The sequence below is a fragment of the Heloderma suspectum genome, chromosome 3 (genome assembly GCF_057233095.1).
Source record: "Heloderma suspectum isolate Gila_16-S chromosome 3, 16-S_ref, whole genome shotgun sequence".
Taxonomy (NCBI): domain Eukaryota; kingdom Metazoa; phylum Chordata; class Lepidosauria; order Squamata; family Helodermatidae; genus Heloderma; species Heloderma suspectum.
In genome coordinates this window covers 160,120,952-160,265,130 of record NC_139460.1, presented here as the reverse complement: position 1 = coordinate 160,265,130, position 144,179 = coordinate 160,120,952, and the positions used below count along the sequence as shown (strand labels likewise).

At 43.4% G+C, this 144,179-nt stretch overlaps 1 protein-coding gene across 3 annotated transcripts; it reads right to left on the bottom strand.

The window, feature by feature from the left end:
- Positions 1 to 51,809: 51,809 nt before the first annotated feature.
- Positions 51,810 to 117,169, bottom strand: LOC146350380 (kelch-like protein 1). 3 transcript variants are annotated; one of them, XM_084841835.1, is made up of 4 exons: positions 112,094 to 112,150; positions 85,372 to 85,534; positions 61,265 to 61,477; positions 58,317 to 58,930 (listed from the first exon to the last, which is right to left on the bottom strand). In XM_084841835.1, exons 1-4 carry the CDS (start codon positions 112,116 to 112,118, stop codon positions 58,642 to 58,644), a joined length of 690 nt encoding a protein of 229 aa, XP_084697961.1. In that variant the 5' UTR covers positions 112,119 to 112,150; the 3' UTR covers positions 58,317 to 58,641. The 3 variants fall into 3 exon arrangements, with proteins under 3 accessions (XP_084697962.1, XP_084697961.1, XP_084697964.1); XM_084841838.1 differs by lacking the exons at positions 58,317 to 58,930; positions 61,265 to 61,477 and adding exons at positions 84,887 to 85,261; positions 117,013 to 117,169 and having other exon boundaries at positions 112,094 to 112,318; XM_084841836.1 differs by lacking the exons at positions 85,372 to 85,534; positions 112,094 to 112,150 and adding an exon at positions 51,810 to 52,001 and having other exon boundaries at positions 58,759 to 58,930; positions 61,265 to 61,471.
- Positions 117,170 to 144,179: the final 27,010 nt, after the last annotated feature.

The window sequence follows — 144,179 nt, the reverse complement described above, 5'->3', positions numbered from 1 at the left end:
AGTGTTGATGACGGGGACAGTAGGGATGTCAGAGAATTCTGCCATGGACTCCAGTGAGGCCGGATTCTCAAACTCCCCCCCAACTGTGCTGAATTGGACCCTGAAATCTAAAGAATCTGGCCTCCCGGAGTCCATGGCGGAATGGAACAATCCCCCCCCGCCACCCCATGAAACCTCCCTGGGACAGAATCTACCTTTTGTCAGCCGTCCGTGGGTACAAATGGCAGCCCCCGTCTGCAGCCGCCATTTCCCTCGCTCCGTTAGCCGTGATAGGCTACCTAAGTATTTACATAGCCTATCACTGCAAAGAGCAGGGATGCAAAGGCGTTCACTACGCCATTTGCATCCCTGCTGTTTTTGTGATAGGCTACTAGGGGTGCACGAAAGTCACTTACCTGGTCTCGCAGCTTGCTTCGCAGTGGGGGGGAGGCGCTTCGCTGCTCCCCCCGAAGTTCAGGCCGGCGGGGGAGGCTTCCCTCCTTGCCCGGCCGAAATTCAGGCCGGAGGGGAGGCTTCCCACCTCGCCCGGCCGAAATTCAGGCCGGGGAGGAGGCGCCTCGCGTCGCCCGGCCGCGAAATAAAAAGTTATAAAAAAAAACGCCCCCGTGATAGGCTACGTGACGATTAAACGCTATTTGCATTGCCCTTATTTTCACCGTAGTCTACGTACATCTTTACGTAGACTACAGGGACCAAATAAGGAACGTGATTGGCGGCTCCCTATGGGGGCCACCATTAGCCGTACGCACTTGGTTTTTTTTTTTTTTTAAGTCACCCGTGATAGGCTACGTGACGATTAACGTAGCCTATCATGGCTGACTTTGCAAATCTAGCCGTGATAGGCTACGTTAATCATTACGTAGCCTATCACGGGGGCGTTTTTTTTTTTTTTTTACTTTGCTTGTAATGGCGGCGGCGGCAGCCGGTCGAAAGACCGGCTGCTGCCCCCGCCCCTGACGAAGACCTGCCGAACCGCCGCCGGGACCCGCTGCCGGGAGGGACATTCGTGAAAGGTAAGTCCCATCCCAGGGGGGGTGGGGGCGGGGGGGGCAGAGAAGTTCTCCCCAAACAACTTTCGGAGGACCGAATGCGTTGGCGCTCGGCCCCCCGAAGTTTCGGGGAGAAATTCTCCCCCATCCCTATAGGCTATGTAAATATAAATGTAGCCTATCATGGCAAATGCAGGGACACAAATGGCAGCCGCTACGCCATTTGCATCCCTGCTCTTTGCTGTGAAAGGCTATGTAAATCTATACGTAACCTATCACAGCTACGCAGGGACGCAAATAGCGGCAGCTATGGCAGCTGCCATTTGTTGCTGCGGCCCACCAGTGGATGGAGGCCCGGCTGCGGGCAGCCCCGGCTGGCGGCTCCAGAGACTTGCCGTGGAGCAGAGCCAGCCAGGGAGGATTCCAGGGGAGGGACGGATCGCCTCCACTCCACTGCGGATCCCCAGAACGGAGCCAGGTAAGTGATCCGCCCACCCCTAGGGGACAGTGGTCCGATTGTCACACCAAAAGTGAACCACTGGATTGGCAAGTTGGTCGGTCCATATGTGCACCACTACATAAATTGGGAAAAACTCCAACAATGTTAAATCCTTGGCCACTTGGTCTGCTAACCAACCCTCAGGCTATAGTTCCGCACACCAACGATCACCCCAGATCACCCCAAAACCCAGGGACCTGGCAGCATTAGAATGAACCTCCAGAAAGAGATGCCATTGAACTCCTGCAAAAATTGAAGCCAAACTTCGAGGTCAAGTCACATAGCCGAGGTGACCCTGGTTCGGTGGTGTGGATGCTGCAGTCCATGCATGGCCCAGCAGAGCCGTCTTAGGAAGGCTCGACCTGGGGCAACTACCCAATATGCAAAATTTAAATGACCAACCACCTCTTGCAAAGTGTGTAAGGTGACTTTGCGAGAGTGCTTTGTTGTGTGTTTCCCCCAGGGCTAAGGGTTTGTCATTTGGGAGCCTGCAACATTAGTTGATCGTATCTAACTCAATCCCCGAAAACATTAAAATTGAAGATGGACCCTCTTTTTTTTTGTGAACCAGAGGAACATCTAGCTCATCCGCCACGGAGGTGAATCCCCGCATTAAGTCGGCACACTGTGTAGAATCGTGAGGGTCAGCTAGGGATGGCGAAAAATTCCGCCACGGACTCCGGGGGGGGGCAGATTCTTAGAATCCACCCCTCCGGAGTCCGTGGCGGAATGGATCACCCCACCCTGCCACCCCGTGAAATCCGACCTGGACGGGTCCTACCTGGCACCGCCGGGTCTGGGTCCGGCCGGGTCCATCCGCGGCGATCTTTGGACGCAAATGGCATCCAGCGTAGCGGACGCCATTTGCGTCCCTTTGCCTTACCGTGATAGCCTACATAAATCTTTACGTGGCCTATCACAGTAAAAAGCAGGGATGCAAATGGCATCTGCTACACCATTTGCATCCCTTCCCCTTACCGTGATAGGCTATGTAAATCTTCCTTTTCAATTTTAGCTTTTACCTGCTGGACCATACTGAGAATGGAGTTCTGATTTTTAGAAAATTGTGCTTTATGCTCACCCTGAAAAGGGATTCTAAAACCGTGCATAAAACCTTGGTCTAGGTAAATCACATCTTCCCTCTGCAGATATCTCCCCAGGAGCCGATGGAGGGGCTTGATCTTGACAGGGCTAGGTCCCTTTGGAAGGAGGTTGTTGCCCTCCCCCGGATTTCTTGCCGCCTTGTCCATCCCGCGTGTGACCCCACCAACCCTTGAATCTGGGACATGTGGTGCATGGATGCTGTTCGCCACAAACGGAACATTCATGGTGGAGGTGCCATCATGGGTTTCGGGAACAGGAGCCTCTGGAACTGTACTCCCAGCAAAGCAAGTGGTGATGAACCACCTGCCCCGCATTCAGCCGGACGTAGGGATGTCGGAGAATTTCTTCACGAATCTCTGGGATGCCGAATGCCAACGCATTCAGCCCCCCGAAATTGGTGGAGAAACAGTCCGCCACACCCCCCCGGGATGGGACTTACCTTCGGCAAATGTCCCTGGCGCTGGCGGCTCCCGGCGGCAGTTCAGTGGCAGCAGCGGCCGGTCTTCCGACCGGCCGCCACTGCCGCCATTTCCCAGTAAAAAACAACAACAACAACAACAAATGTGATAGGCTACGTAAAGATTTACGTAGCCTATCATGGCTAGATTTTCAAAAAACACCATGATAGGCTACATAAAGATTTACGTAGCCTACCACGGCTGACTGCAGGCCAGGGACGCAAATGGCGGTGGCTATGGCCACCACCATTTGCGTCCTGGCAGGAGAAGAACTTTCGCGGCCGGAGAGGCGGGGCGCTCCCCCCGCCCAGAATTTTGGGGGCAGGGATGGAGCGCCTCCCTGCCACCGCAAAGCAAGCTGCTGGACCAGGTAAGTGACTTTCGTCCATCCCTAGCCGGACGGTCAAAGTGGGTTGCTGTTTTGCCAGAATATGACCGCTATCCGATCTATCGCCAAATCCTGGCCTAGCCAGGGTCATGAACTGAAGCCACAGGTCCTGTTCCTTGATGTCCCGTGAAGGGAGGGGTCTACTGTGGCCCTCAATACGAAAGGCCTCATCATAGGGCAGCCACGCCATGCCCTCATATTCGGAGTATGCTCTATAGATCATATCCAGATATTTAGTAAGTACCCACCCCCGCCCGGGGAATTTTTGTTGTAATACCCCCATATAAATCAGAAAACCTGGCAGCCAATTGGCTCAGGTGTGGGCAACTTTCTTTCACCTGCCTTTATCTTGGTCCTTACCACCCAAGTTCTCCTCATCTTTTGGGTCCAGGTCAAGAAATAACAAGGAGAAAACATCAATGAATTCTCCACGCAAAATCGTATCTTTAGTGGTAAGCAAAAGGTGAAAACTAGGGATGGCGGAGAATTTCTCCCTGAAACTTTGGGGGGCCGAGCGGAGAAATCTTCCGAACCCCCCCGCCCCCCGCACACACCCCCGGGACAGGACTTACCTTAGCCAAATGTCCCTCCCGGCGGCGGGTCCGGCCGGCGGTTCGGCAGGTGTTCGAGCAGGGCGGGAGCGGCAGCCGGTCTTTCAACCGGCTGCCGCCGCCGCCATTGCAATAAAAGAAAAAAAAATGCCCCCTGATAGGCTACGTGACGATTAACGTTGCCTATCACGGCTAGATTTGCAAAGTCAGCCGTGATAGGCTACGTGAATCGTCACGTAGCCTATCACGGATGACTTTAAAAAAAAAAAAGCGCGTACGGATAATGGCGGCCCCCATAGGGAGCCGCCATTCGCGTTCCTTATTTGGTCGCTGTAGTCTATGTAAAGATTTACGTAGACTACGGCGAAAATAAGGGCAACGCTATTTGCGTTGCCCTTATTTTCGCCGTAGTCTACGTAAAGATTTACGTAGACTACAGCGACCAAATAAGGAACGCGAATGGTGGCTCGCTATGGGGCCACCATTTGCGTACGCGTTTTTTTTTTTTAAAAAAGTCACCCGTGATACGCTACGTGACGATTGACGTAGCCTATCACGGCTGACTTTGCAGATCTAGCCGTGATAGGCTACGTTAATCGTCACGTAGCCTATCAGGGGGCGTTTTTTTGTTTTTTTTTAAACTTCCGCGTTCGCGGCCAGGTGAGGCGGGAAGCCTCCTCCCCGGCCTGACTTTCAGCCGGGGCGAGGCGGGAAGCCTCCCCCCCGGCCTGAATTTCGGCCGAGGCGAGGCGGGAAGCCTCCCCCCCGGCCTGAACTTCGCGGGGGGAGCAGCGAAGCGCCTCCCCCCCACCGCGAACATCCTTCGAGGACAGGTAAGGGACTTTCGTCCACCCCTAGTGAAAACCCAGCAGTGTAGATGTACTACTGATGGGTATGGCATCCTTGCCCACATTGGCAAATGGGTCTGTATGTATCAAGGAGGACTGAGACTGGGCTCCATTGGCAGACCCCCCGGGCCCTGCCAGACCGATGCACGTACCATCATAGCTGGGGAAGAATGACCTGTGCCAGCGTCAGGCAGGGCAACAGGGTGCCCTGCGGAAAGCCCCAAAAGGGGTGTGGCGTCCCCTCTGGAACATGTCTGGGGGTAGAAGGTCCAGTACGCTTGCGGCCACAAGAGTGTTGTAGCTGGAATGTGCTGTAGCTGACCCGAATGTGCTGGCATAACTGGGACAGGTGGGGGCTGCAGGACTGCTTGGGGAAAACTCCCACCCACCACTGCATTTGGGTCAGCATGTTCTCCGACAAACAGAGAAACGGGCCATCTGGGAGTTGACGTCCATGGAAGCCATCCCCATGGCCCCATCAGGCCACACCCCGACCCGCAACTGGAACAGACGAAGACGTGGATAGTGTGGCAGCCACTGACTCAGATGGCTGTGTCACAGCCAACGTTGGTCCTTTGGCTGCAGGGGTGGAATTCATCATGGAGGCAGAGCTGGAAGATGCCTCAATAGCATCTAAGCAATCCGAAAGAGAAAACAGCAATGTGCACTGGGACTGCCATCTAGTCATTTTAGGCAGAGACCCACCCGATGCAGTTGGCCTAGGTATAGATGGCATAATCCCTTTGTCTTTTTCCATGGCCTCCACACACGCCAGAATCAGCGCCAGCTCGGGATCAGCCTCCCCCTCTGATGAAGACTGATGTTGCCACTGAGGCCATTTTGCTGGAGGGCGAGGGGCTTTATTTATTTATTTATTCATTCATTCATTCATTCATTTCATTTCTATACCGCCCAATAGCCGAAGCTCTCTGGGCAGTTCACAAAAATTAAAACCAAACAACACACAATAAAACCATTTAAAATATATAGAACATTAAAACCACAATATAACAATACAACCACAATAAAACCTAGCAGCAGTACAGGAGTTTAAAATACAGATTTAAAACAGCAAAGATAAAAATTTAAAAAGCTAAAATGCTAAAATACCTGGGAAAATAAAAAGGTCTTCACCTGACGCCGAAAGGAATACAATGTAGGCGCCAGGCGAACCTCACTAGGAAGCTATTCCAGAGCCGGGGTGCCACAGCAGAAAAAGCCCTCCTCCTAGTAGCCACCTGCCTCACTTCCTTTGGCAGGGGCTCACGGAGAAGGGCCGCTGATAATGACCTTAAGGTCCAGGCAGGCACATATGGGAGGAGGCGATCCTTCAGGTAACCTGGCCCCAAGCCGTTAAGGGCTTTGAATGTTAACACCAGCACCTTGAATCGGGCCCAGAAATGGACTGGCAGCCAGTGCAGCTGGAAAAGTACTGGCGTAATATGAGCTCACAGGCCAGTCCCTGTTAACAATCTTGCTGCCCTATTTTGGACCAGCTGAAGTTTCCGGACCGTTTTCAAAGTCGGCCCCACATATAATGCATTGCAGTAATCCAGACGAGAAGTTATCAGAGCATGGATAACTGTAGCTAGGCTATCTCTGTCCAGATAAGGGCGTAGTTGGTATACCAGCCTAAGCTGATAAAAAGTGCTCCGTGCCACTGAGTTCACCTGTGCCTCAAGTGACAGTTCTGGATCCAAGAGCACCCCCAACTACGAACCTGATCCTTTAGGGGGAGTGCACCCCCCTCCAGAACAGGTTGAATATCACCTAGCCGGGCAGACGAACCACCCACTAACAGTACCTCCGTCTTGTCTGGATTGAGGTTCAGTTTATTAGCCCTCATCCAGTCCATTACTGTGCCCAGGCACTGATTCAGAACAGCCACTGCCTCACCTGGTTTTGATGAGGAAGAGAGGTAGAGCTGGGTGTCATCCGCATATTGATGGCACCTCAGGCCACACCTCCGGATAACCTCCCCCAGCGGTTTCATGTAGATGTTAAACAGCATGGGGGATAAAATAGAGCCCTGTGGAACCCCATGGCACAATTGCCATGGCACAGAGCAATAATCCCCCAGCACCACCTTCTGGAATCGGCCATCCAAGTAGGAGTGGAACCACTGCAGTGCAGTGCCTCCAACTCCTAACCCAGACAACCTATCCAGAAGGATACCATGGCTTTGCCCTTTCCTGTCTTACCCCCCTGACCTTTTTTAGGAGGCATTTTGTCCAGGCGTTCAGGCCACCAGAGTTGGTGCTTGGGAAGCAAAGGAGAGCCCTCTGGCAGGAATTAAGTGTTACGGGAATAAAAACCCCAAAAGAGAAAGGATTTTTTTTAAAAAAAATTACTAAGAACTATTTAGTCACCCCACTCAGAGGCCCCAGGACTCCGGGCTGCTCAGTGAGAAAGGCAATGGCCCACTGTACCTGGAGCCCCTGCAGGGGACCCTCCCCCGGGAAAGATGAAACTCCCTTAATTCAAAGTCCCCCCCCCCCCACAAAGGGAACATTCAAACCTTGGGCCAGCCAGCCCCTGAAGCTCGGGCCTAAACGCCCAGGGCCGCCCCCATGCAACAGATCCCGATGCCCCACGAGGCCTCTAAGAGAAAGCCTGGGCCAGACGCTAGGGCCGGCCATGCCATGAGGCCTGGGAACACCTCAGAGGGTGTGATCTGGGCTGTCCAGTGCCCGAGGAGGAGAAAATTGGCTGCCCTCAGCTGCCGTGACCGATGCTGTGGCAAGAAACCAGGCTGGGCAACCTCCGAGCAAATCGGGACAGAGAGAGGCCACCGCCGCCACTGCTGTACGCCAAACGCCACCGCTGCTGAGCACAGAGGAAGCGTCGATCACCTCTCCCGAAGCCGCTGCAACAGCCACAGCCGCCAAGTCCCTTCAGCTGCAAAGCGCGAGGCACATGCTTTGCAGCTGCCCTTCACAGAGGCGTTGGGGAGTGGCGCAGAGAGCTTGAGACGGCTCTCCACCCCTCCCACCTCTGGTGGCACCACCTCAGGCCGCCACTCCTGGCCAAGGATGTCACCTCACCCCATCCACCCACAACGGCCCACCACGAGGCCAAGCAAGCTGGACTCGTGGTGTGGCATTTCAGCATTGCTCCTTTGCAAATAGTTCTAGTCCCAAAGTGATGTGACAATCACAGCAAATGGCAAACTTATAATTTACAGCTTGAAGGATTGCCCTTCAATTATACCACAATTAAAACAAATAATAACAGATATACCCCCCCAACCCCTCATGATTCCCCATCTCCTTACTAACTAAATACACATATACATCCACTCAATTTACCAGGTGATAAGAACCCAGAAACATTATTCAAAGAAATTTCAACTCCCTCCTTCCAGCTTTCCACTGTAACAATATAAAAGAAGTACTGGATTTGGCCTGCGTGGGTTGTGCTTCCTGGGAGGAACCAGGAAGTGGTTGAGGGACCATTGCTTCTGGCCTGAGGAGAGAGAGGCCACTGCCTGAGAGCGCTCATTCAGAAGGCTTTGTTTAAATAAAACTCTGTTTGGAAGACAGAGTTTGTGTGAGTCTGTGGGGTGCAGCAGTACACCAAGTTTGAAACATGATGGCATCATGGCAGCCGTGACTGAATCCAGACAGAAAAAGAACAAACTGTGTGTGTGGGGGGGGGGGGAGAGAGAGAGAGAGGGAGAAGGAAGGAAGGAAGGAAGGAAGGAAGGAAGGAAGGAAGGAAGGAAGGAAGGGTGAAAATGGAGGGCCTGAAGCCACCAAGCACATTAAACCTGCAAGCTCAGGACTTAGAGCAGTCATGGAAAACCTACAAAGAGGAGTTTACTATGAGGGCATTGCAATGACAGATAAAGAGGCATCTGTGAAAATTAAAATGTTTCTATATTTGATTGGAGAAAGGGGGAAAGAAATAAGTGAGACAGTGTGTGCAAACATTCTGCAGGCACAGTGTACTTTGGCTACAATAATAGGTTCTTTTGATGTCCACCGCAACCCCAGAAAGAACGAAACAGTGAAAGATACAGCTTTTTCAAGTGGAACGAAGCAACGGGAGAAGACACTGAGGAATATTGCACTAGTTTAAAGATGCTACCAGCCAGTTGCAATTTTGGAGATATTGAAGACTCCTTGATAAGGGATCAGATCATAGGGGGAATACAGGACACACGAGTACGAGAGAGATTGCTGAAGGAAGCAGGCTTGACCTTAGAGAAAACTTTGGGGATTTGCAGGGTGGCTGAGTTGTCCAAAGGTAGGATTACAGCCCTGGAAGGACAGACAGTGGAACCTGTCCACATAGTGTAGAAGAAAGAGGAAGAAACCCGATGGAAGGACAACAGTGAACACCATACAGCGATGCAAATACTGCGGTGGGAAACACGCAAATCAATGAGAGAGTTGCCCAGCATATGGGAAGAAATTCTTTGTGTGTTTCACAGATTGTAGGCATCTTTGGTTCCGTCATCCATTCACACATGGATTCAATTTTTTTTTCCATCGTGTGGAAAAATACGTAACTAATTCTGTAAGAGGGTTTGCAACAATTTATATCATTTACCTTGGTACATAACATTTAGCATATTGTCCCACATTCCATTCAACTCTTCCCTGTGTATATTTACCAGTCTCCGCAGAAATTTGCATATTTTTCTTTGAATACATATGTGTAAATTTCAGGAAAGTTAAAAAAAAAAAAAATCCGAAAGTCCATGGACTCCCCTCAGCCTGAGGAAGTCAGTCTGCAGCAGATTCCGCCGGTCAGATTCTGAGGTCATTTTAGTCCGTCTCAGATTTCTCCAGCATCCCTATCTGTGTGTAAGAGATCAAGTAGTAAATGTGCTGCAGGAAAAGCCAACAGGCCAGCATAAACAATTATATGCAACCAGAAGTACTGGATTCGGCCTCAGTAGGTTGTGCTTCTTAGGAGGAACCGGGAAGTGGTTGAGGGCAACATCCAGTGCTCCAGGCTTGAGGAGAAAGAGGTCACTGCCTGAGAGAGCTCAGTGGAAAGGCTTTGTTAAATAAAACTTAAGTTTGTTTGGAAGGCGGAGTCTGTGGGGTGCACTACACCAGCTTTGAAACATCTACTAAGTGACTCTGCCCCTACTGGGCTAAACCACCCCATTCATAGGGGTTACATATGCACAGGGAGGGAATCCCCAGGGGAACTTTCCTGCTCTCCCTATCACCAGATGGCTCTTAGCTGGTCCATGTAGAGCTGGGCACATGGCAAAGCACCTACACACTACCTTCAGTGGAAGGCCTTCTACTCCCACCATATTAAGAACCAGCCACCTTACTCCCCAGACATTTGTGCTGTACATAGATGACTCATGCTGTGTCTAGTAACCTATGACAGAAGTGGTCAACCCAGGGTGGCTTTTGCGGCCCACACTGGGTCCTCTGCCTCTGTGGTGTGGCTCCCACCACAGCGGAGCTGCTGTTTTTTTTTTTTTTTTTAAACAAAAACAAAAACAAAACAGACTTTGTTAAGAATGCATGACTGGGACGCTTCATTCAATCCTCATTTGATACCTAGAAATCACTATGGATACCTGGCATCTTATTTTTGTATTGACACAACGCTATTCTTATTTTTACAGCCCTCGGGGGTGGGGGGAGTTTTATTTTTTAAATAAACACTGTCTGCCTCCTTGGAGGTTCCTCAGTTCCCGTTGTTTAAAGAAACTTTGAAGTTTACTCAGGCAAGGTAGATGACTAGAGAGCTCCCAAGAACCAGCCTTGAGGCGTGGGTGCGGGTGTGGGCGTTAATCCTTCAGAAGGCAAGCTTGCTTTGTGAGAAGCTGTATTTCAAGGCTTTGATGTGCTGTCTGCTGAGAAATCCTCCGATTAGTAATTCTGCAGGCTGCAAAAAAAACTACCCTGTGTTTTTTTGCTTCAGGTTTGAATAGTCCTCATAATTAAGCAAAAGGTGCCTTTTCTGATTAAATAGATGGTTCCTAATCCTAACGCTCTCTTATTCCTAAATGTTTACAGCACCCTTGCAAAGAAAATTAGTAAGACTTCACCACATGAGGTAGAGGAAAATACAAGCATAGAAAGAGGGGATCAGGAGAAAAGATTTCCTTTTTTAAAAAAATGTTTTATTTGTAACTGTCCTGCATATAAGAAACATCTTAATAAAGCAATACAGTAAGGCTCAGTTGCTTCATAAGGCAATATAGGGCCAGGACAATGAGGAGCATCTTTGCTGGTCCCAGGCACTCCATCCTTCCAATCTGGATTTGGGTTGGAAAGACCCAGGAAAACTGTGGGTGCATGGAGGCTAAGTTGTAAGCAAGCACAATTTGTGACATTGTACAACATCGTGACTGAGCACAGGGCACGTCGAAATGATAAGGCATTAGCCTTAGCTTCCAATTTCCTGGCTTTGTGAAGTTTGGATCAACGTGTGATAGCCTTTTCTGGTCTTTTAAACTGGCAGGTTCTTTTGATGACTGAAAATGCACAGACCCACACACACATGGAGGAAAGTGACAGCCTCCCATTTTCCCAAACCCCAAACACAACAGGAATCAAGGGCTGCAGATTTGCTCTGCCTTTAGCTTTCCAGGGAACCCAGTCAGACATGGAGACAGAATTATAGAATAAATAAGAATTTAGTTTCAGTTCAGTTTTCATAAGAATTTACCAAAATTTGCAGAGTTCTCCATATTCAGGACAAAAAGAAGTTACGGTTGTTTTTTAAAAAAATTGAAGGTGGGAGAAACCAAAATTGACAGATTTGTCCATCCAGGCTCAGGGCTTGGCATACTTAGCTCCGGGGTAAACAACCCTTTTGGCCCCATGGGCACATTTGGCAATTTGAGAATTTGTCCTGGGCACCAACATAAAATGGTTGCCATGGAAAGCGTGGCTAGTCACAAAGGACAAGTAACCTTATTGTTTTTGTATTGCTTTTTAAGCTGTATTTTAGGCTGTGATTTTTTTTAAAGATAAACAAAACACAACAACAACAGAAACAAACACAACAACAATACACATACACTAAAATATCTCTTGAGATCGTAAGATATCTACCTTTGGCTCCCCTTACACGACAAATGCTTATTATAATTATTCTCTAGTTCTTGTCTTTGTTGTATAACATACATTGAGTTCACAGGCATTATCTCCTTTCTCCTAATTTTACCAACAACAGAAAAAAGAGAATCAACCATCTCAAAGTTCAAAATCCACATACATAGATATCATTTTTCTCTATTTCTTGTATAAATTCTATAAAAGGTTTCCAGTCTAACATAAATTTAGTTGTTGACCCTTCTTTAATTATAATAGCAAGTTTTGCCATCTCTGCCAGTTCCATCATTTTCATTATCCACTTGCTCACAGTTGGTATGGTTTCATTCTTCCACTTTTGTGCATACAATATCCTTGCAGCCGTTGTCATGTGGAGAAAGAGGGTTCCCCCCCTTCTCTTTTACATGTTTATCTATTAGTCCCAATAAAAAAGTTTCTGGCTTTATTTCTATAGTAGTCTTTAATATTCTTTGAGCTAAAGACTGTATTCGTTTCCAAAATGTTTTAGCTTTTTTACAAGTCCACCATAAATGATAAAAAGTTCCCTCTTGGTCTTCACTAGGCTGTGATTTTAATAATGTATTTTAAGCTGTGATTTTAATATTGTTGTATGTAACCTGCTTAGGGATTTTATTGTATTAAGCACTATATAAGTGTTGTTATTATTAATAATAACAGTAATAATAACCTGCCCAAAAGATGGAATATGAGGCAAAGCTAGGATCTGATCCCCAACACACTAAACTACCCCTTTGAAGCCAGTTTTCAGACCAACAGAAACCTATTTCATGGAAGACAAGTTCTTTTCTCCCCCACCCCTAGTCTGCCTGCTAACATATCCCTCCCCCCATCTCTTTTTCCCTTTCGTGCTGGATCGCTACCTATACACATGCTCGCTCTCCCAAACTAAAAAGTGTTTTAAGAAAATGTGGGAGGAGTAGAATTACTTGGTGGGCACCAAGAAAGGTGACTGTGGGTACCACGTTACCTACCCCTGGTTTCGTCCTCAAAGGTCTGGGTTTGACTCCTTGTGTACTTAAATATGTTAGTGCTGAATTAGGGTTGCCACCTCTTTTATCTGACAGGCTTCTCATCTTTAGCGGCTAGTAGGGAGGCTGGAGAAATCTGCTGCAGACTCAAATGAGGCCAGATTCCAAAGAATCCGACCTCTGGAGTCCTCAGCAGACTGGCTTCACTTATCTCCAGTTCTGGATAAGTTCCCATGAGTCGGCTCTCCAGCTTCCTAAAAAATGTGATATGCTAAGAGCGGCTGCCATTAGCTTATTGCAGGAAAGTTACAGCTGTAAATGGCATATTGTACACCATTTGTGGCTGTAAAGCACCTACTTTTACTTAAATCCTTACAGAACTGGGTCTGAAGGATTGGAGCGGGAGTGTTATTGGCTTTGGTGGACGTGAGCCACAAGGTGTGCATCCTTGAAGCAAATTCCACCCCAACAATACTGCGAACTGTGAAGGAGACTGCCCCTTCACAGTTCAAATTATTTCCAAGGGACACCGTTGGCCTCACAGTGATGGGCTTCATCTAAGCCTAGTTCCTCCTGCCTTTTATCGGAAACATTTTTGTACAGTGTCTTGACATTAAGATTACAAACCAAGGTTTGATTAGTGTGTCCTGTATGAAGTCAGAATCCGTGTATACTGTAATGCGCTAAGGGATATGGTGGTGGTGGTGATGCATTACGGGAAGCCCTGAGAATCCTGTGGCAGAAGCCCATGTGTGGTTCCTCCACATGCCAGCATCACCTTTCTAGGAAATGCAACACTGGGCATGGAGAGTCGTTCGCAATACATGTACAAATAATAATTATCAAAAGTTGGTGTGAGGACAGCTGCAGTTTTTGGTTGCTCCCTATGGTCCTGCAGTGTTTTTGATATTAACTTTATGATGCCTGAAAGAGTTACACTGCAGCTGGTTCCTGGGTGGGAAGATTATGGGCTCTAATGGCCTCTTTACCCCAAAGCCAATGCGGTGTAATGGTTAGAGTGCTGGACCGGGACCCAGGAGATCCAGGTTCTAGTTCCCACTTGGCCATGACGCTCACGGGGGGACTTTGGGCCAGTCTCTGACTTTCAGCCTAACCTACCTCACAGGGTTGTTGCGAGAATAAATGGAGAGGAGGACCATATAAGCTGCCTTGGGATCCTTGCAAGAGGGAGAAAGGTGGGATATAAATGTAATAATAAATAAATACAACCATTTTTTTTCCTAAACAAACGACACTTCTGTCTGGGAAAACCATGTGTGCAAAAAGGTGCAGTAAACATGCACATATCTGTTACACTGTGTGTTGCATCACCTTGATTCTGAGACTCCTTGCATGTTCAGGAGCTCCAGTGCACCCTCAGAATTCCAGCATACATGATAGATTCTGCATTTGCTATTGTTGGGGACAACCCTATGCCACTGTTAACAATGAGGGAACCTGGTATCTGTGTGACCTGCCTTGCTGTATTATAGTCAGTGTTGCTAGGTGGATGTTACAAAGTGTTTTCTGTAATGTCCATGTAGTCTGTAGTCATATATCATACATGGTGTGCATTAAACTAGAGAAAAACATGATGAGAAATGTTTAAAGACTGGGAACTATGTCTACTAGACCCTGCAGTTCCTTTGGTTACTATTAGGTGTGTCCTGAGCAATTCCCGATATATTTGCTTGGGGCCTAGTGGTGCTGTGAGGGAGGCTTTCTTCACACGGAGCTTTATCCCGCCATTGAAATTGCTCCTTCATGGAAGATTGTGGGCTCTTTACATGACGCCGTGACCCTCCAAGGCGTCTCCTGCACTAAATGCCCTTTCTTCCATTTTTAAATAGATCATAGATAATGAGCTACCAAATTACCCCATTGTGTTCCACACTTGAGTTTGCTCTGAAAAGAGGAAAAGTGGCAAGAAGAGGCGTGAGAGATCAATGAAAGATAATGGAAGTCTCAGCTACGGGCAGAAGGAGGGGGAAAGGGGAGGAGGGAAGGAAGCAGGTGAAAAAGGGAGTTGTGATCCTGCATTTAAAATGGAAGCAGAAAGCCCTGTTTTAAATGCAGGATTTTAGGCTGGTTTAGAGATGCCCAGAGAGAGAGACAGAGACAGAGACAGAGAGAATAATATTAATAAATCTGCATGCTTAATCAGTCACAAAGGACTTAGTCTGACCTGCTGCATAATACAGAGAAGAAGATGCTCTTCAAAGTCCCTGGACCAAGCTTATATTATTTGCTAGAGGTTTAGAATATTATTATTATTATTATTATTATTATTATTATTATTATTATTATTACATTTCTATCCTGAGTTTTCCTCTTGCAAGGAAGCCAAGGTGGCTCACATAGTCCTCTTCCTCTCCATATTATCTCCACAACAACCCTGTAAGGTAGGTTGGGCTGAGAGTCTGTGACTGGCCCAAAGTCACCCAGTGAGTTTCATGGCCGAGTGGGGACTAGAACCCGGATCTCCTGAGTCCTGGTCCAGCAGTCTAACCACTACACCTCACTGGCCCTCTACATATCTGTCCTAAGATATAAAGTAAAGCCTTCCTATACAACTCCGCTACCTTAGTTGTCCCAGTTGAATAACATAAGTCAAAAGTTACCACCTTAGAAAACAATCCTGGGAGGATTGCTTCTCCTCAGCAACTCCATATGTGAATCAGACCTCGAAGTCTAATCCGCTGTACGAGTCCTTCAAATGGATACAACAATACAATGAAACCTTGCTAACAGTGCAATTCTATACATGTCTACTCAAAAGAGAGTCCCATTGAGTTCTGTAATGACTGTAAGCCTCCTTTTTTTTCTTTTTGAGAAAGAGACTTAGAAATGTAGTAAGAAATAAGTAAATACTCCCAAGAAACTGGGTATAGGGTTGCCCCCTAAGCAAAGTAAATATGATCTAATGGTTATAACACTGGATTTCAGGCATTCTATCTTCTGGGAAACCTTTCCACAATAAAGTGTCTAATGAAGCACCCTTGTGTTTCTGCAACAGTCCCTGGGTGGCATTGAAGATTCCCTGGGCAGCATGTTTCAGGATGCATGGTCAATCAATGCAGATCTCTTTAGAGACCTACTAGAGTGCCCTGAACTGAAAATGAACTACACAATTTACCCTTCACCAGGGGCGGGGAACCTGGGGCTAGAAATGTAAAATATCTAGACATTTTGAAGCCATGGGGAAAAATGGAAAAAAAATAAATACAAAACTTTGGGGGGGAAATGCTTACATGCTTATCAAAACTGAAATATATGCAATACTTACATGCTTATGAAATGTAAACTTGGCTGCTTTAACAACATAAGATGCATCATTTATAATTTAGAGTCAGATCCAGACTTAGTCATTCTTAGAGTATTTATTTATTTATTGCATTTATATCCCACCTTTTTCCTCTTGCAAGGAACCCAAGGCAGCTTACATTATCCTCCTCCTCTCCATTTTATCCTCACAACAACCCTGAGTAGACTCACATAAACCAATGGGACTTCAGTTCAGTTAGTCAAACATTCCATGATTTCAGTGGGTTTTCTCTCAGTGTGACTAAGTCTGATCAAACAGGTAACATATAAAATTGTACAATTAGACGTATTTATGAAATTTACAGAGCAATCCTATGTATGTTTATTCAGACATAAGACCCACCCTCTTTAGTGAACTGTACTCCCAGGTAAACCCACATGGGACTGCAGCCACAAAAGAAATATGCCAAACAGTCCACTCTTATAAGAATTTAAACTTTATAACAATATTGAACATATCTGACTGTTGCATAGAGTAAGAATGGGGAGGCTTGTAGGATCTAATTAGGGTTTTTACGAGAACTAGGGATGATGTGGGTACCGATTCCATCGGGAATCTGGTGAAACCCCTCCCCACCGCTTGTGCCCCCAAGCTGTGCTCACCGAGCCTCTGCCCCCACTTGTCCCCTGCCAAATGCTTGCCAGGCCACCTGCATTCACCCGGGCAGCAGTGTCGAGATCCGCAATCACCATTTTTCAGGAAAAAAATGGCAATCATGAAAAAGCGCATATTTGCATATACCCAAAATGGCGTTGTGAATAGCCCATATAGTCAAAGTTATAGGCATTTGCTTGACTGTAGTCTTACATATATGGGCCATTTAGAACCCCATTTTGGGTATACGCAAATGTACACATTTGCAAAAATGCACATATTTGCATATGTGTGAATATGCGCCTTTGCAAAAATGTGCATATTTGCATATATGCAAAATGGAGCCTATATAAGCAAGAGTACAGGAAAGCAAGTGCCTGTTATATTGCCTATATGGGCTATTCATGGCCCCATTTTTCATATGCGCAGATATGCACATTTTCGCAAATGTGCACATTCATGCATACCCAAAATGGGGCCATGAATGGACCAAGTATGCAAGATTACAGGCAAGCAAATGCCTGTAATATAAATTGCGTATATGGGCGATTCATGGCCTCATTTGGGTATACAAAAATATGCGCACTTTCACAATTGCCATTTTATTTTTCAAAAATGGTGATTGCGGAGTTCAACAAGTTTGCCCAGGTGAGGCTTGACAAGTGGCAGGGAGCTCAAGCATGGGTCCAGGTGCACAGGAGTGGGGGCAGGGGCTGGGTGGGCACTTGGAGAACCCAGAGGGGGGAAACCCCGCCCATCCCTAACTAGAACTCCAAATTCCACCAGTCAAAGCCAGGTGCAAAATAGTAGCTTGAGGGTGGTAGAGCCAGAGACAAAATGGTGGTGCAGTGGGAGGACCTAATTACATCCTGCATCACCCGAGGCACACATCAGGGCAACTTACATACATTTGAGTTACTACAGATCAGGGATTCCAATACAAAACTCTGAAAGTGATCAACACAAAGCAGCATAAAGTCATGGTCAAAAGGCAACCAGTTAATATTCCTATTTTATCATTAAGGAGCACTGAAGAGAAGAGATCTACTACAGATCAATCAGAGATCTGCTAGTAAATCCTAATCTACCTCCTTCCCACCCCTGTTATATGTCTACAGGGGAACTACCATTGTCTAATGCTGTAGATTATCCTGTGTAAAAATCTTCATACTGCATATTTTGAGCGAGTAAAATTCATATTTATTATTACAATCTTATTATCATCTTGTCTTATAAAGCATTTCATTCATTCCAAAAGAGAACATCTTTCATAGGAGATTGTTTTATCCATGTTCCCCCAAATTTTCATCCCTGAAAACGTCCTTGAAAAAAAGTGATACCCCGCCCCACCCATTTTCCATTTTTTCCTGGGCCTTCACATTGTGTCTGTGGCCTTCCAGATGATGTTGAGCTACAAGCCCTGTCATCCTTAACCATAACTGTGCTGGCTGTGACTGATGGAAGTTGGTGTCCAACAAAATCTGGAAGGCCACAGTTTCCCCAGCCCCATCATATACTCTTCTGTGGCTGTGCATTGCAGGGTAGCAACTGTTTACCATCAGTAATGGTAGACAAATGGTCTTTCTGGGATTTCCATGCTGTCTTATTGCTCTTTTCATTGATACATCCTGAATAAACATCTGAGAAATTCCAAAGATCCCCAGAACATAGCTTGAAAACTACTACACAAGGAATTTGATTCAAAGTCATTTGTTTTTATTTCAGTTTTGGGCATGGCTTTATGGCTGGTTCTTTCAAATATGGTGAGTTTTGACATGGTTGCAGAGTTGGTGGGTGGGTACTTTCAACTAAGCCAACATCCTAGTTTACAATTACCTTAGTGGCCAAATGTATGAACTGGCCCTCAGTTTCCACTCTGAGCTCAGCTTCAGACATTTCCTTACCTTAAGACTGTACTATATAGCACATCTAGTGTCCAGCACTCTTTTGTTTGACATCTGTCAGTAATACTTCAGTCATTGTGAGAATATAAATATCTTTTTTATTTGAAATATTTGATGTGTCTCCAATTGCCTCTGTAGCTTTGTCTCACCATTTCCTTGAACGCAGGAAACTATAAAGTAATTTGGAATATTTATTTGCCTCTCAAAATGTTACATCCGATTTCCATATAATTCACTGCAGACGGAAGATGAGAAAAGTATGCTTATAATAAATGGCATACTTATTTTAAAACTGCTCCTCAGAATTATAGGATATCAAAAAGCATTTGGAAGTTCTCTTTGCAAGAGATAATCATTTCTCCAGAGTGACACCAGATGACTTAATTTACATTTCAAAGCTAAAGTCTGAATTACAGCTCTGTCCATAGAACAATCACAAAGGTGGGTTTTTGTTTTGTTGTTTTTTTGTGGTTTTAAAAAACCCTTTCATTTAAAAGCCAGTTGTATTTCAGTTTTGAGCACTAATCAATACTTCAAACACATACAGCAGAGTTAATCAACATGCCCACATTTTTAAAGTAATAATAATGGTAATGCTAACAACGAAGTGGAAGGTGTTCCTCCTCCAGTGAAAATAACTATGAATTTTAGAGTAATAGACCTTTGGATGCAAGAAAGTTAACTAGAACTGTGCAATTTATGATTCTGCCGGCTGAACAGTCTGCCAGGCATGTATGATAGTTTGCCAGGTCTTGACAACTTCATTGTTTTTGCACTCCTGGACAGGCAGGCGGCAGCAGAAGTAGCACTTAATCGACTCCCTGCTAGGCCACCATATATAGCAAGGTTATGTCGGGTGGCCATGTCCCTCTTTTACCGAGGACAGTCCTCTATTTGAAGAGCTGCCAGTGGACTGTCCTCTATTTAATGGCATCCTTGAAGGGCTGTCCTGTCCAAGGGGGTGTCTCCATGAGTGATTTACTCTGAGCCGGCTGTGTGCTGAGGTTGTTAGGGATACATGATGTTGTGGCCACCCAGCAACCACCCTGGAGCTTATCAGGGAAAACCCGGATTTCCTGAGGCTGCTTGAAGTCTGATTCTTTTCCTTAAGTTGGGTTCTCCCCGGTCTAGTTGCTGTGTGCCCCAACCCCTGCACTGACTTTGGGTATGCTAGCCCTGCCCAGGGATGTGCCTTTCACCCTGACCCCGGTCAAGGGGTGTTTCCTGTGTGTTTCTCATCCTTGCACAAACCAATTACTATCTCCTCAGAAGTAACTCCCATTGTGCTCAATGAGGCTTGTCCCCTGAATGACCACATCAACATTTATAGAGATTCCCTCAGTTGACATGGCACAGTTTAAAGCACATTCCCTAAATGCTGTGATGCACGATCTCGAGGCTCCAATTCTCCGTTGTTTGGTTTATTGAAGTTTAAAGCCTGTAAAGTGCTTCACCGAACCTGCGATTCTCCATGGCTTGGTTTATTGCCTTACTTCACACGTTCCTTATAGAGATCCTGAGGTTAGAAAGGGGTCTGTTTTCCCATCCCTGTCCCCTGCCCCATCTTTCCCAGCACAGGCATATGTGTGTCTACTCAGAAGTAACTCCCATTGTGCTCAATGATGCTTGTTCCTGAAATGCAGGTGCATCTGGAGCTTCAGGGGAAAGGAGAAAGGGGGGATAGGGAAGCCTCTCTTATTGGTTGGGCAGCCCTGCCAGTCAGATGACGTTCACTCCAACCCCCACCCCCATCCCCAGGAAGTATGTTCTATGAAGCAATTTTTACTGGTGCAGAGCCCTCCCTTGTGGAGCCCTGCATGGACCAAATCACAGCAAAGCTGATTCCTTTTTAAAAAATCCTGTACTCCCCATTCGCTTCTCCTTCCATTGTCATGGAGACATGGTCCAAGTCCAGTTTAAAGATACAGAACTGTAAGAACTGCTGCCCACCAACAGTGAGCACCTGGACAGAAGGTGGAACAGGCAGGAAGTTGGAACACAGGTCACCTAGTCCACACTGTGGTGAGGTCTCTGTGTTTCTATTTAAATTATCATCATTCTTTCTAAATTTGCATATATAATATGCAAATTTTAGACAAATTGGTATCCTCTTTCTTGGAAATGCATTTCCTCTTTTGGGGTGATTCATAAGTGGACATCCTAATCAAAAGTTGTGGAGGCCTGAGATTGGTGTGGAATAATTGGTGAGGTCAGTTACCCCACCCTTGACAATTTAGCATTACATCACTGGAGGGAGCACTCCTGTGTCCCCTAGACAGCATCTGGGGGACATACGATTTTTCAGTTTCCTGGCTCCGTACTCTAAGACAGGTCTCCAAGCCTGGAGCCAGGAAACAGAGCTCCCCTCCCGCTCCCAGCTGGCATGGAGAGAACCGTGCCGGCTGCCTCACTGTGCTTGGTAAACAGAGGGTGGAGACAGGGGGAAGAGAGGTGTTCCTGGGGGTGAGGAGGGGAGAAGCCAGGGTAGCTGGCTTATGCCTTTTCCTGTCACTGCCCCAGCCTCCTTCCCTCTGCTAGAGAGGCAAAATCCCCAGTCTAGTTAAAATGCAGCGTGGGAGGTGCACAAGGCACCTCCCGCTCTGCATAGGATGCTCATAAGCCTCTGAGTCCCCAGGGCGCAACCCATAGGACTGCTTTCTTAACCACTTGGTGCAAGAGTTTAGGTTGTTGTCGAACTCACCCTCAACAGTTCTGCTGGTCTCACTGAAATATTGCTTGCTTTCCTCAGGATGTTTTGCCTGCACAGGAACTTCTATTTTGCACCAGAATTTACATTAGATGAAACTCAGTATCAGTTCTATTTGCTGTAATGGTTTTGCATGGCAAGCCATAACATTGTAGTGGCATTACAGCTCAGAGCCAGGCCTGCAAAATCTGTTCCCATGAATCCAAACATACAGCTCTCCAGCCTGTATATTGTGGCTCAGGGGCTCTGTATGCATAGCTGGTCACTCACAGTGCTAAGCGGGTTGGGAGAGTTTGGCTTGGCAGTTCAGTTACAGGAATTTGTGCAGTTTACAATTTGTGCAGTTTAGTTATAGGAGATTACATTACTACCCCAGGAGAAGCTGGCATCTCTGTCAAGCAGAAGAGATCAGTCTGTGCTGCTGACTTCAAGAAAAGAGCCCCATAAGCAAAAACATTTCCTGCATTTGATAGATGCATTACAGCAGCAATTTCTGTTGTTTCGTACACATTTCAACAGGGTGTTGGCCTCTTAACATTAGGGACTCAGAATAACAGGGGAGGAATGAATGAATAAACATATCTGTGGAAAGAAATAGATTACTAATCTAGAAGACAAATCTAATTCCAATATTGTTTACATGTGCAGGATCTTGACAGCTCCTCGGAACTCTGGGAAACCCTTTTCCTCCCACCCCACACACACAATAGGTTCACCAGGACTCCTCAGTTTGTAGCCCTGTATATATTTATTGTTTTTGTCTTTTTTGCAATGATAACATTGTCCCCTATTGAACATATTTTTCACCACTGGACAAGTTAGCTCAAGCTGCATTTTCAGGATTGCTTATCCCCCCCTCCCTCTCTCTCCCCCTTCACTCAGTGACATTTGCAGGCATCAACACAGAAGAATCCTGGTCACACTGGGTTGTTGTCTGAAGGGGTCCAATGCATGATAGAACCAAGGTACCACTATCTATTGTCCACTGGACATCATCAGTCAATCCTGATTTGTAACGCAATGGCCCCCAATGCAATAGTGGCTGCAAATGCTTGTATGTTGTTGGTATACCTGATTTTCTGAATTCCCCTACCTTAACCAACATTGTGTGGTCCTGCCTTTGAAAGTAGTACTTTTGGCATACAATATGTAAATTCTCAGGCTTCACCTGTGCTAGAGAAGGTGAAGCCCACCAATGGCATTGATAGTGTTCTTGGGTCAGAACAATATATGTAGAATAGGGTTATGCAGACAAAAAGAGGAGTCAAGGGATTCATAATTCAATAGATTAGGTAGAAAGAACATGATGAAGTCTGACTTGCAAGCTGTACAAAGATGTGAGCAACTCTGCCCACAAAGGATTCTGCTGCATCATGAATCCTTAGCCAAGACATAATAAAGTATGAACCAGTTTAAAGCAGTAACTTCAAGAACCTTTCTGATATGTTCTAGTAATTTAAAATTCCTTATAGTAAAAAACAAAAAACAAAAAATAATTTCTTGATGTGGCATATTTATTTAGCACCGCATGGCATGGAATGTTCACAACTCAGAAACAGTAAAATAATACCTTTTAAAAATTGTGATGTCTTTCATCTGAGTTATTATGTCCTCCAATGGGAACTTTTGAGAAAGGTTTGACAGAAAGCAGCAAACCTCTTCAGAAGATGCAAAGGGATTTCCCCCCACCCCTCCAGCAGTTTCTTACAAAAGGTCAGAATGATACAAGTCATTTTTAAGTGCCACAGAGTCATGGTAGACCCATGTGTAGACACTAAAGCTCTAATTCCAGCCCTCAAGACAGCGGCTGTCAGTCCAAATTTCACTCTCTTCAAAGGAGTACAAATTTCCCTTGAAGGTCAATAGATATTGAATGACTGTGGGTTCATTCGTACACACAGCTGGCAAAGGATCATTCTTTGTGTGGTGGAGAGGCAGGTGTGGGTACTTATACATTTAGAAGTTAATGTGTGACTCAGGAACTCCATGCATAAGTGTATTTGCATAGAGGTCTGATTTGCATTTATTGATTCATTCCTGTACCCAACTCACACCAATGACAAATATCTAACAGGATCATTTAAAAAAAAAAAATACCTGTTTATTTCTCTCAGATGAACTTGGAAGAGCAGCTTGTCCAGTGAGAAGACTAATGCACAATAGGCAATATGCAATTCAGTGACCAACAGGTGACATAACTCTAGTAATGTCCCGCTGTACATCACCCTCAGGATGAAGTCAGATGATTCCTTAGTGTTTGTCATGTGCCATTGCAGTGCTAAAAATGTCTGCAATAAAGTTCAGGCTGAAATATTATCAGAAGCGCAATGGAAATTCTTTGCAGGCGCATTAATTGCCCTCTCCCTGTAGTCATATGCTCTTGTCAAAAGGACAATTATCACGTTTAATCCTCCTTTTGTCTTCTCAGTGAATTACACTACTGGGGACAGAATGTCCAGCAATGTCAAAGTTGTCGGATCATTCCAAGGGAGGGACATTTATCTCTCTCATTCAGATGTTCAGTGAACTGCAAAGGCAATATATCCACATTTTGTATCTAGGATTGTACCCAAGATGAATAAGCACTCACAGGGATTGTGTGCCGATAAATTTTCTTCCCAATTACAGACAAAAATGTGTGGCTCCCTCCACCCACCCCCAATGATGAATTTTGAATGGTATGAAGGACAATATAGAAGCTGTAGGAGAAATACTTGTAGGTTACAGAAATGGAAAATGGCTCTTACTTGGTCTTGGCCAGAGGTTTTTGTGTGTGTGTTTTAAAGGAGATTGGGACCTTCCAGTTAGGAACATAGAAAGCTGCCTTATATACTAAGACAGACCATTGGTCTGTCTAGCCCAGTATTGTCGATAATTGACTGACCACAACCTTTGCTAGTCTTTCAGGCAGGAATCTTTCCAAGCCCTACCTGGAGATGCCGGCAATTGAACCTGGGGCTTTCTGCATGCCATACCACTGAGCCACAACCCCTTCACAGTGGTTGCCACTTCCCTGGTTTGAGAATTTTTGTTAAGTCATGTACAAAATCTTTTTGCTGCTGTTTTCCTCAAGTTTCTTAGGATGTTCTTCTGGACAGAAATCTCAAAATGAGCCTCATTTTTCCCCTTTAGATGAAATTCACCTCTAGACACTTATATTGCCAGCTTTGCCCATGGCAAGGAGAGTTTGTTCACAAGCCCCAGATATCCAAGAGGCCATCCAATGCTGGTGAAGACAACAGTTCCACTAACAAGCTACATTAATGTTTATTTTGTTTTTTGTGAATCTCAAGTTAGGGAACGTATGCCTCCCTCCCAATATTTCACTAATTGTAGTATTTTCTCCATCCCTCAAAATTCCTCAGATGTCTTGCTTGAGCAGCATCTTCCAAAACCTTGTTTTAGGTGAAATTTGAAAGCAACTCTGTTGATTTAGCACATTTCACACAAAGTATAAGAATACAAGAGTAAAATAACACAAGCCATAAAAGCAGTAGACAGAGGGAGCAATCCTACCAGGATAGGTGGCTGCCTCTGAACTCAGAGGCAACTGCCTGCCCAATGCAGGGCAGGAGAAGCACAGAGGGGATCATCCCCCCGAAACACCCTGTTTTTGCCACTCCACATTCCTCTTCCAAGTGCAGAGAGTGGGGCTGTTCTGAGCTGCCTGCAAGGCAGTGCAGGGCAGTGGGGGAGGAGGTTGGTTCTCAGTGAACTGACCTGGGAGTGTGGGCTCCGAGGTCGGTTCCTGGAAACTGATGTATCCTATGGCCGTCTAGCCACTGACTAGCAGCTGTAGGATTGCTCCCCAAAAAGCAGCAGTTAATACAATAAAACCAAGCTAACAGTTAAAACTGAGATTAAAATAAGCACTTAAAAAATTAAGGGCCCAGGCCCATAGGACCAGCGTATGCTAATTTATATACAGTATGCTCACCTAAACATAATTATCAGGATATATTTAGAGTTCGCAGGAGGCAAATAATCTCAAATAAAAGTAATTATTCAATTAATTTGCACCCTGACCCAGATCATCCCAACCCAATGGAATTTCTTTTTCCCCTAGGCTTCATTGCGATGCAGGGGAAGATTGGGGTGGGGCGTGCAGCAGCATGTGGGAAGCATGCGCAGCAGCATGTTCATCCTTCCATTCCCAGTGGCAATCCCCCTTGAAAATTGCCTCCTTCTAAGCTGAGGGGGGGAAACCTTCCATTGGCACCAATGGACTCTCAGGGTTCTGTGGAATAGATCTGGGGCCCTTCAAAATAGATTTGGGCCTAGGGGCCCATGGCCCCAGGCCTAGCAACAGCCTTGTAGCCAGGCAAACATACCGAGGAACCGAGTTCTAAAGACTGGATCTTTTTAGCGGTGATGCCCATTCTCTGATGGTCACCCCCTAACTTGCACAGCTATAGACACCCTTCTCTGGAGGCAATGAGCCAGGATATAGAGCAATCAGTTCTTTTATCTTGCCAACAGAATGATCCCAAAAGTAGAAAGAAGCAGGCCAAGGAGATCTTTGGGAAAGGTCTGCTGCTGGACAAAAAAATCAATTTGGGGACCAACTCATCAGTTGTGGGACATCTGCAGTTCCTACAGGGAAGATAGTAAATGAATGGTGATGTGTGTGTGAATGTGTGAAATTCTGCCTGTTCCTTTCATGTCCACTATCTGCATGTAATCAGCTTAATAGTCTTTCAGAAAGAGAGATACAACGTGTAGCATACTCAGTGGTGCCTGAGTGGGCTAGGATTGAACTTTGAAAACCCCAAGGAAAATGTAAAAACAAAAACCAGGTTAATTGTAAAATCAATGAATATCATCTTGTATAAATACTACTTATTCCTAATTAAAGGAAAATAAAGAAAGAAATACATAAATAAATACAATCACTGAATTGTAGAATCACTACCTGCTTTAGAGGACAATTGGCTCTGCAGAACTTTGAATGGCTAACCTTAGCCATTCAGTCCTCACTTTGCAAAAGGCAGGAGCTTCTGAATCTGCAGCCCTGTGTGCCCAATAAAGATGGCACTTAAGTTTCATTGAGTCCAGATGGCATAGTGTCCTGGAGCTGGGAGACATAATTAGCATGCAATCCATATTCTCCCTTCAAATTCTTATTCTTTGTATGGTCCTGTGGATTGACTGTTACAGAGGAGGAGATGGGCAAGGAAGCATGCAAAAGCCTTTTAAGCAACAGCTAAGTTTGGACATCTGTTGTGATTGCAGGTTGTTTTGGTAGGAATCTCATGCTACATTTTACATAGGACAAAACGAATTGCTTCTATGCAAAGCATCAAGCTGGGCGGTATGTAGGGCCACCTAGTCGACTGAAAACTTCAGTAGTACGAAGGGGTTTTATTATGTTTCTCTGTAATAGTATATGCATTGCTATGAAACAGTGGAAATGCCACATTTAGGCAGAGCCACTAATTACCCAAATTAAAAACTGAAAGTAAGTAACTCCCCCTTTTCTGCTGCCACTCTCTACCGTACATCTCCAATCCTATCCCCAGCCCTGGAAACTGTCACAATTCCCATCTTTTAAAAACCTAAATCCTTTAAAGCAATGTATGTTGCATTAACTTGCCTTACAGGCACCATACATTCACCACGAGGGGCTTCAGGGAACAGTGTAAGTGTTGTTTTGTCAGTGGAGATGGAGGTACACCAGTGGGATGACACACTGCCAGATGCCACCTGGCACACCAGGAAAAACCTCCACTGGTGTAGATGTTCTTCTTCCAGTAATGTTCTGCCAATAGAGGGGGGGAATGGGGCATGTTGGGGCAGGGGTGAATATGCCCAGTGGCCTAGAGGACATAGCACTCACAGAAATGCAGCTCTGGCACTTTTTGATTAGCAGGGCTGCCGATGTTAGAATTCTGACACTCAGAATGTCCTGTTCCCTCCTAGCTGAGTTGCAATCCTTACAGCAGCTGGGGAGAAATGAATTTTTCCCAGTAACAATATACTGCTCTCTGTTGTAATGCAAAGTATTTTGGTGTGTCTTGGTTTTCAGTGGGTTTGGATCTTCAATTAAGACCCATTGGCTTTCCAAAGGGTGTGCTCCTGGTGGAGATGGAAACTTCTGGAACTGGTTTGTTGATATGGATCAACACAGCTACTTGCATTTTTGGACTCTCCTTGGGAATGTGGCTGTGGGGACTGACATGAGGAGTGCCTGCAGTTCAGAATTTACCACCACAACACTAGATATGCCACATTCAAAACCCCTTTGTTTCTCCAATATGCCCACAAAAACGATACACCTCTAGGGCTGGCATAGTTAATTCACTCCATCACTGTTGGGAAGGGGAAGAAGAAGAAATGCTGTCCCCAGCAGCACCCACCCTCTCCACAGCAAAATGGAAGGGCAATGAATGTGGCGATTGGTCCACAGGCAGATCTGATCTGTTAGTGCCAGAACTTTGCAGAGTTATGCCAAGAAGCCAGATGTCCTGAGACTGCTCTTCAATAGTAACCGGGTTCAAACAACATGACAAGCCACACTCACGGTTGAGTGTGGGTTGTTCTTGAACCATGGGTTGTTGTGTTGTATGAACCCAGCTGCGCTAACCAAATATGGTTAACTATGAACAACTAGGGGTGTATGAAACCCCACTTACCTGGCTCCGCTGGGGTTCATGGGTGGGGGGGAGGTGATTCGTTCCTCCCCCCGGAATCCTCGACGGGGGGGAGGTGATCCGCCCCCCCCCCCCGAATCCGGCCCAGCCAGCTCCACTCTGCAGCCAGTCCATGGAGCCACCGGCCAGGCTGATCGACAGCAGGGCCTCCACCCACTGCCGGGCTGCTGCAGATGCAAATAGCGTCCTGCATAGGGGATGCCATTTGCATCCCTACACTAGCCCATGATAGGCCACGTAAATATTTATGTAGCCTATCGCAGCTAAAGCTGGGACGTAAATGGAGTAGGGGACGCCATTTGCGTCCCTGCTTTAGCTGTGATAGGGTACATAAATATATATGTAGCCTATCATGGGCTAGTGTAGGGACGCAAATGGCAGCTGCTACAACGGCCGCCATTTGTGGCTGCAGCAGCCTGGCAGCAGCTGGAGCCACCACCTCATCCACCGCTGCCGCATCCTTCACCGCCGCCACCGCCTCTGCTGCCAGGTAGGTCTGCCCTGGGGGGATTCTGCAGGGGGGCGGGAGGCCAATCCGCCACAGACTCCAGGGAACTGGATTCTAAAGAATCCAGCCTCACTGGAGTCCATGGCGGAATTCTCTGACATCCCATGACCATGAACAACCCACAGTTCACAACTCAACAAACTGTCTTCATGGGTTGTTCATGGTTAACAAACTTTGGTTTGTTAGTGTGGCTGGGTTCACACACAACACAACAACCCATAGTTTAATAACAACCCACAGTTTAACAGCAACTGACACTCAACCTTGTGTGAACCCAGCTAGTGTGTGTATATGTGTGTGTGGAGAGAACAACAGAAGGAGGATAGGATATCCAAGGGTAAAAATATCAAGGCTGAGCATGAGCAAATGCAGTTGTCCAACCCAATTTGTTTCTGGTTGGAGAGATGACTGGAAGCTAAGGAACAGCTTCACAGCAAAGATGGGTTTTAAGGAGATATTTGTAGGAAAGAGGTGAGAGAACACAATTTGTCTTGTATGAGAAATAATGCATCAACATAATGAAGCTTCCTGGTTTCATTCTGGGATGAATTTGATCCCTTTTTATTGTGATCCCAATGAAACCCAGGATGTTTAATATGTCCCTGTTGAGTCACCATACATGACTGGTGAGTTCCAGGCCTGATGGTTGTTTTCCAGGTGTGTTCTGCATATTATATTACATAATACATTTTCTATTCAGTGTATTTGTTTAAAAATAAGACTTTCAAGGTCACTGTCATAGGCACTGAAATAAAAATGCAATAAAGAAACATAAACAATCCCTCCTCACTCACCTAACATATATATTTCAATCAAGAACAGTTCTGTGAAAGTACGCACATGAATTTTCCCTAAAAGAGATGGTCAGCTAGCAAAGGACAGACATTTTATTATACATATTTTTCCCTGATCTATTGAGAAGCTAATGCAAAACAAAGAAACAAATGTTTTATAATTGATGTATGTATCTCCTTTCAAACCAGGATGAGTACATCTTTTCATGATCTGGGGATACTTTTCCTTACTTGGTTCTCCCGCCGCCCCATTATATCAAAAGACTTATGGACAACTATTTTTTTATAATTTCCCTGTAGAACAACAACATTCCAGAGAATGAAGCTGCAACCTGGTTTGAGAATTCAGAAAGGGGGAAATGTATTTGAGCATTGAGAGAAAACACTGGTATCTACTGGCGGGATAGAGCTTATTGTCAGCAGCTAGAAGAATATAGTTCTGTTATTTATCACATCAATACAGGTCTATTTTAACATTAAAGAGTCTACTCAAACTATAATGATGATAATTATCATCATAATTATATGCATAGTGCTTAAAATAAATCAAATGCTTGCTGTTCTTATTGCCACGTCCCTCCATATTTGTAAGACATCTTGAATGGCTGGAGAGATGGGCCATAAATGTAATGGGTTGGATCCAAATCTAGTCATACTTAGAGTAGACCCATTGAAATCAATAGGACTTAAGTTGGTCATGACTGTCCCATTGATTTTGATGGATCTACATTAAGTATAACTATATATGGATCCAACCCACCAGATAGGTCTGTGTTTCCTACACTTTGTTCCAAGAGAACATTAATATTTCCCAAGAAGGGGTGACTTGCGCCATGGCAATTTAACACTCCATGTTGGAGACCACACCACCCTATGTCTTTCAAAGTGGGGAGATCCCCATTCTTTGCTAATAGATGGGCAGGGGCATCCTCCTAGGCATGGGAATAAGGACACTAGCATTCCCTGGTGCAGACAGGATTCCCAGAAGCATCTCCACTGCCCAGAAAGCATCACCCAATCCTTGAACCCTGGGTGACTGTGCAAAGGGGGCTGCAGGATGGCAGAAGGCAATATTAACCAGACTATGTTGCTGTTGCAAGAAAGATGCCTGCCAATTCAATGTAAGCAATATATATTCCCTACAGATAGAATATAAGGATGCATTCAATTTTAAATCAAGGAGAAAAAACCCTACCCAGTTGTGCCCAAGATATGAAAAGGGAAACTTTGAAATAGATAAATTGCAAACAGATGGGAGATCAGGCTGGGAAATTGTCTGTAAAGCTGATCTGATACCTACAAATTGTCATCTACAAGTAATAAATACAGAGATCTAGAACCTTAAAATAGGCAGCTTTATTGTTGCACAGCAACAAAGTCAAGATTCAGAATATGAACAAGTCTTATGTGGCCCATGAGGCTGTCTGAAATTTCACACTGTGCTATAGGTTTTTATTAGCTTTACATATACAAATGCCTGTGATGTTAAGGGCAAATGAGGGAGAATATGCTAAACTGTACTGTAAATATTTAAAAAATTGTTTTTAAACTGATCTGCCATTCTAATTCCATCACTCTCTCCCACACAGGAGGGGCATGTGGGGGTATCTCCTCACACAGCTATAGATGGAGAAGACAGCTACATGGAACATGGCTGTACTTACACATTTAAGTCAGAGACACCCCTTCCCAGAACACTTCTTAAGCAGAGGGGCAGCCAGTACCACCCATCATTACATTAGGGGTGGAGAACCCTTTTCAGCTGGGGGGCTGGATTCTATTTCAGAGAAGCTCTGGGGGACTGCATTCGCATGGTGGGCAGGGCCAAAAGCAAACAGGGTGAAAAATCCAGACACATCCAAATTGCATTGTGATAAGCTGCTAACAATAATGCCTCTCAGGGATGTTTAGTGTCCCTCAGTTCTTCAGGAAAGTAAAGTATTTTTCTAGCTAGGCACTACATAAGAAGTACCTGACTCATCGTGGACAGTAAGGTTTTCTTAAAGATACTTCCCATCTCAATGGCCGTCCCCAACAGAAAACGTATCCATCTGTTGTCTGGCTTCACAGGTGGGGCTCTTCAGTATCTCCTTCCCCTCCTCTCCTGGGTCTTTTCTCTCTTCTTATATCTTGCTCCTTGTTGCTTTGGCTTATTATCTGTGCCTGGCAGCCAGCTCCGAGCTCCCACCTCCTTCCGGAGTGCTGTAATGACATTCAGATGGGGTGAGGAGGCTAGCCAAACATTCACCCCTACATGGCTTCTCACATGCATTTTTAGTACCCATTTATAGGAGGAAGTATGTCTATTCAGAAGTAAGCATGAACAGCATGTCTACTCACATATAATATAAGTAGGACAAATCTCTGCCTGCTCAGAAGTAAGCAGGACTGACTCACTCAGCAGCAGTTTCAAACAGCATCCCAAATAGCATGCCTATGCATGTCAGAAGTAAGCCTGCCCAGCACAAGTACTCAGAATGAAGCAGGACTGAAGCTTCCTGCCCTAGCTTCTCTGCGGAACAGGGAACAGCTTTTATCAGCAGCTAATTGGAGAGGTTTTTCCCTGCTAAGCACTGAGAAAAGAAGCCTTTTCAGGGCTGGGGCGGGGAGCACTTAATTGGCTGTTGATTGGAGATAAAAGCTTGTCCCTCCCCAGCAGAGAGGGTGGGGCTAGAGGAAGACATGGGGGGGGAAACCCCATGGATTGTAGGTTCCCCATCCCTGCAGCACAAGGTAGATTTCTGAAGTTGCCCACACATGGGATTGAGGCAGACAGAAGTATCAAACCTCCATCTCATTCCTATAGTGAGCGGTCTGTATTGCATGGAGAATGGAGAGTTTAAGTAAGGCTGCAATCCTGTACATGCTTACCTGGGAGTAAGTAATTCAGCCATGATCTTAGTTTTTTTAATGTTGAGTTTCAAACCAGCTTTTGCACTCTCCACTTTCACCCTCAACAAGAGGCTCTTTAGATCCTCTTCGCTTTCTGCCATTAGGGTGGTATCATCTGCGTATCGGAGGTTGTTGATAATTCTCTGAGCTGTGATTCATCCAACCCAGCGTTTCTCATGATGTAAATACACACCTAGGCATCCTTAAACCCATTGGTTTCAATGGGCTTAAGCAAACTTAACTCTGTGTTGGATTTAGGCCTATCTATTAACATTAGCTATGTATTACATTAGCTTTTATCACATTAGTGTTTATCAGTTTTGTTGTCTTAACTGCTATTGATCTGTGGCTGCAATAAAGCCTTCTTTCGTTTATTTATTTATTTATTAAATTTATTAATCGCCCATCTGGCTGGTCACCCAGCCACTCTGTGCGATGTACAGATTGTATAATAGAGAAATTATACAATCAATTATACAGAGAGCTTCGGCTATTGGGCGGTATAGAAATGAAATGAATTGAAATGAATGAATGAATGAATAAATAAATAAATAAAGGGGCCGCGGTGGCTTGGTGGTTAAGACGCTGAACTTTTGACCAGAAGGTCGGCAGGACAGCAGTTCGAGACCCAAGTGCCATGTGACGGAGTGAGCTCCCGTCTTCAGTCCCAGCTCCTGCCAACCTAGCAGTTTGAAAGCAAGAAATTGCAAGTAGATAAATAGGTACCGCTTCAGCGGGAAAGGTAACAGTGTTCCGTGCACCTCGGTGTTCAGTCATGCCAGCCACATGACCACGGAAGCGTCTTCGGACAATAAATAATAGAACAGTTTAAAACAATAAAATTCTACAGTAAAAACATATTTCTAAAAATACCCTAACCCACCCCAAATGCCTGCCTGAACAACCACATTTTTAATGCGTGGCGGAAGCTCACTAAAGAGGGGGCATGGCAGAGTTCCCTAGGGAGGGAGTTCCACAGAGTGGGGGCCACCACAGAGAAGGCCCTCTCCCTCGTCCTCCTCACCAGTCTAGCTGTCCTGACTGATGGGACAGAGAGAAGGCCATCCAAGGCTGATCTTGTTAAGCGGCCTGTCTGGTGTTGCTGGAAGTGCTCCTTAAGATAGGCTGGGCTGGAACCATATAGGGTTTTAAAGGTCAAAACCAACACCTTGAATTTGGCCCGGAAAACAACTGGTAAGCAGTGCAACTCCTTCAGCACTGGAGTGATGTGATCTCGCCAGTGGCTGCCTTTAATCAGGCAAGCCGCCGCGTTCTGTACCAACTGCAGCTTCCGAACCTCCTTCATGGGTAACCCTACATAGAGCGCATTACAGTGGTCTAAACAAGAGGAGACCAGGGCATGTACTACTGATGGGAGCAGATGGTCGGGAAGGAAGGGGCGCTGCTGCCATATCACATGGAGTTGGTACAGCGCTGTCCATTTATTCATCCATCCAGCATCCAAATTACCTATCTATCTAAACTAACACCTGTATTATTGAACGAGAGAGAAAAAGGTATGGATATAATCAAGAATGCCTTAAAAGGTTATGAATGATGAAAATTAAGAAACAGTCAGTAGAAAAATAAGCAACATGAAATATGTGCACAAAAAATTATTGAAAGAAGTGGCCCTTATAGCTGGCCTATATATTCAAAATCAGCTCAATGCACTATGTACAAGCCAACCATGCATGTACTCATGTCCATGTTTGCATGGAGAAATCATTTCTGCAACTATGGCAGTGTTTATTTTTCAGCTAACAGGATTGCCAAAATTGCTGCTTAGTGCTTACCTATGCTCAGTAGATGGGGCTGTCCACACATTGCATTCCATGCAAGGACATTACCATAGAGTGATGGTCAGGATGGCTCACTCCCATTCATTTTTGGCTATGTGAACCAACCTTCAGAAGAGAATGAAAGGACTCGGAGGCAATGGTCCAACAGTTCATGAAAATCTGCCTGTGACATAAGGCCAGGAGGAAAGGAAACAATGTCCCACAATGTGGAGCCACTTTCTTGTGGAAATATCTACCGCTCTGTGTGTTGTTTACGGGTGCAATCCTATGGCCGCTAGACATGGTCTAGACAGCCATAGGATGTTTTGTTTTCTGGGAACTGAGCTCAGAGCCAGTGCTCCAAGGTCGGTTCCCAGAAAACTGCCTCCCTGCCTTCTCCCCCACCACCTCGTAGGCAGCGTGGTTCATCCCTGGCTTTGTGCTCAGAAGAGCAATGCAGGGGGGCCAAAAAGAGGGTGTTCCTGGGGGTGGGGAGGGGACAGCAGAAGCGCTGGTACAACACTTTCTATGCACCATCCAGCCTCTCCCCACCCTCTAGCTCCAAGGTGTCCTGGCTAGACATACAAAATCGGCCATCTAGCTGCAAATGCAGGGCAGCTGGAGCATGGAGGAGAAGATCCCCTCCGCGCTCTGCCCACCCTGCATTGGATAGTTGGTTGCCTCTGAGTTCAGCGGTGGCTGACTATCCCCATAGGACTGTGCCCTAAATATGTTAAAAGTCATATAATTATCATATGATAGACTGGGATTATGAAGTGATCAGTTATTCAGGTATAGCTTAGTTTGGGGGCGGGGATAGCTGATTGACAAGGGAGGGTGACCCTGCACTCAGTGAGAGAAATGTCTTTAAGGGCTTTTCTACATGATGCATTTATTGTTCGCTCATCATTTCCTACTCATGGTTATTTATGGGTTCTTTGGGCAATGCTGTGTCCCTACAGTTTCACTTCTGTGTCTAATCAGCACTTTCGGCAATTTTTTTTTAGAGACAGGAAAATGTGGCATTTAATTGTGAAAGTGAAAGAAAGTGTGATTTCCTCTTGTGTATTTGTGCTATTCCACTATACCACAGTGCCACTTAGAGGTTATGTAGTGGAAAAGCAGGAAAGGAAAGACTCCTTGTGTAGTTCTTGGATGTAAGTTCTGTGACAAAACCAAAAGTAGATACAGCCAATTAACAGTCTTGTGTAGAAAAGGTCTTAGAATTTTAGGAGAGAACACAGTTGTTGACAGTAACTTAGGAGAGACAGTTGGGAAGTGGCAGCTGAGAGCTGATGAGGGTTATGAAGGAAAAGTAGAGCCATGTTCAGACATTCTCCCTCACATATTGTTTAATGTAAGTACAATGTTGATATTATTGACACTGGATAAAGAGAACAGGAACTACTGATACGTCTTGTGCTTATTTATATTTTTGATATGTATTATAATTATGGCTATTGTATTTGTTTTGTGAGCTGCTTTGAGCACAATGTATTGTGGAAAATGCTGTATACAAATAAATTGACTGAAGCCTCATGCACCCATTTGCCTGCTCATGTGTAGAGCTAAAGTGGAGAGGGGACCATGGGCATGCATGTAAGCCCTGCCCCTAACATCCCCATGAGCTCAGGTGCTCACTAGACCTTTGCATGTGGAGCACAAAGGTCTGTAAAGGGCTCTGTAAGTCCATTCAGCTGAACATGCTTACAGAGCTCCCAGAAACCCTCATGAGGCAGCTGAATGGTCCTTCCTCATTATCCAATCACCAGTGAGCTATCATTCACTGGCTACATGCCTTTAAGGATGAAGAGGTTCTGGTGTCTTCTTCAGGCATGGCCATCAGAAGGAGTGGTCGGTCATCCCTTGGGTAGATGTGATCACCCCTTGGGTAGGTGTGACAATCTGTGCAGCTACTATCTGTCATGTTCTCTTGGTTTGGGATTGGGAGCTGTGATAACAAATCAGCAATGGTATTCCAAGCACCTGGTAAATACTCCATGTGGAAATCAAAGTCTGTCAGTTTAGCAATCCACTTAGTAATTCCTGCAGGTTGCTCAGCCAGATCTCCAGGTGGAGAACAAAGCAGACAAAACGTTATGATCTGAGTAAAAAATGTATTTCCTGCCTCACAGATATGTTCTGAAATGTTGCACTGTCCAAAAATATGCCAACACTTGATTTTCGGTGACAGAAAACATTTTTTTCAGTTTCAGAAAGTGCTCCAAAGTCCAAAGGCAAAGGTATTTGTAACTTCTTTTCCATTTTTTAAACTGGGTTAAGACTGCACCCAGACTATACTCTAAACATCTGCTGTGAGAATGGCTGTCCTGGCGGACACTCTGATATGATCAATTTGATTTTTTTTAAAAATGTCTCTGCACACTTCATCCCACTGAGAGCTATATAGCTGAATAAGCTGAAACTGAACCAAAGTACTTTTGGTGGGAGACAAGGGGAGGATGGGGAATGTTGACCTGGTGTTGAATGGGGTGCGGTTGCCCCTGAAGGACCAGCCCCACAGCCTGGGGGTCATTTTGGATTCCCAGCTGTCCATGGAAGCTCAGGTGTCAGCTGTGAGCTAGGCAGCGCTGGACCAAGTCCATCTGATATGGCAGCTGTGCCCCTACCTCCCTAACCATCTGCTCCCCTCAGTAGTTCATGCCCTGGTCTCTTCTCGCCTAGACTACTGTAGTGCGTATGCAGGGCTAACTTTGAAAATGGTTCAGAAGTTGCAGCTGGTGCAGAATGAGGCAGCCCACCCGATTGAAGGCAGCCATCAGCGAGAACACATCACTCCAATGCTGAAGGCCTTCTCTCTGTCCCATCAGCCACGACAGCTAGGCTGGTGAGGGCTAGGGAGGGGGCCTTCTCTGTGGTGGCCCCCACTCTGTGGAACTCCCTCCCTAGTGACCTCTGCCATGCCCCCTCTTTGATGAGCTTCTGTCGGGCTTTGAAACCTGGCTGGTCAAGTGGGCATTGGGGGTAGGTTAGGGTGGTTTTTTTTAGCGTAATGTTGTTTTGTTCAGTTGATTTGTTGAATTTTGTGTTGTTATTTGTATTGTACGCTGCTTAGAATGGCCAGATAGCTGGCCAGATGGGTGACTAATAAATATAAATCTAAACAACAACAACAACAACAATAATAATATCATCCTTTTTTAAAAGTTTAAAGATATCCTGCTGCAGTTGAATATTTTGGACCAGAGAAGATGATGTATGTTAACTACCTGCTTTATTCCCAAAGCTAAGATAGATTTTAGTAGTGCTTTATTTTAGATATTATTGGGTAGGTGGTTGCTGTGGATTTTTTTTAGGAATGAATTATTTCTTTTTAAGAAGCCACTTTCACGTATCTTGATAACCACTCATGTCACACCTAACAATAACTTGCTAAAAAGTTGTCAGAAAGTGTGTTCATTAACAAACAACCTACAAGACTTGGTGAAATTAAGACTGTATTTTAGAGATGGGCGGATCACTTACCCCATTCCAGCTGCGGGTGTCTGCAGGTGGGGGGAGGCGATCCACCCCTCCACTCGGAGTCCATCCGGGCTGGCTCCGCTCCGCGTTGATCCTGTGGAGCCGGCCGCCTGCTCCGCATCGCTAGTGATACAGCCGGCAGCCATTGCCATGCTGTATCACTGTGCTAAGTCTCTGGATGCAAATGGCATAGTGGGTGCCATTTGCGGCTGTAAAGCTGGTAGATTAACCTAAATGCAGCCATAAATAGGGATGTATGGATTCCCCACTGTCCGTTGTGGTGGGGAATCCACATGGGGGAGAGGCAATCTGTTCCTCCCCCTGGAATCCTCGCAGAGTGGCTCCGCTCCGCAAGGATCCTGCAGAGCCGAGGGCCGTCCTGTTCCACCATCTGCATGCCCTGGATTCCCCCTTTTGGGGGGGCTCCGCAAACTTTTGTTAATAATTCCGTAAGTACTGCCGAAAAATCCTTTTTGCATGCCCGCTGTCAGTCTCGGTAAGCCTCGGGTCATAGGGAAAATGCCTATTTATTTTCATTAAAAGGGTAAAGCCCTTCGCAGGGATTCCCCATGTAACTTCTGGTCACCTGACCTCAGCTGACCTCAGCTGACCTGTCCTGACCTCACGTCACCTGACCTCACCTCCACAGTCAATAAACAGAAAAGATGGAGGATTTCTGTGGACTTCACGACTCAGCCCCAGTGAAAGAAAGCCTTGGGTCACAGGGAAAATGCCTATTTATTATCGTAAAAAGGGTAAAGCCATTCGCGTTCTTCTTCCATTTCCGAATTAAGGATATCTTTTCATGATTATTTTCATAAAATCCACCATTCGGCAGTCAAAAAAAAAAGGGTCCACATGAGCTCCGGTCCAAGTCGACCGGACCACTCTGTTCTGAGGATTCCATGGACCGGATTTGTCAGAAGTTGATCCCATTTAAAATTCATGCGGAATGCTCTGACATCCCTAGCCATAAATGGCTGCATTTAGGCTAATCTAACAGCTATACAGCCGCAAATGGCTCCCACTATGCCATTTGCATCCGGAGACTTAGCACAGCAATATGGCATGGCAATGGCTGCTGGCTGTATCGCCAGTGATGCAGAGCAGGCGGCCGGCTCTGCAGGATCAACGCACGGAGCGGAGCCGGCCTGGATGGATTCCGGGGTGAGGCAGAGGTGAGTGCTCCATTCTGCCACAGGCCGCAATGGGTCCGGATTCTTGGAATCCGGCTTCGTTGGAGTCCATGGCAGAATTCCCCCCCATCCCTACTGCATTATCAGAGGTGCAGGTACAAGGAATCTCTAAGTGACTGCAGCAAATATGTGAAGAGGTATTTGGCAGATTTGGGATCAGTGAAGTGTAATACCTGGCTGAAGGGCTACTAGCCATTTTGCCACATGCTCTATTCCCTTATTGTTATGCAGACAAGGGAGAACAGGAGCAATGGCCAGGTTCTCAATAGGAAACTACTGACTTTGCTCTGAACCTCTTGCTCTCTACTAATTAATACTGGATGAGCCTTTCCACTCCTTCGGGGGTGTGAAGAGAAAGCAGTGCAGGAATATCAGCTCCCACTGAGGTCAGCAGTGGATAAACATCCAGAGTGAAGTCTCCACGACAGTGGAAGGAGAAGCAAATGATGGCTTACCTAGATTTTTCAAGGAACCGGCTTTGGTCCATGCAGGGCTCCACAAATGAGTGCACCGCACCATTCTAAGTCACTTCACAGGAACATACTTCCAGGTGGGGTGGGGGGATTGGAGTGATCATCATCAGACTGGCAGGGGCTGCTCAGTCAGTAAGAGAGGCCCCTCTCCCCCCACACCCTGTCCAGGCTCTACCCCCCTTTCTCCTTCCCCTGAAGCTCCTGTAATGTGAAGGGTGAAGCTATGCATTAATTACTTCCTTACAGCAACAAAGCAAACAGTAAAGAAATGCAGCATGGATATTTAGGGAACAAGCCTCACTGACCACAATAGGAGTTACTTCTGAGGAGACACCTGCTTCCCCAACCTATACCCAATTCCACCATTTTTAAAAATTTCTTCCCCTTTAAAACTACATTAGAAAGTACTACCCCCATCTCACTATCACGTATTTGCCAGCAATTCCTATACCCCCATACCACTATCACGCAATAGTGCTATTGTGCAATAGGACAATAGGGCCAGCAATTCCTATAGGGGTATAGGAATTGCTGGCAAATGCTGGATAGTGAGATGGTGAGATAGTGGGATAGAGGTGTAGGTACTGCTGACAAAACAAAACCACTATTTCGCTTTAATGCTTTACTTTTTTAAAAAAGTTAGAAGCTGCCTGAAGCACACCTATACTTTGCAGGGATGGCCACCAGAGTATAGTGGTAGACAAGGTGAAGTAAATGCTATGAGGTAGCTCAGAACTCTGATGGCCAGCTGTGAAATGGTGGAAACAACAGGGAAACACAGGCAGAGAAAACACTAAGGAAACACCCCTTGACTGGGTCAATGAGGTCATGGTCTGGTGAAAGACACACCCGTGGGCAGGGAAACCATGCCGGAGTAAATGCAGAGGGTGGTGCACACCACCACAGAAGTGCAGACAAGCCGAATTAAGGAAAACAATGGAACTAAAAGTAGTCTCAGAAGAAGACATGTTTTTTGGCCTGAAACTCCAGGGTGGCTGCAATATGGCCACAATGTCATGTGCCCTGAATGACCTCAGAGTAAATCGCTTGTGGAGACACCCCCCAGGATACCTAACACTGGATTTGTGTTTATGTATTGTATTATGTATTATGTGAGCTGCTTTGACGTAAGCTGCTAAATAAATAAATAGCTACATTGAAAATCAGCGCCTTCCCACTCTCCCCATACTCTTTCTTCTATGCAGTAATATGGACAAAATCTATAGGAAAGGGAAACACCCCAAGTTATGTCTTGAAACAGGCCTTCTTGTCACAGCTAAAGGAAGAGCAGGTTGGTGAGAAGAGTAGTCATGAGAGTCTCAAGATATCCAGAAGGTGCACAGTGCAAAAAGACTGAGGGAGAGAGATAAAATAATAGGCTCCATATCTAAAGACAGAGTCTGAGGCTGCTTAAATCTATTCCAGTGGGATCTAGGGCACAATCCTATTTAACCAGAAAACATCTTACTCCCTAGCTGGGGAGTGCTGGAGTTGTAGGACTTTTTTTGTCTGAACATGCACAGGATTGTACCTTTAATCAGCCTAACTCTACACGGCAGCTCAAACCTTTTGTTACTGTTGTCAGGAAACAGACCAAAGATGATTGAGATGCATCCTTCCAAGGATGTGCCCTGTCAGCACAACCAGGTTATTAACTATTGGGTTTTCAATTGCACTTCTAACTCACCACATTTTGGGTTCCTTATATGTAGAAATTATACCATATATATAGAAATCACACATTTTTGGTGGAAAATTCAGAAAGCCCTGTGTCTTGTCATCTGGCACCAAGAACTAAAGCTGCATCTTTTTGCTTTGAAATGATCCAATAATTCAGGCTGCACCAGATAGAATTAGGAAGTAGAGTCCCTCTTCAACTTCTGCTGAGACACTTACTCTAAAGAGCATGTTTGGTGGAGCAGATCATGCTGACAGTGCTAATGTACACCACATCATTGATTTCAGATGCAACTTCAGAGAAACCTAATTTTAACAAATGATTTCTACTGTTGTGAGAAGAAAGTGCTATGCTTAGCAAAGATATTTTGTACGTCCCTCTGCTCATCCTGCTGCCCCCTATTGCTGAATCAATCACAGGCTCATTCATCTTAAGTGCTGGGGCTCGAGGGCCATGTCTGTGTGCTCCAGGACATTTTGAAAGCCATTCCATAAGAAGGTACATAGGTTTCCCATCCCTTCCTCCCAGACACATCTTATGCCCATCTAAAGTAGGAATGCATGAACATCCTGATGCTTGCTCTGAAATGAGTCACATTGTCAAAAGTACTCAGGTCAGTCACTCAAAGCTTGAGCCCTTTCCCAGTGCCCAGTTCAACTGCTCTCAAAGGCTCATGGGTATTTGAAGTGCCCACCACTGACCCCATTCCCCTGCTCACCCCAGTGCCCACAAACCTTACCCAGGAGAGTAAGAATAATGAGCACTGGCAGGGTTAGCAGCAGCCACTTGGATGGGCCTTTTCCCCTATGGCACTACACATCCCAGCAACTTTAGCAGGTAAACTATGCTATTTGTATACATTTCCAAGTGAAGGTCATGACAGTCACCTCAGTGCTGCTTATGAGGAATAGAACAGGGCTGTTCAGGTTTGCAACTGTCCTACACTGAGGTCATCTAATGTTAAAATAGGGTTTTAGTAGTGTGTAAGACATGACACCCCTTCATGGATCACTGCCTTGTTGTGGCGAAGGGGCTTGCGTAACTCAGTGAAGCCATAAGCTATGCCGTGCAGGGCCACCCAAGATGGACAGGTCATGGCAGAGAGTTCTGACAAAATGTGGTCCACTGGAGAAGGAAATGGCAACCCACTCCAGTATTCTTGCCAAGAAAACCCCATGGAACGTATCACAAGGCTAAAAGATATGATGCCAGAAAATGAGCCCCTCTGGTCGGAAGGTGTCCAATATACTACTGGGGAAGAGCAGAGTGTATTACCAAGTAGCGCCAGAAAGAGTGAAGCGGCTGGGCCAAAGCTGAAAGGACACTCAGCTGTGGATGTGTCTGGTGGTGAAAAGGAAGTCCGATGCTGTAAAGAACAATATTGTTTAGGAACCTGGAATGTCAGATCAATGAATCAAGGTAAGCTGGAGGTGGTCAAACATGAGATGACAAGATTGAACATCGACATCTTAGGCATCAGCGAACTAAAATGGACAAGCATGGGCGAATTTAATTCAGGTGACCATCATCTCTACTACTGTGGGCAAGAATCCCTTAGAAGAAATGGAGTAGCACTCATAGTCAACAAAAGGGTGGGAAAAGCAGTACTGGGGTACAATCTCAAAAACGATAGAATGATCTCAGTACGAATCCAAGGCAAACCATTCAACATCACAGTAATTCAAGTCTGCCCCAACCACTGAGGCCAAAGAAGCTGAAGTTGATCGGTTCTATGAAGACCTACAACACCTTCTAGAACTAACACCAAAAAAAGATGTCCTTCTCATCATAGGGGATTGGAATACTAAAGTAGGAAGTCAAGAAATAACTGGGATAACAGGCAAGCATGGCCTTGGTGTACAAAATGAAGCAGGACAAAGGCTAATAGAGTTTTGCCAAGAGAACATGCTGATCATAGCAAACACTCTTTTCCAACAGCACAAGAGACGACTCTACACATGGACATCACCAGATGGTCAATATCGAAATCAGATTGATTATGTACTTCGCAGCCAAAGATGGAGAAGCTCTGTACAGTCAATAAAAACAAGACCTGGAGCTGACTGTGGCTCAGATCATGAGCTTCTTGTTGCAAAATTTCAGCTTAAATTGAAGAACGTCGGGAAAACCACTAAACCGTTCAGGTATGACCTAAATCATATCCCTGATGAATATACAGTGGAGGTGAGGAATAGATTTAAGGGATTAGACCTGATAGACAGAGTTCCTGAGGAACTATGGACAGAGGTCTGTAACATTGTTGCTGTTCAAGAGGCAGCAATTAAATCCATCCCAAAGAAAAAGGAATGCAAGAAAGCAAAGTGTCTGTCTGATGAGGCTTTACAAGTAGCTGAGGAAAGAAGAGAAGCAAAAAGCAAGGGAGAAAGGGAAGATATATCCAACTGAATGCAGAGTTCCAGAGAATAGCAAGGAGAGACAAGAAGGCCTTCTTAAATGAACAATGCAAAGAAATTGAGGAAGAACAATAGAATGGGAAAGACTAGAGATCTCTTCAAGAAAATCGGAGATCTCAAGGGAACGTTTTGTGCAAAGACAGGCATGATAAAGGACAAAGAAGGCAGGGACCTAACAGAAGCAGACGAGATTAAGAAGAGGTGGAAAGAATACACAGAAGAACTATACAGGAAAGATCTTAATGTCCCTGATAGCCATGATAGTGTGGTCACTGAACTTCAGCCGGACATCCTAGAGGGTGAAGTCAAGTGGGCCTTAAAAAAAGGTAAAGGTGTCCCCAACCAGTCGTATCTGACTCTAGGGTGTGGTGCTCATTTCTATATCTAAGCCGAAGAGCCAGCGCTGTCCGAAGACGCTTCCGTGGTCATGTGGCTGGCATGACTGAACACCGAGGTGCACGGAACATTGTTACCTTTCCCGTCGAAGCGGTACCTATTTATCTACTTGGAATTTCTTGCTTTTGAACTGCTAGGTTGGCAGAAGCTGGGACTGAATACAGGAGCTCACTCCGTCACGCAGCATTCGGGTCTCGAACTGCTGTCCTGCCGACCTTCCAGTCTGCAGTTCAGCGTCTTAACCACTAAGCCACCGCAGCCCCAAGTGGGCCTTAGGAAGTGTTACTAACAACAAAGCTAGCGGAGATGACAGTATTCCAGCTGAGCTATTTAAGATCCTAAAAGATGATGCTGTTAAAGTGCTGCACTCAATATGCCAACAAATCTGGAACACTCAACAGTGGCCACAAGACTGGAAAAGTTCAGTTTACATTCCAATTCCAAAGAAGGGCAATGCCAAAGAGTGTTCAAACTACCGTACAATTGTGCTCATTTCACATGCCAGCAAGGTGATGCTCAAAATCCTACAAGTTAGGCTTCAGCAGTATGTGAACCGAGAACTACCAGAAGTACAAGCTGGGTTCCGAAGAGGCAGAGGAACCAGAGATCAAATCGCCAACATTCACTAGATCATGGAAAAGCAAGAGAATTCCAGAAAAACCTCTATTTCTGCTTCACTGACTACGCTAAAGCCTTTGATTGTGTGGATCACAACAAACTCTGGCAAATTTTTAAAGAGATTGGGGTACCAAACCACCTTACCTGTCTCCTGAGAAACCTGTACGAGGGTCAAGAAGCAACAGTAAGAACCAGACATGGAACAACGATTGGTTCAAAATTGGGAAAGGAGTATGACAAGGCTGCATATTGCCGCCCTGCTTATTTAACTTATATGCAGAGTACATCATGAGAAATACCGAGTTGGATGAATCACAGGTCGGAATTAAGATTGCCGGGAGAATTATCAACAACCTCCGATATGCAGACGATACCACCCTAATGGCAGAAAATGAAGAGGATCTAAAGAGCCTCTTGATGAGGGTGAAAGTGGAGAGTGCAAAAGCTGGTTTGAAACTCAACATTAAAAAAACTAAGATCATGGCATCTGGCCCCATCCCTTCCTGGCATATAGAAGGGGAAGAAATGGAAGCAGTGACAGATTTTATTTCCTTGGGCTCCAAGTTCACCGCAGACGGTGACTGTAGCCATGAAATTAAAAGACGCTTGCTCCTTGGGAGGAAAGCTATGGCCAAGCTAGACAGCATAGTAAGAAGCAGAGAGACATCACCTTGCCGACAAAGGTCCGTCTAATCAAAGCTATGGTTTTCCCAGTAGTAATGTATGGCTGTGAGAGCTGGACTATAAGGAAGGCTGAGCGCTGAAGAATCGATGCCTTCGAACTGTGGTGCTGGAGAAGACTCTTACGAGTCCCCTGGACTGCAAGGAGGTCAAATCAGTCCATCCTAACGGAAGTCAACCCTGAGTGCTCATTGGAAGGACAGATACAGAAGCTGAAGCTCAAATATTTTGGCCACCTAATGCGAAGAGAAAACTCCCTGGAAAAGACCCTGATGCTGGGAAAGATTAAAGGCAAAAGGAGGAGGGGATGGCAGAGGATGAGATGGCTAGATAGCATCACCGATGCAATGAATATGGACTTGAGCACACTCCAGGAGAGAGCAGAGGACAGGAAGGCCTGGCGTGCTATGGTCCGTGGGGTCATGAAGAGTCGGACATGACTTAACGACTGAACAACAACAACAAGACATGAGATGAATGGCTACAGGGCAGCTGCTTGGCATTCAGTGTAGGCTCCATGTGATTTTTTTAAAAAAATATCCAACACCTGGCTCCTTTCTTGAATGAATTGGGCCTAAGGCCAATTAATTGTATAATTTGGGCCTCGGGACCATTTAATTGACCAGCAGACACATGATTCAACCCTTCATCCTGCCCCACTTGTGACATGCAACTGGGGAGATGCTGCAGTACCAAGATGAAAGAGTAGTGTGAGCACCCCCCCCCATATTTTCCTTGGAGAAATACATACAACTCAAATTCTGCAATGTATTACAGTTGCTACAGATGTGGTGGCTATAGTTAAGGCTTGTCAGTAAAAACAGATTTTACTACTTCAAATGGTGATGGGGGGTGGGTGGGGTTCTAACTCTTTATAAAATGAAACAGTATCACCAATCTGCCAGATGCCAGAAAGAAGTGTTGGTTTTACATACCCTGAACATTTTAGGAAGATTGGTGAAAGTCTGAGGGAGAAAGAGCAGTTTAAAGATGAAAAGGAAAAACAAAAAAACACCCTTGCTTAGTCACAACTGACTAAGAAACTAATTGGTGACCTTGAGGGGCATTGTTTCTGAAACAACTGCAGGCTTTTTACTTAAAGCATTGATGAGTTCCTTTTCCTCTTGTATTGTAGTTAGTGGAATGCTATTTCTTTTTTTTCAAAATTAAATTCCATTTTTTTAAAAAACAAACTTTTTTTTTTTTTACATATAATGAGTGTCTATGAGACACTCTCATAATGATGCACAGCCGCAGAAGCTGCCTTACAACTCCCTCATGCTGCCTCACAACTGATTAGAACATGGGGAGGGGGAAGAAACTGCCACATTTAGTAGGCAAAGAGAAGGAAGGGATGTTGGCCAAGCCTGCCAGGCCTGCATCCTGCAAAGTCTCTTCCCTTCCCTGGCCACCCCACCCCCGCAGTCCGGATCAGCACTTCAGTGTTGTTTAAAAGACCAGAGTTAAGGCTATCTCATGTTGGTCTAAACTCCAAAAAGCCAGGCAATTGGAAGCTAAGGCTGATTCCTTAGCTGATGTGACCCATGAATAGTTATGCTTATAACTTACCATCCATGCACCCACTTTTCCTTGGTCTTTCAGGCCCAAATCCAGATGGGGAGGATAGAGTGCCTGAGTTCAGCAGAGATGTCCCCCGTTGTCCTTGTCCTGTGTTGCCTTATGCAGCATCTGAGACTTATAGTACTACTGCTAGAGGAATCCTCATGTGAATTGAATCACACCTTTATTCTGTGAGTTGACCCATGCTTTTATTAGGTGGGTTGACATTAAGAGACGAGGGGCTCCTTTGATGCAGCAGGGCTGAGAGTGGTACTGATGCTAAAGATTTGGGGTGCTTGTAGCTGTATTTCCTATCGCCATTGTGATGGATGATGTTGCCAGCGCATTTGGGGTGGGGGGAAACAAAGCTGTTTCATAAAAGTTTAAGAGGCATCAAGAAAAAGTGCATCTTGGCAGTGTGGGGGTGGGGAACATACTGACTGAATCACTTAAACTGTGGATGATGGCAAGATTGCTTCAATGTAGGTGTTATGTGAATCCACAATCTCAAGATAAAATTCTTTGACAAGCAAAACATGATTTGGCACCAGTAGAATTATCAGATTCATCTGATCCTGTGCCCTATCAGAATGGCACTGGGTTTATTCTACATCCAAATAAAAATGGGGAAAAAAATGCATCAACAGGAAGCAACAATGGGGAAGCAATGCCCTGCTTTCAGCACTAGCAGTACCTCCATGGAATTATAGGAAAATAGCAAGGGAATTGAGATTTGTGTGGGTAAGACATGACTGGGAAGCTTCCCTTATCCTGCTTTGTTTAAGAAAAAGTACAAAAGTTTTCAAACAAAGAGATTTATTGTGAAAGGCTAAGATGAAAGATAAGCAATGATACTTTGAAAAGGTGTCCCGGCCATGGCTTCAATGGCTGCATTCTAGTAGTTAATGTGGTCTGTGTCTCATCATCCATTTCTCTGTCAAGTCTCATCTCTTCTGGTCTGTTTCATCAAACTCTGTTCCATTTAAGCACTGTAATTGGTGCATTGAAAAACATATATCAAGAAATCTTGCTTATTTAATTTCCTGTCCTGCCCACCCCAACTTCACCATCCTCTCTGCACATTCCTTGTTTTATTGGGATGGGCATGGAGATGTGTCACATCACTCAGCTGAAATTGTTAATCGTTATTTAATAAGCTACCGCAGCTGTGAGATTAAATAACTTTCTAATCACATCTTCAATAACTCACTGAAATTGCTTACTTTACACTGCAAGTAACCCTGATGCAAAGCACAGACATGTGGGAAATCGGCATGAATACATGACAGTAGCTAGACTATGTAGCAGTCCACTGTGTTGACCTTTATGAGTTACAGACAGTACAAAGGGGAACCTACATATATAGGAAATGTCACCTTTGCTAAGCTTTTTGATATCTGAGCTCAGATTTCAGCAGCATCTGAAAGATTCTGGAGAGAAATCTAAGAAAAAATAGTGATTAGATTGTTGTGAAGGAAATTTGTTCCCACATAATGCTGCATAAATCTCCACCTTTTGCACAAAGCAAATAAAGTAGGCTATGATGTCTCTTAGTTTTGCTCTTGTTGAACACATTGGTTCAAGTGCTCTATTGGCAGAATTCAATACTGCTGCTGTGCTCCCGCTATTTCTGTCACACTAGCAGGACACACCTAAGTGCAACAGGAACTAACACTTCCAACAGCAACCCTGGAAATGAGTGGAAATGCTCATTTCTGAAACAGGACAGATCAGCAGAGCTCCCTTCTGCAAGCTCTGCTGACCTGCCCTGTTCCGTTAATGAGCATTTCAGCTCATTTCCAATTGCTGCAGAATCTGATAGCTTCCCCGCTGAGCTAGCAGTTGGTTCTGCTAAAGTTGGATACTGCCCTATGTCTATGTGTCCTCTTGAAGTCCACTTCAGAAATACTGACAGAAAGAAGTATCTCTGACAACTACGGGATTAAGAAACTCAGCATATTATCTCCCTCCACTGACCCAGAAATCCTAAAAACTCTCAGGTTCAGATGGTGGTTGTGATTTTTGAGATGTTCAAATTCTAAGTCTCTTGTAGCTTTCGTTAAGATACATACTTTTTTTTTTTTTTCAAATTTCTGTCCATTTGTGTCACTGCATTAAGCTGTGGCTGACATACCAGAAAGCTTATTTGTTTTGAGACCTCAGAAAATTTGGTCTGATTTCATTCATCCAGTTCCAATTGAGTGAATTGTGAGTCAGCTCCGAAAGAATGAATCAAGCTGGGAGGAGGAGCTTGCCCATCCCTAATTTATTGAAAGCACTTATATTTTGTCTTTTCACAATTGTTCTAGGTGGCTTTCATCATATCAATTTAAACATAAATCCCTTTCAATGTCTCAAAACACTTTCAGATGTACAATGAATGCCCAACTGTGTGTGTGCAGAAATGCACAGCGGCTTCCTCTATCTGCAACCTATGCACATTTATTTTGAAGGTCCATGTAGGTCCTATGCCTCAAGAACTGTATGTGTGTAGGGCTTTGCACAATCAGAAACCCTTTTCATGAACAGAGAGCCCATGCACATACAGCTGTATGGGCACAGGGTCTGTGCAGACTTTCAGAATGAATGCGCATTGATTGGTGGTTGGGACTGCTGGCACAATCCTCAACCTCCTCCATGTGCTTTTATTGAACATCTGAAAGGGGCTTTAGATGATTTTATATTGGATGTGAAAGTGCTCTCTCCCCATGGTGAGTTTTTTGTATTCTCTTGCCTATCTGTCTGGAAGTGTTTATCTTTGAAATACTGTCTAAATAGAAATTACAACAAATGAGTTGATCCATGTGCATGGAGCACTCTGATCAGAAAATACAGTTAACAAATAGTTTTGGTCTTCAGGATTATGTGACATTCTAGACCTGCTGGAAGAGATGCTCTCATTTTCACACAAGTAGAACTAGTGCACAAGCCACTCTTTAGCCTTCTATTTTCATGAGACCCAAAATGCACATTTATTTTGTTTGTTCCTTATTACTTTATATTATTCAAACTATGAATAAATTACAGGACTCACATCACGTTATCCCACAGTTTATCTACTAATTGCACTTGACTGAAAAATGAAAAAGCTGGAACAGACAGAGTCATTGGGACATAAATGTTTTATTTAGCTAGCAAATGGGTCGGGATGGGAAAACTTCACACTTCAATTTTACTCATTGCCAAGTTTGCTTAATGACAGAACTCACTAGCAGCACCCATCAATGCTTCACACAAAGCTTTATTCCTGCTACAATTGAGGTCATTCATGAAATTATACTTTCCCACACACAACAGTGAAACCAATCTCATTTTGGCACCTTGATAGAGAATCCAGCCATGCTTATTACATAATACAGCAAACAGCAATGCCTGTGAAAGCTCTGGGGGCATTTAGTGACCACAACAATAGGACTTCTGCAGCTTATTTGTATACAAAGCAGATCTTTGCAAAGGTGAAGTAATTCATACAATTTGACATGTTTTTCATACATGCAAAGCAGGTGCTCTGCTACTGAGACACACTATGCCAAACAACCTGATTTGCATTTCCCCCCCACTTGCACATGTTGTGCCAGTTTGCACAGAATGACAACTGTTGGTTAATCAACCCACAATTTGCCATGGTGCATGCCACCGCCATTTTACATAGGCAACCTCCGACTGACCTGATCAGAAGTTATTGCATGACATCTGAAACCAAACACTATAGGTTAATTGTGGGTTGAACAACCTACAATTAGTTGTTAGGTTAAGTGTGGGTTGTTTAACGCACAATTAAGCCATAGTGTCCGGGTTTGGACATCACACAACAACTTCAGATTGGGCCAATCAGGCAGCATACACCCAGCATGCATCGCAGCAAATTGTGGGTTAATTAACCCACATTTGCCGCCGTTACATGCAAACAGGCCCACTGAGGCATCGTTCTTTACAGCCAACCTAGATACTACACAGCAGACTTATGTAACAACCTCCCAGTGTTTTTTTTTAATTGAAAAGTATCTGTGGCAAGCTTCCAGTTTGACCTGATGAATGGAGAGACTACTTGGACTTTTCTCCACTGGCTATTTTGTCACTCAAAATCTCTTCCCAGATGCTTTTCTGTATCTTTCTTCCATGGAAGAAAAAAGTACCATATCTTTTATCCATGGCTGGAAAAGCAGATTGATGGTGAGGACTTTGAACACAAAATGGCTAGATGAAAAAAGGGTCAAACTGTCCCTTTGCCTCTCCCGTCCTTTCCTCATTCGAACTGGCAGTTCCCGTGGCTTATTTTCATCTTTCTTTTAAAAATGTCAGGAGATTGTTATGCACCTCTACAGTGTAATGACTAGTTTGGAGCTTACTTTCAATAACTTGCAGCAATAAATGGAGTTTCTTTATGATAATTAAAATTAAGCCAAGCTGGATTACAACAATGATGGGATCTGAAAACATATAGGCATTATAACATTTTTGTCTCTCTTACTGCATTTCTGGGCCCCAATGGGATTGCCTTGGGATTGGTGCATGTTTTCTGTTACAAGACATGATGAAGTAGAAGCTGCAGTTTTCCTGTTTTCCACACTCTTCCCACATGCAGGAGAAGAGCAAAAGTAGAGAAAGAGACGAGAATTCACATGCTTGAATAAGAAGTTAAGGTAGATTTGTGAGGGTGTTCCTTTGGCTCTCCTTTCTTGTAACGAAGCCCATATGGTCCTCAAGGGTAATTCTTCCCTCTGTATTGAGCTCTCTCCTAAACACTCAGAATACAACCTCAATGTAGTCAGAGATGATACATCATTGTAGTGGGAGGGACAGTCCGATACTGGAGAAACAAACACTGTGTTGTTAATGCTGAATAATTTCTGATAAGGAAAGAGAGCTAAATCTTCCTTCATTAATTTAGGAGGAAACTGACATTGTCTCCTGTCTATTATTTGTGTAAATGGCAAAGTGTGTAAACCATTTGAAGATAAGGCCTTGAGAGAGAGAGAGCGAAAATAAAGTTACCTACATTTTCTTTTAATAAAACTATGGTTTAAAAAGTGACTTAGTGTGCTATGATGGTTCCAGAGTTAAAATGTCTAGTGCTATGAAAACCATTCATTAGGCTGCTCTATTCCTTATGAAGAGTTGGTTTTGGTCACTGCCAGTTTGCTAAAACTGCATTACACAGCCTGTAGAGCAGTACCTGAACGTCCTCTTTTTGTGTTCATACATAGGTCCTACAGCAGATTGATTTTTTTTTCTTGTTCAACCATTGATGGGAAAAGGCATCAAATCCTCATTTTTTTTCTTCCTATTTTTAAACTTCTTCAAGTTTGTGATCAACAGGGTGTTGAGTGTATCTATCAATCCTTATGCTCAACAAAGTTTTCTTTCTTGTTTGTCTGACAGAAAAATCCACCTAGGAGTCAATAAAATCCTATGCAAACAGAGTCATGGTTGCTTTATGACTACGACACAGGCTCCAGCTCTTCCAATATTTAGAGAAGCCATCTGCAGAGACAAAACAAATATTAAATTTAGGCTCTATTTTCAGGAGTGATAAGCCAGTAGCTTTAAGACATGAACTTCTGAAGAGGCTAAGTGAACAACAGATAATTTATTAGATAATTTATTAGTATAGTATGCAGGGAAATTGATATTGCTATCCACATAGTACATTATGCAGGAAATTCGATAATGTTTGTTATCATAATTGTGGATGGAAGCACGACATTAGAGATGAGATAATGGGCTGGGATTTAGGTCCTTGGTATGGTTTGTCATCACCACAATCACTATGACGGCTACAATAAAACTCAGTTTAAATATGTTGATTGTATATCCTAGGACTAGCCAATTAATTCAATTCAATTATGCATTTATTTGTTAAATTTGTATCCCACCTTTCCATCAAGTGATGCTAAAGGCGGCTAACAGCAATAAAAGTAATATACAGAGTAACCATCCACAATAACGTAGAAATAGGGCAGATAAAACATATCAATAAAAACAGTGGCCAATTGAACAAGTACACCACCTACAGGGGCCATCAACAAATCCCCTTCCAGACCAAAGGCCTGTCTGCATGCAACCATCTTTGCCTGCCAGCATAAGGTCACCAGAGAAGGACCTAGATGCAGTGTGGGGGGAGCCACTGAGGCCTTCTCTCAGGCTCCGGACAAAAAACACTCGGTGGACACTCCCTTCTTCTTTCTGTCTAAACGTGCATAGGACTCCATCCTTAGACTCCTCAATAAAGCAGCCTTTGCACCAAATGCCACGGGACAAGCTGCTTTGGAACTGAGGGGAGTTTCAAAAACAGTTGTTCAAAGGAAAAGAATTCCTCTGAGCATTCACAAGCCCTTGGAGTAGCTCTTTGGATCACGTAATTATTTCCAGATCTTCTGCTACTCCAGGCACAAGGAATATATTATGCATTGAGATACCTTGCGAACACTTCTCTTAATAACCAAGGGTACCTGGGTCTGCTTTACAAGTTACCATTCATTTTGAAATGGAAGTACTCCTGGAAGTCAGTCCTTTATGTGAAAGTAGCATGTGGCAGTACTGGTTGTGCATAACTTGGTTTGAGAAAGATGAGGATTCTACTAGGCTATTCACTTCCTCACTGTTTTTTCAAGTTATGCGCACCATGCTTTTCCTTTAAAAAAATTCAGTTACTTATTTCGCTTATTACTTATCACAATTACTAAAGCTTAATGTTATCTGTTCCCTTCACTATAAGCATCTGAAAACAGCAAAGTTTTCAGTTTGTGTGTCACCTTATTAACAGAGATGCTAATTTCCTTCAGCTTTAATAATTTCCACTCGCTGTGGTAATTTAGATCAGGCTTACACAGCAGGCTTTACCCCACCTGCTTTTCCTCCAGCTTCCACTCCTCTAGTTAGACTTCCTCTTCCCTTGACCTTTCCTTCTCTTGTCTGCTGGCTCAGCTTCCCTTTTCCCTCAGGACCCTGCCACCCTTATTCTTCTTCATTTGCCTTTTGCCTCCTCTTTGTCCAAACCCCTGAAGTCATCCTGCTCCACATCCCTTTCCCTGGTTCCTGCTTTCCTGGAGGGAACACTTCCTTTCCTTAGAATTCTCCAGACCAGAACGCATTCAAGTATATTTACTGATGGAAAAGAACAGCCAGAACAAATAGGCATTTAATTCAGAATAACAAACCATAGTTCTAATATCCTAAGCTAAACTGATTCCCCTCTTTAACAGCTATCCTAACCACCAGCTTTCATCCTCCCTCTCCTCCACTGCTCCCTGCTTCTCATTCACTCTTACTCCTTTCTCTAACTCTCCTCGAAGGGCTGAGCTAAACATTAGGGTAATAACACATAGTGGAGCTATGCACCATCATTTTTCTTACTCTCCCACAAGCACACACATACCTGATTAGGACCATGATGCTCTGGGAGGGGGGGGATTAAACCTTTCCCCCACCAGGTTCTCCCCACCCCACAATTCTGTGAGTTAAAAAAATTGGAAGTCTCATCTGGAATTACTTTTAATGAATTTTTGAAGGTTTTAACCCCCTGCTGGGGGGAGGGGATAGAAGTTTTGGGGAAAACAGGTGGGGAAAAAGTTTAGCACATGTATACCCCCAGTGCACTGTGGTCCCAATCCAAATTAGGGATGCATGCACTTGCAGGAGAGTAAGAAAAACAATCATGCATAGTTCCACTATGTGTGAGTAGTTGAACATTTAGTTTGGCACCAATTCTCGGTCTTTTACTCCCCCTTCAAACTGACTTACTCATCTGTCTCCCCCCACCTGTCACTCAGACTCCAACCACCATTCCATCACCCTCCCCTGCTGTCAATCATTCCTCCACTCATTCTTCTCTTACAGTAGGGCTACCTGCTGTTGTTCCCAAAACACTTAGGTCTATTTAATCACCTGGAGGAGTGATGATTCCCCCACTGCAATTCCCAGAGGAGAAGGTTGAGGACAATCTTTGTGAACCACCCAGAGAGCTTCAGCTATTGGGCAGTATAGAAATAAATAAATAAAAATAAGTGCTTTCTCCCAGGTTAAATGTCACAGGTGCCCCAGAACCAGCTTCTTACCTTTCTCTCTCTTCTAGCTTCACAGTGAAACTTCTCATGCCTGGATAGGTTAATTTATTTTGGAGAGGATGGTGGACAGGTGGATACAGATTTACAAGTGTAAGACATTATATGGAGATACCTTCATTACATTTTTTTATTATATGAAAGAAATCTGATAAAGCGGACTGTCTTTGTCTGCTTTTATATTCAGCCCCTCCTTAAAGCACATCAGTTTGCCATGGCTTATCATTGGTTCTTGTTCCTTTCCCTTCCTCCCTAACAAATCTTGTCTTTATCCCAAGACTATAAGCCTGTAGGTAGAACCTGTCTAAATAATAATAATAAAAACCAGTGTGGCACAGTGGATAATAGACCTCAACAGATGCATTAGGTAACCCACTCTCTCTCAGCCTCTATCTGCAATATAGGGAACATATTCACTGACATTTCAGGGTTGTTGTAAGAAGTACAAGATAATGCATTTGAAGTACTTTGAACACCTTAAAGCATTATATAAGTGCTAAGGATATTTTAATTAAGTATTAGCAATGGAACTGACCACCTTCTTCAAAATGGGAGTGAATGGAACAGAAGTATAGAGCAGGCCATTCATTAAGGGCACAGTTCTATCAGGATGGCCATAAGCCTCCGAACTTGGAGGCTTATGGCCATCCAATGCAGAGCACGAGGAGTGTCGGAGGTGATCTTCGCCTCCATGCTCCTTCTGCTCTGTATTTTTGCTAGATGGGCTTTTCACCCATCTAGCTGGGGTGTGTCAGAGTGGGAGGGGAGGAGGCTGGTGAAGCCCAAGGATACATCATAAGCTCCCCCACCCTGAGTCCCCTCTCCTCCCCTCCCTATGCCCCCTATCTCTCCTCTCCGAGGTTGATTTGCAAGCAGTGATGGGGAGGGGAGCTTGGATTCCTGGGTCTGAGGTTGAAGCGCTGTCTCCAACCTTGGATCCAGGAATCTTAAATATCCTATGGCTACCCAGGCTATGTCTAGGAACCATAGGATTAGTCCTTCCAAGTGCAAGCCTAAGAATGTTTACTCAGATGTAAGTTCCACTGAATTCAGTAGGGCTTACTTCCAGGTAAGTGTGCAGAGGATTGCAGCCTACATGTGTAAGCAACATGTTAAAGTTCTCTAAGATTATGTAGAAGGCACTGACAACACCCACCCCGCCCCCAACAAATTGACAAACAAAATGGAATAAGTGAGTAAAAATAATAATAATCTGTAGCTGTCAAGAGCGCCATATATCTCTCAGTATATTCCAATAGCCAACTCAAGACACAGATGAAAGGAATTCTTTCAAAGCTTTAATCCTTTTACAACTTAATGACTCTTTCAGATGCTAATCACCAGCGACTAAAGCAAGGAACAGCAGAGTGGCCTAAGCTTTAAGTAGGCAGTTGATCCCCATTTGAAAGAGAGTCACTTGAAGACCCAGAACTTATGGGCTAGGGAGAGATCCTCCCTCTTTCCCTTGGGTCCATGGGAGGCGGCCATTGCTTGCGCGCCAAACAGGTGCTATGCCTCCTTTCTGTGCCCTCCACCACTCGTCACTCTTTGTGTCTGCGTCGAGCATCTAAGAAGCCCTCCTCCTGCACTCCCTCACTACCAGGGTCACTATCTATCTCTGGAATGCTGGCAAGAGGAATCTCTGCCAGGTGCTGAGCCTGTGAGGGATGAGCTGGCTCCTCTCCCACGGATTGCTGTTCCTCCTCAGAATCAGAACTGCTCTGGGGCTCTCTGGGCTCAGTTTTCACCCTGACAGTAGTGTGGATTCTGAAACCTACAGCAAGCAATAGTAATTTCAACCATTGGGAGCTCAGGTATTGTCACTATTGTTCACGAGAGCATAGTGAAGGACATTGGTCTGACCCTGCTAAACTGGGACAGCCTAAAGGGCTACCCAAAATGCAGTTTTCATTGAAGAATTTACACAGAAGTAGATCTGCAACATAGTCTTCCCACAACATGTTGTTTTCTGTCACCTGCATAACGACCCCAAAATTTCAGCTACTTACCACTTATTGTTTTCTTTCTAGAAAAAAACTTGGACTCGGAGCATAAAATATCCCAATAATCTATTGGTTTTTGCCACTGAGGTATCTTTAGGTCCTCAAAATCAAGCAACATACCGGGGATATAAAAATGTCTGACTCCCATGTATTTTCCAAAGAAAACTGGTCTAGGGAAGCAGGTATAAGTTCCCTGGGTATCAATAGGTTGGCACAAATGATGGAATTTCACTGGGGAACATATACCTCACCAGACACAGAAATGTAAAATGTTATGGGGTAGAAAAATAACCCCCAATGCCAAGAAGAACTAGTTTTTAGTAATAATAAAGTTTTATCTAAAGTTTTACCTTTATGGTTTGATACTTTCTAATATTTTCAGTTTGTAACATATTTCCTCTGACACCACAGACATATTTCTAGTTGTGAGACATTTTTCTACCCCAGGATACATTGGAAAATGGCTGGGGGTAGTAAAATCCTCCAGAAACGCATTTGTATATATATTTTTATGATCGTTGGATGAGGGGGTTGGACTGCATATCAGGTATGACTTTTCTATTCGTGTGGAATTTGTACATGCTGAAATTATTCCCATGACATTGAGGGTAAACTGAACAATGAAATGTGAAGCCCTCAAAACTGTGGTGAGCAAAAAGCTGAAGCATTCACCAATCAGGCCAGAATTACCTTCCTCATGGGTAAAAGGAATAATTGCAGGAGATAAAAAATAATACCTAACAACTTTTACACTGAACCTTTCTGTTAGGACATTTTTCTACACAGCAAATATGAATTCTAACACTGTCCATAGTAACATTTTCACTCCCTGTGAATTCAAGCAGAATGATAGAAATCATTCACGGATCAAAGTGTATGAATATTATTATGACTTTTTGATAAAGTTTGTATCCTTGCTCATGAGCCTGCTTGTCTGAGGAAGCAATGTCTGCAATAATAACTACATTCCCTTCGTTCCAGTTCCTGTTTTCTGTACTTTGCTTAGAGGCTGCTGGCTTTTGGCTTCAATATGTGTGGCACAGTGATCTTAGGAGACAGTGCCTATTAAACCAAGCATCGATTCTAGGTCCAGCATCAAGGGTAGGCATGGTTGGGCATCTGTTGAGGGCCCACACCCCAGCAGGGCCCCACTGACAAGAACCCCCTGGAGTTGCTCCTCTTCCTCCTCTTCACCACTGCAACCTGCTTGTTCACCTGCCTCTCGCTCTGGCACACCAATGGAGGTAGTGAGAAGGTGGAGCAGTAGATGCCTCTGCCTACTTGCTCACTGGCCCTTTGCCTGTCAAACAAGCAAGTGATAGGAATGATGGGAAAGAGGATGAGGAGCAATGAGTTGGTGAGAATGGTGGTGAGAAGATAGACTCACTGTGGGAGTGGGCTTATGGAGGGTGTCTTGCCCAAGGGACCTCAAAAACCTGGATACAGCACTATCGATTCAGTGGGGTGTCCCACATGGGCTACTGTCTGTGAGACCCAGTTCCCTATCTCTACCATGAAAATACCTCACTGGAATATTCTGATGAGAAGAACTGCAAAACACACTTGGAAGTTGTTCCAATTCAATCAATGGGGCTTCCTTCAAAGTAAACATGGATAGGTTCAGGCTATAAAACTAAAATAATATCAGATCAATATAATAGCAAGAACATTTCAAATTAGTAATAACATGCAATAAATCAAATAATAAAAATATTGATTAAAAGTCATTTCTATCATATTTATATATTTCTGCACAACAAAATGTACAAATATATTGAAAATATAGCTTGATCAAATGTTCGCCCACAAAACTAGACAAAAACTGTCTCACCAGTATAAACACCAAAGGCTCTTTTAACAAATCCTGAAGCATTTTTAAGTTGAGTTATTGTCAAATTCAAAACCAAAGAAAGTATTTCAGTAAGAGATCAGACAAATAAGAGTAGTCTTATATGGATAACAAGTTACTTCCATCATTTTATAGAACATTTTCTTGGTTACCTAGGAAACAATATTGATGGTCTTCGGGTAAACCCTTACGATAGTTGTAGGCTACAGTTATAATTGCATAGTTATAATTGCATAGCTGTGGAGATCTTGACTGCTCACCAGTCCCAACAAGCCCTTTGTGAAAAAGCATAAAACAATGCATTCAAAGCATAAAACCATAGATACCTGTGTCCATTCATTAGTTTGAGGGTCATATGACTCCATAGTGTTCAGGTATGTCTGGCCATCATATCCACCTACTGCATATAATTTATCACCAAGGATACAAACACCAACAGCATCACGAGGCATACTCAATGGAGCCACCATTGTCCAAGTATCCGTTTTGGGGTCATACCTGCACAACATAGGGGGAGACATTTGTCTTCAGACCCTATTTAGTAATCATGCTAATGATCAACATCAAAAGCAGTTTTGTTCCATTCATTAAACAGAGTTGTTGATGTGAACATGCTCCCAAATTCAACTTCTTTAACAACAGGGACAGAAAGTCATGCCACAAATATTTTCAGTGATGCATTTATCTAATCCCTTTAAAAAGCGATCTATACTTGTGGTATAGATGGCTTTTTAAAGGGATTAGATAAATGCATGGAAGATTGGTCCATCAATGGTTAATCATAATAGCTAAAATGGAACCTCTTTGTATAGTGGATTCAATGGGTTCCTCTCAATCATTCAAATGCTTTTAAGACTGATCTATTGCTACCTGTTATGGACTAGATCCTAAAATCATGTTTGCATGCCACATTTTTCCCAGGATGCTCAGATTAGACTCCTCTGAAAGTGCACAAGCATGGCATGAAGAAGACCATCCTCTCTTATTTGTCCCCAACATCTGGTATTAGGAGGTATACTGCCTCTATACAAGGACATCACTAGACCCACTGAAATCAGTGGGACTTAAGTTAACCATGACTAACTTAACAGCCATTTATTTCCAAGGGGCTATTCTAAGTATGACTGAGACTGGATCCAGCCCAATATCTTGTAGTGGTGAATTCTGCAAGTTAATTCTGGCAATGAAGGAATATTTTTCACCATTACATCCCCATTTCAAAATCAGCTTGGCTATGGAATACAGCACATAAAAATGACTGCTTTGCTCCTTAGTAATCTATCATGCATGTTGGTTTTGCAGTATGTCGTGACCAGATTTCCAGTCAATATGAGCAGGCTTTGAGTGACACATCTCAGGTATACAAACATCACACAATATGGATTGCAAACATCTAGTATATATCACTGCAACTAGTTAAAGACGGATGTCTTAAAGATATCCAAGCATTATTGGCCTATATACTGGGAAAGATAGAAGGCAAAAGGAGAAGGGGACAGCAGAGGATGAGATGGCTAGATAGCATCACCGATGCAATGAATATGAACTTGAGCAAACTCCGGGAGAGAGCGGAGGACAGAAGGCCTGGCGTGGTATGGTCCATGGGGTCACAAAGAGTCGGACACGACTTAACGACTGAACAACAATTAAATACTAATGATCAGAATTATCTTCTTTCAATTTCCCACTGGTTAGAATATCCATAAAGATTTAATTTGGATGCTATTATATTATGCAAAACCACTTCAAGCAGTTTTTTTTTTTCTTATTTCATTTTTAAAGCATATTGTATCTGGAAAGCATGCTAGACTTAAAAAAAAAAATTCATTAGCACTGTAATAAAACTGTCATTTTTTCCAATTGCAAATTAATATTAATGAGATGTTATTTTGCTAAATTTTATATAAACTACTTCACTATAGAGGATGGTATAGAGGATTAGGGGGGCTTTTAAGAAATGGAATGCCCAAAAGCCTTTCTCCTTGCCTTCAGCTCAGCAGTTCCAAATTGATTTCTTTTTGTATTCAGGAACTTTACGGTATCTCCTGCTTCACCCTGGGGCACATCAAGTTATTACAAAGATGAAGCATGCAGCCATTTTTTAGCTGAAGAAATAATGCTACAAAATGAAGGCAACATTTCAGCACTCATTTCTTTCTCACTCTGTTTTAGGGAGTTTTAACTATTCCATTAGTTCCTTGTTACTTGTTTATTAAAAAAACAAAATGAAACGAAAAAGCATTCGATTTCTATGGTAGTTGGGCTGTGTTTTTGCTTTTTTTCTATTTTTGCACATATATTCACCTTGACTCTTGCAGCTGAAAAAAGGCAATCCTGCATTCAACACTCTATTAATGTTTATTGCCCTAGGGTGCATGAAAATAAAACACACACTTTTTAATACTGATTGTAAAATGTCCATCACTCCCAGCAGACCTACAATGGTCTTGAAGGCAATGCTCCATTTAGCCTTTAATTTAAGGTCGTGTAAAATTTAACTATTTGTGATATACTTTGAACATCTAAGTGTAGGAACAGTTCTTAAAAAATGTGCTTCCTTTTTTGAAGGGTAAGGTAACAAAAAGTTAAAAATCATCATTTTAGAATTCAAAAAGGCCAATTATTAAAATGACAGATGGCAGGAAAGGAAAGGAGATTAAATCTATGTTCTTTGACCTTATCTTCAAGAAATGAATCTCACAAACAATTATGTATCCCAAAAATATATAACAAGAAAACGAAAGAAATATTTAGGGACTTAAGAATATTTAAGATAGTTTAGTTTTGCTTGCATTCAGAAACGTCACATGTAAACACATACAGGATGGATACCTTTCGACATAATCCAAGAGCCTGGAGCAATGGTTGGAAGCAGGGGCATCATGGCCTCCAACGGCATAGAGGAAACCGTCACAGGTAGCCACTCCGACACCTCCTCTTCTCTTACACATTGGAGCACACATGTTCCATTTGTTTGTGTGGGGATCATAATACTCCATAGAACTCAAACAAGAACTTCCATCTCGTCCTCCAACTGAGTATAACCTAAAATAAACAGGATACCATTATTACGCATAATGGGAAGTAATAAAAAACAAATATTGTAAATGGAGAAACTTTAAGATGAGAATTCTCTCAAGTGCTTCTTTCTTCTCATTTCCCATGTGTATCACTCTCATCCACCATCAGAATCATCAGAATCATTCCCACTAATTTAGGTAATGTCACGCCTAACACTTAGGAACCAAAATGGGCCCACCACCCTAAAATATGGTAGTTTCTGCATACTTCCTGGGTATTCAGAAGTATATTACTTTATACATTACTCTCTCTCTCTCTCTCTCTCTATATATATATATATATATATATAAAAGAAAGACCTTAAATGGCTGGACAAGGGCCTATTCGTAGAAACCTGAACCTACAGAATGTTAAGAGTAACTGAATCACAAAATGTTAAGGGTGTCATCTGATGATGATGGTGGTGGCTTGCTCAAGACCCTAACAGCTTATAATATTCTTGGGGGGGCTGGGGGGGCAGCTATGTACACCATGAGGTTAAAACACTCTCCTCCCCATGTCATCCACGGAGGTTTCAGAGAAAGGAAAGGAAAAAAGGAAAGCTGGAAACCTCTAGGAACATCCCTTTGCCCGGATGATATAAAGCAATAAAGCACTCATGTTTGGGTGTGGCATGCAAGCCACAAACCTGAAACCTTTAATGTTATAGCATACTGGGGGAAATTTCAGGAAGGTGGGAAAGTCATATGTGGCCTTTTTCTTTACCACCTACCTAAAACCTCCCTCCCTCCTCTTGACCCCCCAATAGCTTATAGCAGGGGTTCTCAAACTTTTTACCCTTAAGGGCCCCTTGAGAGAGCTGAACATGACTGAGGTCCACAGTCACAAAATGGTAGTGCAGAGGTGGAGAGTCACAAAATGGTGGCAGAGGGGGCAGAATTTGGCATTATCAGCTGGCAATTGCTGATATAATTTTATCTTAATACTGCAGTCCTCTCTTCTGTCATTTCTTCTCCCCTCACACTTCATTTGTAACCTTTCCCTCCACATTGTCAACTTTTTAAATCCCTCTGCTGTAGGTACTGGGTGGGCTGCAGCATAGAGGCCCACCTTAAAGTGGGCTGAGACCCACTGATGTCCCCAGACCACAGTTTGAGAAATACTGGCTTATAATATCCTACAGGCAGTGAAGTAGGATTAGGGTAGGATGCATGCCATGAGATTCAAAAAAGAAATGGTAAAAAGGTCACATTTTCTTTTTCCAGAAACGTCCTTCCATGTCACAGGATGGATGAATCTGTCAGTTTAGCTCTCTCCCACATTTAAACTTTTAAAATCTCGAGTTCTTCCCATCTCACTTATGAAGGAATTTGCCAATTTGCCATAAGACCATTTATACGTTCTTATAAAAACAACAACCAACGGAATGAAGTTCTCACCCATGCCTTCGCTCCTGCTGCTATATAACAGTAAAGCATTTGGGTTCAGGCCTGACATCCAGCCCTGAACCTGAGCCCTTAGCAATATATGAAGCAGCAAGATTCAGTTACAGGAGGGTGGAAGAGAGAGAGAGAAAAAAAGATGTCCCTTTTCTCTCTCCTGAAACCCTCCCCTCCTGGCTTCAGTCCTCAGCACTTCTAGCTACAAAGGATCTCAGGTATCATGGCTAGGAAGGACCTTTCTCTGAGACCATGACTGATTACAACAGTGACTCAACACAGAGTCATATATTCAGAAAGGCAAATCTGAGTTTGTTGCCAAGTGTACACTTAACAGGGAGCTGTTGGAATACATGCGCTTGTTGCATTCACACATTATATTTTCAGGTATATATTTCAAACATTGTATGGTGTACATCTCAAAGACTGTAAATGCCTGATGGTGTGACCCATCAAAAAATAAATTAAAAAGATGGTAGACTTTGAAAACCAGTTTAGAATGTTCTGAACTCTAGTGTCCAGGAAAACAGAAAAGAAAGAAAAAAAACACCTTACAAACTGCTGCGGAATTTAGAAAAGTGTCATATAATTAGAACATAACTCAAACCATCTGATTTATAACTCCTCTTAAACATCCTGGCTGAGGGGCTGATATAACTTCACTGCATCCCATCACTGCATAACATCACTGGCAAATTTAAGCAAATTTCAGTTTTATTCATGAACATCTAAGGTTGCAACTCCTTCCGGTCAAACTGGAATTCATCTTTTACTTAGTGGGTCTGGTAAGTCACAAGAGTGCCCCTAAACAGGAAGCCTACTTGACTACTTTTCAGTGAACCCAATGGCCACAAACTAGAGGGAAGAGCACAATCTTTGCTAGTACAGGGGATGCTGGAACACCCACTTCATCCTTTCTCAGCAGCAGCGGCATTGGTAATAGAAGCCTCGGCAGACACAATCTAATAATAATTCTTGCTCTGGCATAGGTCAGAGGAACTAAATGTCTGAATACAGGAGAAACACAGCCTGATGAAAGCTACTAATAACCAGGAGTTAGGGGCAGCTTCTGTTCCTTGGTAGCAGCAATGAAGATGACTTCCAGTACTAGTGCAAAATGATTATATTATCATTGCTTTATACCAGCTGATAGAAGCCTATGTAAAAGCAAGGAACAGGCCTTCTCCCCACAACTCACAGTCTTCCTGCCTGACCCAGGCAAGAGGTCTAGGCAGTGGGCTTTGCCACTCAGGACTGGGTGCATGGGTTTGCCTATGCAATTTTTCTTGTGGCTTTCATACATTCTGCTAATATGCTGAAACAAGCCAGTCATCAGAATGGCAGTCATAGAGCTTGAAAGCAAATGTTTGCAACGCTGCTTGTGACTAGCTGTTCACAAATAATTCATAAGCTGAAAATGTTATGTGTCTAAACCACTTCCCAACTAAGCCTGAAAAGAGATTTTAAAAATAAATCCCTCTTGCATGTGGAAGGTGCCATTTGGCTACATAAAAACTGGTACTCAATGCATCCAGAGTTAGTAGAGTGATGTTGGGGGGGGGGGGGCAGGCTGGGACCAAGCAGGAGTAGATTGCCTAAGGCCACCTAGTGAGTCTGTGGCAGATGTAAAATGCAAATCACTTCCTCTTTCATAGCTTAGGCTGCAAGCCTATACCACTTATCTGGGAGTAAGCCCCACTGAACTCACTGGGGCTTGCTTCCGAGTAGACATGTGTACCATTGCACTGTAAACTACTTGCACTGTATCAGCTCTCAGTTTAACTGCTGGCTGCAGGACATTAGTATTCAACTATATTCCTGTGTGACATGCTTCGTTACAGAATACCAGAGGGTTACATGCCATTTAGGATAGTTTTTATACATAGATATGTAGGGGGGGGGGATCCTTTAGAACTCCTTAGTATTGCAGTGGTGACAGTAACTAAGGTTTCAAATCCATTTGGAAAGATGCTTGAGGGCAAATAAAACATAATTGGTTCCACCCCACATAAGTGCACAAGAGAAAATTATTCTGATTGCAATCTAACAATGTTGACACACCAATGCATTTCTTCTAAGAATTCTTTCACAGTTTGTTGCCCATTGTACATTGCAGAGGGATTGAGAATAACACAATTTATAGAAACGTGGACCGTTTTAGAGTCCAAGCATTGAGCAATTTGGGATACAAAACCTCGTATCAGTGAAGGAATTATTCACTTGGAAGCTTTTATTATCCTAAACACTTCATGAATTCTGAGCTAGTTAAATGTACACTTAAGGTTTCATTGTTAATGAAGCTGTGTTCTACTACTCCTACTTATCATCTGACTGTATGGCATTTTGAGTTATTTATATCAGCCTCATACTGTAAGTGCAAAGGGCATCTGAAGATTCCTGTATGGCTTGTCTCATAAAAAAAACAGTATTTTCTTACAAGTGTGCTGGTGGTCAGTAGTTTACCTGTATTCTCATTTTGATTCCAATTGTACAAGGTAACTCTGGTCAAGAAACTGGAAAGTTTTTAACATTCAGTTTATTGATTTATAAGTTAAGAATATATGTTCCGGAACCACCGGTGGGTTAAAATAAGTATTGTAGTGACTGGCATATGGATAGATACTGCTGAATGCAAGAAGAATGAACAGTCACATTGCAAAGATGATAGCCTCAAAATAGACACCCTGTTATATGTATCTATTTTAGAAGGTATAACCTGTGCAATATGGGTGTTCATTCTTCTTTTTCATACATGCCTGGCAGGTTTATGTTAACTATTATATATAATGTAATCTAAACAATAGCCAAAGGTTTCATTCAGCTGGATGGAGCACAAGTTGACAAAGTTTGCATTATATTGTCCTTGTGGCAGGCGCATAAACAGGTTCCTACTTCACCATACATATGGGATTTCTGGACTGGTGAGCACATGAACTGGCCCCAAGACCTCTAGAATAGGAAAACAAGTATGTAACAGACCTTAGTTGTCAGAAGTGTTACAGCTCCGTATAGATAGTATACTGACTTATGAGGGAGAAGACTGGCAGTAATTTGCACTGCTCAAGAGAGAAAGCACTAAAAATGATGCTTGAGAAAGCTCAGTGTACTTGCCTAATTAACAAAGGGATCCTATGCATGTTTATTTGGAAGTAAGTCCTACTATGCTCAATGGGTGTACTCAGAGGTAAGTGCATTTACAGTTAGAGGAAGGATGGGATATAAAGGTAATACATAAAACCAATATGTATGCAAGATATAAAAACAGTTGAATTGGCTCTTTTTCCTTCTGAGTTTTCATTTAGCAGAAATGTATTCATATTTCACAATGGATTGTTCTTATCTCTGCACCGTAAACACAGTAACAAGGCAAACTACTGAATTATATTGCAAAAATTGAGAGGGATTCATTCCATTAATAAGCCAAGAGTTACTTGTCAAGCTACCTCTCACAACAACTTGTTTCCTTACATCGTGGTGGCTAGTGTACTTATTTGTGCTTGGTTTTGTAAGCAAACATTTCTTCTGCCTGTCTTATTTCACAAGAGATCATTAACTAACTCATGAAATTGTTTTGCACTAGGCAGTGGAATGTCAGTGATATTATTCTTTGGCAGATCAATCATTTTAGACATAACATTCACCCACTTTGTTCATTCAGTAGGCATTGATCATATTGTTTTCGATTTGGAACCTCTGAAAACATAGTTCTCTGAATACTGTACAGTCCTATGAAATATAGGGTGACTAGGTGTCCTACTTCACAGGACAGCCCTCTATTGGAAGGGCCGTAAGAGGACTGTCCTCTCTTTGAAGGTGTCCTCTATTTGAAGGGCTGTCTAATACAAGTCCAGTTAAAGACGGAGAACCATAAGAAGGGAGAGTTAACAGGGTCCGTGGACAGTGAGCACCTGGACAGCAGACTGAGCAGGGACACAGGTCATCTCATCACAGTCTTCCCCACATTGGTGAGATGTACTGTATTTCTATTTAAATTACAACAGTCATTTCCAAATTTGTATCTATATACACAGACAAGTATGTGCACATTTTATGCAGATGTCTAATCTCTCTTGTCCTCTTTTTTGGTATGGCATTCCCTCTTTTTTGGAGGGTGGCAATGCTTAAGTGACCACTTCAATTAAATAATTTCACATGATGATCCACTTTTTCCTTCCATCTCTACTGAAATAGCGGCAGATCAATAATGTACTTCAGGATCTATATTTGGATTTCAACCCATTAAAGATATTTTGGTTGATCGATCAATGGATTCATTTATTGATTAAACTAACTAAATAAAATGTCCTTATGACCAAAACTCTCAGTTTCAGGGACTTCTTGATGATGGAAGCACAATCTGATACATGTCTACTAAGAAGTAAGTTCCACTGAGTTCAATGGGGCTTCCTCTCAGGTAAATGGGCATAGGGTTATAGCCTAATATACAGAAGCCCTCATCATTGTTAGGAGGAAGGGCCTCGCTTAATATTTTCTCTTTCATTCCTCCAAACAAATAGCATTAAAAAAATTAAGTCAGTCATTCAGATGTCCAGTGACTCATATGCTTCTTCTGTAGGCAGCTCCACGTACAACAGCTAGCAAGTTTTAATTCTGCTCAGGATCTGCTCATTCAGAAATATGATATGATGTGTAGACTATACTGATCACACATAGAGCTTTTCAGGGGTTGCACACTAGGAATGTGCATTTATGAGAAACGGTGTTAAAAGATCAGGCTCACACACTGAATTATGAATGAGTCCCAATGATTCAGTTACAACTAAATGTCACCAGGAGTTTTATCATGTGAAGTACTGAAGGCAGAAAAGCAAAACACTTTGGGAACCTACAGGCATCCATAAAGAACTCCTGAATAGTGTATATTTTAAAATGCAAACAATAGCCTATTTTCTTAGGCCAAGCATCTTTAAAAGCTTAGAATCATGTCTGTCTATGATGTCTAGCAATAAAGTAAATAGATCTGTACTTCAAGACAGATTTAAGTCCATTGCAAGGGTGGAGGCAATTCACTTAAATGAAGCACCATATGATCATTAACATATTGCTGCCTTCCCAATGTTGGTGCCTTCCAGGGGTTGGATCCAGGATCTGCCTTCCTCCACAGGAAGGGCTCTACTCATAGAAGGTCCCTCCACCTGAATTTTGGGGATCACCCCCGCATCCCCACCACACCTCATCCCGTTCAAAAGGGTCTCCTGACTCCCTATGTAGCATTTTCAGGGGGATGGAGGGACTGCCATAGGAAGGAACAAGGAAGTCCATTAACAGTTGATCCAGCTTAAATCTGGATCCAACCCTACATGTTTTGGACCAGTTCTCATAGGCCCCTCTCAGCATGGCCAATGGTGAAGAATTCTGGAAGCTGGTCCAAAATACCTGGAGAGTACCAGGTTGGGGAAGGTCAACATATCGCATTAATTTGCAGCAAATGAGGCCTTGTCTTCATATGCAAAGAATGAAACAAGACAAAGTGGATTGAACCAGCTCAGAGTGGTAATGGTGGGGTTATATTTTAAATGTTCCACCTGCAGGTAAAAATGATGACGACTCATACTCCAGAGAGAAGGGTGGGTTAAACTCTTCCCCCATGATCCATTGGTTGTTTACTTGCAAGGAAGTTAAAAAAAGCAACTCATGGGAACATTTAAAAACATGGCATCCCCACCTGCAGTGCAGCACCACAGTCCGCTCTACCACCTCGGGATTCTAGCACTTCTTTCTGGTGAAGTTCAGGCCTCAATCATTCCTTCTGGAGTGAATGGCTTTATGTGTGCAGATGTCTGCTTTTTGCGATGCGGGAAAATGGGCTTGTATGACGTGCATGTGATTCATTGTTCTCATGATGATGTGGTATAATCTGGTGTTGGTTTGTTGTGTTTCAGCAGTTCCTGGTTTCATCCCAGCCCTATTCAGGCATACTGAAACTGGGTATAATAAGCATGTGAAGAGGGGAGGAATGCACTAGCCCTGCCCCTCCGTCATGTTTGTTGCCCTCTGTATGTGGAGGGTGACTTTGCAAAGAGGAGAGCCTCCTCTATCTGCGGGCGTGCTCCATGCGGATTTAGCAGTAGGCAAGGAATGGAAAACAGCATGTGGCTATGCAGATTAAGAGCAGGCCTTTTCCAGTGGGTGGTAAGATAACTGATGTGCTGCAGTAGTCATGCCACTGAGGAAAGGGTAGGGTCCTGGAAGGAGGAAAGAGGGCTGCACCCTTGGAGTGAGGGGCTGTGCCCACAATATTTTGTTTTCGTTTGGGGGAATTTTTGTAAAAATAAAGCAGACAAATGCTGAGTATGGAAAAAGACTTTCAAAGTAGCTGTTAAAAGAAGTGTGGCAGTTAGGCAGCAGACAGAGAAGTGCAAGTGAAGGGAAAAGTAAAAGAGGGCATGGGGGAAAAAACAATGAAGTGAAACAAGGAAATAAATATCACTACATATAGAAATAGATATAATAACAGTGCAGCAATTAATCTGCAAAATGGAGGGGGAAGCAAAAAGTTCAGAAAGATGATTTCCTAAAGGTATAATGTTCAGAATGATAACATGGCATGGGCAGTGGGGGAACACAACTTGGTCAGTTCATGGCAAGAACAGCTGCCCATTCCAGTTCCAGATTTAAAAGTAATTTCAGCTCTCTTTCTCCCAAGCAGCAAATACCCTTTCATAGAGCAGCCATGCAACAGAATCGTGTGCTGAACCTTATGAGAGGTTAATGCATCTGCCACAGGTTACAGAATGCAGGAACAAATTCTGTAACTACTAACTTTAAAGGAAAACCTTCCTTTAGTTTAAATGGTGCAGGATTGAGCCATAGTGTTTTACATTATATCATTATAACAATTTGCTCTTCTTTATATTAGGTATGGATATTTACTTTCCAAAAATGTTTAAAACTCGATAGGCACTCTACCAGGACATGTTATTTATAGAGTGCTCTAGTTCTTTTGCACATATTGTCCATGACCTGTATTTCTGTAGTACTCTGATGAGCACATGAAGTTCCATGTGAGCAGGGGCTGCCTTCAACTTTTCATACACCTTTTCACTGTGAGTGTGTGCAGCTTTCCCCAACACTGAAAGAGGAACAGACCAACCTCACCTCACAGGGAGGCCCATGTGCCCGGTGGAGCTCATGGAATCCAGCTGCTGGATCAGGGATGCCATTTATGTTTTGCTTCCAGGTAGCAGTACCAAAGGAGGGATGTGTAGATTCACCCCCCTGACACACACACTTAAAAAAAAAAAATAGTCCTATCACAACTCTTTCTGCTTCCCTTGAAATTTGGAAGTTTTGTTACAGCAAAACCCTTCAAATTTGCCCTCCACATTGTTCTTTAAGCAAAATTCAGTGGCAATTCTAGTTCCAAATATTGTCAGTTTTCCCCACTGTGTGAAGAGTTTCCCAAAGAGAACATCCAGCACATGCACATCCACTGCGTGAGCATCCTAGATCTTGACCCAAAAGGGGTCAAGGCTTTGTGCATTTGGGGAGCATGTTGTTCAAAGCCTTGAGGGTGCATTAGAAGAACTTGCTCTGCATTATCATTTTTTTTTTTTAATGAAATGCCCGTTTGCTTTATTTAGCTGTAATCAGTAGCTTCCCATGACATTTCATATAAACCCTGGCAGCCTGTGGAACTATAAAGAACTTGAAAGCATATCTTCTGGAGGATAAGAATGAATAAAGGGCAGAGGGGGGTTTTCTGTTGGTTCTGAAAGACAGTTATTGTGAAAGTATGAAGGACTCCTGTGGTGTGCCACAGTTGTGACTTTTGACACTTCACTCAGTGGGTGAGTGTGGTGTTTAATCAGTCAATCAGCAACAGGCTGTCTGTGTCCAGAGGCTCTATTAATGATGCTTCATTAAAAGAAGTTAAAGGTGAGCTCCTTACTTCCAAATGCATATATACAGAATTATTTAAAGGTGAAATGGAAAAAAAAAGACTCCATTCTAATGTGAATTTTAGAAACCATCATTCATTTTTAAAGTATCGTAACAGGAAGAGTTAGTAAAGGCATAATGTGCATTTCTTTGATAAAGCAGAGCTTGTAATAATTAAATCTATCAGAATAAAATGTATCCCCTTAATTTCACTTTAGATTTTATGGTCGCTCTCAGAGCAGCATTGCTCTGCTGCAAAAATTAGGTGAGTAAATACACTGTGAAAGTGCAGTGCTTTCAGAACACCCAACTCCTTATTAGTAATGTTTTGTACGGCAGCAAATTATTTAAGAAGCTAGTGCACTCTGGCTGTCTCATATATTTCCAGTTGCTAGGCGTCATGATCACACTTCCACCCAAGACCTGGACCAAGTCACTCCCAACATGAGGGCCTCCCATGGATCCACTTGAAACAGCCAGTGCCCTACCCCCACCCCACCCCCCAAAGCAGGAATAGCACTCTGTGTGAAAGACCACTGGATGCTCCATGATGATAAGGTGTAGGAGGGCCTCTGCTTGAAGTAAATGGCCTGGCCACATCACAATGATGTGGTGGAGTGGCAGAGAGTTACACGGGAATCCTATGAGAAGCCTCCATAATCTACTCATTAGTTGTGGTGGTGGAAATTGCCTTATGTTCAGAGTTGAGTCAACATCAATATTTCTATAACAGAGACAGGCAACTTGTGGCCCTCCAGATGTTGTTGGACTGCAACTTACATCATCCCTCATTTGTTATGCTGGCTGGGGCTGATGGGAGTTGCAGTCCAAAAGCATTAGGAGGGCCACAAATTTCCCACCCCTGTTCTACAACATCAAGTACTATATCCAATGTTAGCCTAACTTAAGTTCCATTCATTTCTAATGCTCTAAGTATGACTAACGCTGGATGCAACTGTAAAAGAGGACACATTCCTAACAACAACGAGGAACATGGAAATGTGAAAATAAGATTGTTACTGCTCTTACTTTTGTTAGCAGCATAAAGCTTTTATGTACTTAATTGAGAGTGAAAGGAGGGGGAGAAATAAAGAGGCGAGATGCAGATATGCAGTGTAAAACCTGGGCCATATTTATTCAAAGAACTACGAAGGGGATGACCTGTGCGGCCTTCTAACCTATGCCAGCAACTAGCCAGGCAGTGTATCGGGCAAGCCGTCGTATCCCTGTTGAAAGGTATCTAGAAAATTGCCACCCCACATTTCAGGTTGGGAAGCCTTCCCTTGTCTTCCCTTCCCTCCCAGATCCGCAAAACTCCGAGTGGGTGAGGTGAGTTAGCCTCGGAGGCAATCTTTATCTCCCCACTGGGTCTCATAGCTCTTAGCAAGAAGCCTCAGGCATTACCTGTCACCATTAAGGTACCTCAGAATGCTCACCAAACTTGCCCCTATTAAAGGTGCCCACACATGCCTGCCATGAATGTGACTGAATCAACCTAACAATCAACTTAAACCACATCAACCTATGAACCCATCCCCACTTACAGTGTAGAGTTGGGAAAAAGACTCATTGCCCAGGCCAATCAAACAATGAGCCAAAAATTCCTGTTGTTGTTCAGTCATTCAGTCGTGTCCGACTCTTCGTGACCCCATGGTAGGGGTGGACGAAAGTCACTTACCTTTTCTCGCAGCTTGTTCGCGGTGGGGGGGGAGCTCTTCGCTGCTCCCCCCACGAAGTTCAGGCTGGGGGGGGGAGGCTTCCCGCCTCGCCCGGCCGAAATTCAGGCCGGGGGGGAGGCTTCCCACCTCGCCCGGCCGAAATTCAGGCCGGGGAGGAGGCTTGCCGCCTCGCCCGGCCGCGAACACGAAAGTAAAAAAAAAAACAAAAAACACGTCCCCTGATAGGCTACGTGACGATTCACGTAGCCTATCATGGCTAGATCTGCAAAGTCAGCCGTGATAGGCTACGTGAATCGTCACGTAGCCTATTACGGGTGACTTTAAAAAAAAAAAGCATGTACGCGAATGGCGGCCCCCATAGGGAGCCGCCATTCACGTTCCTTATTTAGTCGTTTTTTACTTTATAAAAGTAAAAAAAAAAACGCCCCCATGACAGGCTACGTGACGATTAACGTAGCCTATCACGGCTGACTTTGCAAATCTAGCTGTGATAGGCTACGTGAATCGTCACGTAGCCTATCAGGGGACGTGTTTTTTTTTTTTCTTTTATTGCAATGGCGGCGGTGGCAGCCGGTCGAAAGACTGGCTGCCGCTCCCGCCCTGCTCGAACACCCGACGAACCACCAGCCGGACCCGCCGCCGGGAGGGACATTCAGGGAAGGTAAGTCCCGTCCCGGGGGGGGGGTGAGGAGGATTTCTCCCCGAAACCTGTTCGGGGGGCCGAACACGTTGGCGCTCGGCCCCCTGAAGTTTCGGGGAGAAATTCTCTGCCATCCCTACCCCATGGACCATAGCACGCCAGGCCTTCCTGTCCTGTGCTCTCTTCCGGAGTGTGCTCAAGTCCATTTTCATTGCATCAGTGATGCTATCTAGCCATCTCATCCTCTGCCATCCCCTCCTCCTTTTGCCTTTAGTCTTTCCCAGCATCAGGGTCTTTTCCAGAGAGTTTTCTCTTCGCATTAGGTGGCCAAAATATTTGAGCTTCAGCTTCAGTATCTGTCCTTCCAATGAGCACTCAGGGTTGATTTCCTTTAGGATGGACTGACTTGACCTCCTTGCAGTCCAGGGGACTCGTAAGAGTCTTCTCCAGCACCACAGTTCGAAAGCATCAATTCTTCGGCGCTCAGCCTTCCTTATAGTCCAGCTCTCACAGCCATACATTACTACTGGGAAAACCATAGCTTTGATTATGCGGCCCTTTGTTGGCAAGGTGATGTCTCTGCTTCTTACTATGCTGTCTAGGTTGGCCATAGCTTTCCTCCCAAGGAGCAAGCATCTTTTAATTTCATGGCTACAGTCACCGTCTGTGGTGATCTTGGAGCCCAAGAAAGTAAAATCTGTCACTGCTTCCATTTCTTCCCCTTCTATATGCCAGGAAGTGATGGGGCCAGATGCCATGATCTTCGTTTTTTTAATGTTGAGTTTCAAACCCGCTTTTGCACTCTCCTCTTTCACCCACAACAAGAGGCTCTTTAGATCCTCTTTGCTTTCTGCCATTAGGGTGGTATCGTCTGCATATCGGAGGTTGTTGATAATTCTCCCAGCTATCTTAATTCCGACCAGTGATTCATCCAACCTGGCGTTTCTCATGATGTACTCTGCATATAAGTTAAATAAGCAGGGTGACAATATGCAGCCTTGTCGTACTCCTTTCCAATTTTGAACCACTCGGTTGTTCCATGTCCGGTTCTTACTGTTGCTTCTTGACCCTCGTACAGGTTTCTCAGGAGACAGGTAAGGTGGTCTGGTACTCCCATCACTTTAAGAGTTTGCCACAGTTTGTTGTGATCCACACAATCAAAGGCTTTAGCGTAGTCAATGAAGCAGAAACAGACGTTTTTCTGGAATTCTCTTGCTTTCTCCATGATCCAGCGAATGTTGGCGATTTGATCTCTAGTTCCTCTGCCTCTTCAAAACCTAGCTTGTACTTCTGGTAGTTCTCGGTTCGCATACTGCTGAAGCCTAGCTTGTAGGATTTTGAGCATCACCTTGCTGGCATGTGAAATGAGTGCAATTGTGCGGTAGTTTGAACTCTCTTTGGCATTGCCCTTCTTTGGAATTGGAATGTAAACTGACCTTTTCCAGTCTTGCGGACATTTTTGAGTGTTCCAAATTTGTTGGCATATTGAGTGCAGCACTTTAACAGCATCATCTTTTAGGATTTTAAATAGCTCAGCTGGAATACTGTCATCTCTGCTAGCTTTGTTGTTACTAATGCTTCCTAAGGCCCACTTGACTTCACCCTCTAGGATGTCCGGCTCAAGTTCAGTGACCGCACTATCATGGCTATCAGGGACATTCAGATCTTTCCTGTATAGTTCTTCTGTGTATTCTTTCCACCTCGTCTTAATCTCATCTGCTTCTGTTAGGTCCCTGCCTTCTTTGTCCATTATCATGCCCATCTTTGCACAAAACGTTCCCTTGAGATCCCTGATTTTCTTGAAGAGATCTCTAGTCTTTCCCATTCTGTTGTTTTCCTCGATTTCTTTGCATTGTTCATTTAAGAAGGCCTTCTTGTCTCTCCTTGCTATTCTCTGGAACTCTGCATTCAGTTGGATATATCTTCCCCTTTCTCCCTTGCTTTTCGCTTCCCTTCTTTCCTCAGCTACTTGTAAAGCCTCATCAGACAGCCACTTGGCTTTCTTGCATTTCTTTTTCTTTGGGATGGTTTTTGTTGCTGCCTCCTGAACAATGTTACGGACCTCCGTCCATAGTTCCTCAGGCACTCTGTCTATCAGGTCTAATCCCTTAAATCTATTCCTCACCTCCACTGTATATTCATAAGGGATATGATTTAGGTCATACCTGAATGGTTTAGTGGTTTTCCCTACGTTCCTCAATTTAAGCCGAAATTTTGCAATAAGAAGCTCATGATCTGAGCCACAGTCAGCTCCAGGTCTTGTTTTTACTGACTGTATAGAGCTTCTCCATCTTTGGCTGCAAAGGACATAATCAATCTGATTTCGATATTGACCATCTGGTGATGTCCATGTGTAGAGTCATCTCTTGTGCTGTTGGAAAAGAGTGTTTGCTATGATCAGCGTGTTCTCTTGGCAAAACTCTATTAGCTTTTGTCCTGCTTCATTTTGTACACCAAGGCCATGCCTGCCTGTTATCCCATTGATTTCTTGACTTCCTACTTTAGCATTCCAATCCCCTATGATGAAGAGGACATCTTTTTTTGGTGTTAGTTCTAGAAGGTGTTGTAGGTCTTCATAGAACCGATCAACCTCAGCTTCTTCAACATCAGTGGTTGGGGCATAGACTTGAATTACTGTGATGTTGAATGGTTTGCCTTGGATTCGTACTGAGATCATTCTATCATTTTTAAGATTGTACCCCAGTACTGCTTTTCCCACCTTTTTGTTGACTATGAGTGCTACTCCATTTCTTCTCAGGGATTCTTGCCCACAGTAGTAGATATGATGGTCACCTGAATTAAATTCGCCCATGCCTGTCCATTTTAGTTCGCTGATTCCCAAGATGTCGATGTTCAATCTTGCCATCTCATGTTTGACCACCTCTAGCTTACCTTGATTCATTGATCTTACATTCCAGGTTCCTAAACAATATTGTTCTTTACAGCATTGGATTTTCTTTTCACCACCAGACACATCCACAGTTGAGTGTCCTTTCGGCTTTGGCCCAGCTGCTTCCTACTTGGCCCCCAAAAGGTGACTAGCAAAGCCCAAACTACACACAGGGAGGGCTGTGATTCAAAGAGCCTAAGGGGAGGGACTCGCAGGCTAGCATCACCCCGTAAGCCCCTCCCCTCGGCAACACTCTCTGCATGGATATGCAGACCTCATCCAGGCCTTCACCTCTTCCTCCCCCCACACCCGCAATGTCCTCCCTATGCCAAGGCAAGCCAGGCATGGGGGAAGGTACTTCTGCTAAAAGCCATGCAATTTATATTTTATGGAGAAAAAGAATGTTTAAACCATGATTTCATTCAACCATTTAAAAACTTTAATTGGGATACCTAATAAATGAGATGGTTTAAGGCAGCTTTTGATGCCATCAACCATAGTATCCTTCTGGGCTGCCTCTCTGGGATGGGACTTGGAGGCACTGTTTTACAGTGGCTCCATTCCTTCTTGGAGGGGCAAACCCAGAAGGTGGTGCTGGGGGACTTCTGTTCAACTCCCTGGCCATCGGCCTGTGGAGTTCCTCTGGGTTCCGTTTTGTCCCCCTTGCTATTTAACATATACATGAAACTACTGGGAGAGGTTGTCTGGAGTTTTGGGGTACAGTTTCACCAGTAGGCTGATGACACCTAACTCTACTTTTCCTTTCCATTTAATTCCAAGGAAGCTGTTGCGGTACTAAACTGGTGTCTCTCCACAGTAATGGACTGGATGAGGGTAAACAAATTGAGGCTTAATCCAGACAAGACAGAGGTGCTCCTGGTCAGTTGAAAGGTAGATCAGGGAATATGAATCCAGCTTGTGCTGGATGGGGTTACACTCCCCCTGAAAACACAGGTTCACAGCTTGGGTGTACTTCTGGATTCAGCCCTGATCCTGGATGCCCAGGTTTCAGCGGTGGCCAGGAGTGCATTTGCACAGTTAAAGCTAGTGCACCAGCTGCACCCATTCCTTGAGATGTCTGACTTGGCCACAGTGACACATGCCTTAGTTACATCCCTTTTGGATTTCTGTAATGTGCTCTATGTGGGGCTGCCTCTGAAGAGTGTTCGTAGAAATGTACGAATCTCACTTACCTTTTCACGGAATTTTTTGCAGTGGGGGAGGAAGGCACTCCGTCCCTCCGCCCGGAATCCTCAACGGGGGGGGGGGGAGGCGATCCAGTCCTCCCCTCTGGAATCCTGCCCGGCCAGCTCTGCGGAGCAGCTGGCCAGGGCTGTCCGCAGCCGGATTTGCATCTGCCATTTGTGTCCAGACAGGCTGCCATGATAGGCTACGTAACTATTTATGTAGCCTATCATGGCTAACCCCAAAAAGAAAAAAAAGAAAAAACCAGTGTACAAAAAATGGCGGCGGCTACAGCTGCCGCCATTAGCGTTCCCTATTTTTCACCGTTCTAGCCTATGTAAATATTTATGTAGGCTATTACGGCGAAAAAAAGGGGGGAATGCAAATAGCACCCACTACGCTATTTGCGTTCCCCTTTTTTTCGCCATAATAGCCTACGTAAATATTTACATAGGCAAGAACGGCGAAAAATAGGGAACGCAAATGGCAGCTGCTGTAGCCACTGCCATTTGCGTATGCTGGTTTTTTTCTTTTTCTTTTTGGGGTTAGCCGTGATAGGCTACATAAATAGTTACGTAGCCTATCACAGCTGCAAGAACCCCAATGGCGGCAGCAGCAGCCCAGCCGCAGCCGGCCAGGAGACCAGCTGCTGGAGCCGCTGCCACCGGAACCACCACCACCGCATCCGCCGCATCAGCCCCAGGTAAGTTCCGTCCTGGGGGATTCCACAGGGGTGCGGGGGGGGCAGGAGGCCATTCCGCCACAGATTCCAGGGGGGCGGATTCTAAAGAATCCGGCCTCACTGGAATCCATGGTGGAATTCTCTGCCATCCTTAAGTGTTCAGAAACTTCAGCTGGTTCAAAGAGCTGCTGCCAGACTGTTGACTGGAGCTGGCTATAGGGAGCATACAACTCCCCTGCTAAAAAAGCTCCACTTTTCCAGTCTGTTTCCGGGCACAATTCAAAGTGCTGGTCATGACCTATAAAGCACTATACAGCTTGGGTCCAGGTTATCTGAAAGACTGTATTCTCCCTTATGAGCCTGCTCATGCCCTGAGATCTTCAGGGGATGCTCTTGTCGCGGTCCTGCCACCGTCACAAGCTCGCCTGGGGGGAACACGGGAGAGGACCTTCTTGGTGGCTGCCCCAAGACTCTGGAATTCCCTTCCCAAGGAAGGTGAGAGTGGAACCCTCCTTGGTATATTGCTGCAGGCAGGCAAAAACTTTTTTGTTCCAGCAGGCCTTTGAGGATAGATAGTCTGGACCTTTGAGAATATGATGGATTGGTACTATTGTTTATATTGTTGTTGGTTTTTAAAATTCTGATATTTTATACAATTGTAATATTATTGATGATTTAATTATATTTTAACTTTTGTATATTTCTATTTCTATGTTTGAACTGTACAAGTTTTTAATGTTGTAAAGCCGCCTTGAGTCCCAGTATTGGGGAAAAGGCAGGATATTATTATCAATATCAGGCTGCAATCCTGTACAAATATATAATGGGCCTTACCTGAGAGTAACCCCATTGAACACAGTGGGACCTATTTCTGAATAAATATGCATGGAATTGCTCCGTAGACAATTGTCTGCTAAGACCTCTATTTCTGTCACTACTTCATGTAAGAGTGTAGGTTGAGGCTTTTGTACTGCTCACTAGACCAAGCATTGCTTTATTATGTGTTTTCATGATATTTGGTGCTTTATTCTATAAAGACAGAATATAGATAAAATATAGAATAACATAAGACTAAAACTGACAGAAAATAAATAGAATCTAAAATAAACCCTAATTGGTTTTGGGGGTTTTGTGCTGAAGTTATGGGTCTATTTCCACATTTTTACAAACAATACCTATAAATGCTGCACATTTTCAGTTGCTTAGATATGCAAAAAACAGAAAGAAAGAAAAGAAAGAAAAAATAACAAATGGAGACTCTAAGTTTTTAAAGCTGTACTTATAAAATCATTTAGTAAATCTACATTTTAGCTGACTGGCTAAATATGGTCATAAATTTATAAAAATATTCTTTGAGAGTGAGAATGAAGTTATGCAGTCCAAGCAGAACTGTCCATTTGAGCTATTCTTGAACATTTCAACAGCATGGTGACTTGATGCAGTGGAGCAATGTCAATTAGAAAGTTAACTATGGTTTATGGGTGAATGGGCAATATGAGGTCAGTCACAATGTCCTAGGAATGGAAGTGTTACTTTTAGATATACTCAAAAACTAAGGGATAGCATTCAAAATTTATATGCCTAATAATACATTGATTAGGTGTGTGATAAATGTATCATTAATAACTAATGGCTAAGCACTATGATACCTAATTAAATATATAGTCCTAAGTAGGGATGGCGGAGAATTTCTCCCCGAATCTTCGGGGGGCCAAGCACCAACGCATTCGGCCCCCCCAAATCGGCGGTGAAATTCTCCGCCCCCCCCAGGATGGGACTTACCTTTGGCGAATGTCCCTCCCGGAGGTGGGTCCCGGTGGCGGTTCGTCGGCCTTTCATCGGGGGAGGGGGCGGCAGCCGGTCTTCCGACCAGCTGCCGCCGCCGCCATTACAAAATGTAAAAAAAAAACAACAACCCCGTGATAGGCTACGTAACGATTTATGTAGCCTATCACAGCTAGATTTCCAAAGTCAGCCGTGATAGGCTACGTAAATCGTTATGTAGCCTATCACGGGTGACTTTGAAAGCAAAAAAAAAAAAGCGCGTACGCAAATTTCTTTACGTAGACTACCGGGATCAAATAAGGAACGCAAATGGCGGCGCCCATAGGCCGCCGCCATTTGCGTACGTGCTTTTTTTTTTTCAAAGTCACCTGTGATAGGCTACGTAACGATTTACGTAGCCTATCACGGCTGACTTTGGAAATCTAGCCGTGATAGGCTACGTAAATCGTTACGTAGCCTATCACGGGTTTTGGTTTTTTTTAGACTTTGTTTCGCGGCCGGGGAGACGGGGCGCTTCTCCCCGGCCTGAATTTCGGCCGGGCGAGGCGGGAAGCCTCCCCCCCCGGCCTGAATTTCAGCCGGGCGAGGCGGGACGGCTCCCCCCCCCCTCGCCTGAACTTCGGGGGGAGAAGCGAAGGGGTGGGCTAGTGGTAGGCTGACCACACGTACCATTTAAATGGGACAGTACCCTTTTTTCATATTTCCTGACCATCCCGTCATTTTAATATAAATGTCAATTTTGTCCCGTTTTTAATTTTTTGTAAAAAACTGAATGTGTTTATCATAAGGCTCTAAGCTAATCAATGCATGCAGTAAAACTACTAGTGTGACGAAAGAGGAAGTTCCATTTACTTTATCTAGTCAGGGCCAGGCTTTTTGAGCTAGCGATGATCAGACGCCGCCTCCTTGCTTGTCTGCAGTGGCGGGGAATTCAAGAGGCGATCGCTAAGCCCCATTCAGCATGTGGGAGCCAGGAGGGTGAGTCTTACTGTTATTTCTACCATCATTCTGCCCATAGAGATTCTTTCTGCCCTACATTCAGTTTGATTTGTACTTTTCAGACTCATATTTCGGTTCAACAGGCTGTTAGCTATTTTTTTATTACAACAGAACTCTCCGGTGAGATATTAGCATATACCAGCTTGTGATAGCAGTCGGGGTGTTCATTCCTTTTTTTCTTTTCTTTTTGGTGTATTTTTATGATTTTTTGCAGTCTGGCCACTGCAGTTCTGTATTAGAGTGTTCAGTGTGGTATGCCATACAGATTTGTTTACTGCTCATGTGATATTTTATAAGTATTTTATATATGTATATTTATGAATGTTTTTTGTGTGTATATGCAATAAATTAGTGTTATTCATTTGCACCCCTTTCCATGTTCTTTTGCAGTGAGTTTAAGTTGTTTTTCATGAATACAGAATATTACATAACCCCGTGCCATTTCTGTCATTCCAATATCCCGTTTTTGTCTCAAGGAAATATGGTCAGCCTAGCGAGTGGTCCTCCAGATGTTTTGACCTACAACTTCCATCAGTCCTAGCCAACATAGCCAGTGCTGAGAGATCATGGGAGCTGTAGGTAGGGATGTTCGAAAGTCACTTACCTTGCCTGAAATTTGGGGGAGGCGCTCCGTCCCTCCCCCCGAAATTCTGGCTTGGGGGGAGGCATCCCATCCCTCCCCCCAGAAATTCTGGCCGGGAAGGAGGCGCCCCGTCCCTCCCCCCCGAAATTCTAGCCAGGGGGGAGGCGCCCCGTCCCTCCCGCTGCGAATCCTGGCTGGCCAGGAACGCAAATGGCGGCGGCCATAGCCGCCGCCGTTTGCGTCCCTGCAATCAGCCGTGATAGGCTACGTAAATGTTTACGTAGCCTATCACAGCTGAGTAAAACAAAAAAAAAAAACAGCGCACGTACGCAAATGGCGGCGCCCATGGGCGCCGCCATTTGCGTTCCTTATTTTGGCACGTCTAGTCTATGTAAACATTTACATAGACTACGGCAAAAATAAGGGGAACGCAAATATCTACGCTATTTATAATGTTTATATTATATAAATATCTAACCATGGGCGCCGCCATTTGCATACGCGCAGTTTGTTTGTTTGTTTGTTTGTTTTTTACTCAGCCGTGATAGGCTACGTAAACATTTACGTAGCCTATCATGGTATTTTTTTTAAATCTAGAAGTGATAGGCTACGTAAATGTTTATGTAGCCTATCACCTTTTTTTGTTTTTTTGTTTTTTTTTACTGGAAATGGTGGTGGTGGCAGCCGGTCGGAAGACCGGCCGCCGCCCCGCCGCCGCACCACCGCCGAACCGCCGCCGAACTGCTGCCGGAGCCGCCGCCGCCAAGGACATTCGCACAAGGTAAGTCCCGTCCCAGGGGGGGCGGGGGGGCAGACCGTTTCACCACCAATTTCGGGGGGCCGAATGCGCTGGCATTCGGCCTCCCCGAGATTCATGGTGAAATTCTCTGACATCCCTAGCTGTAGGGCAAAACATCTGGAGAGCCACAAGTTGCCCACTCCTGCTCTAGAGGTTGCACTGATATAGCAGTATGCACCAATGTTGCTGCTGCACACACCAGATGTGGTGGGCTCACATAGGAACTGTAACTGGTGAGATACTTTCATCACTTGGAATGTCTAAATCACATGAAAAGTCACTATGCCAGCTCAGCTCCGGAGTCCACACTAGAAGACTCATTCATATGGGTAGCAGTCAGGGGTGTTGCTAAGGCTAAGCCCACAGGCCCTTATCTATCTCAGTGCCTCAAATGTCAGCCAGTTAACTGCTGCTCACCCAGCAGAAATCCAAATCCCCACCATCCCTCCAAGCAGCAAATTGAAACAGCCCCTGCTTGCCCCCCCTATTGCTTCTATAGGCCCCATTGCAAGTTTCACATTTAAGTTTCAAACTTTAGGGGCCTATAGAAGTCCAACCTGAGCTGGTACTCCATAAAAGCACACAGATGAAAATATTTGTGTCACAGTTCCTTCTTTCAGCTAAGTTAAAGTGGACATAATGAAAACAATAGCCCTGTAAAGACGTCAAACTATATAAAATGTACATTTAGAGGGAGTATTGGAAATATATCTGCTAGCCTTGCCCCTGAGTTCCATGTGTCATGCAGGGCCTAGGAGCTGAAACCCATTGTGGATGTGCTCTGAATGGCCTTGCTACAGATACAGATTGCACAATCAAATGCTATGCAAGGAAGCTATGAGCAATACATGGAGGTTAGGGCGGGGTCAGCAGGTGGAAACTTCTCTTTCTCCCCCCCCCCCACAAACCATCCACAAATATATTTCTACACACTTTGGCCATCTGCACAGGGCTAATGATTTTCTCTATAATCAAGGCATTTTCCTTTCTAGTTATCTTTGGAAACACCATAAAGAAAGCTGTTTTTCAAAGTGCTGAAATATTGGTACTGCAATCCTAAAGTATCTGCATTACAATATTAACCGGCAATGCTGGGATAACTTTCCCACAACTCCAGTACAAAAGTTTGCTTTGTAACATTAAACTCTATACAGCAATTGGTATGTGCAGTGATCATTTACGTGCTACACTACTGCTTTACTGCAGTATCGAAGTGCACTGATAACTGTTGGGGCACATTACACATTCAATATACCGCTTTTGTAGTATTACTTATTTCCAGCTTTTTATTCCACATTATCCAATATACTGCAACAAATGCCATTGTGTGTCCTACAAGGTATAAATGCTCAAGAGGGATACAGTATAACCATGATGGGATCGTAATGATATGACGCAAGGTGTAGATCTGGCCATGGTGTTGTAGCATGTTTTGGGTGTATAACCTTTATAAAATTAGCCAAATTAACATTCCCAACACCATAGAGGAACATGTGGAAGATGTGAGAATAGGTCCTGTGATTACCCAAGCTGAACAACAGTCCACTAACTAAGAGGCTATATACTGGAACTCCCTACATTCAGATAATGTTAATTCTATACAAGAAAATAAAAGGAAAAAAAGGAAACATGCAGTATCTACATTGTACTTGTTTAAATCCACACAGTTACCTATCAAACTAGTGAGAGATGTTGTACGATATTAGTGCCATAGTTCTCTATGATCAGACCTAAAAGAAGTGTTCAGAAGATAAACCAAGCCACTTTCAGGAATGGTCTGATTAGCAGGACATTCTGACTAAAGGTGGTTCTGCATTAAGCAAAAAACCTGCAACCCCCCACATCCTTTCTGGAGCTTCCTGCTTTCAGTTTCTTTGTGGGATTAGGAAGGGCTTCTTTACACAGCAGCCATGTGGTTTGAATGAAGGAGTGCCTCCCTCCCTCCCTGGCATGTGTGCAAATAGGGGGGGGGACTTGTTTTCATAGCTTAACTTCCGCTGTACTGTTTTCTCACAGCCCCCAGGAAACCTCTGACTTACTTCTGAATAGAGATTACACCACAGTATAAGTCTGAAATCCTGGGCACACTTACTTGGAAGAAAGCCGCATTGAACTTAATAGGGTGCTTTGAAACATGCCATGGAGGTCATGGAGCTCCTGTTCCGTGGGTTGGGAAAAATACCACATTTTGTGCATTTGGGAAAAACACGGAATAGGCTGGGGGAAATGGCAGGGCAGGAGACATCCTGGAGGGTAACAGCATCAGCTACAGAGCCCGCAAACTTCTGTGACAGAGCCATCTCAATAGCAGGATAAAAGCTCTGTGTGATGAACCCCTAAGGATGCAGTCCTATCACACTTAAGTGGGAGAAAGCCCTACTGAACAAAATGACCCTTACATAAACAGAATTGGACTATTTGGTTGCAATCCAAAGCACACTTATCTAAAAGTGAGCAAGCACCACTGAACACAGTGGGTCTTACTTCTAACCAAATATGCATAGGATTGTGCTGATAATGTACTTACATATTTCACAAGATTATCAGAGAGTTGTCCAAAGACAAGAGCTCCTGGGTTTAACTTGTGAGGTATGAAAGCTACAGAATAGTAATATTTGGATGTTAAACTGATGGCCCCATAAATTCCTCCTATTTCTGATGCAGTCACCTGCCCACAGCCTAATTATGCGGGCTGCCTTATGTTTGTAGCTTCTGTATATTTCATGTACACCATTAGGAACTCACACTATCGGATTAGTTCTGGGACTATTTTATGACAGCTCATGTGCCTTAGGGTGAAGTGCCATTGCTGCTCTCTTTAGATAACAAAACCCTGTCTTGGTTTTTTTTAGGCATCAATAATTTATTAAGATTTTATAACAACAGAAATGAAGGAAATGGGTTCTAAATAAAATAGAACAAAAACTTAAGAATACAAAACTATTGGGAACAAAGACAGAGACATGGACACAACATTGACATACTCTAGTAATGGATGCTTAGACTTTGAGGGATGGAAGGACTGAAACAAGATCACAATATACAATGGAAAATGTAGTTTATCCAGCAGTTGGAAAATACTGCATTTCTTCAAACTGTAAAGTGGTGAGATTTCACCTTGTACTTTCAGTTCTTTAAATAGTGTTCTAATTACCCAAAAGCTCCACTTCTCAAACTTTCTTCTTGGTGTAAGCCACTTCAATTGTGCTTGTTACAGAAGAGCACCTGGAGTGTTGAGTTTTAGAGAACAATTGAGATAATTATGATATCTAGTTAACACAAGAGAGATGGGAATGTTTATCCCCCAATGTTGAACCGTTATGCCCCCTACTCACTTGCCATTTAATGCTGCCACACCAACAGTGCTTCTGGCAATAGACATACTGGCTACAAATGTCCACTGCTGACTTTGGGGGTCCCACCTCTCGACTGTGTTCAAATAGCTCCAGCCATCATGGCCTCCCACTGCATAAATTGGCCCTTCAAGAACAGTAACTCCTAAAAAGGGAAAGAGGCAAAGAAAGAAAATAACAATATATCCAACAATTCAAACCAAGCTCTGTGTAGCCTAATGTGCATGAGGCTGTCAGACAGGTCAAACTGCTTCACACATGGCAGTGTGTGGGAATGCTGGCAAGCCTACAAGTAGCATGGGGGGACTATTTGTGTGAACTGGACAATCCACGTGAGTGGTGTATATGTGGCCCCCAAGATTTGCATGGCAGCAGCAGCAATTTTTTGAGTATTGTTGTATGAAGACTGTTGTATGAAGAAGGTGGCTGTTATTTGTGAGCTGTCCAACAGTTTCTCCCTATTTATTTGGTCCTATTTATCCTCAAGGACTCACACCACCTGTAGTAAGAAATCAAGAATTGCCTTGCTGGATGAGACCAAGGTCCATCCAGTCCAGCATTTTTTTCACCAAGGGATATCCAGATGCTTCTGGGCATTCACAATTAGGACATGAAGGCAATGGCCTTCCCCTGCTCTGTGCATCCCAGCATCTGGTATTCAGAGATGTACTACTTTGGTGTGTGGGAGTTCCATTTACCTATCATGGCTTGATGTGTCTGTCCTCCTTTTCCAGGCCTCCCACAATCATGCATATTGTGGCAGAGGCATGCATAGCTTTCAGATAAATGTGCAGATTCTCAGAAGTAGTTTCTCTGCCACATTAACATTTATCACGGGGGCTGCTCACATGGGGACTGTCATCTGTATTGGCCCTTAGACTTGCAGAGAAATCGAGCCCTGGCAAATAGAGCTTATTTTCAGACTTCAGAATTGTTCACATATCTTAAAGAATTCCAGGCTTTGCAATGTTAATGGCAAGTGTTTCTCAAATCCCACTCCATGAGATAGTTGAAAATGGATTTTCTGATGCAGAACAGTAGCATGAGAGAGACAAACTGTTCCAAAGATAACAAAGGCTAAAAGCCCTTCTTTTCTCGAATGAACTTTTTGGTTCATTTCTTTTAATAGCCAGAACTCAATTTATTTTTAAGCAGTCTGTAGTGAAATGTCAGACTGCCATTCCTATTAGCACATGGAAGCACTTCTGTTCTAAGGCCAAAAGTGCAAAATTCTATATAAATTGTATTTTTTTCCTGGCAGGTGTACCTGAATGTAGGATAGTCTCTTGGGATTAAACACTGCTAGCTGCTTTGACATCTCCTGTTTGGTATGATGACTCAACAGTTAGTTGTACCTATAAATTTTTCAGCAAATTCATATCTGGGACCTGCTGGAAGATCTCCTTATTTTTATTTTTAATATTTTTATTAGAGCTTTTCTACTGAATATTTCATACTGCATAAAGATGCATATTGAGTTGGACACCACATTAATGTAGCAAGATATGTCTCCCCAAGAAGAGCATATAATTCTGCATGACCCTAGCATGTGCACAAAAATACAAAATTTGTATTTGGTGCTGAGCGTGTTTGGCAATTAGTTGAGAAAGTGTGATTATCCAAAACTTGTTGAAAAGAACTATTTGATGAAAGAAAATTACACAATAATTCATGACATAGAATTACTCTCCATCTATGTATGGAGAGAAACATCCCCCTCCCCTTGTAAATGAAATACTGAGGCTTAGTACTTGCTCTGTCTTTGCATATATGAAGGAAGTATAAAGTCAGAAGTGGCCATAACTGAGATCCAATTTTCATGGTTTTGCGTATCAGTTTTACAAATGGGAGGGTCATTGTCCAATCCGTTTTCTTACATCAGACTCCTACTTCAGTACAAACCCATGCAGAGACACAGTGGGTACCCTCTCCATTGTTGGATTATTTGGCCTTTTGTTATGCCGTCATACTTACATACAGGAATTATTGGGGATGCTGTATCACAGTGCATGTCATAGAGCAGGGGTGCAAAAAGTGGGGGAAACGGGGAGGGGGAGGCTTTACACTGAGAGAAAAGGGCTAGCAGGAGGACCAAGTTGGTTTTGTGACTTCAGGAGGCTCACTGTAAAAAAAAAGTCTGAGAACCCGTGAATTCACTGCATCCCAACAGCCCTCTTGTGTCCTTTTTATTAGTACTATATTTGGAGATCATTTTTCATTAGTAGTAGTACCACATAGAAATAAATATCAAGTTTTAGTTTTATTTGGTGTGTTTTTATAGATTTATCTACTGTTAGTACAAAAATATGTTATGCCATGACTTGTTTAGCTCGATAAAAACATATAGATGGGTATGGGAAGACACTCCTTATAAAGTTTTCTTATTTAATGGGAAAACTTAATTAAGGTTAGTTTAATGTTGCTGAGAGCTGAGGGAAGCAGCTTTTATTAAATATGTGGGCCCTCGGGGCTTTAAAAATAAATTAAAGAAGCATCTTCATTCTTTGGAATGCAATAAACCTGCAGAGGTTGTAAAAACTTCCTAGGACTTCAGTTCAAGTAGGCATGCTGAACGTTCTTGTTGAACATCCTTAGGTCTAAGCAATTTTATCTAGGCATTTAGTATATTGCTCCTTTTTTAAAACTCTGTTTCTAATCTAGTTATCAATATGCAGATCAAAGAGATAATAACTAAAATAAATTAGAAGTAACAATAAAAGGAAGTCTGTCCTGTAAAGGCACACACAGAGATCACAGCTTGTTATTCTAGTTCAAATAAGGGATATTTTCTATGGCCTGTGTTCATATATAATTGGAAACTATGTATCCAACACTGCCATGCCATCCCCCTACACTATGGACATACTGGTAGTGTATGCAACCTCTAGCAGTAGTATACCAATAGCATAAGTTGGCATGACGGGTTTCCCTGGAAAACGTGTCACACCAGCTTACGCTGTTGGCATACTGCTAGAGGTCTCTCATGCTAGAGATGCATCAACAGTGTAAGCAGACTGGCACTATTAGATACTGCCCCATGGTTTCCTGCTATGTGAATGAGACTACATGAGCTTGGAACTTAGGAAACTGCAGTTTATTTAAACTCTATTTCATGAGAACAAACCAGGATCAAAGTGGTTTCAGATCTTGTTTTATTTTCACTCATTAGAGTTTATATGAATCACACTTTCCTTAGTTTGGCTATCAGGTGGAACTGTGGTTTGTTTAAAAGAAGCTTCTCATATCCTTTCACAGTTGGAAAGGAGGGGGGGCACATTAGCCCAAGGTTTGTGCAGGCTTGTTCATATAGTGGGAAACCATGCTTTCCCTTTACATCTGAACTGAGTCTATATCTCAATTTAGCAAAGTAACAAACAATTAAAAAGTCACATTATATGCCTCCTTATCTGCAAAGCTAAAAACCAACCCGCGTGACAAACAAACCTGTATTGTTCCTAGTTGTGAGATAACACATTCAGAAAACACAATGGCCCTGTTCATGTGTTATTCATGTGTAGGGCAGTCCCTGTGTGAAGCAAGAAGTGCCTGACCCTACTCCCAACATAGCTGCTCATGTGTAGGAGTTCATGGTTGCAGACAACCATGCTCAACATGTAGACATCGAAGAGTAGGGCTATGTGGGGATGCAATATTGAGGATGGGGCCAGGTGCACAGACCTGCTTCTGCTTTGCCATGGGACTGCTCTGCACAAGAGTAATGCATGAATAAGGCTAATGGGAAGGCATATTTACAACTTTGAGCATGTGTATTTCCTAGGTTGTTGCGATCACCTATATACTCAATGCAGCGTGATTTAGAAGTGGCAGCATGGTTTAGCCCCCCTCCCACACACACACACAACAAAATACTGGAATAAACAACTAACAAATAATCCTAAACTTTGCAACATGAAAATCTAAGTTCTGCAATACATAATAAACATGAAAACTTAAGCTCTGCAATACTTAATAAATCTATAATGCTAATGTAAACTTTTCTTATTGTGCAAGAATTTCTCACATTTTGTGCTTTGTCCTTGAATTAATGTTTTTGGTTTTGGATTTTTTTCTCATTGTAATGGCTGAAAAATGGACACATAATGGAATTGACTGGCAGTAGGTTCAAAGCAACCTACAGGAAGTACTTCTTCATCCAACGCATAATTTACAGAAATGACTAATGCAATATGTGGTATTGGTCACCACCTGAGATGTTTTTAAAAAAAGCAAAAACCTAAATAAATAAATATTACATCATTTTATGGAGATTAAGGCTGCCATTTTATGTCCACTTGACTGGGAGAAAGCCCCACTGCACTCAGTGAAACTTATTTCTGAGTAGGCATGCACAGGGTTGCACTGAAGATCCTTCAGTGGCTAGTAACCTTGATAACTAGGGATGTGCATAACACCCCTACGGATGAACATTACACCCCTAGTCTTATTTAAATTCTCTTTGCTTCCCTAACATTTCCCTGGATATTTAGTCCCAGCAAGAACTTCCAAATTCACCTTGAAAGTTCATTTTAGTGAAATGTATTTCCAACTCAGGGATGTAACTCCACCCTGCCCAAGAAATTTCACAAAGTTCATTTTGATGTCCTTGAAAGCAGATGCTTTGCTTCAGACCCCCCCCCCCCACATACAAATTCTCAAACATGTACAGTAGGTGAAAACAGATGGCAAATCTAAGGTAACTGGAACCCTATCTTCAGAAGCAGTGCATGCCTCAGAGTACCAGCTACTAAGAATAAACAACAAAGAACAAACATAACCATAGTTTTTCATCAATCTGGCTGGCTGGAGAGAGAAATATGAATTATATGGACAAATTATCTCCCCCATTGGCTTCATGTATTTGTTAAATAGCATGGGAGACAAGATAGAACCATGAGGAGCACAATAGGCCAAGTCCCCCAGCACCACTTTCTAAAGTCTTAAGTTTTAAGTTTCTCTTTCTAATAGAGAAATTAGAAATGTTCTAATTTCATTAAACAGTTTCTGCTAGAAGTATACAAAAGGTCTGACTCATCATTAAAACAACAGGATCAATACCCTTTTCAGGGACAAGACTAAACTCATGAGACATGGGAGAAGTGTAAATGTATCTTGCAAGCATCTTTTTTCTATTGCTAAAAGCAGCTGTGGAGGCAGTGGGATCTGGATCAAGGCTATGGCAATGGGAGAGGAGGGGCATAAACATTTCACTCTGCTTAATGGTGCCAATCCAAATTGCCCCCCTGAAGCTAGTAAGTGTGCAGGGGAGAGCATATTGGTGTATGCTTGCCCCAGCACAACTAATGGTAGCTTCACAAGAGCAATTGGATCAGGGTTGCCTGGGGAGAGGGTTAGATCTCCCCAAGTGCTGTGGCCCTGATCTAAATGGTTGCTTTTAGTAAAATTAAAAAATAAATGTCAGGAGACACATTCATGCTTCTTCCACATCCCATTTAGTTTTGTCCACAGAAGAATGTTTGTTAGCTTCAGGGAACAGAAGTCAACTATTCTTCACCAAAGCAACAAGATTCACTCCTGCACTAGTACTTATCATTTGAAGAACAAGGGCTGTCTAGTTTGGATGGTCTCTTGGGCGAAGAGGAAAAATCAATTAGTCACATGGTCAACAGGCTAAGTACTGGTGTAGTATTCTGGCTCTGGAATATTGAATTAGCCATCATCATCATCATCATCAACAACAAAAAATGAAACAGTTGGATCCAGACTGTTAGTTGTACTTAGGTCCTATTGAAATAAATGCAAAAAGTTAGACATTACTTAACTTAAATCGCATTGATTTCAATGTTTTATTGTTTTTACATTTATATCCCACTTTTTTTTTCTCTTGCAAGGAACACAAGGTGGCTTATATAGTTCTCCTACTCTCCATTTTATCTTCACAAAAACCCTGTAAAGTAGGTTAGGCTGAGAGTCAGTGACTGGCCCAAAGTCACCCAATGAGTTTCATGGCCAAGTGTGGACTAGAACCCAGATCTCTTGAGTACCAGTCCAACACTCTAACCATTACACCACACCAGCTCTCTCCAATGGGGAAAAAGTACTACTAATTTTGTCTGGATCCAACCCATAGTGTTTTTACATATCAGCTCAACATGTCATCAATAGGGATGCTGGAGAAATTTTAGACGTATTAAAATGAGCTCGGATTTCTAAGTATTCGACCTGCATAATCTACTGAGGAGCATCCACCTCAGGCTGTGTAGAGTCCGTGGACTTTTGGACAATTTTTTTTTACTTTTCCAAAATTTACGTATATAAATCTGTAGAAAAATACATAAGTTTCTGCTGAGGAAACATGGAATGGAATGGGGGACAATACACTAAATGTTACATACTGAGCTAAATTATGTAAATAATTACGTAAATACTTAGGTAATTATTTCTGTATTTTTCCGCATGACAGAAAAAAGATATTCGCATCTGTCTGTGGATGGATGATGGAATGAAAGGTGCCTGACAATCCGCGAAACACAGATGGAGCGAATTTTACACAGTCCGTATATCCCTAGTCATCAATACTAATAACATCTGAATATAGAAAAGAAAATATGATTGTACATTATCATTGCATTTGTTATTCCAAAAATCAATAAACAATGCCCATCATTCAAGATCTCTGCTTGATGTTTATACGTCTGTGAAGGATTGTTGGTTTCACCCCAACAACCCTGCAAGGTAGAACAGGCCCAACTTGGCCACAAATTTCCCCAGAGTAACCCAGTAGCTCCCACCCAGGCCAATAGGCACTGTATTTAGCACTGAAGTTATTCAGGTAGACCCCACCAACTGAAGGTTGGATAAAAGTTTATTAAAAAGAGAAAGGGCAAAGAGGAAAGAGGAAAGAGGAAAGAATAGGGTAGAGGTGGTAGGTTGTACAGGAAATTACAAACAAAGTCAAACAAGTACAAAATTCTAAGCAAAACCAGAAACACCAAACCTCAAGGCACACACTCCCAAGAGTAAAACAATAAAGCTAGCTAGTCTATCCCATACATAGCAAAGTATGGGCATGTCAGGATAGCCACCAACCAGCAGCACACCCTAGTACCATCAGGGCCAGAAGAGACACCCGCCCCTTCCTTGGCTCTCCTTTTATTGCCTAGCCCTAGCAACCCCAGGCAGATTTGAAGCACCCAATCCAAACCCAGTCCCAGGACACCCCACCCCACCCTTCCACGGAGATTGCATCTAGGGATATACGAATCACTTACCTGTTCCGGTCGGGTCATCTGCTGAGGGGGGGAGGTGCTCCGTCCCTCTCCTCGGGATCCTCGACAGGGGGGGGGAGGTGCTCCATCCCTCCCCCCAGGAGTCCTCAATGGCTGGCTCCGCTCTGCGGGGATTCCACAAAGTCACCGGCCGGCTCCACCAGCAGCCGGACATCTGGCCTTGAGCTAGCAGGGACGCAAATGGCAGCTGCCATAGCCGCTGCCGTTTGCATCCCTGTATTCAGCTGTGATAGGCTACGTAAAGACGGCGAAAATAAGGGGGAACGCAAATAGCGTAGCGGGCGCTATTTGCATTCCCCTTTATTTTCACCGTCTTAGTCTACATAAATATTTACGTAGACTAAGACGGCCAAAAATAAGGAACGCAAATGGCAGCGGCCGTAGCCGCCGACATTTGCGTACGCTGGGGTTTTTTTGAGGGGGGGTTAGCCATGATAGGCTACGTAAATTCTTACGTAGCCTATTATGGCTGCCTGGCTGGATGCAAATGGCGGTCACTACAGCGGGCGCCACTTGCGTCCGCAGCAGCCCGTCCACGGCTGGAAATCTGGCTGCGGATGGCCCTGGCTGGCCGCTCCACAGCCTGGCCGTGGAGCAGAGCTGGCCGTCAAGGATTCCAAGGGAGAGGACCGGATCGCCTCCCCCCATCCCCCCCCATCGTGAAAGATTCCGCGAAAAGGTAAGTGAGTTTCGTACATCCCTACGGAAGGTACACAATTCGTACATCCCTAGGTTTGTCACAGGAACTAATACCTAGGGATGTTATGAGCACCCACCTGGGTCTGGGAGTCCAGTGGCCTCTCCTGTGTCTGGAACCTGAGGCACTCTCAGACCCAGTTGATGAGTGCCCCAGGGCTTGGTGAGCAGCCGGGAGCAGCTTGCCCTTGTTGCAGGCCATGGCAGCCACTGGGGTCCCCATCGCCGCACACCAACTGCTTGCCCCTCTCCTCCTTTCAAGGAAGGAGAATTTGAGGGCTTCAGAGCCAGTTGGGGTTGTTTGGCCGTGGCAGCAGTAGCAGCCCCTTGTGCTCTTTCCTTGAAAGGAAAGGATGAAGGAGCCTTTCCATAAAAGCTGATTTTACGTAAAATCGGCTTTTACGGAAAAGGCCCCCTCAGTGCTGTCCTTGCAAGTGGTAGTGTAGTGGCATATTCAGAAGTGCAGGGTCCTTTCATGATAGTCACAGCCATGCCCCCTCACAGCCACATCCCCTTCTAAGGTTATACAACTTTGTAAGATTATACAATAAAAATGAGTTTTCAGTCATTTTGGAGTTCTGTTGAGTGATGAATGCAGGATGAGGGCATGTATTTTTGAGATTCAGCAAGAAGAAGGCAATAATAGCTTCCAGAAGTGCCAATTGATCACCCACAGTGCCAGAAACACATCTTGTTATAGTCTTCCTAGAGCAGCAGTCTGGATTGTTGTTCACTGTTTCGGTTTCTTTCAACATTCTGTGGCCTCTGCGACCGCTGACTTCATGGGTTGTTTTTTTTTTTTATGAGTCCAAAATCCATAGTTCAGTCATCTCTTATGGTGTTTTAGTTGGATCCAGACTTAGTCATGCTTAGAGTAGACTCACTGAAATCAGAGGACCATAAGTCATTACTACCCTTTCCCATTGATTTCAGTGAGTCTACTCTAAGCAAGACTAAGTCTGGATCCAACCCTTTATGTGGCCTTCTGAGCAATGTCTCAACCTTGTGGAAATCACAGTGCACAAAAGCACTCCTCTGGACCCACATTCTCTTGTTCGAGAAACAACAGCTACTGCCACTGCTAATGATGATATCCTCAAAGCCACACAGCAAGGCCCAGCTCAAGGCTGTGATGAGCCTCAGAGTAGCTGTCCCTAGCAAGCCTCCTACTCTGCCCCCAGTACTGAACTCACACACAACATACACACATACATACACACAAAGAGAGACAGAGAGAGAGAGAGAGGGAGAGAGAGAGAGAGAGAGAGAGAGAGAGAGAGAGAGAGTCAACAATGTACAATAATAATGCAAAAACATTTTTCACTACATATTTTAGTGGAAATCATCTTCCATGCTTTCCTGGAAGCAAAAAACATATCTCTTCCATGGTAGAAAACTCAAATACAAACACAAGCGTCTCCTTTTACAAAATACATTGCACAGACACAGAAAACATAAACACACTTTGATGCACTCTCTCATACCCCCCCCACCCCCAGAACAGACATAAACTGTCCACTGCCTCTTTCAGATGCGACAGCCAAGCAGGCTGTTTTGTTATTATAAAGAAATCAAAAAGGCTTGTCAGGAATCCATGAATGTTTATACCCCATTAACTTCTTGGGCCCTGCACCTGCCTTTTTTAAAAACATAACCTCCTCAAGACTATGTACTGTGCAGTGGCACAACACAGACAGACTCCACCTTTCCCAGTTTCCCTCGCACTAAGCACACAGGGAAAAACAGAAGGAAAAAAAGCACAGAAAGGCTGCAGGAGCTTTCTTAGACCCAGCCTCCTCCTCTTCCTCCTCTCTCTTCCCCCCTCCCTTTCTTCCTCCTCCTGCCTGGAACTTTTGTTTTTCTTCTCAGCTCTCTATTTCCACATGGGGTGGGGTGAGGTGGGGTGGGGTGGGGAGAGAAAGGCAGGATCAAGAGGAGGGGAAGGAAGGGAACGGAGGAAGCGGAGTGTACAAAGTTGGGCATGCTCTCCATGCAGACAGCCAAGACGAAGGAGGGAATCATACCATGCAAGCCCCAAACTCCCTTTCTCCTTCCCACAGAGACAACAACTCCCTCGCCTCGTAGCCTTCTGCTAACCTGGTGCCCATGGCCACAGGGAGCTGCTCCAGCTGTCACCAGCGGTAGCAGTGCCCGCTCACAACAGCATCTCAGGCTCTTCCAGCCGCCTGCCCCACAGCGGTAGGCTGGGAGTGGGAGGGACCTGGCTGAGATCAGGCTCCAAAAAAAGTCTGTGGTTTTCAACCCAGTGAACCCCCCCCCACTGCACCCCTGCTTGCAAGGAAGGAGCAGGAGTGGCCAGCACCATGGCTGCCACCAAGCAACTGCACCTCCCTCTGGCGGTGCCCGTGAATTTCTCTTTCTTTCTTTCTTTCTTTCTTTCTTTCTTTCTTTCTTTCTTTCTTTCTGTATGTATGTATGTATGTATGCATGCATGCATGCATGCATGCATGCATGTATGTATGTATTTATATACTGCCCAATAGCTGAAGCTCTCTGGGTGGTTCACAAAACCCCCTTTGTGCTCTCCTTGCAAGGACTGAGCCTTGCAAGGAGACTGAACCAGTGGGGAAGCACTCACAATAGGGCTTCAGAGCAGGGGGGGGGGGCTGATAGCTTGCAATGGGGACTGACAGCCACACAACCTCATCAGCCACTCGCTGAGCTGCTGAGAAGCTTGTGTGGTGCTATGAGGAGGGATGGGCAGCAGCAGTGGCTCAACAAGCAGGCTACAAAGCCAGGCACAGGTGAGTCCATCCATCACTACAACGAAGTGCACCTAAATATCACACTTTGGTCTCATCTGGGCACTATTGGGGTGGGGGGTTAGGGACTGGTACAGATGCTCTACAACCAGTTCTCCTGCCTTCCTGCTTATGCACAAAGAATTCTGGTAGTTCTTGAGAGAGAATGTCTCATAGGGAGACACAAATCTCACAAATGGCAAGTCCTAGTTTAACTGCACAAGTACCCACTCTCTGTTCTAGAGAAGGACCTGGGCCAGCAACTTACTGTTCACATTGGTTTGGATCTGCCCTCCATGGACGGAAGTGCTCCAGTCATAGAAGGTATGTCTTCCTATTTTCAGGGCTCCCCCCTGCACCACAGCTCACAACACACAGCTCACCCAAATGTCTGTGTAGCATTTTCAGGGGGCTGGATGGATAAGGAGGAGATGATGGAGGGAGAGTCTGCTTCTGCCAGCCCAGTTGCATACACCTAAATCTAGAACCAACTCAATGTAATTTATTCTCTTCTAACAATGCTTTCAGTTGGCTCCAGCTAAACTCACCATTTATGGGTAACAGGTACAGAGACACAGGGAAATAAGTTTCTATAACCATCCTCAAGCATGAACTACAGTTTAACCCCACTTTTTTCCTCATGGTAGTATGGTTGCAGCCTGGGATCCCTGGATCTCCAGGCCCTGATAAAGTGCACCTTTCCCCCTGCCCCCAATGCTTGGGCCCTGGGTGTAGATGTGAGTAAAAGAGGAGGGTTGGAGGAGAAAATGTACTACAGAGTTGACACAAATTGCTTCCTCTTCCAGCACTTTGGTTGGCTTGTGTTGAGCCAGGTGTAGTCTCCTGCCTGGGACTACAACAATTTGGGGAGGGGCTGACTGACACCTGGCAGGTCACAAAACATTCCAGGCTAGTGGGCTGCATTTGGCACAGTAATTCTAGCCTTGGCAGATTAAGTGAATACTGTGGCCAACCAATACAAATAAGTATTAACAAATAAGTGTAGTAAAAGAATACACAAATATGATGTTAAGAGAATACATTTGAAAACAAGGTTAAATACATAGTCCCCTCACTCACTATAGCCCATGTATAAGGGAAGATTAAAACAAAATTGCACTCTGTGTTCCTCACAAATTATAGTTTCCAGTAGGACTATCATGGGGAGGACAGTGCAGCTTCTAGTGGAGGTAGAAGTTGTTGTTTTTTTAATGGATCCTCTACTTTTACAAAAACCAACTAGTCCAGCTAGGGGTGGACGAAAGTCACTTACCTGTCCTCGAAGCTTTTCGCGGTCGGGGGGAGACGCTTCGCTGCTGCCCCCGCGAAGTTCAGGCCGGGAGGGGAGGCTTCCCGCCTCGCCCGGCCGAAATTCAGGCCGGGGGGGAGGCTTCCCGCCTCGCCCGGCTGAAATTCAGGCCGGGGAGGAGGCGCCTCGCCTCGCCCGCGAACTCAAAAGTTTTTTTTTTTAAAAAAAAAGCCCCCGTGATAGGCTACGTGACGATTAACGTAGCCTATCACGGCTAGATCTGCAAAGTCAGCCGTGATAGGCTACGTTAATCATCACGTAGCCTATCACCGGTGACTTTAAAAAAAAAAGCGCGTACGCAAATGGCGGCCCCCATAGGGAGCCGCCATTCGCGTTCCTTATTTGGTCGCTGTAGTCTACGTAAAGATTTACGTAGACTACGGCGAAAATAAGGGCAACGCAGATAGCGTTGCCCTTATTTTCGCCGTAGTCTACGTAAATCTATACGTAGACTACAGCGACCAAATAAGGAACGGGAATGGCGGCTCCCTATGGGGGCCGCCATTATCCGTATGCGCTTTTTTTTTTTTTTTTAAGTCACCCGTGATAGGCTACGTGATGATTTACGTAGCCTATCACGGCTGACTTTGCAGATCTAGCCGTGATAGGCTACGTTAATCGTCACGTAGCCTATCACGGGGGCGTTTTTTTTTTCTTTTATTGGAATGGCGGCGGCGGCAGCCGGTCGAAAGACCGGCTGCCACTCCCGCCCCGGACAAACACCCGCCGAACTGCCGGCCGGACCCGCCGCCAGGAGGGACATTCGCCAAAGGTAAGTCCAGTCCTGGGGGGGGGTGCGGGGGGCAGGGGGGTGCGGAGAATTTCTCCCCAAAACTTGTTCGGGGGGCCAAACACGTTGGCACTCAGCCCCCCGAAGTTTCGGGGAGAAATTCTCCGCCATCCCTAAGTCCAGCCAGTGGTACTCAGCAGGGTACAGCTGCTTGTGCAAGCAACCATCTTTCACTCAGTCCCTCTGAATACTGAATGCTCCAAGGTGGTTCCTCAGTATTTTATCCAGCTTCTAAAGCCATTTTCCCCACCCACCCCACCCCACCAATAGGGGGAAATGTATTCAGATAATGTGCAGAAAAGGGCAATTAAAATGAGGAGCTGGAGCATCTCCCCTATGAGAGAAGGTTATAATAGCTGGGATTGTTTAACTTGGAAAAGGGGGGGGGTAAGCAGAGACATGATAGAGGTATACATAATTATGCGTGGTGTGGAGAATGTGGATAGGGAGACATTTTTCTCCCTCTCTCAAAATACTAGAACCCAGGGTCATCCCATGAAGCTGATTGGTGGGAGATTGAGGACAGATAAAAGGAAGTATTTCTTCACACAGTGCATAGTTAAACTATGGAATTTGCTACCACAGGATGTAGTGATGGGCACCAATTTAGATGGCTTTAAAAGGGGGTTGGACAAATTCCTGGAGGAAAAGGCTGTCAATGGCTACTAGTTCTGATGGCTATGTGCTAACTCCAGTACCAGAGGCAGAGAGCCTATGAAGAACAGTTGCTGGGGAACATGGGTGGGAGGGTGCTGTTTTGCTCATGCCCTGCTTGTGGGTTCCCACTCGACAGCTGGATGGCCACTGTATGAACAGAATGCTGGATTAGATGGACCCTTGGTCTGATCCAGCATGGCTCTTCTTATGTTCTTATGATAGACAAAGTAAAAGCAATACAAGTTCAGAACTATTCAACAAGACTATTTTAAGACTCAATACATATTACAGTATCTATCTTGTTTGCCAAGCCAATTACTTTTCATTGGGTTTAGAGTACCATACTTTATATCTTGTTTTATTTTGGATATATCTATTGACTGATATAGGTATAATTTTACCCTGAAATGTAGACTAACGCAAGAAAGGAAGCAGGGTTCAACAGTGCAAGAGAATCTATAGTATGAACAACTAAGGATGCAATCCTAGAAACATTTAGACAGAAAAAAGTCCTACAACTCCCACCTTTCCCAGCCACCATGGCTGGCTGGAGAATGCTGGAAGTTGTAGGACTTTTTTATGTCTAAACATGCATAGGATTGTACCCTAAAACAGCCAATCCTATCCTTGTGTATCTGGAAGTAAGCCCCATTGAACAAAATGGTACTTACTTCTGAGTAGAGATGTCTAAGAATGCACTGTAAAAGTATGTAATTTCTCTTTGCTTACGTTCACAATCCCTACTAGTTCAGTCAGCATAGTAAGCTAGGATTATATCCACATTTCTGTCCAAAACTGCTGTAGAACTCTAAAGAAATTGCTGATAAGGATATAAATGATTAGACTATGTTCCCATTGCACAGTGATTTAATCCACTGCAAACACTGGCAGACCCATTGTTAAACTGCTATAGGCTGTGATTAAAAGAACAAGGGAAAGAAATAAGAGTATTGCTAACTATCATTAGACCTTGATTTAAAATGCAATACAAATTCTCCTGCAGAGATTGAAAGGATTGTTAAAGTTATCCACTGCCAATTAATTGAAATAGACTTCTAAAAGGAAATTTTAGAAATTTATGGCACAGGAAGGGGCATTGTGACATAGTTGTCCTACAATACTGAAACAACAAAGGAAAAATGCCATAGGAAGGCATTTATTTCTCTGGTAGGAGTTAATTTGAGAGTTTTTTAAAGTTGTGAAGAAGTTGTGAAATTGGTAACTAGTAGTTTAAGCCCCTGGAGACATAAATCTAAAGTTCTAATAATTATGTCCCTTCCTTCCTTCTGTCTCCCAGCTGTTAGTCTAAGGTACTTCAAAGCTTAGAAACATGGCTCAGAAAGCCTGAAGAAATACTGGAAAGCAATGAGGGTTTGTATATGTTTTCTGTCCTGATTTTAAAGGTTCAGTAGCCCTTTAAAGTTAGAAGAGAGAAAAGGGCGGCACCTGGGGGGGTGGGAGAAAGAGAGAGAGACTGAGAATACAACCATTATAGCTTTCTTCTGCTGTTTCTCTATTCACAATATGGATGAAACCTAAAGAGAGCCCAAGGCTATCCAAATTGCTTCTCTGTTCTCACCACCACCTTGCAGGAGGAGCCATAGCAATATTTTCAGTCCCTGAGGACAAATGCTATGATACTTTTATATGCTTTGCCTCTCCTGTGGAAATACCGTACATTATATTCTTTTGCTCCTAAGTGTCCTGAATGGCTAAATATGGTTTATTTTCAATACAACAATATTTTCCTGAAGAAACAAAGTTTTAGAAACATCTGGCATATTGCAAGGTCACCACTTACACGAGTGCTTATAGAATCCTTGTTCTTCAACATTTCTTTGAAGTATTTGGCACAGTCCCTTAGTCCCAATCTCTTACTGAAATGTAGCCTAAATTTATGCTAATTTAACTGACTTTATATTCTTTACTTATTCATTCTCCATCCATTTTCCTTTCCTCTGAGTATTGCCCTCTCCATGTGGTGAATTTTAGACTGTAAGTTTTTTGGAGGTTTTTCTGTAAAGTGCCCTGCACATTAAGGGCACTTAGTCAATACCAAATAACAACAACAACAATCTATTGGGCAGTGACCTGCAGTATAGAGAAACACTTGATTTGCTCTGCCCAGCCAGCAAGATATATTCTGGAGGGCATTAGAACCTGACACACACAACTCTTCATTGCAGTTCACTGTTTAGTGTAAGAAAGTCTGGGCCACAGTGCAGGAAAAGTATTTGAGATAGTCAGAGCTGTGGACAGGGTAGTGGACTGGACCAAAGAGACTCCAGTTCAAATTCATGAAGCTCTCTGGGTAACCTTGAGCCAGTCACTGCTGCTCAGCCTAATGCACCTACTGTTATGTCTGTTCCCACACATATTTTGTTATTATTTTAAAAATATATATTTATATGATGCCATCTTGATATGTGGACCCATAAGGAATTAAAACTACAATACATTATAAAACTTAAGTCATTAAAGAACAACACAGCACACCAGAAAGATGAGCATTAGCCACAATGCAATTAATGCAACAGCTGCTGAATGAGCTTCAAAGAGTGTCACCAGTCTTCGCCTGGTGATTAAAGACTAAAAATGATGGACTCCACTAGAGCGGGAGTTACACTATTTTGATGCCGCTGTTGAAAAGGCCATGTCCCACATACATTTCCACTATATATCATACAATGGGAACAGGGCTTCCAAGGAAGATCTTAATGTATAGGAAGGTTCACATGGTACAAGACGGTCCTTAAGGTAAGAACATGAGGGGAGTGGTGCTAGTCCAATATCCTGTTCCCACAGTGGCCAATCGTATACCGATGGGAAGCCCAGGAGTGCAATAGCACCCTCCCACTCACATTCCCTGGCAATTGATATTGAGAGGAACCTCTGATGCATTTGTGTAATCTGATTTCAAAGCCATCTAAGTTGGTGGCCATCACTACCTCTTGTGGCAGCAAATTCCATTTAACTCTACACTGTGTGAAGAACGACTTTGTTTTATGTGTCCTGAGGGCATTGCTACACCTGCAATTTATCGCACACTCATGACTGGCCACTCACGGAAGTTTGCGGGTCCATTACACAACATCGTAATCCTCCCGTGATTTTCCTGCCATTTCCCCCTGCCTATCCTGTGTTATCCTCAAATGGGAAAAAAAAGTATTTTTTCAGACCATGCAACAGGAGCTCCATGACCTCCCCATGTGTTTCTCTCATAGCGTGAAGAAACTGCTGTGTATATGTGGCTGTGGGTGGTTGTTTGGGTTTGTTGGGGGTGCAGTCATGATGATGACGGCAGTGACCTTGGGGTGGTGGGCATGTCGGTATACTGACCTGCCACTATGCCATGGCTAAATGCAATGCACCGACTTTTGCTTCTGACTTCAGCTTACACAGAATGGCCAGCATTCCAGCAGTTCTCCGGGAAGCTGCTGCCTGTGGGGGCAGGGTTTGGGCAGTTTGGTGGACGTTGCTGTCCATCCTCACTGCATGTCAATCACAACCAAACCACCAATAATCTGCTTAGGGAGGGAAAGGGGCAGGATCAAGGAAGAAAATTTTGCTATGCCCCCAATGTGTGTAATGGCTTTTTGTGGAAAAGTAGCCTCTCTGTGAAAAGGTAAGGAATGGAATATACTGAGATAGAAACAACTGTGTAAAGGAGCCTGATCTAATCCTGCAATAAAACTGGATGGAGAAAGCCCCAGTTATGATGCGGATTTCTGCCCCTGTGTGATGAACCCCAGTATCTCCCACCAGCTTGATTGGCTGTCCCCAGGTTCTAGTATTATAAGGGGGTGTGTGGTTTCTCCCTATCCATTTTCTCCACACCATGCATAATGTGATACACTTCATTATACTGGACTGAAACATAATCAACTTAAAAGTTTTTAAAGGTTAAAACCAGAATTGGTTTTGAATTGGGTCCAGAAACTAACTGGAAGCCAATGAAAATATGTTCTGTGCAGCCTGACTCGGTTAACACTTGGATGACTTTATTTTTCTGAATCAGCTATAATTTATTGTCACTTTTCAAAGCATTATATTTAGAGTGCAGTACAGCACTGATCTGGGACTGGCACTGTACAAATATTATTAATGAATATTGGCTTCTCTAGAAATTCCGGATGTCACAAACTACTCTTATTCTCAGATGAAAGAAATATATAAGGAATCTATTCATTACAGGACATATTAGGGGAAGGGCTAATAAAACATCTTGGAGAGCAGTTAACAGAAAGAAAATCTATAGAAACTGCAGCATTTATTGTACTTTTTTCCCTCAATAACAAATGACAGAGTATTTGATTAGGGGATTCTTTACACAAAATACCAAAGTAGGTAAACTATATAACTGATGTTCACTAAATGTTCATAAGAATGGCTACACATGGGGAAAACTATGGGACCAATTAAAATACATATCTGAGTGCTATACCTGTGCTACTTAATCATTTCTCCACATTCAAGTACAGGTATAAGCTTCCAGTCTGCTTGCCCGTGCCTTCCTCCTGGATACTTAATTCCACCCTTCCGTCTCCAAATCTGGTTTTCTGTTACACCACCACCACTACCAGTCAGTCACAATTCCATAGCCACTGAGCACATTCAGTACTCATGGGGCTGTTTCTCACCCCCGCGCCAACACACACACACACACACACACACACTTTTAGGGTTGTTGTTTTTTTACCAGAATTTTTGTACTTCTGCAAACTTTGGGGTCCAGCAAGCCTGCTAATTTCTCCCGTGTGTGTGTGTGTGTGTGTGTGTGGTGCTGTTTTGGCTACAGATGCATCGGTACTCATGCCTGAACATCAAAAATGGAGGAAAGAAGTGGGATAGGGATGTCAGAGAAATCCGCAATGGAACTAGATGAGTTCAGATATTCATAAATCCAACCTGAGGATTCTACAGTAGACTGGCTTTTCCCTGTTGGGCGGATTCTGAGAACTTGCAGACAGTTTTCCTAAATTTCCAGAATTTTGTGCAAATTTTGTTGTAGAAAAATATGCAAAATAAAAAAAAATGGCCAAAGTGTGCATTTTCCCCATAGGTTAAAGCATGAAAATGCACACTTTGGGGAAATTTGTGCATTTCAACACATGCAAATTTGCACATATGTGTATTTGCACAAATTCAGAATTAAAGAAATCTGATTTCAGCAATAGGTGGATGATGGTACAAAAGGCACCTCAGGGTCCACTAAACACAGACAGAATGGATTTTACACAATCCGTACATCCCTAATGTGGTACTTGCAACAAAATGTTGCAATGTGGAATGCTCCTGTTCACTGTTCCAGTTAATCAGCTATGTCCTCCTCTATGATACTCCATTCTATTTCCCCTCCCACCCCATTTCCCATCCCCACAACAGTCAGTAGTCCATGGTCAATGAGGCACACTCAGTACTCATAGGGTTATTTCTGGGGTCCAGTAGTGTAGTGGCAAATTTAGAAGTGCAGGGTCCCTTTGTGACAGCCACAGCCACACCCCCTCACAGCCATGCCCCCTTCTAAGATTGTACAGCCTTGTAAGATATACAGCCTTCAGTTGGGATCCAAAAACAGTGCAGCTGAGAGTAAGGCAGTGGTATTTCAATTGGACGTCTGAGAAAAAATGCAGGGGTGTTAAAATCTTTTTCACTCACTCACTCACTCACTCACAAACATTTTAGGTTTTCAAAATATGATACTATATGGAAGCTTCACCCTCTCAACTCAACCCTCATTGACAGATCCCTTCTCATTTAAACAGGCCCCTTGCACACTCCCCAAGTGCCCCAACATTACCCATTAGCCTTCCCTTCATTATATCTCCCCCCTCCCCCTCCAACAGAAACGTCCACACATGTGGATTGAACTACACACACACACACACACTGGTGTAGTGGTAAATTTGGAAATGCAGGAGCTCACTGTGACAGTCTCCAAGGGCAATCCAAAATTTTTCAGCTGTGTCAATCCATATCAACAACAAACCAGTTCTAGGAGTTTTCATCTCCACCATCTTCGGAGCACATCTTCGGTAAAGCAAATAGGTCTTAATTGCCCATTCCAGACCAAGTCATCCCAAAGACTTTGTATTCCAACATGGAACAATATATTGTCGCTTGGAAAATTCATTCCCCCCACACCTACAGTGAGGGTTGCAGCTAAGCTCAGAGGGAACAGGGAATTCTGAAGGGGGTGGCAGATGACATCAGAGTCCCTGCTAATGAAAAAAGTGCTGGGGCTACGCCCCTGCAAGCCCTGCATCCGCTACACCACTGCTAGGGTCCCCCTTAGAAAAGAAAAATCCTAAGGATTTCTTTAACTTCTTCAAACCTTGAGTTTTCACCAAGTTTGCTGTTATCTCCATCTTTGCATGAAAAGTTACTAATGATGTAAGTCCTATTGATTTCAACATGACATAAGTATAAAGAACTTAGTCTGAATCCAACCCAAAGTTTGGAAGAGGTTATTGATAATCATATATGGGAGAGTGTATTTTAAAACTGCTTAGCAGAAGTAGTGCCTGAGGATGAATTTGGTCACAGTCCTGAATCTTGTGCATGCGGAGAACAGTGTGCAGAACAGCTCGGCTATAACTCTTCTGTTCCCTGTCATGCCATCTTCTCACCTAGAACACCAAGACTGTGCCACTTGCACCACGATGCAGCAGCTCTTTCTCTTGAGGCTGAGGCCCTCCCCACACATTACTTTGTAGCATCCAGTGTCCCACACTTTTCCCAGCTCTTTCAGCCATTTTGCACATGCCAATTTATGGTTAAATGTCATCTATATAGGAACACCTGTTGTCAGGATCTGTTAGCGCAAAATCCCTTTTTATATAAGATTCTCCCTTATAAATTCTGGGAACCATAATCTCTCCACCATTATCTTTTCCATTGTTATTTTAACCCCCTCTGCAGAAAAGTTACAAGCATTGCCATAACACTGAAGGCAAGAAAAGCTAACTTAGTTACAGGAAGCCAACAGTTTAATGGATTCTAATATCCCTTAGGTTGTAAAGTCAGTAGCAACTTTCACTTCTCTGGCAATGAGTCATGAAACAAATGTTATCTAGCTCTTGTTATTAAACACAATGCTTAAAACATTAAAACATATACTTTGTTCTTTACACTGTTGTTCTTGTTGTTTTACCTTTTCTATCTTAGTTTAATTTTTGTGAATTATGTTTTGTAATTATTTTTTACAAGATTAAAGTGGTAATACAGAAAGTAAATACTAATTCTAGTTCCTCATTATCATCCTGAACATCCTAAGGGTGCTGCATAATTGCTGGAGCTTTATTCACAGCAGCACTGTCATACACATTAGAGATGGCACAGTGTGGCTTCTTGCATAGTCAGTACATGGCACTTTTAGATCAGCATAAAGATGTTAAGACTGCCACCTCTCATAGCAGCTTTTGCAAACAGCAGAAAGTCCGCCTTAAGATAAGGAATTGTGCAAAAGTCCTCCATAGGATAGCATGAGCAGTACTGGCCTAGGCACCTGTCCTCCAGCAAAAGAACATAAGAGTAGATTTTAAGTATTAATTGATTCAGAAACCAGTTCTGTAGCTACATGCCAATCTGGAAGTGCAGGGAAAATACATGCACACTTGTCCTGGCCTGTACCATGTCAGAACACAATTGGAAAAATCATATTTAAGAGGCTTAACTGTAGAAAAGTAATGTATCAGGGAAAAGGCTTAGTCTAGCTTAGTCTTTTCCTGATGTGCTAGTTTTCTATTCACAAGATGTTTTCTTTGCGTTTTTACCTGTGGTAACATTCAAACTTTTGGGGTGCTGGCTGGCAAAGATATGCATTCCCAGCACTAAAGGGAAGGGGTGCACAGCTTCTCAAGGAGAAAACACACTGAAAAGGAGTTTTGAAATTATACAAAATGGCACAGGCAGGTAGAGCAAGGACAAATAGTGCTCCTCAGGGTGATGTCACAAACATTGTCTAATAGATGTTCAAAACAGCAGCATGACCATAGTCAATACAACTTTAATGTCGGTAATAGTTACATTTTGTGGGGGGAAGAGCTACAATTCTAGAACCAGGAAAACAAATTATCCACCTGTATATATACGGCAGTGTTTGTATTTCCCTCCTGTCCAATCACAGCTCTCGACGGCCCCATGTCTTCTTCCGGCTACTGATCGCATAGCTTCTTCAGCAGCCCCCCATTTCCTCAGCAACAAGCAAGGGCTGGATGTGCACGCGCTTGTCTGATCTAGGAAGCTAAGCAGGGTCGGCCCTGGTCAGTAGTTGGATGGGCGACCGCCTGGGAATCAGGCTTCCTGCATTACGCAGGGGGTTATTCTATTTTTTTTATTATTTATTTATTATTTATTTATTTATTTATTGCATTTATACCCCGCCTTTCTCCCTCTCGCAAGGAACTCAAGGCGGCTTACATTATCCTCCTCCTCACCGTTGTATCCTCACAACAACAACCCTGTGAGGTGGGTTGGGCTGAGAGTCTGTGACTGGCCCAAAGTCACCCAGTGAGCTTCCATGGCCAAGTGGGGACTAGAACCCGGATCTCCCGGCTCCCAGTCCGTCACTCTCACCACTACACTACACTGGCTCAGTGTAGCCAGTGTAGCCATCCACTGGCTCAGTGTAGCCATCCAACTCAGTGTAGTTGGATGGGCGACCGCCTGGGAATCAGGCTTCCTGCATTGCGCAGGGGGTTGTTCTATCCCTTCAAATGAGATAAAGTTTTACCCCCTCCTATGCCCCGCTCTGGATGTTGTTGTTGTTTTTTAATTAAGGTGTTATCCTCACAGAATCGGCGCTTCTCCGTGATGTTTCTTTCCCCCCTAATTCAGGCATGATCTTTGAAGATCTGAAGTTGTGAAGCTTCACAACTTCAAATCTTCAAAGATCATGCCTGCATTAGAAAAAAAAAACATCGCAGAGAAGCCCCGATTCTGTGAGGATTTAAATTTTTAAAAAAAAATTAAATTTTTTAAATTTATTTAAAAATTTATTAATTTAATTTTTTTAAAAACAAAAAATAATTAATTTTTTAAAAAACATCCTGAGCAGGGGATAGGAGGGGGTAAAACTTAATCTCATTTGAAGGGATAGAACAACCCCCTGCGCAATGCAGGAAGCCTGATTCCCAGGCGGTCGCCCATCCAACTACTGACCGGGGCCAACCCCGCTTAGCATCCAAGATCAGACAAGCACGTGCAGGAAAACAGCAGGAAAACCGCACAGTGCTTGAGTGTGAACCGAGCTTGCGCATTCGATAAAGCACTGCAACGGGGAAAATGGGTGAGTGTGAATAATCATGTTTTAATGCGAGAGCGTTTAACCAGACTGGACACCAAATTCATTGCGATGGCAGGCGCATGTAGATCGGCCCTAAGAGAATGATAAGCTTCAGCTAAGATGAGGTATAATACAGATATCCCTAAATACACAGAAGTTATAATCACTAAAAGTATAATGAAAACAATAGCAAGCATATTGTTAAAATGGTAAAACCTAGGTTCCTCTCAATCTAACAGTCAATATCAAAGTTTCATATTTACCTAAATGGAAGGCATAGTGGGCAAAGCAAGCCTAAGCATGTATGGCAGATTTCTCGTTCTTCCAGGATCATTCTCCCAAACAAATCAAACCCTAGTTGTTTTATAACCCCCATGAAGTTGACGACCTCATCCTTAGTTTTGGACCTGGTCATACCACCATACCCATTGTTATCAATGTAACCTGGCCTGCTATTGACACCAGTAACACTTAGACGAAGGTACCCCTGCTAAACCAAGCAGCTGGCTGCTTCCAGTACCTAAGCCACCCGCTTGTGGCAGCCTTCTTTCAATGCCAAGAATGCATTCCATTACTCATCGACATCTCACAACACACACACACGGAACTAGTCACATCTACAAAATGCAATAAATTCTTATCAATTCCACACAGCATAATGCCTATTTCGCTGCACAAGGACCTACATAATCTCTCTTTCTCTCTCTCTCTCTCTCTCTCTCTCACACACACACACACACACACACACATGCACACACGCATGTGCACACACACATGAAAGGGGTCCAGGGGTACGCAATATAGTGCCCTCCAGATGTTTTACAACTCCCATAATCCCTGAACATATTATTTAACATCTACATGAAACCACCGAGTGGGTTCAACAGGAGTTTTGGAGTACATTGCCATGACACGCAGCTCTATTTCTCTTTTTCATCTTCATCAGATGAGGCTGTGGATGTGCTAGATTGGTGTCTGCTTGTGAAAATGGACTGGATGAGGGCTAATAAAATGAAGCTCAATCCAGACAAGACCGAGATGCTTTGAGTAAGTGGTTCTTCTGACCAGATGGAGGGTGTTCAACCTGTTCTGGATGGGGTTGAATTCCCCCTGAAGGGGTTCTCCTGGAGCCATCTTTCTCATTTGAGACTCAGGAGTGTCTTCTACCAGCTTTGGTTTGTGGCACAGCTGTGTCCCTATCTGGACAGGGATAACCTGGCTTCAGTAGGCTATGCTCTGGCAACCTCCAAGTTAGATTACTGCAAGGCACTCTACATGGGGTTGCCTTTGAAGATGGTTTAGAAGCTGCAGCTTGTGCAAAATGTGGTGGCCAGACTGATAGCTGGGACTAGAAGGTCTGAACATGCAACACCAATTCTGGCCTACCTGTACTGGCTGACAGTATGTTTCTAAGCCTAATTCAAGGCGCTGGTTTTGACCTATAAAGCCTTCCATGGCTCAGGCCCGCAATACCTGATGGAGCACCTCCCCCATTATGAATCTACCTGTACGCTATGGTCAACATCTGAGGCCTTCCTCCAGGTGCCTCCTCCATGGGACTTTTGGAGGATGGCAACAAGGGAGAGGGCTTTCCTCCCCTGGCTGTGGAACACTGTCCAGGTGAGGTCCGCCTGGCACCAACATCGTCATCTTTTCAGCACCAGGTTAGACTCTACTCTCAGGCATTTGACAGCATATTATAAGGCTTTTTAGTAGCCCTTTTATTGTTCATTGCTTAAAATTGTATGTTAATGATTTTAGATTATGCTATCATATTATATTTTAGGCTTTTAATCTTTGTAAACCACCCAGATAACTTTGGCTATGGGCAGTACAGAAATGTAATAAGTGAAATGAACATTGGTTTTGCTGGCTGAGGCTGATGGGAGGTGTAGTCCAAAATATCTGGAGGGCCCCAAGTTGGGAAAGGCTGCCCCAGTCTGCCTCTATTATTAACTAGTTTTTAAAAATGAACTTGTGTTATAAATGTTCACAGACTGTGAACATAATGCAAGTCTGTATGTTTAAGTCTACATATGGGTATAAGATGATCTAAGGGGTTTGCTCCATTTCTTGTTCCCATTATTTTATAATGATTCACCTGACGTAGGGAATCTTAGGAGCGCAGACAAGAGGAAGGACATTCCCTCCCATTTTATAACTGCTCAGTGTTCTGCTAGATCATATTTTATATGCTACTTATGAAAATCTGATGCTTCCCTATGGTGAATAAGCCCAGTGGTCTATTTAGCCCAGCATTGCCTAATTTGACCAGCAGAAGCTCCCCAAGAGGCCAGGCCAAGGCCTTTCCAAGCCTGCTACTTGAGATTCTTTAAGAAGATATGCCAGAGACTGAAATGGCGACTGCCTACATGTAACAGATGTGTTCAATCACTGAGCTGTAGCTACAAGTGCCTTTCTTTGAAAGAAATAATAATCTATCATTCACTAGCTAAGAATGAAAGAGCAGTATATTCGAACTGCATGTACAAATGGCGCAATGTCTTATGATCCACTAAGACGTGCATCAAGTATACAGTTTCAAAGGCTGAATCTATTTTTAAATGTCTCCAGGGAAGGAACCGAGAGCTGTTCATAGATATCAACTGAGGAATCCAAGATTTGACCATAGCTGGGAGTGGGCACCTATACATCCAGTCCTCTTAAAACAGAAAAACAAACAAACCCAAACACCTGAAGAGTCAATTAGAACTATGCGCCATGGGCAGAGAATGCTGACTGACTGCAGAAGAGGGGGAAATGGAATGATATGGGGCATCCCTACACCAGTCTAAATCCTTCATTTAAAACGGGGCTTTCTGTTTCTGTTTTAAATGCAGGATCACAACAATCCCCCTTTTCACATGCTTCCTTTCCCCCCTCCCCTTTCCCCCTCCTTCTCCCCATATCCAAGTCTTCCATTATCTTTCATTGATCTCGCTCTTCATCTTGCCACTTTTTCTCTTTTCACAAACTCAAGCGGAACACAAAGGGGTAATTTCATAGCTCATTATCTGCATTCTATTTACAAATGGAACAAAGGGCATTTAGTGCAGGAGGTGCCTTGGATGAGCCTGCAAACTTCTGTGAAGGAGCAATCTCAACCGCAGGATAAAAGCTCCGTGTGAAGAAAGCCATGGCTGAAACACCAAAGAGGAGCATTCAACAATGAAACACTTTGTTCCAGATCGCACTTATATGCCCTGTTTCCTATGCTGACATTTGGTCTTTAATAGTGCTGTGTCAAACCTTGCCCCCTACTTTCACAAAATTCTTCCCTCTGTAAGAAAGAAGGATGTTTTTTTCTGTTGCAGGGAGGGGGAAAATTTGGATGGAATTTCTAATGGAGAGTGGGGAGGCAGGGGTTCCTTTTACCTTGTAAGTGTAGGAGGTGGCCAAGGAGTCTTCTTTTTGTTTTTTAACTCTCAAAATGCCCGCGTGCTGTTGCAGCGCACTCCACACAGAGACTTTTAGCCTAGCGATGCTTCCTGCAATGCTCAGGAGACCACATGACATCACATAGTCTCCTGAGCATTTCACAAAGCATTGCTGGGCTGAAAGCCTCTATGTGAAAAGCCCAGCAGCACTGCTTGTTACAGTTGGCTATTACGGTTGCACAACAGGCTGCTCAAGTGGAATACACAACCGGGGCTGCACAAGAGTACAGTGCAACCAGTTGAACAATTGTTCAATTGTTAGCAATTGCACTTTTGCAAATGTAACTTTAGCTGAATCTTGTGCATAGTTCGAAACCTAGTTTCCACTAGCACATCATTTGAGCTAATGGAATGACACAGTTAGGTACTGCCCATTGTTCCCACATGCATGCTCCTAACTTCCTTGTTCAGTTTACACAATTAGTTATACAATATGCACTTAAACTGATTGTGATCAATGGGTTTTCCATTACACATTGCACATTTTGATACAGATATCTTTGGGAAATTGAATTCTTACCTAAGCCATGTCTATGGGTTGACATTGGAGGCAAGACAGTCCATGCCTTTGTCTTTGGATTGTAACATTCAACAGTGTTTAATGTCTTTAAACCATCCCGGCCTCCAATAACAAAGAGTTTGTCATCAATGACAGCCACACCAAACTGCAGCCTTCTGCCATTCATCACTCCAGCTTGGATCCATATATTTGTCCTAAGATCATACTTCTCTATTGTTGTAGCACCTGCTGAGAAACATCAATAATGTAATTAATAGGCGCATTTGTATATGGAGTTATGCACCTGGTTTACAAACAGAAATGAAAATACTTCTTCTAAAGTTTTCCAGTTTTACTTGGAAAAAAAGCAGTATTTATTAAAACAACAACAACAACAACAACAACCAAAAAACACTTTCAGGCTGCAATTCTATACATACTTACCCAGGACTAAGTCCCATTGAACTCATTGGGGCTTACTTCTGAGTAGACACATATAGGACTGCACTGTTATAATTTGATGTCTCTTTTCATGAAAGTAAAAGCAAGAATCCATTAGTCCTGGCAAAATTAAAGAATAATGAATCCAAGTAATAGTATAGACTAACTTTCACAGTCCAGAAGCAGAATTTTGCAGACTGTATTCACCATTTTTTCTGGGTAGCTAGCTAGTTAAGGGCAAAGGAATATCAATGGTTCAATATAAGATGGAGGAATTCACAGCTAATTAAAGGCCCTTCTTTCCCCGTATTTGTCTGATCTGAACTTCTGGTTGAGGCCTAAATGTAAAGATTTAGTCTACTTTATCTACTTTCTATCATGCTTCAGCTCCCCCCACTTGAGTCAGGGTTTCTCACATTAAGTGGTGGAAAAATAAGCTGTGCTGCAGCACCTCCCAGCCTTCAAATGTAACATAAGTGACTTGAGCCTATTCACGGTCTCAGTCAACAGCAAATAAAATAATGTATTCCATATTTTTGTGGATAGGATATCTAAATGAGCTGAACTTAAAATGCTCTAGAGTAAAGATTACTAATATCAACTGAACTTTTGTACATTGTTTTTACACTCACACATCCAAGATATGCTTTCTTTCCAACCATTAATAGACCCTGTGGAGAAAACTACATTTATTATAGTTTGCAATTAAATATGTCTAGCCTATTTCCTGATAGTCTGATAAAAAAAGTTATTCTGTGATAATCCATGCAAAATAAACTTTGTTAAAGCTTTAATAAAAAAGAGAGATGTAATTTGAATTCTATTTGTATCCCAGTGTAACAGAACAATAATAATGTAGATACCCAACTGGATATATTAAATTCCCTTCTAATTTGCTCAGCTACAAGAAATATGAACTAATTTCTGCATTCAATTATCTTTAAAGTGTTTTTTTACAGTCCTTAATTTAAAATTGAAACTTATATAAATGAATTAATTCACTAATTAGAAATAACCAAGTACAGCACTCTTTTGTATAGTTGTTTATTGGTATTGTAAAGTATATCAATGTGACATACATTCTCCATTGGTTGAAAATTTTACAGACTGTGCCACTATAGAGGAGTATGTTTTTGCCATTAAAATTATAGTTTGCATACAAAGCAGTAACAGATCTGCGGCATTTTCACTGATTGCAAATTAGTTTTGCACTATAAATTACATATTTAGTACAGAAAATATTTAGAAATGGATTTCTCTTCTAATCAACCCTTATTAATCCAGTTTATGTAAACATTTGGGAATATATGCCTTGCCTCCCTCTAACCCAATGTGACTGGAAGAGAGAAGAGGCAGAGGTCACACTCATAAGGGTAGGCTATCCTTCAAATGAAATGTATAGTTGGGACCTTCTGTATTCCACCAGCCTCTAGAGTATTCATGTATGTGTGTGCTTAGATGTTAATATAAATTTGAAAGGAGTTATTAGACACCCCCTTCCAACCAAGGAATCTGACCTGTTCAGCACTGTTCAGCACTGTTTCCCACACATGTTCCTGAAAAACAATTTTGATAGAATACTATAGCCATTACTCTGAAGCAAAAAATGGTACAAATTTTGACTAAAGATAAATCCAAAGCAAATTGGAAGTTTGTCTTCAAGAAAATGATCTGAGGAAAATCATGGGAAGGTAAAGGAAAAACTACTTGCAAAACTACTTTTGCAAAAAGTGGTATGGTGGCTGACAACTTAAACGCACAACAAATAAAGCCCGAAGTATTCAGTAATATGCCACTCTAGAACTCACTATAACAGGGATTCTCTCCCTCTTTCCCTCCCTCTCCCCCTCTCTCATACATACACACATACACTTCCACCTGAGACTGAAGCAAAATCAACAGGATTTTTAAACAGTTGTAGCCTAGTTGTTTATTTATTACATCTCTGTACCACCCAATAGCTGAAGCTCTCTGGCCAGTTTACAACAGCTTAAACAATAACATATAATAACCTGACAAAATGCAGTATAACACTTTTAAAAGATTACAGCTACAGTATAAAACCAAAGTAAAAGTAAAAACCTGCAGCAGTGTAAAGATCTAAAAATCCAGTAACAGATTTAACACAATAAAAACTGAAGAACTAAAATGCCTGGGAAAATAAGGTCTTCACCTGGTACCAAAAAGACCACAATGTAGGTACCTGGCAAACATCTCTGGAGAGGGCATTCCAAAACCGGGGTGCCACCACTGAAAAGGCCTTCTTTTCAGTGGCCACCTGGCTCATTTCATTTGGTGGGGGCACCTGGAGGGGGGCCTCCACAGATCATCTAAGGATCTGGGCAGGTATACATGGGAGGAGACAATCCTTAAGGTAATCTGGCTCCAAGCCATTTAGGGCTTTGTAAGTTAATACCAGCACTCTGAATTGGGCCTGGAAACAGACTGAAAGTGCAGATCACTGGTGTAATATGTTCATGCTGACCAGTCCCTATTAACAATTGTACTGCCCTATTTTGGACCAGCTGAAGGTTCTGGATTGTTTTCAAAGGCACATCCATGTATATCGCATTGCAGTGAACCAGATGAGAGGTTATCAGAGCATGGATAACTGTAGCTAGGCTTTCTCTATCCAGATAAGGACATAGTTGGTATATCACCCTAAGCTGATAAAAGCTGCACCATGCCATTGATGCCACCTGTGTCTCTACTAGTGACAATGCTAGACCCAAAGAGTTCCCTCAAACTATGAACCTGAACCTTTAGGGAGAGTGCAGCCCCCTCCAGAATTGGTTGAACATCACTTAGCCGAGCAGATGGACCACTCGCTAATGGTACCTTCATTTATAGTATACTGAATCCAGAATAAGAGCTACTCCAGATTATGACATTTGGCTATTGTAGAATAAGCTATGTATTTTTGATCTATGCAATGTACACTTGAGAACACTGCCATGAACAGCTTTTTACATAAATTTGAATGTATCTGCAAAAAGCCTTTAAAAACAAATGGAAAAACAATGCGGTAACCTTTCCTCTTTCTTTTCTAGGTTCTTTTCTTCCACTAAAGAAATTCTCCTTGATATCTGTGTCAATAACCCAGTTCAATCACATTTGTTCCACCTCAATAGATTTATTTTTATTTCAACTCATACTGTTGCAGATCACTAGGCCAAGGTCATCAGTTTGCACCTACTCAAAGCAACATCTCTAAATCTTGATCAAAATGGTCAACAATATATGTCAGCAGCAACTTCAGCAGGAGCAGAATCAACAGAAAGAGCTTTGGGGGAAAATGATTTACAGAGCCTATTGCAACAACAGGGTAACTGCAAAGAGATTCACCCTGAAGCCATTCCTATATTGGATGCATAGGGCTGGATTCAAGACTTAATCCTACTTGAAGTAGAGCCACTGAAATCATTTGGACTTAAAAGTTAGGAATATCTTAAGTCCCACTGATTTCAGAGGCTCTACCTAAACATGAGTGGGTCTGGATCCAACCCATAGGCAGTTATTTCTCTACATCCCAACACAGCACCAAAAATTTAAAAGTAGAGCTGGTAAACCCAACTTCTTAGCCTTGTGTGTGTGATCACTAAACTCCTAAGAATGCAATCCTATGAACTGATATGTTGATAGACAGAGGGGATCCACGACTGGAGCTATGTAAAGACTGCCCTGTGCCCTCATTGGCCATGTCCTCCCCAAAGGCACCACTGATTTGTTCAGATCACTGTAAGTACTCTTTTTTTTCTTTTAAAATGGAGTGCCGGGAACTGCAGGGTCAGCCGGTGCCCCCACTTTGTCAATGGGCCCAGGCAGAGGAGGAGGAGGGTGGTGGCGGCGGCATGGCGTGGTGTAGCGTGGCGACAGTGGAGGTGGCAACTATGGCAGACTCAGGAGCAGATGGGCCCTTTTAAGCCTCTGGGGCCTCGGCAACAGCCTGCCCATCCCAACTGCTGACCACAGGCCTGGTAATTACAGTCTCTTTTCTTGTTAAGTATAAATCACAGGAAAAAAAGTTAAATTGATATGAAGTATACAGTCCAAAACACATGCAGTCTTTTCTCTCTGTTCCCTCACCTAGAGACCAAATTCTGAAACCCATCCTAACACATATGAATTCACTCAAAATTCATATTGTAAAATGCAAATTTTGAAACTCACATTTTATGCAGATTGAAATTGAGGATTTATGGCTGTAGGGAAGGGGATAGGAAGGGAATCGCCACAAACTAATTTCGGAAAATAGTTTCCCCCCACACACACACACACACAATTTGCAAAATGTTTGTTTCTTTCATGATTATTATCTTATTAGGGGGCTAAGGGAATAAGTTCCCTACCCCCTTTCCCCATCTCTCACTGTGAAGAAGATAAAATACAATCAGAAAATACAATTGCCTGCATTATGCAATCAGTTAAAATGGATAGCAAAGGATAAAACCCTTGTTGTTTTGCTCTAGAAAGGCATCTTCTACTCCTGCTTAAGCTACCTGCTGAAATTGGTAAGTCCCTCTCTCACTTAAATCCTTCATGCCTTTTATCCTTCCTTCTACCCCTTCCTCTGCTTTTAGTTGCTTTTTCACCCATCCTTTGAGCGACCAGTACTACATCTGCTGAATCCATAACCTTCTTGACCTGGTATAATGTGACTTTTGATGTTGGACCACACTGAGACCTCCAGTAGAGCAGCCACATGTGCATGTGATTATATTAATTAGCTTTTCTTTAGAACTATATAAATTAGTATGAATAACTTCTTGCTGTGATAAACTTTCATAGCAAAAACCGTGGATATTATATGAAGTTATAAAGAACTAATTAGGCTCTTTTTCATGTTCTGGATAAAATGATACACCAGAGAGCAATTGGAGAGTTAAAATCACATGCTGCTCTGTCTATTAAAGCAGTGTCTCTAACATCATACCTATCAGAGGAATTCATAGTGCTTGTTTCTTTTATTGAATGTTTGTTAAATGTTTAACAGTTGTAGACAACAGGCTTGACATTTGACGCGAAAGAGGAAAAACCGGAAAAGGGACCTTAAGATCTTCTAGAAATAATGGCAAAATGAAAATATGTGGAACACTCCCACATTTAAATAAAATATCTTCAATATGCTTCTTGATGTTTTAGCTTGATCAACAACTCAAGAACCAACAGCTATGTCAGCACATCACAAAACAGAACATCATGATGGCAATGATGTAATCAATACTTTACTTTAAGACTGCTGTCCTAATGCACGGTTACCTGGGAGTAAGCTTCATTAAATTCACTGAGACATCTGAGCAGACATGCATAGGATTACATGACAAATGTTTTTAAGTGGGATATTAGAAATGTTATCCAGATCAATAGCTGTCAAAAGCCATTATCCACGATAGATAAATCAACTGCCCATATTCAGAGGCAGCATGTTTCTGAATACTAGATGCTGAAGACAAACAAAAGTGTGAATGCTTCCATGCTCTGCTTCCAAGCTTCCCAGAAGCTTGTCACTATTGGAAAAGGAATGCTGGACTAAATGGACCTTTGATCTGATCCAGAAAGGCCTTAATTGGAATAGAAGCCACTTAAACATATTGACTAGAGAAAACCGTATGTTAGATTATTCCTTGTAGTTGATGGTGACAGTCCAGTTCTTCACATACTTTTCAGGAGGGTGGGGCAACCTGTTTTCTGTCGAGGAGCACATGCGCTCATGGGTAATCTGTCAGACAGGGACTGAAGCCAGCAGTGGACAGGACCAGAGCCAAAAGTGGGTGGGTCACTTTTCTCTTTCTGTCACTCATTCTGTTTTCTCTCTCTGCCTCTTCCTTCCCACCCAGCAGGCTGCCACCAAAACGACAGATGGCTCATGTCATAGGTTTGAACAGATTGCATGCAGAAGACTTTTGAAATTAGGCTGAGAGCTCCATGGCCCCAGGGCTGGAGGCTGCCCATCTCTGCTTTGCAGTAATCCTGTGCTGTAATCCTATAGTATGTGGCTTCCTATGTGAGCCACCTGCTTTATGACTTCATGTAAACTTTCCTCTTTATGGGATCACATGGAGGAACATCAGTGTGAAATGGCTATATGTGGAAATAGCCTGCAGTCATTTCAGTGAGGGTGGTTGTCAATTTACATCCTCAGCATAAACTGACGATAATGCAGGTCCATACGCACAAAACAATATCCCCCATACACCCCCCAAGTGGCTGATTTACATGCATGAGCCTGACCTGTGCTTTTTAATAGCTTCTCTCAAGGCCCAGTCCATATGTGCTAAAATGGCTGTTACTGCAAGGAGGAAGTAACTTAGGGATGTACGAAAGTCACTTACCTTTTGCGGATTATGTTGATGGTGGGGGGGGAGGCGTTCCGTCCCTCCCCCCGGAATCCTCGCCGGGGGGGGAGGTGCTCCGTTCCTCCCCCCCCCCGGAATCCTCCGCGGCCGGCTGTGCTCCGCAGCAGCTCTGCAGAGCAGCCGGCCAGGCCCAGCCAGGCCAGAGCTGTCCGCAGCTGGATTTCCGGCCACGGAGGGCTCTGGGTAAAAAACAAAACAAAACCGCATACGCAAATGGCGGCAGCTACGGCCGCCGCCATTTGCGTTCCTTATTTTTGCCGTCTTAATCTACGTAAATATTTACATAGATTATGGCGGCGAAAATAAAGGGGAATGCAAATAGCGTAGCGGGCGCTATTTGCATCCCTTTTTGATTCCCCGTTTTAGCCTACGTAAATCTTTACGTAGGCTAAAACAGTGAATCAAAAAGGGATGCAAATAGCGCCTGCTATGCTATTTGCGTTCCCCTTTATTTTTGCCGTCATAGTCTACATAAATATTTACGTAGATTAAGAGGGCAAAAATAAGGAACGCAAATTGCGGCCGTTGCCGCCACCATTTCCGTACGCGGTTGTTGTTGTTTTTTAAACACACCCAACCATGATAGGCTACGTAAAGATTTACGTAGCCTATCATGTCGTGTTTTTTTTTAAAAAAAAACTAGCCATGATAGGCTACATAAATCTTTACGTAGCCTATCTCGTCTTTTTTTTTTTACAAGCCTGGAATTGGCAGTGGCGGCAGCCAGTCGGAAGACCAGCCACCGTTGCCGGAGCCGCCGCCACCCAGAAGATCCGCCACAGGTAAGTCTTGTCCTGGGGGGGATCTGCGGGGGGGGCAGGGGGGCAGGCCATTCCGCCACAGAGTTCAGGATCCACAGGAGTTCAGGATTCACCGAAATCCATGGCGGAATTCTCTGACATCCCTAAGTAACATACAGTGTGAGCTAAAACAGTGGTGGGCAACCTGAGACCCGAGGGCTGCATGTGGGCCTCAGCCAAGTTCATGTGGCCTTCAGCCTAGTTTCAAAAGCCCTGTGCAAATGATCGGTTGAAACCTCTGGCAAGAGCAATAGTCTGTTGTGTGGGGAAAGAGAGAGAGCCCCTGATAGACTAACCCCAAGGGAATATGGCCTTTGATAGGAAAAAGGTTCCCCACCCATGAGCTGAAAGAATCACACAGTTCCTCAGTGGTACCACAGCCCTTTTTAATATGCTGAATTCGCATGAATTACTGCCAGGAAACTATATGGTTCGTGTAGCCTCAGATGTTACTTCTTCCACAGGACTGTAACCATGGACTGGTCCAAGTGAGAGGTTTCAGTGCATATGAACTGGCCCAAGAGACAGTCCAAGAGGAGAATAGATATTAGGCGGAGCAAACTTGTTTTAAGATTGCTAAACATGGTTTTATTTCAGGAGAATTAGAGAACAGAAATGGGAAAGAATCCCCATCACTCTGGCTCACATGGGATTTGCTCAGAAATAGCCCCTAAATTTCCCCCTAAATTGCAAAATAGGTGGCAGGAGCACCCTAGCTGCCTCTTAAGGACCCCATCCATAGCCAAACAAGATGCAGACAAAAGGGATTCTCTCCAAGGCTTTATTCCTTTACAGCTTAATTACTCTTTCAGATGCTAATTGCCAGTGACTAAGCAAGGAACTGCAATGGGTATCTTAGCAGAGTAACCTCAGCTCCATGTACGCAGTTGGTCCCCGTTTGGAGGAGAAAGGCGGGAAAGCTCTGGAACTTATGGGCTGGGGGGAAGCTCCCCCCTTACCCATGGAGCATCGGGGCACAGCTGTTGCCACAGCGCCAAGTGGGCTGAGCGCCTCCTCTCAGCGCCCTCCACCTCACGCCTCTCCGCCGGCGCCTTGCATCTAGCAACAAGCGATCTCCCACTCTTTTGCTGCCAGGGTCACTATATGTCTCAGGAATGTGAGTGGGGGGGGCTCCCCCTGCAGCTGCGTCTCTGAGAGATGAGTGGACTCCTCTCCCACAGGTTGTAGCTCTTCCTCAGAATCAGAGCTGCTTTGGGGCTCTATGGGCTCAGTTCCAACCCTGACAATAGGTCAATTAACTACTGAGCCAACCAGAATTTTCCTGAGGACACCTCTTCAAAGTAGCCTTCTATTCAAAGCAGCAGAGATGTATCTATGGCTCATCACACTGTGGGATGTTTTAAAGAGTTGCCCCCAACAAAAGTGCAAGGGGAATCCCTGTTACCCAAAGGGTCCCCCACAGGGGGAGGGGTTTTGCCCCAAGCCCTAGTTTTCACGGGTAGCCCTACAAAGCAGCCCTTATGCAAAGCATTGAGAAAGCAACTGGGCTGAGGCAAAAGCCCACCCCTTAAGGAAAGAGGATCCTCTGCTGAGGAGCAGTTATGCCAGAAACAGTCTTTCAAACAGCAGTCCTATTCTAGAGTGTAGAACATGAATTAACAGGCAGATTTTGCTTGAACATCAGGAAAAACTTCCTAATGGTCAGAGCAGTCAGAGGATGGAACCACCTGTCTATGGAGGTGGGGGGCTCTCTGCCGCTGGAGGTATTCAAGCAGAGACTGAACAGCCATCTGTCAGGGATGCTGTAAAATGGATTCCTACATGGAGCAGGGGGTTGGACTTGATTGCCTAAATGGCCCCTTCCAGTTCTATGAACCCAGGGTGCAAGCCAGGAAGCCTTCTCTAGATCAGATTTTTATCTGAATTTTGGGCTTCTGACACCCAATCCTTTGAAGAAAGCATTATTGACTCCATATTTGAGGTCTTCACCCCAACAAATTTCACCAGCATCTCTATTAGAGAAGGGTCCTTGTGCTTTCATTTAGAACCTTGCAAGGGAAGGGTCCTCTCCAGTCTGTCCCCCACCTCAGGCAGCTGGTTGGCCACTGTGTGAACAGAGTGCTGAACTAGATGGACCCCTGGTCAAATCCAGCATGGCTCTTCTTATATTCTTATGTCCCATTGCAATTTTTATGTCTCACTGGAGAGGGTGGCAACACAAATACAACAGCAAATCCAATGGGTGCAGGAAGCAGCTTTATTAAGCACAACACTCATCCCAACTCTTTTTTAATATTTGGTTCCCATATTTGCTCCATATCTGCTTATTAAAGCTGCTTGAATTAATCTGTTTACCTTTGGATTTGTTTTAATTGTTTCATTTAATCTGCAAACACTTTGGGTATGTCATGACATCTCTCCTTAATGTTTCTGCTTTTAAAATATTAGGAAATACTGAAATGTTGTGTACTACGTAGTAAAGTCAGGACATCTGCCTAGGGAATAAACTATGGACTTCCAAACAGAAAAGCACAAGTGTTTCCTTGACTTAAATTATAATTTATAATTATAATTTGCTTTCGAATAATTTGATTTTACATCAATGATGTGCAGAATCCCTCTAAGAATTTCACTAGTTTTAGCAAACTAGGCCCAGATGTAGATTCCATGAGCATATACAGTTGCCCCCCTGCCCCGAACAACGACTGTTTGTGCATGTGGAAGTCTCTGCACCCTGCCCTTTCTGTATAAACACACACACACACACACACAGTCCATGTCTGAAAAACCAACAGAGGTACATAATTTTCTATATAACTGTGAATTTTCTATCTAACCAGCTGGTTTGAATACTATTCTTGTAATATTTACCAAGTTCAGGATATTGCTGTAGCAGATACTATTGTTTGGCAATTTCCACAAATCATAAACAGAATCACCAGCAAAAACTATGCAGAACCATGGAAGCACTGAGAAAGAAAGCTCTTAAATTCACAGGATATTCAGTACGAATGATAAGGAACAGGTCAAATCAATGAATGCAAAACAAGTATGCCTGAATGACAAAGCAGAATTTTAGAAAAATGAATTACTCACGAAGAGATTAAAGTGCATTAAAAATTAAATATCATTATTTATGTGCACACTGAACAATAGTTTGTCCTATACATGTTTGCAAGACACATTAGTAAGTCAGGAGAAATACAATTTGTATAGTCTATAGATAGCATCCACCTAAATTTACAGTGCAATCTTAACCCACCAGATCTGCTGGATATGGAGGTCCTTCTCCACCAACAGAAATGAGCTTTGCTGCTGGGAGGAGGACATCCATCCTGAGGCCCCCAATACACCCATGGAATATTCTGTGAGTGTAAAGGGAGCACTGCCGATGTTCCCACTAGCAGTAACCAGTGGAAGGCCCTGAAATGGGGCATTTTGTGGGTGGGTGGGAATGGCTTTGGAACCACTGAATCCAAAGACCCCCTGTTTCCCAGTGAAGCCCCAGGATGCTGGAGTAGGCATTTTTCCTCATATTGAAATCAGTGGAAAGAAAGAAAAAAAGGGACGAGATACACAGAAGCAATGAAGCAAATTAATCATAATGAATTTAGTTGCTATTGTTTTCAGTGGGAGTTGTCATAACTAATTTTAGCTGGATTGGGACCAAAATCTATATTTAATACTTTCTCTTTCTCTGTACATATGTTTGCTATTCTAATTTTTAGTAATGATTGGACTCAGTCTATGTTTTCCTACTTCATCACCCTTTCAGCATAATCCAGATATGCAAAGAAGTTCAAGTTCATTTATATGTTAAATGGGGAAGCTGATCCTACAGGAATCCCGAAACAGAGCATTTGTTTGGGTGATTCTTCAAGAAGGACTCCATAGGTTTGATTCTGCCTTTTCAGATCTCAGGCACAACAAATTTCTGTCAATGTATACTTGCCCAACTTAATTCATTTTATAAGTCTGATGGTTACATCTGCTACTATTTTGTTGAAACGTATTTCTTAAGGCCTTCATGAAACATACACAGTCATCATAACCATTCTTAGGCTGTAATCCTATACACACTTAACTGGGAGTAAGTCCCACTGAACTCAGTGGGTCTTACCTCTGAGCAGCCATATATAGGATTGCACTGTAAGTGGCTCTTTCAGTGGGACTTAGTGGTGGCTAACTTTTGCCAGATTATACTGTTTGTTCTTTTTTTAATGTCAGGATGTTATCCTGATGAAGTCAACAGAATACCCATTGTGCACAGGTATGGACAAGGGAAAACTGATTAGGGATGCATACTTCTTTGATTAAAGAGAAATGCTTTTGCATTTAATGTAATAAAAGTATGAGCATTTTTCCAACTTGACCAATATTATGGGGAACTATTTCTCTAGTTTGTCTTGATACCCACAGGACATCCAGTTTATATGTTTATCTAAAGCTCATGTGTTCAATAGTTTTAGATTTAATCACCAGATTATGTAATGGGATATTTGAAATTATTGTTTCAGTAGATCAGCTTTTATCTTTTTCTAGCATGTCTGATTTTTTTTATAGCTGAATTTCTTGCCTGGGTTATTTTAAAGTTTTATTTTCACCTCAAGACAATGATTCATTGGAAGCTGAGATAACCTAGGGCTTTGATTCCAGAGTTTTCTTTCTCTCTCTCTCTCCTTTTCAATCACAGTACCTCTGACATTATTACTGGGGGGGGGGGTGTTGCAACCCAGCTTAACACCCTTGGTGTTTCTTCTCCCAAAACAATGGAGCAGGTTGAAGCACCTGATGGGAGATCAATCAGTATTCTGCATTTTGTATAAAACTACTCAATTATTTATTGAGATCTCTCTTCTGCTCTTCAAGTTTTATTTTCCTCTCTAATCATTTCACAGTTTAGGGCCCCAATATGATTTACTCTGTAGATTTTGTTCTGCATTTGGGATTCGAAACACTCTTTTAAAGAAGTCAATGTTTTACAGCCTTCATACGATAAGAACACAACACACCTTTATATTAATTCCTCTATATTCCATCTCAAGACCTTTCACTAAGAGAAGAATTGCAGTGGACTGATGGAGAAGGGCAAATTCCTCATTCCCAAAGGACACCTAGAAAACCCATAGTCAACCATAGGGCCTACAGATACGTTTTTATTTTATTTTACGTTCTTATAATTTGCAGACTATCTGGATGAATATGGTAGACATATTGTACTTCTGTGGTTCCACAAAGGTTCTACACTTTAATTATGTCTAGTTTCATTTTTAGTGTCTTATTTCCAGGAAGGGATTTTTGACATACAGCAAATCTGACATGCCTCTTCTCACTAGATGAGAGAATAAACCTGAACAAATAAATGAAAGGGGTTGGTGGCGGGGGGATGTAGTAAATGGGAGTACTTTGCACAGATGACAGCCAACAACCAAGGAGACCAAAAAGGAAAGGAAGGGGAGATGCATAACATTTTTATCCTCAGAACTCTCACAGTTTCCTGTCTCAAAATTCCAGACACCAACACCCATCAACAAGCTCCACTCCACTCTGTCTCCTGCTAGTGGAGCTGCAAGGACAATGCACTCACGTACAGATAAGCAAGAGGGGGTGGGGTCTTCAGGGAGGATGAGACCATACCTCGAAGTATGACTATGACAATGACACCTGCACCTCCTCCATTCAGCCTCTCATAACCACTCCTGTTGTGCAGCACACTCAAGCATGTCTACCACTACAATATGTGGGAACCATGTGCACTGGCTTAATATATACATTCCTCTTATTCAGTAGATAGTAATACTTTCAACCACACAGGTAACGGAGGGTAAGTACACAATTTCCATAAAGGGCCAAAAGCCCTATAATACAGATACACTCCTACCATGGTGAAGGCAATGAGAAGCATAGCTACCTTTGCTAGTGAACACCAGGCACTATCTATTGCCAGTGCTGGCCCAATGCCATGACTCATTTTTCCTTGTATCATATGACACATTGGAGCAGAACCTACAGAGTTCCAGTGCAACCCCCTATACCAGAAAGCTGAGAATTGTTGTAATGACTATATTGCTTTCTGCAACAGATGAAGCTCCAAGCATAGACATCAAGGAGTCTACCAATAGGAAAGCGGGAAGCTAGGCTGACAAATATCACTCACTCACTCACTCCTAATTATCACCTAGTTTCTAACACTTTTCCTGTAACACCTCTGGTTTTGCATGCACGTCTCCTAACACCATGGCATTCTGTGCACTGTTGTCCCTTTCTGTCTGCCTGTGTATTGTATGTGGATACTATATGTACACTTCACTGGGTGATATCATGGTGTCATTCTGCTGCTGTGACTGGTTTAGTGCCATCTAAGCATGACTAATATGGGGGCCACTGATGTATATCATCATAATTGGTGGGTGCTAATGGAGTTTCCAGCAATACTGCATGAGTGGCTATCGGTATTGCTATGCCAGATTTTGTTTCTTCTAGTTGGCTATTGTGCTGTTGACTCTCCTGCTGTTTGGGCGTAGGATTGTGATATGTTATGCCAGTATTAGCCCTGGCATAGTGGCTGCCCAGCATTCCTGGACCACAGGATCACTCTGCCGATGCTGTTTATTCAAATGCAGCTAAGGAACTTAGGAACATAGGCCTTATGCTGAGTCAGACCATTGGTCCATCTAGCCCAGTATTGTCAACACAGACTGGCAGCAGCTCTCCAGGGATTCAGTCAGGAGTTTTTCTAGCCGTACCTGGAGATACCAGGGATTGAACCTAGGACCTTTTGTATGCAAAGCATGTGCTCTACCCACTGAGCTATGTCCTTCTGAGTGTAGCTTGTAACTTATGTATCTTGTAGATCAGGTACTTGAAACAGAAGATATGGTTAGGCCATATGAAGCCTATGAACTGTAAGTTGGTTGATTTAGTTACCCTTAAAAATCATGTTCACCTCTTTCATACAACCAGCAAAACAGCACCGAGTCACTACACAATGATGCTATTATATTAATTACCATGAAAACTATATTTTGTCAGCTGTCTTTAAAAAATAACTATTAACTAATACCTTTGTTGTTGTCCATTCCTCCAACTGCATACAGGGTCCCAACTGTGGATTTTCTTGGCTTAGTTCTTGGGCTTTGCATAAGAGTTCGTCTTTCTGGCAAAAGATGATATTTCATGGCTTCCAGAATCAGCTTCTGACATTCCAAGTCATCTTTAAAAAGTGCATGGTTTTCTAGGTCAGCTAAAATCTGTAAATTACATGAGTTGTGATTTAATAATGACATCCCATTCCTTATAGCCCAATCTCTAGAGTCCTCTGCTTGCACAAGCTTCAGTGACATGAATAGGACTTGGGCTGGCAGATGACCTTGAGGCAGGAAGCCTAATACATAGACAGAAATAAAATCTACAGGAATAACAGTCCAGATTACACAGGCAATATGGTATGACCACTGAATCATCTTGAAGCAAGTAATAGTTGAAAGGGGTATGCCCCTTGTTAATGGAATTAATCAGCATAACAACTTTATGTTGATTAATATCCACCTTAGTTCTCAAGGAAGTGGTGAACACCTCTTTCAAAACACAAGTGGGGGCTCTTATGACTGATGCTCCTCCATATACAGAAGTAATCTGGCCCTTAGAAAACTAGATGTTGGACTGAAACTTTCCCCCACCCCACCCCAGCTGCCAATTTGGTGGTTCCATTTTCAGGTCATGAAATTTGGTGTGTGTGTGGGGGGGGAGGGATTTGAAGGGTGAAAGCAAATAGTTTTCATGAGGAAACTCACTGAAGCTTTTTGCATCTCCAGTTGGGTGTTGGCTTCCACTTTGTGTCCCCCCCCCCCCAGGAGAAAAACAAGGCTCCAGTGAGTGTCAACCTTCTGAAAATTTTGTATAAATATAAGAAAGAAGGTGTTTTTGTCCCTGAACCTTCCAATATTTGGGATGAATGTTCACATTTTCTATAGTTCAGGAAGAAGGGTAGTCTAAATCCTTTTCCCTGTCATCTAATTTGTTATGGGAAGTGTCTGTTCGTTTGTTTGAATTTTTATGAAGGTGTACTTAGTCATTATATTTCGGTCATCACCGTATCTGCAGCCTGAAATGCTACTGCCCAGACACAGCTTTACCACCTTAGTTAGTGACCTGGTTTGTAGGACATGGCGCGGCTCATCATGGGTTATTTAACCTACAATGAGCTGTGTTACCTGCAGGGGTCCTTTGCATATCATGAGGGTTGTTTAACCCTTGCATAACCCACACTCGCCAGGTTCTCATGACACGACAACCTCTGAGCAGCCACCCCCTCTCTCCGCAGCCTCACTGTGGGATAAATACCCCATAGTGGGCTGTTCTGTTGTGTGAACTGGCCTAGTATCTGTAGTTTCAAGTTCATGTTGGAAAATGTGATTTAATCTGAAGAACTTGCCAGTAACTATGCATTGTTTCCAAGTTGAGACAATGCATATTGATTGGGAAATGTATACAACAGCCCGTTTTATGCTTGCAAAAATTATGCCTCTTACCAATGGCCAGCATTCAAATCAGACCATCTCAGACACAGTCAGATCCAAGCTCCAGCCAGCATTCTAGCATGTAGAAGGCCAAGGCACAGACAAGATTGAACGCTGGGTGCTGGTTTCCACTCTGTAGGACTGTGGGAGTTCCAAATACCCTAAATACCACTTGCATTCTGCAAGTATAGATACCTTCCTATGAAAATTGGCCTTCCTCCATTCCAATGATTAAAAACTATGGAGTGGGATGAGGAGACATTAAGACTCAGAGCTGTGATCAAAAAGGCCATTTGCAGTTTTTCTCTGTGCCCACAGGGACTGTGGAGATGCACCACCACTTCATACCACAGCAAAAGAGCTGCAGAAAGATGAAGAAATCTGATGTGTGTGTAGAAGAACTTGGGTGTTGAATCCTGGCCAGGTTCTTTTGGAAGTAGGAGAAAAGTAACACAGAGAAAATGTTTTGGTAGGGTCAATTCCAAAGATAATCAGCAAGCATGGCATAGGGGTCACTAAATGTGAAAGCTGGGAGACTTGTTGGTGAATGTATTACAGGAATGTAATAGTCTGCAAAAGTAAAATGGCAGAGAGTGTGGTGACGTCATGATAAAAACTGTGGGTAAGAACATGATGCTTGCATTAAATATGAAAGGAAGCCAGCGAACCAAGAATATTGCTGGTATGACAAGCAATGTGTACAGTCCAAGCCACAGACTTCAGAACAAAGATTCAATGTGTGAGTAAAAAAGAAAGATATATAATACTCAAGCCAAGATAAAACAAAATGATGAATGAGACTGCCAGGAGCAGCAATGGAGAGAAAAGGATGGGACTTGGAAAGGAAATGTAAATATTAATACAAATAATATTTTGTTGTAATCTATGTCCCCTCTTCAAAACAATTGTTAGGGTGCAATCTTATGCATGTTTACACACACACACACACACACACACCCCACACACACAAATCCTACAACTCCCAGCATTGCTGGGAGTTGTAGGACCTTTTTTCTGTCTAAACATGCATAAGATTGTGCCCTAAGTTACATTTCTTTATTTCATGACAAACCTGTGAGGTGGTGAGGCTGAGAGATAGTGACCAGCCGAGGGTCCCTTAATGAGCTTCATGGCTAAGCAGTGATTTGATCCAGGCTCTCCCAGTTCTCTTTATCCTTTGTACCACACTGGGTTAACACCAGAATGTACAGTGAAAGCCCAAGATAGCCCAATGAATTAATGACTAAGCAGAGACTTTAACTTCCATCTATCAAATTCACATCCAACATACTATCTATCAGGTCACAGCTGCATAAAATAATGGTAGATGCTTCAGAAACAGATTGGGAGGAATATATTCATTCTGTCCGAAAGATTTATCTTGGAGCTGGTGCCCATCCCTAAAATATAGCAATTCAAACAATAACAGCAACAACAAAAATTTAAACATGTTCTTGAACAACAGTCAAAACTAGTTTTACTATCTTCCTGGGACAAATTTAGAAATTATGACTGCTGCTGATGCTGTAAAAATCCCAGATAGAGTAAATTAACCCATAACATTGGTTCAGTAAGCCAGCAAAGCAAATAGGTTCCTGCCCCTGTGCATTTCATCTTCCCAAAGTGTTACACGGAATAACTAAAATTTAATTAGCTGCTGCCCTAGCTCTATCATAAACTTCCCTTCTATGCTATGTATCCTCAGGGGAGTTGAGTAAATGGCTTGTTCAGAAATAAATAATACAAGAATGTGTCTCGATGTATCTCTGACAACTTTTCAATCAAGGGAAAGGGCAGTATTTTTTTTTCTCCCTCTCTTTAATATCTAGGACAACATGCATATGTCCTGATATCACACTGTTGTGTTTGTCAGAACCCCCTGCCACCAACAGCCAATTACGTAGTAGAGCAGGAAAATACTGGTACAAGGAACTTTACAGAACGGCAATTTACCAATATATATTGTATGAAAAGAGTAGAATTTATATTAATTTGAAGATTGCTTTGGTGGTGTTATGTCTTCTGTCTGGTGCCTGGCTTTCAGAGCACAAGCATGTTCTGGAAAAAGACATTTCCATGTTTAATAAGATACTGAATTTTCTCCAGATGAATTAATCTGCTCACAATTTGTAATATACTTGGCTATTTGGCCTTCTTTAATTGACCAGGCCACCACTGAAAATTTACAACATTAAGGAAGAGGATTTTTTTCTTGTGTTATTAGATTTCATAGTGTGTTATATAACAATTAAGATCTATATAGTTCCTGAGGAAATACTATTTCTAGTCAAAATGGTAGTTCTGTTCCCTGAGATGACTAATATATGTATATGTATTGGAACTATTTACCTCCTTTGTATTTGACTGATATGGTTGATATGATACATATGCAATGAAATTAATGATTTCTCTACAATTTTGTGTGCATAAGTGATTGCACATTAATTGCTTATTATTGTCTTCAAATAATTAATATAAAATCTACTCTTTTAGTAAATTGCATATGTATTAGTAAATTGCAGTTCTTTAAGGTGGAAGAAGAGAAACATGCAGCTGCCATTTGTGGCCACAGTCACACGCTGAATACAACATAGTTTTGGTAGCAATCATTGGTTCATTTTGTATATAGAAAATACAAGCAGATGAACCTACTTAGTACTACATCTAATTTATTCGCATTACAGATGCCAGGAAAGTTGCTGAGCTGGGGCTTAGATAGGAGCATTGAGAGCTCATAAAAATTACTTCGAAGAAGTGGTAAACTTAACAAATCCCCAAATTCTTCTCTGGCTTGGATTAATATCTGAGCCAGAGAAGGATTCCTAACATCCCTCTACCCCTCCCTGCCAGCTCTTTTGATTCCCCAAACACTTCCCCCAATCCTCTTCTCCTGTCTCTTGAAGACTTACTGGACTGGTTTGCAGAATCACCATGCATGGAACAAGTCATGCTGGCTGTTGCTGGGTATTTGAGGGTTGTTTCCCCCTCCAACAAGCCATGTTGCCTCTGGGTTTGGATGACATGACAAGCTGCACATGGACAGGTGATTAGGCAAATGGTGCCGGCATGTACCATGGCTTAAACAAGCCACAGTGGCTTGTTTAACCCATGGAGATCATGCAGCCTGGTCATTGTCTGCTGCCAGCAGGAGTAATAGCAGCAGCTCACAGGAAGCAGGGAAAAGGGAGGTTTATTCTATTACACACCAGCTCAGATGCTCTGGCATGCTACCTGAGCCAAGATATTTCTGGGTTTGGGCCTGGGGGTGGTGTATGTGTGGCGGGGAAGGGTAATTTCTGAACCAATCTAATGTGAACAGGGGGAAGTTCACTTAACTATACTCAATGATCCAGAATGCTTAAGATCCATAGCTAATAAGAAAACGACGAGCAAAGGTAGCCATGTTGACCATAAGAAAAAAATCCAAACTCCATATACCTTTATTAGGCCAACCAAAAGTTCACAAAAAATGTACAAGCTTTTGAGATTTCCAAATCTCTTAATCAGGCTGATAAAGGTTACTTCAAAGAAGTGGTGAACTTTACAGATCCCCAAATTCTTCTCTGGCTTGTTACAAAAAGTGTGTGTTGGGTAGAGGGGAATTGGGGAGAAAAAAGACCTGACTGATGGTGAAGTCAGCATCTGCATGTTCAGACTCTCAAAATTAAGTAGGGGAGAAGGGTCTGCAGACATTCAAATAAGGCTCTGCAGGTTTGGCCTAATAAAAGTATTACACTAATATGGATGTTGGAAGAAAACAATGGGAATGCAAGAATTGGTAACTGGGCCAGATTGGTAGTCCACCTGCTACATCATTCAGTTCTCCATGATTTGCCTGCTGTATGCCTGAAGGATAGGTACACAATTGACAATATCAGCTATTTTCAGCACAGGTCTAAAAATCTAAAATTAAAATTAAATTTCATCTAATCTTAATTTTAAAAAGATATGCATGCTAGTAACCATCCTAACATCCAATGAATCTTCACTTCATGCACAATTGTGCTGTAGTTGTGACAAATATGTATTCCTATATATATTCAAAACCTGAAATTCAGACAGGAAAAATGTTTTGGTGTTATGCTACAGCTGCTGTGAGCACACAGATTTTAGGGTACTTAAATAATCAGTACAAATACTCTAACCTCTTTCAACAGCAGAGCCAAATGCAGCATACCATAATAGGGAATAGGCTGACAGTGGAGGATATAGGTATTTAATGATGAAAGGGCTACAAAACATTAATTATGTTTATCTCAGAAGAAGGAGGTACCTTTACAGGGAGAAAGTATTAATAATTTAAATAACTATTTTTTATCAATAGACAGAGGGCATAACTTGTATAATCTGATAGTAGCAAAAGATGGGGAAAATGTTAATTATGAACAAAAAATTCAGATGGAAGGTAAGCAAATGAGATGGTGACAATCAATTCTCTTTCCATGAGATAAATATATATGCAACCAGATCCTATGCATATTTAATCAAGAAGGGTTGATTGCATTAGTTGATTGCATGGAAGAGGATGAAAACAGACAGACATTCTAAAGTGTGGTTTAAGTGATTTAGGGAGCAATCCTATGGCCGCTAGTCAGCGGCTAGATGGCCATAGAATGTGTGGATTTCCGGGAGCTGACCTCGGAGCCTGCGGTCTGAGGTCAGTTCCCAGAAAACTGACCTTCCCCTCTTCCATGCTGCCTTGCAGGCAGCGCAGAATGGCCCTCCACTCTGCACTTGCAAGAAGAGCGTGGAGCAGCCAAAACGGGGTGTTTTGGGGGGGCGTTCTGGGGTAGGGAAGGTGGAAATGCTGGCACAACACCCTATGTGTCGTCCGGCACCCTCCTCCCCCACTCCGCCTTCCCGTGGCTAGATAGCCGAAATCGGCGGTCTAGCCACAAATGCAGGGCAGGAGAAGTGTGGCAGGAATAATCCCCTCAGTGCTTCTCCTGCCCTGCATTGGATAGGTGGTCGCCTCCGAGTTCGAAGGCTGCTGCCTATCCCCATAGGATTGTGCCCTTAGGCGGCAATCGTAGACACACTTCATTGGGAGTAAGCCCCATTAAACCCAATGGGACTTACTTCTGAGTAGATGTACACAGGATTGCACTGTTAGACATACAGTCCCTGAATTCTAAGGCATTTAGGCTGCGATTTTATACATACTTACCTAGAAGTAAGGCCCACTGAATTCAGTGGGACTTGCTTCTGAATAGAGATGCATAACATTGCACTGTTAGGCTGCAATTCTATGCATACCTATCTAAGAATAAGTCCTACTGAACAATTGGGATGGCAAAATTCAGAGGCCATTTCAGCTCCCACCTAGTCATATCATCCTATTCATATGGCTGCTGATTAGTCACATGGATGATACCAACCAATTTCTGAAGGAGAAAGAAGCATCACCAGCAAAACTGTTGCACCAAACAAGATCAGAAGGGGAAATATTGCACAACCAAAATGGGAAAAAAATATTTTCACCACTTCAGCATTTCAATTTTCAACCTGAATATTGAAAATTGAGAAGATTTGGTGCATTCTTTCTGGAGACAAAGTTTATGGTGGTATGATAAGAAGGATTACTGTTCACAGTGTGCACACTTATGTAAGTTCACGGATTCTGGAAGCTTTTGTGTTATTGTTTTTCAAAATGCTGCAAAACCTGTTTGATGAGATGCAATCATGCAACAAAAGAAATGAGTGTGTACACTATAGCAATCATACCACGTTCAACTGTCTTTAAAACTATTGTTTTGTCTCCAGCCAAATTGTCACTGCTCACATATAACAAAGGCACATTGTATTGCTAGTGCTCCACATTACAATTTTAACAGGCATTTTCTGTAGACCCATGCTTTCTACTTGCTAAAACTGTAACATTTGAAGCTGATGCACATTTTTCCTCCACCTTTTGCACACTGAAGATACATAGATCCATCCAGCTCCACATAACATGTTTCCATGAAATACAGAAAAAATCATTCCTGGATTTCAAAAGTTAGTTTATTGGGCTCACAATATGGATTTAGAACATGTATGTATGCATTAAAACTGGAAAGTAGCCTCTCTACATTAAAAACATTTTAATGAAGTAAGATCTGCTTTAAGCCTCATGTGTAAAAATGCCACTAAAGCCCTTTTTATCGACCCAAATCATCTTAAAATTCTTTTAAAACACAAGCAAGTTACCAGGATTAGCCACAGCTCTATGTAGAGCATACAGTGGTGAGAAAAACTTAGTGAACCTAATGATAATTATGGAAATTCCATAGTTTTACCATGATAGCCTTCATAATAGCCAGTCCTTCTGTAAATATCCAATAGGGTTTATATTAACCAACTCCATGTCTTGTGAAATAAAACAATGTATAAATTAGGTAAACAATGAGTACTTAAGAGTCAGTGTATGTGCAAAAGTAAGTGAACCCCTGGTTGCATCAGCTCAGTTAAAGGGAATAATTAGTATCAGGTGTTGTTTAAGTAATTAGCGATGGATGGACTCACCTCTGTCTGGAGTGCAGGGGAGCTCAACAAGACTGTTTGCCCTCCTCCCGCTGAGCCACGTAACCCACCCTTCCTGTGTGCACCATGGATTCCAGCAGTCAAGCTCTTGTGCTTTATGCACACAAGGGCTTGACTGCCGGAGTCCTCTGTGGATGCCCCAAGGAGGAGATGGCTAGAGCGCTTGGGGCACTGGGGCCCATCCTGCCCCCACCCTTGACACCTGACGGAGGCAGGAAGAGTCCTTGGTGCCATGCCCCAAGCACTCTAGCCATCTCCTTGTGAGGAGGAGATGGCTAGAGTGCTTGGGGCACCAAGGCCCATCCTGCCCCTGCTGGCTGTTAAGGGCTTCCTTGACAGCTGGCAGAGGCAGGATGAGCATTGGCACCACACACGGCTCAAGTGCTCTAGCCATCTCCTCACAAGGAGGAGACAGTGAGAGTGGTTGGGATGTGTGCAGCACCAATAACTCTGGGCTGCTCCCAGCTGCTTGCTGAGCTCCTGGGCACTTGGTGGCCAGGTCTGTCAGTACCCCATGCCTTGGCGAGCAAGGGCCGGGTGCAAGGGAGACTGCTGGCCTCCTGGACCAGCCTGAGCACTCACGACATCCCTATAAGTAATTAGGTAGATCTTCTGGGGTGAGTTTGGGAGGCCCCACCCTATAAAAGGATCAGAAACTTTGTGAGTTTGGTCTTCACCATATGGTAGTGTGGAAACACCACATGCCATGATCAGAAGTCATCTCTGAGGACCTCAGAAAAGATGTTACAAAACCATTTATAAGGATTTGGGGCCCTACCAATCCACTGTCGGACAGATAGTCTACAAAAGGGGAAGGTTCAAGACGACAGTCACTGTACCCAGGAGCGGTCATCCTACCAAAATCTCTCCAAGAACAAACTGGTGCATCATCCAGGAAGTCAAAAAGAACCCCACAGTAACATCCAAGGATCTGCAGGCGACTCTTGCCTTGGCTAATGTAAGTGTTCATGACTCAACAATCAGAAAAAGACTGAACAAGAATGGTGTTCATGGGAGGATAGCCAGGAGGAAACCAGTGCTCTCTAAAAAGAACATTGTTGCCCATCTGAAGTTCACTAATGATCACATAGATGAACCTCAAGACTTCTGGAACAATGTTCTTTGGATAGAAAAGTCAAAGGTAGAATCTTTTGGGTTCAATGAGAAATCTTATGTTTGGTGAAAAACAAATACTGAGTTCAAACAGAAGAACTCCATCCCAACAGTCAAGCATGGTGGTGGGAATGTGATAGGTTGGACCTGCTTTGCTGCCTCAGGAACTGGATGGCTTGCCATAATTGACACAACCATGAATTCTGCAGTGTATCAGAAGATTCTAGAGGAGACTGTCAGGCCATTTGTCCATGAGCCAAAACTGAACCGAAAGTGCGTCATGCAGCAAGACAATTATCCTAAACATACGAGCAGATCTACAATGAATGGTTGCGGAAGAAGAAACTCCACATTTTAGAATGCTCTTGAATCAATTGTTAAGAAATAAATATTGAAAAAGCATCACATATGTGTGTGTCAATTGTTTACTCTGGTTATCTGTTGTTCTTCATCTAGAATTATGGGGTTAGATTCAGATCCAACAACATTTTAGGTTGGAAATATGTGACAATCTAAGGGATTCACAAACTTTTTCTTGCCACTTTGCATGATGGCAAAGTTGGGTGTCTTGCTATGTATTGTGCTATGTAATATGCTGTTTGTGTATACTGTCTGTGTGCTTTTATGTAAATGGCTTTTAAACTTTGTATATTGTATTTTAATGTTTTTACTTCTGTAAACCTCCCAGAGAGCTTTGGCTGTGGGGCAGTATATAAATGATGATGATGATGTGTATAACAACTGATGGAAACAAACTCACCAAGAAGCCAGAATTGGCTGCAGCTCATTGTCAAGTATACACTTGTGACAAATTCTGGTTTGCCCTGCTTAACGTATGAAATGGCCCTCAGTTCAAAGGCAGGACCACAACCTCCAGGTATCAACCCAGGCAGCCAAACAGGGATTCAGGAAATCACAAGGGAAACATTCAGTTGACCGAGGTGCTCCTGAGCTGCATGACCATCCCACCTTTGCTTTACTTCTTCTCAAGATCATTGGGGACTTCTCCATCCCAACTGAAGGACACTAACAGTACACTAGCACTAAATCACCACTTAGATTTCCTCTCAAGTTTGTAGCTCTGTCTCTCTGTCTCTGGGATGGGAAATCCACTATATCCTATGTCCCCTAGGATGTTCTCTAAGTCTCATAATAATATTGTATATCTTGAAAATAAGTGCTTTCTGTGTTCTGTGGAACCTTCCAGAAATTTTTCAATGTGGTTAGAGATTTGGGTGTATCTTCATATCTCCTAATTTGTCGTACATGGTTACTTAACTGCCGATACTTAAAACAGGAGAGTGTAGTAATATCTAATTATTGCCAGAAGCTATTACATTCTTTTAAAAGTGTATTTATTGTGATGATTATATAATTATTATTTTACTTACTGTAACCTGCCCTGAGATCACTGGACAAAGGGTGGTATAAAAGTCTTCCAAATAAACACTTACAGTACAAGAACTTTCTATGAGTTATCCATAGAATCATAGAATCATAGAATAGTAGGGTTGGAAGGGGCCTACAAGGCCATCGAGTCCAACCCCCTGCTCAATGCAGGAATCCAAGTCAGAGCATCCCTGACAAATGGCTGTCCAGCCTCGTCTTGAAGGCCTCCAGTGTGGGAGAGCCCACAACCTCCCTAGGTAATTGGTTCCATTGTTGTATTGCTCTTACAGTCAGGAAGTTTTTCCTGATGTTCAGCCGGAATCTGGCTTCCTGTAACTTGAGCCCATTATTCCATGTCCGGCACTCTGGGATGATCAAGAAGAGATCCTGGCCTTCTTCTCTGTGACAACGTTTCAAGTACTTGAAGAGTGCTATCATATCTCCCCTCAGTCTTCTCTTCTCAAGGCTAAACATGCCCAGTTCTTTCAGTCTCTCTTCATAGGGCTTTGTTTCCAGGCCCCTGATCATCTTTGTTGCCCTCCTCTGAACCCTCTCCAGTTTGTCTGCATCCTTCTTAAAGTGTGGTGCCCAGAACTGGACACAGTACTCCAGTTGAGGCCTAACCAGTGCTGAGTAGAGGGGAACTAGTACTTCCTGGGATTTGGAAGCTATGCTTCTATGAATGCAGCCCAAAACAGCATTAGCCTTTTTTGCAGCCACATCTCATTGTTGGCTCATATTCAGCTTGTGATCGACAACAATTCCAAGATCCTTCTCGCTTGTAGTGTGGTTGAGCCACGTATCCCCCGTCTTGTAACTGTGCATTTGGTTTCTTTTTCCTAGGTGCAGAACTTGGCATTTATCCCTATTAAATGTCATTCTGTTGTTTTCTGCCCAGCGCTCCAGTCTATCCAGATCACTTTGAATTTTGTTTCTGTCTTCCAAAGTATTAGCTATCCCGCCCAATTTGGTGTCATCTGCAAATTTGATCAGCATTCCCTGCACCTCCTCCTCCAAGTCATTAATAAAAATGTTGAAGAGCACTGGGCCCAGGACTGAGCCCTGCGGTACCCCACTCGTTACCTCTCCCCAGTTTGAGAAGGTCCCATTGATAAGCACTCTTTGAGTCCGATTCTGTAGCCAACTGTGGATCCACCGGATCATTGTTTCATCTAGCCCACTTTGAGCTAGCTTGCTGATCAGGCTATCATGGGGCACTTTGTCGAAAGCTTTGCTGAAGTCGAGGTATATGATGTCTACAGCATTCCCACGGTCTACAAGGGAGGTGACTTGATCAAAAAATGAGATCAGATTTGTCTGGCAGGACTTGTTTTTGACAAATCCATGCTGGCTTCGAGTAATCACGGCATTGTTGTCAAGGTGCTTCCAGATGGATTCCTTTATCATCTGCTCCAGAATTTTCCCAGGGATTGATGTCAGACTGACTGGTCTGTAGTTCCCAGGTTCCTCCTTTTTACCCTTTTTGAAGATAGGGACAACGTTAGCCTCCTCCAGTCATCTGGCACTTCCCCCGTCCTCCATGATTTCTCAAAGAGAATAGACTGCGGTTCTGAGAGTTCTTCTGCCAGTTCCTTTATGACTCTAGGATGCAGTTCATCTGGCCCTGGAGATTTGAACTCATTCAAAGTCATTAGGTGTTCCTTGACCATATGCCTATCGATCTCAACCTGCAATCCTGCCCCTTCAGCCCGTACTTCGCCTTTGCCAGGGGGGTCATAGACCCTCTTTTGGGAGAAGACTGAGCCAAAGTAGGAATTGAGCACCTCTGCCTTTTCTTTGTCATCTGTTATCGTTTTGCCATCCTTATTTAATAGCTGAACCACCATTTCTTTCCTCTGCCTTTTACTATGCACGTAGCTGAAGAAAGCCTTTTTGTTGTTTTTAGCATCCCTCGCTAACCTCAGCTCATTCTCAGCTTTAGACTTCCTGACGCCATCCCTGCAATTCTGTGCCACCTGCCTGTACTCTTCCTTTGTTACTTGGCCTTCTTTCCACTTCCTATATGTGTCCTTTTTTGTTTTCAGGTCATCCCTAAGCTTTTTGTGAAGCCACATTGGCTTCTTCTGTTGTCTTCCACCTTTTCTTCTTGTTGGAATTGTTTGTGATTGTGCCTTGAGAATTTCCTTTTTTAAAAGCTCCCACCCATCTTGGACTCCTTTTCTCATTAGCGTCGCTTGCCATGGGACCTTACTGATCATTGTTCTGAGTTTATTAAAATCAGCTTTCCTAAAATCCAGGGTATGCGTTTGACTACACTCAGCTTTTGCTTCCCTTAGAACCAAGAACTCAAGTACAACATGGTCGCTTTGCCCCAGCGTTCCTGTAACTGCTACTTTATCCACTAAGTCATCTCTGTTGGTTAGGATCAAGTCAAGGATAGCCGATCCTCTAGTTCTTTCCTCTACTTTCTGTAGGAGGAAGTTATCTGCCACACAAGTCAGGAATTTCCTGGAGGAGCCATGTTTTGCAGAATTTGTCTCCCAACAAATATCGGGGAAATTGAAGTCCCCCATTACTACTACGTCATGCTTCCTTAAAACATTGGCTATTTGCTTTTCAAAAGTTTCATCCTTGTCTTCTCCTTGATTGGGTGGCCTGTAGTAGACTCCGACCACCAGGTTCCTTTTATTCTTTGCTCCATTTATTTCAACCCAGATGCTCTCGATGGGGCTACCAAGCTCCTCCTCCTGTATTTCTGTGCAGAGATATGTATTTTTCACATACAGTGCAACCCCACCTCCCTTTCTGTTCCTCCTGTTCTTTTTGAATAAGTTATATCCTTCAATTGCTGTATTCCAGTCATGAGAGTCATCCCAACAAGTCTCAGTTATACCTATCAGGTCATAATTTCCCTCTTGTATTAAGAGTTCAAGTTCGTTCTGTTTGTTTCCCATACTCTGGGCATTAGTATATAGACATTGAAGACCATGTGCTTCATAGTCTGGCTTTCTTCCTACATGTGTCTGAAGACTATTATTGGGCGCTATCAGAGCTGTTCTCTCCATTGCAGTGCATGCGCCAACATCCATTGTTACCCCCAACATTACATCTCCCTTCCCTGTAGGATTCAGTTTAAAGCCCTCCTGATGAAGTTCTGCATGCTGTGGCCAAACACATCCTTCCCATCCTTTGTGAGGTGCAACCCGTCCCTAGCCAACAGCCCATCTTCCAGGAAGTATAGCCCATGGTCCCAGAATCCAAATCTCTCTCGTCGGCACCATCTTCGTAGCCAGTCATTCACCCGGAGTATTTTTCGTTCCCTTTCTATCCCTTTTCTAACTACTGGTGGGATGGATGAGAAAACTATCTGGGCGCCAAAGTTCTCGAGTTTCCTTCCCAAAGCTTCAAAGTCTGACATGATCTCTTCCCAAAGCTTCAAAGTCTGACGTGATCTCTTCCCAAAGCTTCAAAGTCTGAAGCTTCAATCCAAATATTGAAATCCCTTTGTCTCCATGTACTTCTTTGTCTCCCTCTTCCTTCCCCATTCCTTTTTCCTTGTGTATCATGCCTTTTTAGATTGTAAGCCTGCAGGCTGTCTTGTTTAGTTGATTATAAGTAAATCATTCTGGGTCTCTTTTTGGCTGAGGAGCAGCATAAAATTCCTTCAAATAAATAAATTATGCTAGTACAAAATATTGATGCCGGGAAAGATAACACAGGTGCTAATTGATATTTATGCTTATTCCAAACCTTAATAACTGAATCTTTAATCTCATTTTTAACAAGTGTCCAATTCAATTCTTGAAACCATGGCCATGAAGATAATGGCTAATTAAGACCATCTTGTTCAACATCCCACTGAGAGGTATCAAATTATTGACACATTGCAGTCAGGACAGCTGCATGGTAACATTTTACAATGTTAGTGACAGATAATCCTCCTGGTAAAATATCCTACTGGAATACTTTACTCATTGTATGAGAGAGTTTATAAAGCCAAATTAATTTATTCAACAATGCTTGTATGTGGCTTAACATTCTGTGACTAATTATCAAACGTGAAGAGAAAAAAATGCCTCTACATTTTGGCATTGTTTTCATTTTGATACCAGAAGCTCTTCCTATCTGGGATCATGTTTCTTTCTTCCAGCTATCATTAGTAGACCACTTATCAAATCTACTAATGATATGTCCTTTATTAAATGAACTGTATTCTTTATTAAAGGATTGAGATTATCATTAGTAGATATGATAAGTGGTCTGATACTTGGATACATAAGCAATGGGTGTCCTTAATCTTCCATTTAAGAACAAAAGAAGAGCTCTGCTTGGTGCCTTTTTGGCTGAGAAGCAATATAAAAATGCTTCAAATAAATAAATAAAGCTAGTACAAAATATTATTGATACCAGGACTATCAATATTTGATGATCCAGCATCCAATATGCTGATGCTGGCTCATAAACTATTGATCCATATATTTGGATCAATTTTTGATCCAAAGACCAGCATTCTGTTCCTACAGTGGCCACCTGATGCCAATGGGAAGCCCACAGGTAGGGCATAAAAACAATACCACCTCCCACTCCGCAGCAAGTATTGAAAGGCTTATTGCCTCTGCATCTGGAGATAATATAGCCATCATGAGTAGCAGTAACTGGTAGCCTTATTCTCCATGAAAGTCTCTTTTTAAGTTGTACAGCCAGTTTCAATTACTGAAACTAAGAACTTTCCAGCTCAACTTGGCAAAAAGTTGGAGTGGCGGAGAATTTAGAGAACACAGGTCTGGAAGCAATTTTAGGGAAGGATGAAATTAGGTACCTAAGTTTGGGGAGCAGATAGTGAATGGTCATTTGTTAACAAGATAAATTGATGAGACATCAGGAGGTTAGATACCATTTCGTCTAATATTTTCCCACAAAGAACTTTCTTATACAGGTGTTGAGTGCTACATACTTTATAAGAAAATTAACACAATGGGAATCATTGATTGCAAGGGAAAAATTAGAAGTTTTATTGGCAAAGAATAATATTTTAAAAATGAAAAGAAAGAGAAAAAATGGAAGAGAAATCTTGGAATCATTATACTGGAACAAAAATGGAATCTGATATGTCAGTTGGTGAGAAACACATTGTTTAGGGATGTACGAAAGTCACCTTTTCGAAGGGTGACATTCGCAGTGGGGGGGAGGTGCTCCGTCCCTCCTCCCAAAATTCTGCACAGCTGGCTCCACTCTGCGGACATTCCGCGAAACCGCCAGCCAGGGCCGCCCGCAGCTGAACATCCGGCTGCTGGGCAGCCTGCAGGGACGCAAATGGCGGCTGCCGTAGCTGCCGCCATTTGCGTCCCTGTATTTTGCCATGATAAGCTACGTAAATATTTTTATATATAGACATAGCCTATCACGGCAAAAAAACAAACAAACAGCAGACGCAAATGGCAGCGGCTACGGCAGCCGCCATTTGCGTTCCCTTTTTTTTCGCCGTTTTAGCCTACATAAATATTTACGTAGGCTAAAATGGCGAAAAAAAGAGAACGCAAATGGAGGCCACCGTAGCCGCTGCCACTTGCGTCCGCTGTTTTTTGGGGTTTTTTTGCCATGATAGGCTACATAAATACTTACATAGCCTATCACGGCCTCCGCAGGGACGTGATAGTAGCCTATCATGGCTATAATGAGGAAGTGAATGGTGGCCGCAGATGTGGCCGCCATTCGCAAGTCAGCGCGGACGGCAGGAGGTAAGTGCTCCGTTTTGTGCGCCTTTCATGGGGTGGGGGGACGGGGGCTTCATTCCACCATGGATTTTGGGGAGCCGAATGCACTGGCATTCGGCCTCACGGAGATCCATGGCGGAATTCTCTGACATCCCTAAGTTATTGTTAAGTCTTTTGGTACAGGAAGCCCAGTATAAAATGTTATTTTGATGGTAACTGATGCCTGCACAACTCAATAGGATTTATTCACATATAAAATTTAAATGCTGGAAATGTTTGGCAGCTAAAGGAGATCAACTTCATACGTAGTTGAGTTGTTCAATAGTGTTTGACTGTTGGAGGCCAGTAATAAATATATATCAGAAATCACAGAATACAACTTGAAATAAAGCTTCTTGTTAATTTTATTTAATTGGATAAAAGAAGACATTACAAGCATTATGAAATCTTTAATAATGAATTTATTAATTTTGACAAACATTGTGTGAGCACATATGTAGAAAAATCTGAAACCCGACTCAATAAGGAAATGGCTACTGATTTAGTGATCAGGGGTGGGGAATCTTTTTTGGTCTGAGGGATGGATTGCCTCTCCAGACAAGGGATGGCAGAGAAATCCACCATGGACTCCAGTGAGGCCGGATTCTTTACAATTCGCCCCCCTGAAATCCGTGGCGGAATGGACTGCTCCCCACCACCACCCCATGAAGTCCGGTAGGGACAGACCCTTCTTGGCACCGGCCAGTCCGGGTCCATCCGCTGCCATCTGCAGCCATCGCTGCTGGGCTGCGGATGCAAATGGCATCCGGCATAGCTGACGCCATTTGCATCCCTGCCCTTGGCCGTGATAGGCTACGTAAATATTTCTGCTACACCATTTGCGTCCCTGCTCTTGGCTATGATAGGTTACGTGAATATTTATGTAGCCTATCATGGCCAAGGGCAGGGACACAAATGGTTTCTGCTAGGCAGGATGCCATTTGTGTGGCAGCAGACAGATTCTTATGTAGCCTATCATGTAAATTCTTACGTTGCCTATCACGGCTGCATGGCTGGCTTTTTGGTGTTACTTAAGATAAACTATCATCTTTATACACTGGATTGGATCTAGAATTTGTTGTGCTTAGAGTAGACCCATTGAAATCAGTGCAGTGTAAGTTACTAATGACTAGCCCCTTTATTTCAGTGGGTCTACTTGAAGTATTTATTTATTTGATTTATAGTCCACTTTTCCACCAAAACGATGGTGCTCAAAGCAAATAATAATAATACAAAGATTAAAATAAAAACTCAGTTAAAACAATAATAAAAACAAATACATTGAAATAAAA

Bases quoted from the DNA above. Each gene is read 5' to 3' on its own strand.
- LOC146350380 (XM_084841835.1), bottom strand. From the start codon at position 112,118: ATGTCAACCCATAGACATGGCTTAG. The intron at 61,478-85,371 runs GTGAGTAGGGGG...TGTTTATTTTAG, and splicing joins GTGGCAGCATTAAATGGCAA to GTTATACTCAGTTGGAGGAC. The intron at 58,931-61,264 runs GTATCCATCCTG...TATGTTGTGCAG, and splicing joins CTCTTGGATTATGTCGAAAG to GTATGACCCCAAAACGGATA.